Genomic DNA, 144,179 nt, shown 5'->3' with positions numbered 1-144,179 from the left:
TGCATCAATACCAACCCTTTCTTATTAATTTGGCTGCTTAAACTTTGGCTAATCTAAATTAAGTTAATTAACCATTAACGAAGAAAGTTAGTTCCGATTGAAAAACTGATAATTTGGGGCAAATCACTAGGAACAATGAGGTTGATTTCTAGAAGTCATGGAAGGAAAATCGATTGATTGAAGCCAATGAATTCCAAAGAATCAATTGGAGGGAGCCATTTGAAACTGATTAGTTTCAAAACCCCGAAAAACTCATTTCTTTTCTTGGGTGAAATCACAGGGAAAGATTAATAAAGAGTTTTTCTAAGGTTGATTTTTCCATAACTCATTGATGGGCAATAAAGAGTTTTTCTAAGGTTGATTTTTTCCATAACTCATTGATGAAAGAATATCAATTGAAACCAATAATAAGCTCCCACTCCCAGAGCACCAGTTGGTTCTGGATTTCAAAATCGAAAAGTTGACTCCATAATCATTCATGGTTGAAAACGATGGATTTTGAGGAATCTGGAACAGTTGTTTCTAGAAATCCAACATATACAAATATCTAAATGCAATTTACGTACGTATATCGACACGTACTTACGGCAATCGGATGGGCGTTTCCCTTACGCTGTCCATTTTTTTTTTTTTTTTTTAATGAAAACATTCACTTATTGGAATGATATTTGATAGCAGAAAACATTTCTTAGTAAATATGCTAATAATAAAATTAGAGAGAAGTTATTTAGCTGGTGTTACAAATTTTAACAAACAAATAAATCATTATTAGAAATAAAAAAAAATCCTATTTCTTTCCATATTAATTCTTGCCATGTTGTTTCAAGCTTTGTCAATATTATTATATCACTCCCCCCCCCTATTCTTATGTAAAATTGGGGCTCTAAGAGACCATCAATTTAGACATATGAATATACCAAATTTTCCAACAGCTCTCACTTCACAACATTTATTATCTTAATCTGATTTAATAATTTTTTAATTAATATTCCATACTTTATCAGAAAAAAATAATATTCAATATTTCTCAAAATGAATATTTGTAATAGAAGAATAATGTTGTCAATAGTTTTTTCTTTCACCAATAAAAATTATACTATTTTGATTTGGACAAAAACTAATGGCATGATGATATAATTCCAACTTAGATATTGGTCGAAAAAATATCAATTAAATTAAAATTAGGTAAAATTTAAGATAAATTACCCCCAACAATCAAGAATCTAAACTGAGATGTTTGTGGAGGAGATAATTGAATGGCACATGATAAAAATATACATGATAATTGATGTTTACATCATCTCAAAGCTTTTAACAATGAAAAATATAAGAACCAAACAGTAAGGAGTTTCACAGGAGATAAGAATATTGATGCTAGAGACAAAGTGGTATTGCAAACGAGAAGATTGAACTAAGCACGAGGGAGAGATATCCCAATCGAAAGTTTTGGCTCATATTAAAAGGCTTGGCTTGCTGCAGGTGATAGGCAGGAACTGAATATGTGGATATTTGGGTGGTTAGGATTTATGAGTTTGACATATCATGTTTATGTTTATGTTCATGTTGAAAAGGATAAAAGTTTTGAATATGTGAATTTGGATGGTTAGGATTTATGAGTTTGATATCATGTTCATGTTGAGAAGGACAAAAATTTTGAATATGTGAATTTGGATGGTTAGAATTTATGAGTTTGATATCATGTTCATGTTCATGTTCATGTTCATGTTGAAAAGAACAAAAGTTTTGATACCCTTTTACAAAATATAATAACTTTTATATTATTATTATATTATAAAAAACATAATTTTAATCTGATATTAGAAAAGATGAAATAAGACAAGTTAAAAGGGAAAATATTGAAATATATTGTTTGATATTCTATTATTCTATAACGAATATATAAAAGATTTGTACAACATATGAAATATTCTTAAAATATTTTAAAGTCTTGAAATTAAGATATGGTAAGTTGTGAAGAATAATGAAGATGAAATGGGAAAATAACTAACAAGTTACATGTTTGAGTTATACTATAAAATTTTATCATTTCTTACCTCACTTATACTTTTTTCAATTGAAAATGGTAACTTTAAAGGATTTTTGTATATAAATAAGATCAAATTTACTAATCTTCGATTTTTCATATAACATATTATCTAGTAAAAAAATTATATAAAAACTGAAAGAATACACACGAAATTCAAGAGACCGAATTATAATATGATTATGTAGAATATTTCTAAAATAATTTTTATATCATATACATATTTTACATATTCTGTATAATTTATCTATATTTATCTATTATCTATTTAGATTAGTCACTAAAATTATAAATACCCATTCTAAACAATGTCAATCACAAGATAACAACGACACAATACATTTTAATTTTGTTGCTCTCAACTTCATTCTTTATCTTTTATAATACGATATTAAAATTATATTTCTTTCAACAATAATAATAAGGTCACAATTTTTCTACCTATAATGATGGACTTCTGAAATTCCTTATTCCTTATCCAGTACAGTGAAATGCCAGGCATGTCAGGCGTCTTCGGATTTCAGCCAACCAAGTATGCTTCAATAAGGCTGAAAGGTCATGGTGCTTTTCTCTCTTTTTGACAGCCTCATTGCCCATGGTCCACCGGATGAAATCCATAATGCTTCCAGCCAGCCAGAACAACCCCCCCGGGGCATCAAGATAATTTTTGTCTTCACATCATTCTTTCCGCTCCAATAATCAAGAATCTAGGGTAGCCAGCGTCTATCATAAAATCTTGGGAAAATAATAAAGATGGCTTTTCTTGGGATTACATGGGATATAGATAAAGAATATAATATCTATTTTTATTATCCATAAAGTTAAATAGGTAGGGTTATTTTCCTAACTTAATTGGCCTATAGTAAGAGATTCTACCTAAAATTTTGTACATAAAATTTGCCATTTTGTCTTTTTATTATTTATTTGATATATTTATAAACAATTATTACTTTTCAATATGCATTCCATCCTAGTGTCTAATACACACAAACACAGCATATATATTTGTATGTTTAGAATTTACTATAGGAAGATTCGGTGATTTTCTATATTGATTATCTTATATAATTCTATTTCTTTAGGGTTATGCTATTTGTACAAAAAATGATTTATAGAATTTTTTACAGGATAATATATAGTGATATTTTGTTCATCCCATTCTCTCTCTCTCCCATTTCCCTCGCTGTTGCAACCAACCACCCGCTATAGTTCTTTACCTTAGCCGCCTCGCCCACTCTCACCCGCCACCTCGCCTCTTCTCGCCACTGCAACCTCAATCCCTCGCTACTACCGCCTTGCCTCCTCTCATTGCCTCGCCTCTATCATCTTGTTGCCTCGTCTCCTCACCGTTGCATCCTCTAGTAACTGACGACCACTCAAATCAATTGAGAATGCAGCGAGCAGCGACGGATGGCAAGCGGCGAAGGTGAGGGCAAGGGTGGGCAACGGTAGGCCAGGCGAGGATGTAGCAAGCAGCAACGGTCACCAACCAGCTAGGGAAAGGGTGAGGCGGGCAACAAGGGCGAAGGCGAGGTGTGCGACGATCGGCAAATGGCGAGGACGAGAGCAAAAAAGAGAAAGAGTTTTGAGTCTTTTAAGTTGAGTCATTTATCATATAACTAAATTGATTATTTCATCATTTTGTAAAGTATTCTGTACATTGCCTTTATGTACAAATAGCAGTATCCATTTCTTTATCCAAACTTAGACTAAGATATCATAAAAAATTAATATTTTACCACTACGAGTGTTTGAGGCACCCAAAGCTAGTGATTTGAAAAAGTAGAAGATTTTTATTAAAAATTTTCAGGAAGTGCTTAGGCTTCGGCATGGGAGAGAATTTATTCTTTCATCCTCCAACTCTAAAAGGAGATGATGCCCTTAAAGAAATAACCTTTTAGATGTGATGGCATCAAAGACTATTGGATGACAATCACCATATAATTTGTTTGCCGAACGGCATGAAACTGCTGCTACAGAATTCCGAATTGCACTGTATTTCACTATATGATTTCTCTAGGGTTTCGCAAAGGGAAGTAAAGTGAAAGGTCAAAAGAGTTACTCATGTGCAGACAGCTTTAACAAACAAATAACCAGGAAGTGATTACATTATTTTAGATGCCTATTTAATTACTTTCTTCTGATTTTTTCACATGCTTAAAAATAAAAAGAGCATCCAGTGCTCGACGCTCTCCGATCCGCTTTGCAAGGCTGTTTCCCGAACTCTTCGAATCATTAAGGAGAAATAAAGAACTAATGCTTCAAGTATGAATAGGTAACTTCATTAATTGCTTTGTTTTTCATTAATGAAAAAATATAACATCTTGTTATAAAAGAAATAATCTGTATTTACAGATAAAGGGGTGCCTCTTAACATCTAAAGAAGGCCAGATGGGTTCTTTTGTTCAGCTCCAGCAATAAGCCTAAGCAGTGGAAGCAATTTTGAGAACTTTCGGAAACAAAACCCATACCTGTTGTCATCTTTGCAGCCATAAATACCAGAAATTGTCGCATATAATATGGCATGCAACAGGAGGGACAAAATCCGCGTCTCATTTCTTCACTAATCTTAACACATCACCGATAAGATGTAAAGAGCCAGTAACAAGCACCTGACAAATGAAACCAGGGGACAGGAAGATTGTCTTAGCGCAGCGGCCACAAATGTAAGACACTACGCAACTTTATTAAGTACAACATCTAACTCGCTCATTCTAGGCTTTTCATCTAGTTGAAGCAATAGTTACTATAATAGTTGAGTATTGTGTTTTTCAAATCTGATAGAAGTCGATTGTAGCCTTGCAAAGAAACTTAACAGTGCAAACATCCACTGAAATACAATACTGTGCTTAGGCTTAGGCACAGTCAGTTGAAAACTATAGGGTGGATAATTAAAAACCACTTGAGTTAAGGGCATGACTATTGCATTTTCAAGCATTGGTTCAAATATTACAGAACATTCCAAAGCTAAATGCTCTAGAATGGTACGAATAGATCTCAATGGTTCAAGAATGGTAGATTGCATTTACCAGGGCGTGCTTTAGAATCCTTATGTAGTCATCTTAGTCAACCTCTTTTGCAAGTGGACAAGGCACTTAACCATAGATTGAACTTTGAAGTCATAAATAAATACTCATGATCAAAAGTTAGCGACTACCTGAAAGCGACCAGATCCGTTCTGTTGTACAGTGTCCCGCAGCCATTTGATAGCCAGGGGAAGTGAAGGAAAAACCTCACTGTTCTTGAAACTCCCAGCATGCATTTCCTTGTCTTCTTTACCATCTTTACGGATGATTGCTGCATTTTTTGCATTCTTTCCTGTCAAGTCAAAAACCATTGGTCTGCACCAAAACTGAATGAAGCGAAAGTTTTGCAGAAAACAGGAGTTTCTAAACTGCAGAAAACATTTCAAATCATATCTAGTAAAATGAAAATTAAGTGATAATAAATAGTATTTTCCACTTTTCTTAAATGCCAATCCTGTACAAATATCAGGAACCATATTGACAAAAAACTAGTCTCAGTTTTTTACCACTCCAACAGAAAGACGCATGAGTTGGTAGAAGTGATACCTCTCTCTTTATTGATGAGGTTCTCCCATGCTTTTTGAAGACTCCATTGCCATGACAGACCAACTCGTAAATCATTTGGTGCTAAGGCACTGGAAGAAACTTTGTTATGCAATGATAGGTTTGGTGCAAACAGTGCCTTCTCGAAGTGGACTCCTGAAACATCATATCGACATCCCATGAAAACCAAATGGATATTTGTATTATCTGCATGTTTTATTAAATTTAAGTAGATTTGAGGCTTGGATTGTAGCTACCCATTGTCAGCATAATTAACAACACTTTATTTGTAGCAGGGTTGTCATCTAGGAAGGGGGGCGGGGATAACTTGGAAAACGGAAAAGGCTAAGTTGCATTGGTAAAGAGGCCATGATGTTTTCAACCTAGCCTTTTCACTTCAGCTTTTAGGAAAACCATAAACTGGCCTTTAGGGTCTCTGAGCAGCTTTATTGGCAAAATATTGAACCCCTGAATGCCTCATTTTGTTTAGATTGAGAAAAATAGACTTCAGTAATTGTTTTGTAAGTTCTGGAAATGCCTGTAAGCAATTAAAACAGTGGCGAAGTTCCAAACTTATTAAAGCAGGTTGTGTACAGAGGTTACCGAACACCTAAAACAACTTTTAGAACATCTGGTTCTTCAATAACATCACTGAATAATTATTCAAAAAGCTCAAGAAAACAATGCGATATCCATTTACACACACTTGTAATTATGGTATAGATATATGTCCAGGATAGCTTTTGCTTTGTTCTTTGTTGTGTGGATGTGTGATTGTCTCCATGGTCTCCAACTGATTATGTATGGGCCATATATCTACTCAACCCAGTAAGCATGACTGCTACTCAATGATTCTATAAATTTCCTAATAAAACTCCCATATGTGTAATTGAAATCCTAGGCTTTATGTTCTCTTTATGAAAATACACATCTTTTCAGGGAATGAAATAAGAACATTATTTCAAGATTTAGCGTCTGAACATCCTAGAACCTGGAATAATAAATGTATAGATGCATATTCAAATGCAATGCATTATGAGATGTCCATGATCATAGAGTAAAACTTCAAAATAGTTGAATTAGGTTTAAGCATGGCAATGACCACTGTGCAGGAACTAACAAAAGCCTCTGCCAAGTCCACCCTCCATGCATTCTTGATCAGCAAGGTTCAACACTGGGAGTGGTCTTTATGTATTGAGCCTTTACAAATATTAAATATGTATCACTTTTAGATAATTACCATGATTAGCACACGTCTTAACCAGGCGAGGAAGGAGCAACTGCGGGTCCCTTACCGACATACAATTGAACAATAAAATCTGCATATCTTTCAACAACTTTATCTCAGTAACATCCAGTAGAATGGAGCAGTAGGATATAGACAGCAACTATAGATGCACTGAATAAAAAAGAGGAAAAAAACTCTGTTATGGATAGGATCTAACTTGCCAATAACTAAAGTATTTCTCTTGAAAACAGTATGATTGGCAACTCCCATAACAGAAACAAATGATTCAAGTGTTATCTATATGAATAACATCTGCCTCTTTGGTCAAGGTAATGCTAACTCAGAAACTGTAAATTCTAGGAGATGTGCCTTGTCTGTACTTTTCATTTAGATTCCTGAAAAGTAGCCGACCACACCTAGTGGGATTAAGGCTGAAATAATAAAAAAAAATTACTCTAGAAATTGAATTGTGGAGGATGGTTAAAGTGGAGAAGTGTGTCCAACATTTTATGAGATCATAAAATCTGTTTAAAGCAAAAAAAGAAAAAGAAAAAGATATTTTATCTCAAAGGTATAAGACCATCTTATTATATAGCTCAAAATATTAGGCAGTTAAATACTAACGACTGCAAAATATGAGTGTAACTAAGATGAGGATATTACAGACATGTGTAATCACAGAAGAAAAGACAAAAATAAGAAATGAGATTATACATAATAAGGTTTAGAGTGATACCTGTGGAAAATAAGATATAGAAGATGCAATTAAAATGGTTCGGACGAGTGAAAGAAAACTGATAGACAAACCTATGAGATAAGTGGATGTAATGGAGGAAGTTTGTAACAAGAGAGAGAGGAGGCCAAAGAAAACTTGCTAAGAAGCCCTTAAAGAAGATACTGGCCATACGGAAGATATATCAATTAATAGAGATGGTTGGAGGTCTAGAATTCATATAGCCAACCTCATGTAATGGGATTAAGGCTAGTGATTGTTGTTACTATTGTTGCACTCTAGAGTTTGAATTATCAGTTGCTATTATCCTCTCACTGTAACCAGAGAATTCAACAAAAGCTACATGGAATTTTACTAAAAGGGTAACTTAAGAGTTTGTTTTGGAGAATTTGTATTCCCAAAATGGTTGCTCTTTTAAAATAGTTAGCTTAAAATAACTCTGCTCTGACAATCAACATCTTGTCAATGCCCCCTAACCCTTGGAAGATCCATGATGACTAAACCTTTTTTTTCTCTTCTGCATTTTCCCTCTTTTTCGAGCAGACATTGGTGTTCCTTCTTAATGTGCAATGGGATTCATCAAAATACTCCATCTGGATTTAAACTTGATAATATTAAGTTGGTATTTTAATTAGTACTCCCTTCATTTTGTTGGGTATCTGCCTACATGTGTGGTGGATCAAGGCCCAAGCCCAACAAATTGGTTTAATTGAAAAAGGGCCCAAGGGTTATTAATTATATATATGGAGCAAAACTAGGGCATCTGTGAGGGCGTTCATGTGTGTGGGATTGTGTGAGAAAATCTCAATTTTCAGCCGACAAATTTCCGTCAAAAACCGAGAGCAACAGTTGGGAGTTCAAGAAATCTGGGCAGCCTGCGCAGTCATCGGTTAATCCTTGATATCTAAACATCCATGGTCTGATCGTCACGATTTTTGGATAGAACCTTTGCAACTTATTGTTCTTAAAATCCAATGGTTAAGATCAAGATCCAACAGTCTATCTTGGAGGAATCATTATCTGAACAGTGCCATTTTTTGGTGAGATCTTTCCTTACTGTTTTTTTGAGTTGTATTCCAAGAATCTTTATTCTTGAGAGAGTTGTGATTGGGTTAATTATCTTGTTGCTTTTGGGGATTTTAGTGTGCCAACAATTATTGAGTTCTTGAGGATTTGGTCTGCCTCTAGTGTTATCTAGAGAAGAACGTTTGTATCAATAATTTGTTTGATAGTGGAAGTTTTGGGTGGACTCCGGTCCCGTAGTTTTTACTCCTCACATTGAGGGAATTTTTCACGTAAAATTCTGATGTTTTTGTGATTGATTGATTGCTACACTTATTTCATATTACTCTATATCCGCTTGATTTAACTCCTACTAGGTTCACACAAGAAAGAAGAGAACAAAATATTTGGGCATCCTTATATTAAGTTGTTGATTTGACATGTTTTTCTTTTAACAAGTGGTATCAAAGCAAGGTTATTTGTTTAGGATTATTTCTTGTGGTGAACAATGGAGGTTAATACAAGCAAAATGATTACATTGCATGGTTCAAATTATCATATTTGGAAAGGGAAGTGGAGGATCTTCTTTATGTGAAAAATTATTATCAACCGGTATTTACTGAGGAGAAACCTGCTGATAAGATAGATAATGAATGGAACTTGTTTCATCGACAAGTTTGCGGTTATATTAGGTAGTGAGTGGATGATAATGTTTTGAACCATGTCAGTGAAGAATCACATACACACAGTTTGTAGAGCAAGCTCGAGCAATTGTATGCTCAAAAGACTGGAAATAACAAGCTTTTCTTAATAAAACAAATGATGGATTTGTGGTATCGGGATAGAACTCCTTTGACAGATCATCTGAATGCTTTTCAAGATATTATTAATCAGTTGGCTGCGATGGGTATTAAATTTGAAGATGAGAAAAAAGGATCGTGGCTCCTTGGTACTTTGCCAGACTCTTGGGAAACATTCAGGACATTATTGTCGAACTTAGCTCCGAATGGTGTGATCTTCATGGACTTGGCAAAGTAGCGTCTTGAACAAAGATATGAGAAGAAAGACAAACGAGAGTTCTTCGCAGTCAAATGCTTTAGTCGTTGAAAAGAAAGGGAGGAGTCCAAACCGGGGTTCTAAGAACAGAGGTAAAACCTGAGGCAAGTCCAACAAATTTGCCAATGTCGAGTGCTACAATTGTGGTAAAAAGTGGCATATTAAGAAACACTGTCGGCTGAAAAGAAACAACAAAAGTGACAAAGGTAAAGAAAAGAATAAAGATAACGAAGCTTGATGTTTGGCGTTCTATTGCTAGGATGGCGACTCCTTCCACTACATGAGGTGGAGGGGGAGATTTGTTGGGTATCCGCCTACATGTGTGGTGGATCAAGGCCTAAGCCCAACAAATTGGTTTAATTGAAAAAGGGCCCAAGGGTTATTAATTATATATATGGAGAAAAACTAGGGCAGCCCTAAGGGTTTTCATGTGTGTGTGATTGTGTGAGAAAATCTCAATTTTCAGCTGACAACTTTACGTAAAAAACCAAGAGCAACAGTTGGGAGTTCAAGAAATCTGGGCAGCCTGCACAGTCATCGGTTAATCATTCACATCTCTACATCCCATGGTCCAATCGTCACTATTTTTGGACAGCACTTTCACAACTCATTGTTCTTCAAATCCAATAGTTAAGATCGAGATCCAATGGTCCATCTGGGAGAAATCGTTGTCTAAACAGTGGCATTTCTTGGTGAGATCTTTCCTTATTATTTTTTTGAGTGGTATTCTAATAATCTTTATTCTTAAGAGAGTTGTGATTGGATTAATTGTCTTGATGCTTTTGGGGATTTTAGTGTGCCAAGAATTATTGAGTTCTTGAGGATTTGGTGTACCTCTAGTGTTATATAGAGAATAATGTTTGTACCCATTATTTGTTTGATAGTGGAAGTTTTAGATGGACTCCGATCCCGAGATTTTTACTCCTTACACTAATTTTGGTGTTCTTGTAATTGATTGATTGCTACACTTATTTCATATCACTCTATATTTGCATGTTCACACAAAAAGAGAGAGAACAAAATATTTGGACATCCTTATATTAAGTTGTTGATTTGACATGTTTTTCTTCCAACACATTTGATAGCAGGTAATCTAACATGCACATGACAAATAGTAATCTTCCCAACTTCAATCCATTTTTTTTTTTCTTTTAAGAGAAGAATCCATTAAGTTATTTTGAGGAACGCCAATCCAATGAGATTGAACTTATGCACTCTTACCTGCGTGGAACTCTTCCTGGGAGTTTCACAACCATAACCGTGTACGAGGTCAAGGGAGGCACTGGAATTATCAGTCTGTTGATTGCTTGAGTCCTGTTGTTTCTTATCTTCATTGATAGCATGGCAAAACCATTTTGCACATACTTCCATGCTTTCAGGACTATGGGCTCCATCCAAATAAAACACCAGGTCTCCTGGGCTTTCAATATCAATAAACTGATCAGAAATAATCTGAGCACGCCCTTGTAAAGTAGCTGTTGTAAGCCCCCTCAGGAATTCTTCAGGCAGGGGACTCTATTTCCAGAAAAATATTTTTTTATGAATAACACATTTATAAATTCTAACACCATGAGGAAAGGAAATCTTCCCTCTGACTGAACTTACAGTTTGATCTAGGTAGTTGACTTCCATATGACCGGTCCTTTGGAGCCAAGTAGAGCACAATTCGATGGCAAGACCAGCATTTAAATATTGGTGCTCACCTTCAAGCCCAAGATGTTGACCATTCAACAAATTAACATCCAACGGGGATACTACTTGAAGATGCACCTGTATTCAGCATTCTTTTGTTTAACAATCCAATAAGCCCAGCTGTAATGTCAAAAATAATACAATTTATCCTTATAACCACAGATGCACCTACACCCAGATGCTAGCTTCCCTGCTTGTTTTACGGTTGGGACAAATTGAAAAGGCATCTGTAGCATACAGCTAGATAGCATGAAATTAACTAGATGCCTATTTTGTTAAACAAGCCCAAATTAAGTTATTTTAAGCTTTAGTTTGAAGATCTACAACCAATAACAAGTGACCAATCCATGATATGGTATTCTTCAGCTTCACTGATAGCTCATGCCACTAAGCCAACTCATATAGGTCCATTAAGTTAATAGATTAGCCATGTTTCAGACAATTGATAGCCATGGCTAATGCAACTGAGAATCATAAATTACCAGTGTATTTTCCATACCCCTAAAAAAGCAGTTTGCTGAAGTAAAATCTTTACACTTTGGGTTTAAGCTGCAGTTTATATTATTCCAACTTATGTTGTACAACAAACTAGTTAACATTTAAATAAGCAACTTACGTCCAACTGGGAAGCCTTCTCTTCAAGTACACGCATTGCATCATCGGGTTGGGGCACAGTAAAGGCTGGAACTCCTTGCTAAATGAAAGAGGAGCAAAACAATTTAAGTGTTCGGAAAAATAAATGAAGACATCTAAAAGAAGAATATTTAAGTGTTTGGAAAAATAAATGAAGACATCTAAAAGAAAAATATAGAAGAAGAAGAAGAAGAAGAAGAAAGGAAAGTGAATTTCCTTATCTTTTTTTTTTTTTTTTGAGAACGAAAGATGTACTCTTGGAAATCATTAGATGTTCCAAGAAAATCCAGTATTGGAAACACACCTTGAAGATACCAGCCTTCTCCCCAGCAATTTCTCCAAGAGTATTTCCTGTTTGTAGCAAATTGCAAAGATTGAAAAAAACTCAACTTAAAACCTGACTCCTATTAAAGCTTCATTATACTCCATTCAAAAGCCTAGTGCTCAAGGAACACTCTGATAATCAGATTTACTTCCAAACAACCAGAAACCTGATGTAGAAAAATAGGAAGATCAAAGGTGGCGACTGGTTAGTATTTCTATTACCAAATGGAATCATCAATAAACCTTTTTGGGCTTATTTCTTATTTTCTTTTGAAGGGCTTATGTTTCACGTGCTCAACCATACAATGCAATAAGATTTATTTTTAAGTAAAAGAAAAGTGGAGCAAGAATTAAGATACTAAAATAAATACCCTGACCTAAAAAGTTGGCACATAATGTGAACATGATAGAATTGTGATGGCCCATTGCCTTGCCATAGTATCCTTCAAGCAAAATTCAGCATAAAGAAAGATGGATGGATGCATGTAAATTTACGAAGCTGTAATCTCAACTTCCAGGACAAGAGCATAATAAATCCCAAGAAGCAGTTTCGATCTACCAAATCAAACTGAAAAACATGAAGGAATAATATCATATGGTCAAGTTGAAGACTCTGGATACATTTTACCAGAAAAATTACAGGAATCCTCTTTAGTTAGATAGCACAAGCCATATTGTGTAACTCCATGGTGTTGATACGCATCACATTTTATATCTTTATTTGAGTAGCGAGTAGTGAATGGTGATCTGCCTATGTTGGTTTGTGGAGCAAAAAGAGTGTTGCAACCAAATACAAAATGATCTATTGTTGCATTTAGCAAGACAGATGTATCATCTGATGCATAAAATTACACTAGTAACATGTTGGTTACAAAAGAGTGATAATGATAAACCACTAACCGAGAATTTCCATGTGATCATACCCAAGGGAAGCTATACCACATACAATTGGTCTCTGCACCTAAAATTTAACATAAAAATGTTACATCCACCTCAAATTCCATGACCTTTCAAGAAGATATTATGTATAATGAAGTTCGTGTTTATTTCCAGAGTCATCATAGACATTGTTTCAAGATGGACATTCTTAAAACTCATGCATACCACATTTGTCGCATCAAACTTTCCACCTAAGCCAACCTCCAAGATAGCAACATCTACCTACATCAAGTAGATCATCAAAAAATAGATGATGCTGATTACATCAGTTCATCAATTAGAATCAAACAAGGACAAATAGATGTCATGTTCATCAAACTTGGAAGGAAAAGAAACCAGAAGAAAGAAAGAATAATGTTACATGACCTACCTGTTCTCCAGCAAATATCTTGAAGGCAAGTAAGGCAAGGAATCGGAAGTATGAAGGCATTGGTTTATTTTCACTTGTTTTTTCCTGCATATGAACAGAAGCAGCATAAGAATCACAAACAACAGCATGCCAAATTCTACTCCCACTAGGTGGGGTTGGCTACATGGATTTTAGCTCAATGATCATTTCTATCAATGACCATATTTTATGTCACAATAAAATCAATAGATCAAAACAAATTACTTTTCCAACTAAAATTTCATGGCATATGCTTATCACATAAATATGCAAAAATATTTGTGTGTATATATACATATTTATTGTAGCATATGTACTTGCATTCAATAGGAATAAGTGAATCCAACTTCTGCTTTTCATCTTTTTGATACTAACAAGGTGTAGGAGCATGGAAAAGTGACAGCTACTCATGGAATGGCATGGTATTATGCACTAGCAGATCAGCTAATGACAATAAATTTACCCCTAACAAAAATAAAATGGGGTGGCTTCAAATTAATCAGGTCAGAGAACTTCATTTCATACAAAACCCTAAAACCATATTGAAAAATGCAACTAAATTTTTCCAGCTCTGGATAAATACTTAAGGAGATCTATAATCCTCAACTATAGAAAAGTATACATTCATTAAAAAAATGAATAATACCTCCAACAAAATCAATACATATCCTAATTAAGTTTGCAATATTTGCAATTTAAACCCAAATATGAGTTCCATCCAACCAGATTGACATACAGAAAGCAAAATAGAGTTGTCTCACAAATGGTAATTCAATTTATGTGGCTACTTGTTCCTTAATATGTCTATTCACTAGTGATATAAGATTTTGCATATTCAAAACTGTTGCTTGCAAGCTAGACTTTTAGGGGAAGTCGATAATACTAAATCTTTGATAGGAATACAATTTTTTAACACAAGGACCACATCAAAAATGCCAAAAGGAGTGTTGGAAAATGCATCATAGTCATACATAAGGACCCTCCTTGAAAGTGTCCATCATTAGATATGCAACAAAATAGTTTCTGTCAATTTCTCTAGAAGGATTAAAGTAGACAACTCCAATCAGCTGCAAGGATAAAATTGTATTAGTCTCACATTTCACTACAAAATGTAGAAGAGGGGCAGCCTTTCTCAAGGGATTATTGTAGGCTATCCAGGTCACTGTGAGGTTCACTGTTCAGAAGTCATGCAGGCAGGACAGACTGGAGAAGGGGAGCAGGCAATTAGTAGAGCAGAGAGAGAGAGAGATAGGAGATGCAACATACAAGGGAAGATAGGAGAAAAGTATCCTTCAAGTTCAAGAAGGAATTTTTTCTTCCTCGCATAGGCTTCCAAATCTTTCCTAGAGAAATGGACTGTCAGATGTCACCTCTGACAGCTTGATGTCCCATTTAAGTGATAAAATCAAGTCTCACAGGAGTAGATTATGGTTGGTAATGATGTGGAAGTAACTTCCACGATCTAGTTCATAGACAAATCACTTAGGCAATAAAACATGTAAAGAGCTCCAAAATGTATTTGCAAATTCTAGAGGATAGAAATTGATTACAGAATCATAAGATATCCGTAAGCATTTATAGTTAAGGCCTATAGTGAATAAGTGAATGAGAGAGAGAGAGAGAGAGAGAGAGAGAGATTACTTAGCTCAATAAATATTCTAGAAGTTAATATTTGCTTCAATAATTATGTTTAAAAAGCAAATAAGTCATTGACCAAAATAAAGGTCTAAACCAAATGCAAGAGAACAGCATTTACAAGACTTTATAATTAAGGAAAATGTCCAGAAAAATCAATAAAAAGGTAGGGACAAATGTTCGTGCCTTCAGTCTATTCCAACACCACCAGAAGTACTCCAAGAATTTATCTTCGCATACGTCCAGACTGAAACAAAAACCAGAATGGTATATTTACCAGCAAATACAAAACTACAGTGAAAGACTTTTTATCAAGAAAAATCATAATTATGATTTAAGGATTTCTGCAAATTAATTTATGAACTTCTTTTTTAACACAATCATAGCAATACAGTAAAGCAAGAGAGAACAGAAAGAGGCACACAATTTTCATGGTTAGGCGATACTTCTAGGCTAACCAGAAGTTGTTTCACACCCCATATTTTTACTGAACATTTAACTGCATTGGTTATTATTAAATTTACAATTTAGTCATATACCCCATAGTGGATTGCAGGACATACCCCCCACCTCCCCCCCCACCCCCCCCAAAAAAGAAGAAGAAAAAAAAAACTACAAATTAATCCTGTCAAACAGCAACAGATTGTGCCTCAGTGGCCTATGGATGCAGCTCTGCTCTCTTGCACTCTTGTCAGCTACATTGTTCCATCCACAAGCATGTTGGACTTGATAATAGTTATAGCCACTTCTCTAGCATGAACTTAAGCTCAAAGGAAATAAGAAATTTGTTAAGCAAGAATTAGTCAGTTTGACATAATATTGAAAAAGGCTTAAGTATTTCTGGTGTAAGGTAGACACGCCATTAGACCCAAAAAGGTAAGCAAAATAGACAGCCAATATACAGGGTTCTATGAGATTGTAAGAAATGTTGGTTTGAGCCACAGGGAGAACAGATCATAAATCCAATTTGGATACTGAAATTGACAATCATGCTACTCACCTCTCTAAATCTGTAGTTAGACAAATGAATGAATGGTCCATGGAGAATACTATTTTACAGAAAGGAGTCGCAAAGAATTTGTTTCAGCCAAACAAGTTAATGCCTTGACCTAAAACAAATTAAGAAACCTACCCATCCAATTGAAATCTTTCACGAACATCAATGAGATGAGGAGATGTGAAAAGCCCAGTATGGAAGCCACAATTCCGTAATATAGATTCAGCAAACTTGCATGTTGATCCCTTTTGTAAATCTCAAAAGCGAAAAATATATCAGTGTTGCATCCATCACATGGAAATCATAAAATATATCTACACAAAGATATTTTTGTTTGAAATCCGCTGAGTAGAAATTTTACTTCATGCAGCTGCAGCAGGTAAGTACAAAGATAGATTTATTTAGATTCACGATATTGAAATGTCTTCAGCAAAATAAAACTAAGAAAAACAACTAGCCAGATATCAATCCGCAAATGCACATCTTGCATATCTAGCTAAAAAATGGAACAGAATTCCATAATCAATCCTGAAAACAGTATTGATTTCCAAAGAAGGCTACAGAATCACATTAATTTTTAATACAATGGAAAAACCCATTTAAAATCCAAAGATAAGTTGACAAAATATTTATCATTAAAACTATGGTTTGAAATGAAAATTATGCATTAGCAAAATATTCTCACAGTGACTTTTGAAGTTATGTTCTGTCTGCCATATAACCACCATTAGCAAAATTTAGGCATTTCTCTCTTTCTATTTCTTTAATTATAAGTCTCTAGTTATCCTCCAGCATAGTCATGAAATGGCTCTCAGATCCTGGGCTTACAGACATCCTTGCTCTAATCCCTATGGATCAATCTATTTAGTCAGGAAACCAGATTAGCGCCAATTGCAGACAAGAAAAGAGTCAGTCCCCAATATAAGACCAACAATGCACCATTAAGAAAGATTTAATTATCAATGCCAGTAAAAATAAGTGATGGCATAGACCATTCATTTTAAAGGAAAATCCAATTAAATTGGTTGATTTGAAGGCAAATAGTCAATTTAAGCCTTGTTAAGTTTACTCTTTTGAAAAAAAAATTAATATTTCAATGGTTGCACGTATTTGGATGAGTTTTGCTGTGAAGCCTAGTCACGCATGAGTGAGCTTGTTACTAGTAAAAATAATAATATAAAAATGAAATGATAGTTAACAATTCAATAATTTTCTTTTCCCACCATTTCTCTTTCCTTCTCGTCCTCCACAAATTCCAAGTTCTCACCACAGGATAACTAATTTTCTAAGAATTGGAACCGACAGAAAGATAACATTTGGAGTTTACCTTTCCTTTGGTGCCAGCTACATGAATAACATTCATCTTCGAAACGGATTCCTCCAAGTCCAGCATCTGCATAGTTCATCGCAACGAACATCATGACCTCAAGTACTGAACAATGCACTCGACCAGATTAACCAAAAGGCAATCAAAGAATCACCTCGAGATAATCAAACATAAAGTCGAAGCGATCGCCTTCGTTGCTCGCATCCGCACGGCTGCGCCTGGTGATCAGCGAGGACAGAGCATCCATTGCCTCGTCATACGAAGACGCCGTACGATTCGCGGATCCATCGAGACCTTCAACCAACAAAAAACCACGCATATATTGTAAAGAACTCATACCGTAGAATGCATATGGAACGTCTCGGAACAAGGAGGATTGTAGAATTCGTGACTGAAATGGAGCGGAAGAGATTCGAGAAGCAACCTTCCGGCATGCCGAGCTTGCGGTTGGGAATGTGATTTTGGAGGCGAAAGACGAACTGGAGGACTGGGAAACGGTTGGTTGTGTGAAGGAGAAGAGGATAGATGGATTGGGTTTGAAGCAACTACGAAACGAAGAAATGGATTGTGTCCAGCGGCCGAAGAACGGTCGAGACTCGAGAGTTGAGTTGGTCCGTTCCAAAAAATTTCGGTTCCAACTATAAGATTTAATATTTTATTCTATTGTATTTGTAGTCCGACTGGGTAAAATATTTAATTTTACGGGGGAAAAGGGCAGCAGAAATGATATTTTTGTCTTTATTTTGGTAATGATCAAACATCATCGCTAACATAAAGACATAATTGTCATTTTATCGGGTTGAATACTTATTTTAAATTCATTCTCTTTCTAACAAAATCATTTATTAGTAAATCTTAAAATATGAACAATATTAATTTCTTTTTTGCTGAGAACAACCATATTCTAAATTTAAAAACTAACAAATACAATTCACATCACCAATTATTAACATTATTCATTAGTATTGGTAAATTACTTTTATAAATATAATCAATCTGTTTATTCATATTTTATATAATTAATTGGAATTTTTTCCAATTTTCAATACAAGAAAATAGTTCTCTATATTTAAAAGAATTTTCCCGGAGTAATAAAGAAGCACAAAACAAAACACTTTTTAGTTTTTATTTCTTTTACTTGAAGTATAAACAAAGAAAATAAATCTGGTAAAATATCTCTTTCAACTAAAATAATTGATGTATAAGATTTATTTCTTTCTGAATAAATTTATTTTGAATAAGGTAAAAATATTTATCTCTTTATATACCTTTCAAAAGTTGACTTTTGTGATATTTACACTATAGGCATTGGTGATTGTTTTAATAACAATCATTTATCATTAACAATCAAAAGTCATTGAGTAAAAATCTCTAAAACTTATAATTAACAAGCGAAGAACTAAAATAATTTTGTAATATTTTATTTTACTTTGAATATTCTAAATTATTTAGATTGCTATTGGAGTTGTAGGCTAACTCTAATAATTTTTTTCCATTCCACTACCTATTACATTATAAATAATTCATCCCTATTCTAATTTTACTTCGAAAATCATGTTGCTTTAACAATATTTCCTATTCTCTTATTCATTTTACTCTCTATTTCATTTATTTATCAATAAACTTCAATTTTATTTATTTTATCTTACATATATTTTTAATTACTATAAAATTTTATTATTTATTTTACAATTTATTAATAAATATTATGGTATTAAATATTAATAATATTTAATATATTTTTAAATCAATTTACTATTTTTTTAAAAATAAGCATTTAACAAAATTGTTTGAAATAATTCCATAATAATAAAATTAAGATTTTAATATGATAAAATTAAAATTCCAATAATGATCGTATTCTAACAATTTATAAATAAATGATCCATTTGCTCAAAAAATTTATAACCCACAAATCTAAAACACCAATTCACATTAATCACCATATCCAACATCACCCATATGTTTTTTCGAATGATCCATGAAGAAGTAGATGAAGAGGAAAAGGTTATTGTTAGAGTTTTAGTTGAACACCATGTTCAACCTATGGATCAGGGCTCTATATCACATCATCGTGGATTCGTAATAAACCATCGTGTCATTAATCGCAATAGAATTGAAGGTCATGAGAGGTTTTATCATGATTATTTTGTCGATTCCCGTACATATCCACCACATTTATTTTGTAGAAGGTTTCGTATACGTCGATCATTATTTCTACAAATTAAAGTAGCAATTGAATCACATGATCAACACTTTGTTTAAAGATATAATGTTGCAATAGTTATTAGATTATCATCACTCCAAAAAATCACAACTGTATTAAGAATACTTACATATGGATCACATGCAGATGGTATGTCAAAATTGGCAAAAAGTATAGTAGTAGAGAGTTTGAAAATGTTCATGAAAACAGTGGTCGAGGTATTTGGAGAGTAATATTTGAAGCAACCAAATAATATTGATATTGTAAGGTTGATGATCGTGGTTGAGTAACCCAAGTTTCAAAGAATATTGGGCAACATCGATTGTATGCATTGGAAGTGGGCTAACTACCCAATTGCATGGCAAGAAATGTATATAGGTCGTGCTCATGAACCAACCATTATTTTGGAAGCAATAACTTCATATGATCTATAGATATAGCATGCCTTCTTTGGATTATCGGGATCATAAAATAACATTAATATGTTAGATAAATCCTATGTATTCTCCAAATTGGCATAAGGTTATGGTCCTAAAGTAAAATACACCATCAATTGATATGAATATACCATGGGATATTATCTTGTCGATGGTATATATCCCTCATGGTCTGTTTTTGTTAAAATCATTCTATCTCTTTAGGAAAATAAGGTGAAATTTTTTGTTGCACAACAAATGCCTGATAGAAAAGATGTCAAATGAGCATTTGGAGTCCTACAATCACAATTTGCAATTGTACATAGACTGAGGCATTTTTGGGATGTTGAAACACTCAAAGATATAATGACGACATGTGTAATATTGCATAATATGATAATTGAAGATAAACGTGGTACAATTCATGAAGGTGTGGATTCTGAGTATGATACAATTGCTGGCACTCCAACAATTGAATTGTCTCGCTATAACGTCCCGAATTTTTGTAAATCCCAAAATTTTGAAGATAAATAATAATTATTTGATGTTATTATTGAATATTTAAAATTTTCAGAGAAAATATTTATTTATGGTGTTTTGAGGAAAAGAAAAATTAAAGTAAATAATTATTTATTTGGGAATATTTATGGAAATGATATGATGAATTGATTTGGTGGATTTTTGAAAATTTTGGGGTGTAAGTAAAGATTTCAGAAAGTTTGGGGTGCTGGTGTAATTTCAAAAAAAGGTCGCGAGTCTCTTTAAATTTATTGGGTGCATATTATAGTTGAAGGCAAGTGGCAGCACGGTGAACTTGTTAGGTTTGCATCAATTTGTCACCACATCTAAAAGGGGGTGAATTTGGTGTTTTAAAATTTTACTTGAAATATGAAAATATTTACTTGAAATGAGAAATAAATGCTATGAAACAACGAGTGTATAGTGGAATTTGCAAAATGTGAAATAAATAAATAAAGTAGAATACAAATGACACGAGATTTATAATAGTTTGTCTTAATTAACGTAGTCCACTATTTTAACTGTTCATTAAGGACTTTCAAATTCACTAACACCTTCTACTTAAATTTAAGTAAGTCCTCTAATAACAAGTTAGATAAATACAAATCCCCCTATCAAGACCCTGATAAACTCTTTAATTCACAAATTAGGCAATACAACAATAGATTTTACAATCAATAGTGATCTAAGAAATAGATTTCTTAGTTATAATGAAACATATATAATAAAATAAAAGCCTGAAACAAATGTTATAGGAAATACACTTTGCATTTGAATGAAAAATTTGAAAGCTTAAAGAGATAATAAGATAAATAATCACTTTGAGCACTTGCACTTCTTCATTAGCTCTCCCACAGACTCTTTCACGCTTTATTTATAGTTTTTTGGTCAACCAAGCACAAAAATTAAATTTAATAACCGTTATCCCACATTAAATACCTGAAAAACTAGTTATTTTAATGTTGTCATAATATAAACTATCGACAAACTCATAGAATCAATTGATTGTCTCTTTCGAAATATTTGGATTTCAAAACAAGTTTACAAAAACTTTTGACTATCTAAAAAATAAGTCAACTTACAAAAGCAAACTATTGATAGGCAGAATCAAAGGTCAAAAGAATGTCAACATGTTACAACCATTGTTAACTGATTTTGAACTAAAAATATTTGGACTGATAGCATGAATTTTCCCTATTGATAGATTTCAAGAAATGTTGACTTATTCATGTCAAATAACAAAAGAAGTCGACTGAAATATATAGAAAATCAATTAATTTTAATGATTCAAAATTTTAAAAAACAAATTAATGAAAAAGTCAATTTTTTTAAGAAATATGTCGACATTTTTTACTACCTTATTTTAAGAAGTATATGATTTTGAAGATTAGATTTTAACAAAACTTAACACACTTTGACAAAATTTTCAGGACACCAAGAGATATTATTCAAGAATATTTCTCAATGAGAATTTTATATGGCTTATTCAGATTTTAAAATAAAAATTGCATCTTATGAGTATTTTAATTTGAAAGGTGTAAACATATACTACTATTCAATTTTCAAATTTTAACCCAATTTAATTTTTTATCATTAAAATTACTTTAAAAGATAATAACAAAATTCACATTCTAACACACTTTTTTAGGTCTAAACAAAATTTATAAAAATGTTAAAATTGTAAAAGAAAATCCAAATCTATATACCATGAACAACTTCAAAGATGAAAGTCTCTCTCTTATATTGAAAGGGCACCTCTAAGAGGATGCAAATAATATTTGGTATTGTATTTTATTATTTAAATAAAAAATAGTATCAATTATAATAATAGTTAAAATGTGTTAAAAAGTATATTTTTAGATAAATGTATTTATTGTTGGTCCATTTACACACAATGACGACTCAAGAAGGGAGGTGAATTGAGTGATAAAAACTTATTAAACCGAATTCTTTCATTTTCAAACCCTTTAGGCTGCGTTCTCTTTATTTTTCAATTTTTAGTTTTGAGTTTTGAATTCATTTTTAGTTTTCTATTTTGGTAGTCTATTTTTAGAAATTTGAAAACGCATTCTTTTTATCATTTTGAAAAACTATTCCTCAAAACAGAAAATTAGAAAACGTGTTCTCTTTGAAATTTTGAAAATAAGTTTTTAATTATATTTTATTCAATAAATTAAAAATATTTCATGTTAATATATTATTAAAAAATATATACATTTTAAAGTTAATGAATTTTATAATATTTTTTTCATTACAATAATAAAATATGAATAAATAAATGTGTTTTGAGTTTTAAGTTTGTTTTTGTTGAAAACACTCAAAACAACTTTTTGTTGTTTTGAGTTTTTTTTATAATTTTTTTTTGTTTTCAAAAATACATTTTTAAAAACAGTAAAGAGAACGCGTTTTCATTATTTTAGAAAATTGAAAACTAAAAATGACTTAAAAACAGTAAAGAGAACGCAATCTTAGTTTTTCTTATACAAATAAAATACTTGTTATAAAAATATATATTGTTTATGAGTGATAGCAATATAAATACACAAATAACCACAATATTAACATAAGATATACAGTGTTTCGGTATCTCTAACACCTTTGTCTACTCTCTCAAGGTCAACTCGACACTTGAAATTCTACTAAAACCACTACTAGGTTTCCACACAAGATCATCTAGCAAACTTGTACACTCGAGATTTTCCCTTTAGCTCTTCTCGAAAACTATTACAACAATGCACCTAGATTACTTGGGCTCCGCTCACAATCCACAATTAAAGTGGTTATAATGCAATCCAAATCCAACAATCTTGAACAAATATGAATATAAATACAATGAAAAATATACAAGGCAAATGAACAAATATAATAATATACTTTTTATCACACTTTGAGAGAATATCTCATTTGCCTTGGGCTTCAAATATTTTACTTTAAACTTAAGTCTTTGATTGCTTTGAATGAAATCTTGAGAGCTTGAGTGTGTTTTAGAACGATTGATCTTGATAGTGTATTGGCATTTTCCAAAAAACTCTTCATGATATATATACTTGAGCTTCTAACGAATCTATAACGACTAGAAAAATTTGACCGTTAGGGTTTGGGAGTTGACTTTTCTGAAACAGCAATCGACTTCCATTTTAAATGAGAGTCAACTCTAGTTATACAAGAATCGACTTCTCCACTATTAGAATCAACAATTCAAAATACACCAATATTGTTAATTCGACTTTACATAACTTGCTATTGGTTGGGTTGACTCTGTATAACGCACAATCGACTGTCCCTCATTGGGAGTTGACTCTCAATCTAGAATTTCAAAAAAAATAGATTTGTTTAATGATACAATCCATAGCATGAATACATTATAACATTTTACATTTACTTTAATTTATATTTTATCTTCTATTTACTTTAATATATAAATGTAAATAAGAAAATAACCCTCATTTGGATTTAATTAAAATATCTAAAAAATTAAAATCCATAACAATAAGAAAATAGAATTTTGGTTTTAGAACAAATTTAGAATTTAGCGATTTTACCGCCCCAAAATACATACATTCTATTTATTAAAAAATTTATTAAAAATTATTTCAATAATAATAAATATTAGCTATCAAAATACCGGGAGATAATTTTTCAAATGAAAACATTTTATTACATGTCCCCTTATAATACATTAATCTTCCAGACTTAAAAAAATAGCATTTATTGATTCATTTTGATACATAAAATACTATAATACCTAAAATATGTTTTTCATTATAAAACATAACAAAATTTCATTAAGAGATTTAAATATATTAAAAATAATTTTACTAAAATTATATTTTATTAAACATCAAAATATATAATAAGTTGATTGAAGTAATTTAACTCAACATTTATCATATATTTTAAGTTAAAAAATATTCTTATTCATTGATCATAAATATATTGTATTTTATAATACTTTCTCAAACAATAAAATTATTTTAAAACTAAAACTAAGATATAACAATACATATTATTTGTTCTTGCGATGACCGCCTTGTTATTTGGAAACATGTTCTTACCTCTTAACCATAGTTGTTAGTTGATGATTAACAAGCTTGATTTGACCAATAATTATGAATTTATCGTATAAAATCAATAATACAAAAAGAAGATTTTAATAATATAATTTTTATCACACTTGGAGAGAATATATCATTTGCTTTTAAGTTTAAGTATTGAATTGCTTTGAATGAGATTTTGAGAGTTTGAATGTGCTTTAGAATGATAGATTTTGATAGTGTATTAGTGCATCACCCGTGCGATGCACGAATATCGCAAGAAAAAATATAATCGTTAAAGCAGAAATTACATAATTCGATAGTTATAACAAATGAAAATCATAATAAAGAATTAGAAAATAAACAAAATAATCATGTTACAATCGTGAGAAATGAACAAACATACAACAAAATTAGTTATTCAATTATTCCGGAATATGCATGCCCTTTTTTGTCTGACCTTTTTTTATTTGTTGACTTTTTTTATACTTTTATTATGGTCTTTCTACTAACACATATGTGTGTATTTAATAAAAGATTGTATCCAACGCCTATAGTATTTGTGACTTGTTAGAGTGAGGTTAACGTCTACCATTTCTAACACAATATTTTCACTTTGATGCATGAAACACTAAAAATGTGGTGTGTCTTATTCTGAATTCTTAATAATGAGGTAGTTGATTACTCAGTATAAATGATGATTTCTCTATCCGTTTTATTAATTATTTGATTGAAGATGTTTTTCGTTCATTATTATTTCAATAGTATGCATGTTATTAAACTATAGCTAAATTATGATAAATTTTTGAGCAATACATTGAAAAGAATAATTTGTGCAGTGAAAAAAAAAAGAAAAAAAGAATGCAAGTAAGAATGTACTTAAAAATGTTAGACACCCACTATAAATTAGTGGACTAAAAAAAATATACAAATAAATAGAAGTGAAAGAATATAAAAAATGAGCAAATACATAAGTGTGAATCGGTAAAAAAAGAAAAAAACTAAATAATAAAAGAAAACAAAAAACATGTAGATCAAACAAATTGCCTAGATATAAATCTAGCAACAATCAAAATATTTAGAAATAAAAAATCAGCAAACCACGTTTACCTTGCATAAGAAATTATAACAAAAGTTAATAAATAAAATTCAGTAGCAATTAACAAAACAACCTCAAAAGTTTTATAGGAATAGGTTATAATACAAAAAAAAATTGTAATCCGAAACCAATCAAATAAACTTTTTTCAGTTATTCTCCTTCTTGATCATCAATTGAATCTTCTTAGTTGCATTAGTTAACAAATTGCCAATGAGAGTCTTTTTGGTAAAACAACTTTTATAGTTTTTCAATGTATCTATAACTCACGACTCGACTTCAACGACGTAGTAACCTCATCATTAGATGAAGAAATATAGAATATAATGTCATTAATTAGTACTTACATCATACATATTAGGAACCTCCAAACTTATTTTACAAATATAAACATTAAATTATGAAAATTGATGAAGCGCATTTTTTTCTCAATTTTGGTATTTTTAATATTTCAATAAAGACCAGACTCTTGCTATTGAGAAAGATGGGCATAACACGTTAGAACATGTTTTAGCACATAGTTATTCTTAACACATTGCAAACCTTAAACACTATACTAATCTAACTTGCTTTTAGGATACACGTGCACTTAGAGATCAAATTAAGATTAATTACCAACTTCATCACACTAAAAACTTCACTACGTTTGCAAATAAAGTTAAAAAATAAAATTATAACATTTAAGTTATATATAAAATTATAACATTTAAAATTATAAAAAATAAATTTAAATTAATTAAGCTATATATAAAATAAAGATAATTTAAATAATCAATTAATTATATAAATGATAATAATCAAATTTTCAAAGTTGATTATCCATATATGACTTCACATATTTCTCATGTCAATCAATTACCACATTCAAGATAAGTCAAAATTTTAAGAAAGCAACAAAAAAAATAATGTTAAAAAATAAAATTATAACATTTAGTTATATATAAAATTATAACATTTAAAATTATAAAAAAATAAATTTAAATTAATTAAACTATATATAAAATAAAGATAATTTAAATAATTAATTAATTATATAAATGATAATAATCAAATTTTCAAAATTGATTATCCATACATGACTTCACATATTTCTCCCGACAATCAATTACCACATTCAAAACATGTCAAATTTTAAAAAATCAACAAAAATAAAGTTAAAAAATAAAATTATAACATTTAAGTTATATATAAAATTATAAAAAAAATAAAATAAATTATATATATAATAAAGATAATTTAAATAATCAATTAATTATATAATTTATAATAATCAAATTTTCAAAATTGATTATCTATACATGGTTTTACATTTTCTTCCTAATAATTAATTACCACATTCAAGATAAGTCCAAAATTTTATAAAGCAATAAAAAAAAAGTTAAAAAATAACTATTAATTGAAAAACTTAATGTTAGGACGACTTCTAAAAAATTAAGCTGTTAGACAAAATCTGTTCACATTGATATGACTTTACATATTGATTATCTATGCATACTGGCAATCAATTATCACATTCAAGACATATTAAATTTTTAAGAAAGTAATCAAAAAAAAGTTAAAAAGTAAAATTATAATATTTAAGCTATATATAAAATTATAACATTTAAAATTATAGAAAAAATAAATTTAAATTAATTAAACTATATAAATAAAAAATAAAGATAATTTAAATGATCATTTAATTATATAAATGATAATAATTAAATTTTTAAAATTAATTATCCATATATGACTTCACATATTTCTTCTGCCGATAATAAAAATATAAAACATAATAAATTTTTTAAAAGAAATATGAGAACACATGATAAATATAAATAGCTTATACAAAATATTAATTTTGTCAAAATAACTTAAACGACTTATTTAAATAAATAAATTTAAATTAATTAAATGATATATATAAAGTAAAAATAATTTAAATAATTAATTAATTATATAAATTATAATAATCAAATTTTTAAAATTGATTATCTATACATGATTTCACATCTTCTCCCTCACAATTAATTACCACATTTAAGGTAGGTCAAAATTTTTTGAAAGTAACAAAAAAAATAAAGTTAAAAAATAACTATTAATTGAAAAACTTAATGCTAGGACGATTTTCAAAAAATTAAGTTGTTATACAAAACCTGTTCACAATAAATTAGAAATACGATTAAAATTAATTGATTGAAAACCAAAAGCACGATTAAACTAATTAAATAAATGATAATAATCAATTAAGTTATATATAAAATTATAACATTTAAAATTTAAAAAAATTAAATTAAATTAATTAAACTATAAAATTATATAAAACTATAACATTTAAAATTATAATAAAATAAATTCAAATTAATTAAACTATATATAAAATAAAGATAATTTAAATAATTAATTAATTATATAAATTATAATAATCAAATTTTTGAAATTGATTATCCATACATGACTTCACAAATTTCTCATGTCAATCAATTACCACATTTAAGACAGTCAAATTTTTAAGAAAGTAATAAAAAAATAAAGTTAAAAAAATAAAATTATAACATTTAAAATTTTAAAATATAAATTTAAATTAATTAAACTATATATAAAATAAAAATAATTTAAATAAATAATTAATTGTATAAATGACAATAATAAATTTTTGAAATTGATTATCCATACATACTTTACATATTTCTCTTGACAATCAATTACTACATTCAAGACATGTCAAATTTTTAAGAAAGCAATAAAATAATAAAGTTAAAAAATAAAATTATAATATTTAAGTTATATATAAAATTATAAAATTTAAAATTATAGAAAAAATTAAATTAATTAAACTATATATAACAAATAAAAATAATTTAAATAATCAATTAATTATATAAATGATAATAATCAAAATTTCAAAATTAATTATCCATATATGACTTCACATATTTCTACTTTGAATAATAAAAATATAAAACATAATAAAATTTTTAAAAGAAATATGACAAATATAAATAGCCTATAAAAAATATTAATTTTGTCAAAATAACTTAAATGACTTATTTAAAATAATTAAATTTTACCTAAATAACTAATTTAACATAACCTACCAACTAATTATTTTTTAAAATTAAGTAATAACATAAACATATATAAGATTTGTACTTTTTTTACATGATTTTGAAACTAATTAAGGGTTTTAGAGTAAGTAGTGGTGGCTTTATTGAGAGAGAATGAGAGATAAATTATGAAAAATAAAATAAAAAATTAAATTTATTTAAAAAAAAAATTTACTTGGCAGTCAGTATTCGATGGTAATACTTGATATCTTAAAATTTCTCTCGATTTAAAAAAGTTTTATTTTTCTGTAATTTATTTTAATTAAAATTTTATATTAATATTTAAGAATTAATAATATAGATTATATCTTATCTCTTCGTATACCATGCTTACACATTCTCCAAGCATTTTTTAGCTAAAAAACATTATCTACATATTCCAATAATTACATATTTTTCACAAATTTAGGCTTAATTAATTATTTACAAAAATTCTATTTCGGGTAAAAAAAAAATAAACAAAACATAATACAAGCTTGCGATGACCGCCTTGTTATTTGGAAACATATTCTTACCTCTTAACCATAGTTGTTAGTTGATGATTAACAAGCTTGATTTGACCAATAATTATGATTTTATCGTATAAAATCAATAATACAAAAAAGATTTTAATAATATAATTTTTATCACACTTTGAGAGAATATATCATTTGCTTTTAAGTTTAAGTATTAAATTGCTTTGAATGAGATTTTGAGAGTTTGAATGTGCTTTAGAATGATAGATTTTGATAGTGTATTAGCATTGTTTTAAAAATTATTATTGATATATATACTTGAACTTCCAACCAATCTATAACGGTTAGAAAAATTCGACTATTGAAATATAAGAGTCAACTTCTCCATTATTAGAATCGACTCTTCAAAATACACCAATACTGTCAAGTCAATTCTGCATAACTTGCTATTGGTTGGGTCGACTCTGTATAACGCACAATCGACTGTCCCTCATCTAGAGTCGACTCTCAATCTAAATTTTCAAAAAAAATATATTTATTTGATAATACAATCTATAGCATAAATACATTACAACATGTTTATATTTATTTTAATTTATATTTTATTTTTAAATTTACTTTAATACATAAATATAAATAAGAAACTATCCCATTTAGATTTAATAAAAATATTTAAAAAATTAAAGTTCATAAAAATAAGAAAATAAAATTTTAATTTTAGAACAAATTTAGAATTTAACAATTTTATCACCCTTAAAATACATATATTCTATTTATTGAAAATTTTATTAAAAATTATTTTAATAACAATAAATATTAGCTATCAAAATATTGAAAAATAGTTTTTTAAAATAAAAATATTTTCTTATATATCCCCTTATAATGTGCTAATATTCTATATTTAAAAAAATAATATTTTTTTATTCATTTTAATACACAAAATATTATAATACTTAAAATATATTTTTCATCATAAAACATAAAAAAATTCTATTAAGAGATTTAAATATATCAAAAATAATTTTACTGAAATTATATTTTATTAAATATCAAATATACGATAGATTGATTGAAGTAATTTAACTCAATATTTATCATATATTTTAAGTTAAAAAATATTCTTATTCATTGATCATAAATATATTATATTTTATTGTACTTTCTCAAACAATAAAATTATTTTAAAACTAAGGATAAGATATAACAAATTAATATTATTTGTTATTGGGATGAACTTGTTATTTGGAAACATTTTCTTACCTCTTAGCCATAGTTGTTAGTTGATGATTTACAAGTTTGATTTGACCAATAATTGTCATTTGATTGCAATGATGGAAATAAAATAAATTTTAAAAAAATTGAATTGCTGAAAATTAGAAATTTAAGCTATTCTATTAATATAATTTTTTATATGAAAATGATGTTATTTTTTATTTTTTAGTATTTAATTGATAATATTTTTCATAAAATTTGGTTATTTTCTTATATTTCATGTTTGATAGATGAAAAATGACATATTTTTTTATAAAATTTAATAGTAAAAATATATTAAAAAATACTTAATTTTATATAAAAAATTAAAATAATAACATATTTTAAGTTAATTCAATTATTTTATCAAAGAAATGAAACCGCGAAATTAAAATTTTTTTATTTTTCAAATTTATTAAATTAGTAGTCAAAAGTACAAGGATGGAAAATTAGGTGGAAAAAAAAGTCTTTTGAAAGGAAAAAACATAGCTATCACACAGAGCCTAATACAAAAAGAAGAAAACCAACATAAAATGTATCGTACAACCTTTCAAATCCACGCCCTCTGGACGTATCTGATCGAATGCCGTTTCAACCACAGCTGATAAATCACCATGTGGAACGCATCGTACGGCTGCGGCTCCGCGTTCCACACAAAATGCAGACCCGCCGCCACACCCAATCCCCTCATCCTCTCGTACCGCTCGCCGCCGATTCGGCTCAACGCCGCCTTCACCCCCCCAGGGCCGCCGCCCGCCCCCACAAACACCGCCATCTCCGACCACCTCAGCACGTCCATCAACGGCAGGTCTTGAATCGGACGGTCCGTGATCACAGCCGGCACGCACCCGACCCGCAACGCTTCACCCAGCCACGACGCGTCACGGCCGTAGATGAACAAACAGAACTTACTCCTGCTCAGATCGGATGGTTCGGAATCAACCAGAAACTCGGGATCACTGGCCAATTCCTCCACCAAACCATACAAATCGCGCCCGCCCCTTTTCATAAACCCGAGAAACAGCACCGTCCCGTTGACCGGCGCGTGAGGGAAAAGAGTTGGCGGTTTCGCCGGCGGCAGAGTCATGTCCTTGTGAGGAATAAAGCTGCTGGAGATCGTTGGGAAGGAAGAGATCTGAACGGAGTTTTTCTTCAGCTCGAGAAGATTCCTGTCGGAGGCGTAGGCGATGCCGGCGGGTGAGAGGTAGAAGTGATCGGCGCCCAGAGTGCGGTTCCAGAACGGGAAGTTGACTCGGATTCCTCGGACGAATCGGGAGAGCGAGCGCATGGAGAGGTCGGCCGGGAAGGGGAGGAAGAAGAGGTGAGCTTCGTTAGGGTTTTTGGTGACGAATTGGCTGTTAAGGAGAGCGGCGTAGAACGTGGACTCCGCTTGTGTGGTGAAGTTGAAGGGTTTCGGTGGTTCGTAGACGTAGATTCTGAAAGCGGCGAGCATTTTCCGGTAATCCGAGAAAAGGGAATTTTCCGGTGAGAGGTACGGCGAAGATGGGGGAGTTGTGGATTGGGCGGCGCATGCAGAGAAGAGGGAGAGGAAGAGTAGAGAGAGGGAGAGGTTGATGGAAGCCATGATTTACCGCAGCAAGATCGATTGAGTTTGAGATATGGAAGAATGAAAGATGGCGGGGCTGATTCAGAGAAGTGGGTTCGTCAAGGTCAAGCCATGGTTACCTTTCAGCGCAGACAAAGCAGGAAAGTCTACTGTTCTACTGTGGCAGGCGTTGAGGGAATAAAAAACAATACTACTTTAATAAAAAAATTAGAAAATTAACACCTTGTTATCAAGCCATCTAGCAATAAATGAGACAGTATATTAGCTTTAGGTCTACAACTATTGGTTTAATCAGCAATTCTAAACTCCATGTCTCGCAATTACTAAAGGCATAGTTCAAGCGCAGACACTTAATTGATATGTTAAGAATTAATATTAATAGATTATGAGTTTAATATTTAATTTAAATAAAAATTAAAATTTTATTTATGATTTATTTATTTTATCGAAATCAAGAACATAAGTAATAAAAGACTGCAAAGTGGTAGTTTCAAATAATTTTAAATTTGTTTAGAGAGTTATTTTAATATTTTTTACTAAAATATTATTATTATAAGTATTTTTTGGACTACTTTTTATGGGTTAGACTCAATTCAGTATATCGACCTAATAAGCCCAAGACTGAGCTCACCGAAATAAGGTCACACGTTGTTGAGATCTGAGCTCAAACTGTGGAACTAAGTGAGCTCCCAGCAATACTTCCAGTTGGCTAGTCTAATCAAGCAAGCTCCTATCATACTTTCAGCTCACATAACAAAAAGACTGCTAAATAAATGGAGGCGGGACCCACCGACCCTATTTGAGGCAAACCAAATCCCTAGTAGTGCAGAACTCGCTCCTAGTTTTATGGAATTGATAATGACAATTTGTCCCCCACGATATTATTCTTCCATTTATGGATTTTGTAAATATTGTAAACACCTCACATTATAAATAGGGGTAAAAAATACTATTGTAGGGGATGGACAACAATGATATATTGTTACTCTGTTAGAATAACTAAATAACAGTCGTAGACTATACATCATTCTGACCGAACCACGTAAAAATTTACATTTATTTTCGTTTGTTCTTCCTTTTTGCAGTTATGCTCATTTTTTTTATTGTGAACCTACGAATCATGGTCAACCAACTTCGAACGTCGACAACTATTATGAAAATTTGTTTCACACTCCAAATTAGATTCAAACCTATTCTGAGTGGGTCTGGAATTAGACTGAAAGTTAATTTAATTTAATATATAATTAAACCAACTCAATACCCGTAAACTCATGAGTTTTCATTTCAAAATTTTAGACTCTTCTTATTTTAATTTTTAATTTTAAGTTCTGAAATTATTTTTATATTTTTAGTGTCTATTTTGAATTTGTTGAAAATGTTTTCTTTTTGTTTATAATGTTTTCTATATTTTATAAATTTTGACGTGTTTGTAATAAAACATAGTCAAAATGACTTTTTATTATTTTGAGTTTTTTTATAAAATTTTTTCTTATTTTCAAAATTATGTTTTTTTAAAATATAAAAATAAACACATTTTCAATATTTTTGAAAATTAAAAATGACATGAAAATAGTAAAGATGACATAGTTTAAATTTTCTAAAAATGAATGTTATTGTTTTTGAAACATAACATGTTATGATATATTTAGCTATAAAATTAGAATTAAAAATTAAAAAAATATTTTTTCACAACAATTACATGTATCAAAGTTTTTCATTTTGTTATAATTAAGATTGTTAAAATCGAGATTTTAAATGAAATCGTAAGATAGTCCATAAAATCAGATCGTAAAATTGTAATATTTTACGAAAAATTTAAAATACTATTTAATTTATATAAATATATTGTTGATTTGCTGCTCGAGTATATCTAGAAGATCGGTGAAGACATGCAGTGATATAATCGGCTATTGGAGGCTTAGATAGATAGTTATATCCCATGTGTAATTAGTAATAGTTGTGGGGCAAAATTGTAATTATCCAATACTTGTCATAGACATGTTCGCCCTATCATTCTATAAATAGGGCAAGGGGTAGCCAGTTAAATTAGATTATTATTCTTCCGTTTCTATGTAACGAGTGCACTATTCTGAAAGAAAAGTTGAGTGTTTCCTATTGTTAAAGCTTTGTAATATTGGGAAGTTGCTAGGGTGTACTCGGGATAGATAGACAAAGGGATTCTACTGTTGTACTGATTGTTCTTTTCCCTAATAAGACTTTTCTTAGAGGGCTCTTTGAATGCTGGATGTAGGTTTTCTCAAATGAAACTAAATCAGGATAAATCTTGGCGTTTGTGTGATTTGCTTTCTATTTCTTGTTCTTATTTTATTTCTGTTTGATTGCTTAAGTTTTCTATTTCAATTCCTATTAATGTTGAGTGGATTTGAGAGTGTTGAAAGAGGCATATATCATCTAAGGGTATTTTCGCATAATCATAGGATAACATATATGTTTATTATGACATATTTTTTATTATAAATGAAATACATGTACCTATTTCATATTTCGTTTATTAATTTTAAAAATATTAAATAATATGGAACTTTTAAATATTAAATCAATCATTTATTATCAATTCATCATTCATCAATCCATAATCAAAATTTCAAACAACAAATATTACTATCATCATTAACAAACATTGTTAAAAATAAATAAAAATACTAAATCATAAAAACAATAAATATTGTTAAACTTCTATATTATGTCATTACACTAATTAAGTTACCAATATCAAATAAGTATATTTGTTTATTGTTAATCATCAATTTTAATATAAAATTATATCTATCCATGATCTAATTATGACATATTTGAAATTAATTATGTAAATCTGTACCTACTTGTACGGGTATATAATAACATTACAAATAAGAATGTACACACACAGGTATAGCCGAACAACACACTCACTCAACGCATCAATTGGTCGCACACAGAGTTCAGCATAATGTACACACAACAATTAATTATCGAACTTAGCAAAACATAGTCATTTTTACTCACGACTCACTCACATATCTCAATTGGGTTTGATTCTTCAAACTTTCAAAGTGAACGAACGAAAAAGAAATGTCAAAACAAGATCGACAATGATTAAGGTTTGTAGAAGGACACAGCAAGCACACAAACACAACGTTCTTTAGGGCTTATAGAATAACCAAAATGGGAGTTTGAGAATGATTGTGTGTGTGTGTGTGTATATATATTGGTTAGAGACGAAAATATTTTTGTCTCTAACCTTGAAATTGTGGGTAAGATTAAACTCGGTAAACTCAAATCAACAAATTCATAAACTTAGACTTGATAAACTTGTAAACTCATACAAGTAAACTCGTGAATCAGGTTTGATTCTATCAAAATTTGATCTTACAAACGAGTTGACTTGTTTTATGTTTCATGACTTGTAAACTCGTAAAATCGTACGAGTTAACTCATGATTTTAACAATAATTGTTATAATTATGAAATATGTTTTTTATATTTTTAATAATCTTAAAAATCAAATTATGAGCATTTATATAAAAGGAAAAAAAAGGAAAATTAATTTTGGTGAAAATTTCTATAAGAGTTTCTCATAGCATTAAATCTTTATTTACTATGAACTTTTTAATTAGCTTGTATTACTAGTAATCACACAAAAGCCCTAAATGTTTGGATCAATTTTTAAAATTGTTTTTGATTGAGAAGTTCAGCTTATTTTTCAGGCTTTTGGTAGTATTTTTATTAATTTTTAAACTTTTAATTTTCTAGAAAATAAATGTTTACATTAATAGCTGAACTTTTTATAGGTTTGCATTTAAAAACATTCTTTATGGTTAAACTTCGCAATGATTGTGGGATAGAGCATTAAAAGAGAAAACTATAAAGAAGCTAAAATAGGGTAGCATCCATCACAAGGTTGTCTGGGTGGTGTAGTTGGTTATCACGCTAGTCTCACACACTAGAGGTCCCCGGTTCGAACCCGGGCTCAGACACCTTTGTTTGAAATAAAGGTTCCTCCCTTTTTGTTGTTTTATTATTTATTGTGTGTGCCTATGATAGGCCACACAATATGGCTTTTTATTATATTATTATTGTTTATTTATTTATTTATTGTTCACTCCTTTTTTTTTTTTGTTATTTTATGTGTTTCCATTCTAATATATATAGCGTTAGACTGCTAGCAAATTGTATCATCATTAACACTATCAATGCATTTTAATCCCATTTAGGGTAGCATTGGTTGTACTTTCATTTTTAGTATTTTAAAAATTTTAAAAGTCAAACTAAAATATTATGTGTTAACTTTTAGTTTTGATTCATTTTTTGGTCCTTCTAATTTTCCATATTCATTTTTTTATCACAAATATTGTTCGTCACACTCTTATTACTAATCATACATTTTGATGTTTCCTTAATCGATTATTGACAATTTTCGTGAAAATCTCTTGTAAGTAAAGAAAACACCGTCAAATGAAAAATTTACAATAAAATAAGATTAGATGAATTTACATTCCTAAAGTTTCAATTGTTGTGACCCGTTAGTTGAATTTAATTTTTTTTCTCTAGTATATAAAAAATAAATTGAATATAATATACATGAATGTGTATTGATGATTACCTAAGTTATCTTTAAATACTAGTTAATTAGCTAAGCAATTATTGAGAACTAATTAATTTAATTTAGGTCAATTTTGAAAAATAAAAATATAATTTTCAAATTTATTAAAATATAAAATACTAACTAAAAAAGTGGCGAATGTCATGCAATTGTAAATAAAAAAAATTCAACTGACAACTCGTCTTCAAAGGGTTATATTTGGTGGTTATAATTTAATTTGTGTAGACAAATTTTGAATGAAAAAAGTAGTAGCACAATGATAAAATTATTCTTATTTTATAAATCATATTGGTTCAAAACAAGAAATTAACAATATATTATAGTCTTATAGACAAGTTAAAAAAATTAGACTTAATATAACAAATTTAGAATCGAATATTAATGTCTATTACGATAATTATACTTAGTAAAATATATTGAATTTTTATAACTTTATTCACATTCATTGTCTTGACTAAATCTAAAAAAATTCCAGTTAAATTGGTTTTATTACGTTCTATTGTTGATATTAATTGTTTTATGATTGGATGACATTTCACTGACATTTGTAGTTTCACTACTTCACTGACCAAAGAACCAAACGCAAAAAATCAGGGTTTCTTAGGAACAAAGATAAAGAAGAGACAGAACAAAAGCAAAAAGAAAGATAGCAAAATTAGGGATCCTTCCCGGTACCAGCTCCTAACTTCAAGACACAAATTCTCAATCGATTCAATCGCAAACCGAAATGGCTCACTGATCTCCCTGATCTCTCTCCCTCCCCCATCTCTCTCTCTCTCTCCCTCTCTCTCTGTGGATTCATCCATGGACGAATCTTACGCTAACATTCCCACCAGTCACTTGCCCGGTTCGGTCCCGGTACGCTTCTCAACACACACATAAACATGTACCCGTCTAGGACTGCTTTGATTTTAACGTAATTCGTGCCCTAATATTTGATTGTTCTTGTATTTTCTTATACGACCGGATGGCAAGTTATGGATCGCGTGAAAGCGGAAGCCGTCTTCTCTCTCCTTTGTTGATTTATAATTGTGATTCTTGATCAAGATTTTACGTCTTAGAAGTTTGGAAAGCACATTTGGTTGAAATGCTGAACAGCGGATATTGTATTTTCCCCTTATTTGTGAAGAAACTAAGGCCTCCGCTAAAAATTCCCAATTGGTGTCTGTATTGTTGATTTATTCTAATAGCATTTTCGGCATTTTTTTTCCTCAGGAAGAGCACTAGAAATTAGTAATGAATTGGCGAACTTGGATTTCTGAGAAATTGGAAAAGAATTGCTAAAGCGTAACGGGGGTCAAGTGTGGACGTCCAATTTGGTCATAAGATTAAATGTTTCTATCTATTAACAACAACTTTTTCTTTTCCTTTTTTGGTCATATGGCTCTTTATGCATATCAATTGATTTATTGGGTATTAGAAAGCTGTTGATTGTTACTTGCAATGCACTGTGCAAACTTTAGAATAACTGCATAGTTAATAGCTTTTGGTACGATTTGTCCATTGGCTCATAACTTGATATTAACATACAGGCAGTCATAAGTGAAGAAAAGAAAACCCCTAGTGATGAGGGTATGCATCTCAAACTGGAACACCTCTATATCTCTTTTTTTTATTTATTTATTTGAAGGCCTGTCTTCCATTTAATTGAACCTGAGTTGTGATCGTATTTACTTTATGCTGAAATTATGTGCAGACTCTGAAGCAAATATGCAAATCTTTCCTCCTAATAATGGAGGAGGCGGGGGGCAGGGATATCAACCTCTTGGAAATGCAAATGGTATGTAAATCTAACAATTGTGTTCCATCTTTGAAGTTTGATGCTTGTTTGTAGTCACGGTTGGGCTCAGCTGTCATACACTGATTTTTTGTGTATATATTTTCATTTAGGTGGCTTGCTGCCGTTGAGTGATCATGAAACAATAGTCCACATGTTTATATTCTAATAGATATTTTCTTGTTGCAATCTTGAAGTGTTTATCTAGCATGTGAAATGATTTAGCTATCTGCATCTGTAATCCTGAATTATCTGGAAACACGATTGTTGATTCTATAGTTTTGCCTGGTAATGATACAAGCTCTGAAGACCTTTGTTTCAATCACTGTTGTCTTCCTCATTACTCCCTGCAAAGACACTGACAATTACAGTATGGATAGGTGTGTAAACAAATCTGCTCATCTGCTACCAAGTCTATTTTATTAAATTTTATAATCCTGGATGGAAGGTTGGATAGCTTGGTTTACTCACAACTGAAGTGGTATGTTGGTTACATAAAAGTTGAGTCCACAAATCATGAGTGCTATTGCCAGAACATACTTTAACCTGCTACCATTTGTTTATTTTGTCGTAAATAAATGAGTTGATAAGTGGGTGAAGTGGGTTTACCAACATCATGTGTTAATTCTTTAGTATATGAGTTCATAGATTGAGTCCTATAACATACATTTGCTTGCTACCATTCTTTGGTTTTGTAGTAACCATGAGTTGAAATGTCGGTGATGCTTACCAACATCACGTGTTAAGGAGTGTTTCAACTGCATGATGCTCTTCCCTTTGTAGGAGTTAGGGGACGGTTATATTTGTGTGCAATCTTCTCCTTGCTTTTTTGTTAAGATGCTATTTTCACAAATGTAACTTGTAACCTTTTGATCACAAAGGAGTAACCTTACTATTGCTACCAAAGCTCGCTACATCATTGTCACATTCCAAGGGTAGTCACTGTAATTTGTCTTTTCCTTTTTGTTATGAATATTTGTCGATTAGGTAGAGTCAGTTATACCACTGTTTGTACTGCACATGGGTGCACGTGGGAGGTTGTGAGGGTATATAGTAAGCCACGGCTAGAGGATGGGGATTCATGAATGACATTATCTGAATCTTTTTCCTCTAAATTCTTCTCTCTCAGGCCTTTTCTTCTCCTTTATTCTCTTTCTATTCTTCTCTCCCTATCTCTTTCATCTCAATTTTCGTAAAATACCCCTGTTAGATCTGGAGATCTGACAATTGGTATCAAAGTTAAGTGATCCTCAGCTTGGGTTGGAGTTCTGTCGGTGAGCTGTAGATTCTGAGCTATTGGAATTGGGTGCCACCACGATTAGAATTATTCACCGATCAAATCCGTTTTTGGCTAGTTGAGCGAAGGCGAGTAGAGATTAAGTAACCACGATTGGGTATCTCGATTGATCGATTTTGGTGAACTAGGTAGCTAAGTGTGACAGGTGAATTAAGTGATGGCAGAAGGCATGAGGATGAAACAATTGGAGACCTTTGGATGCTTTGGAGATAGGCTTGTGACAGAACCAGGAGCAAATAGAGGAGAGATTGGAGGCAATGGAGCTTGGCCTTCTTCAAACTCAAGAGGAAGTGAGTCGAGGCTAAACTGAGATGATGGTAGTGGAGAGGAATCTGAGAGGAGATTTCTTTAATCTTCAGGAGGATTTTTTCGGGTTTGGACAACAATTGAGCACTGTTCAAGTCTATTCTCCAGAATTCCAAATGTGAGCTTGCTAGCGAATTTTTTTGCTGAGGACCAATCTAACTCCGATACTTGCTAGGGCACGAGTCAGGCAACGCACTTCGGATCATATAGAGATAGGAGAGGGGCCAGAATTGTCAACGAGAGGCGTTTATACCAATCCTAATCATACTCTAATGCCAAGATTAGACATCCTGATATTCAAGGGAGATAGATCAAGATGGTGGGTACAAAGATGCAAACGATTTTTCTACCAGTATAGAGTGCTAGAAGGACAAAAGGTGAATCTAGAAATGGCCTATCTCAATGGTAGAACGGATGTATGGTTTCAAGGATGGAGTACGAGGAGGATAGAACTAAGTTGGCTGGAGTTTGTAGAAGACTTTTGTATGCAGTTTGGGGAAAGAAATATAGTGGACATTATTGAGGAATTTAACAAAATGAAGCAGGAGGGAATGGTGGATGAGTATTTACTCAGATTTGAGGAGCTCGAGTCGTTGATAGATGTTGCCCATCCCACCTTGGATGAAGCCTGTTTTGTGTCTAGCTTCATTAGTGTTAAACGATAAGCTAAGACCAACAGTTAAGATGATGCAACCCACCACCGTTAAACAAGTGGCGGAGAAGGCCAAATTGCAGGAATTAACCCTAGAGGCGATTTTCAGGAAGCATCGGGTAGTGTCTAGGGGCCTAATTACAAGCTCCCCACTAGTGGGGAGTGGAGGAGCGTCCAAGGCTGTCAATTGGGGTCCACAAAGAGGAAATATGCTACCAAAGACTTCACCAAATCTAGCTTTGGTGAAGTCCCTGTCCATGGAGCATAAGAGGCAACTCGGGTTATTTTTTCGTTATGGCAAGAAGTATAGCCCGAGGCACCAATACTAGAGACAATTGCTACAAATGGAAGGGCTAGAAGAAGAAGAAGAAGAAGGGAAGTAGTAGATGTTGCTGCAGAGATGGAGGCTACTGGAGAGGAAGATGGTGAGATTTCTGTGAACTTAGTAACAGAGAGAGAAAACCCTAGTGTCATGACTCTAGGAGCAATAAAAGGGTATTATTGTAATAGGGTATAGTAGTTTGTTAGGGATATTTGGCAATTTGTTAGGATCACATGGGTGTTGTTAGAAATTAGTTAAGCCTATAAAAAGGGCAATTGTAAGAGGAGAGAAATATGCTTGAATTGATTAAATAAAAATCTGATTCTCTCCATTCTCCCTCTTGTTTCTCTCTACTGCTCTCCCTCATTTCTCTCTACATCCTCCCCCCATTTCTGTCTATTTTTCCTCTCCAATGTTCTGTTCTTGAGTCTATTCCATCAGATTCTTTTGATTGTCGATCTAATCCTAGGCTAAACTTTAGGTACATGACAAATGGTATCAAAGCCAATGTTCCTTGGCTGTAATTCCTGCAATTGGTAGCAGTTGATTCTGACGACTCTTGGCGGAATCGATAGAGCAAAGACTTAAGGTGATTCCAACGAATACAAGGACTTCGACGAGTTCCCTTGGTTACGATGTGATAGGCGAGTGCAAGCATCCAAAAGGAATCAAGATCTATTCAAGAATTCAGGTGAATTCCAACCAATGGTCGGTGATTGGGTGGGGACTCCATTGGTAATATTGAAGTCGCTTTGATCAAGAGTAGATAGCGAGAAGGAAGGCGTGATCGAAGCTGAGCCTCAAGTGATTTTTGGCGAGCCAGATTAGCATCGATCAAATGAGGAGATCATTTCAGTCATTCTGATTCGACTTGTCTATATGCTGAAGCAAAGCTAGGCAAATTCAGCTTCCCGTGACTCCGACAGAGAAGTAGTTCTCATCTTGAGAATTCCGAAAGTGTGTTTGAGTCTTGAAGATGAAGCTGACCATTGACGTTCGACCACAAATTTTAGTGAGTCTTGCTTAAAGTGGAAGGGGACGCAGCTTTAGCGGATTTGGAAGTCAAGTTGTAAGCTACTGCAACCATCGAATTCTCAATTCTGAAGAATTTTGTTGGTTGCATCATAGTTGCTCAAGGAAGGCGAGCAACCCAGACGATTCCAGAGGCGACTCCTAGAGATTTGGCGCAATTCCAACTATTCTGGTGCATTTGGCGTTCGAGACATAGAAGCAACAAGGAGATTTTTGGTTGAATCTTAGAATTGATTCCGATAACTCTCTGTGGGATCAATCAAGCAGAGATTCAAGGTGATTTTTGAGAATTCAAAGAACTCGTCGGAAGCTGCAACGGATCCAATAGATTCTCGGGGCCACTAAAGTGTGAAGGAGGTGTTGGACGGTGATTGGGAGTAGCTGTTCTTTGTCTGTAGTTTGCATTTGAGTTGAAGGCATGGAAATCAATTTCCATAGTTAAGGTCCAGGTTGAGAAGGCTTGAAGGCAACTTGGCCTGGCAAGTTAGACGGTGTTTTTGACAACTCTGGTGAATTGATTGATTAGCGAATTCCAAAGTCCGGTGAACTCAACGAAACTGGAAGTTCCGACAAGTGACCCACAACGATTGACTAGAAACTATGGATTGACGAATAACAGCAGGTGACAATGCTGAACGATGATTGCGTGAAAAGGTAGTGTTGGTTGGGGCGATCATGAGTCACTTTGGTTATGATTTCGACTCTGGCGGATATATACTTCTATTGATAGTGGAAGCAGAACAATGGCTGGAATTTGCCACTTATTGGATCCATTTTAGAGGTGACTGGGTGAGGTAGTTACAGAAGGGAAGTGTGGGGATTTAAGATGGAAAGAGTTGCGGTTTCTTAGCCTATTGCTTTTCTAGCCAATGAGATTTCGTTCAGGAGGAGTAGTGCATAAATGAGACCAATGGAGTCTCAATTGCGATAGAGGGATGCTGCATTTTCAGTAGGGTGTCCTGCTCATGAAACCAGGGGGGCAGTGCACCCATGAGGGCAATTAGAGCCTCAACGATAGCAAGGGAAGGCTGCATATTCAGTTGGTAGCAACAAGAATCATGAACCTTTTAGCCAAAAGAATCAAGCAAGGGAAAGGCTAAATAATGAGTCTAGCCGAATTGACGAGAAACCCAACAGCGGGATACATGGAGAGTGTAAGGAATTCAGACGTATGTTACATGAACAGTTGCAGGAGTTCGCAATGATACTTACTAAGAAGTATCGTTATAGTTTTCTTGCTGAATTCTTCGAGGATTATCGTGGAAGTCTTAATAAAGAGGACTTCCTTAAAATGGAGCAGCCGAAAGAGAAAGCAAGAAGTCGAGAAGCGGATTCACTGCCTATTTCCAATGTGGAGTGGAAGTAGTATACCGGTTTCAACAGAATTATCAAGGAGGAATGCGACATTGGTGATGATATTGGTGGTGAATGGCATTATCCGAAGGGAATTTGTGATGAATAGATTGATAGGGCTAGAAAGGTTAAGGAACCATATGAAATTGTTGAAAGAGAAGTTCATATAGAGGGAAATTCCAGCAAACACAAGGAAGGAGGAATTGTTGAATTGCTTGCATGTAATCCGGAGATTCCGACTGAAACTTCAGCCAATATTAAGGAAGTTGGCGTTGAAAATGAAGCGAACAAGTCAATGGAAACTCATGATTCCAAAGAGGAAAGAAGATTGGATGAGGAGATTGGGGTAGACCACATTTTACAAGGACAAGAAGCTAATGATCCTAAGGCTGATGAACTTGGACCGGCAGTAAGGAAGAAACTGGAGGTTGAGAAAAGGCATTCTTTCGATGAAATTTTAAAATTGGCAACGAGAAGGTGAAGACAACACTAGTTGGAGGAAAGCTAAGGGGGATAGCTAAAGAAGTCGAAGGTCTTGGCGAAGAAAACAAAACTATTGCTGCTGTGTTGGTTTTTGCTTCTATTGGAAAATTCAAGTTACTGTCTATTGTAGGGTGGGATGAACCAATGGCTGATTGTGTTCTTAAAGTGGAGACCAATCTTGATTGGACAGCTATTGTAGAAGGTGAGTATATTGAACTTGAACTCTATCAGGTTGCTCCTATTGAAGTTCTAGGCCAAATTACAATTGGGATTGATCTTGGACACTTAAGAACGAGGAAGACGAAGCGGCCTAGAAAGAGAAAGAAAGAAAGAAAGGTAAATCATATAGAGAAGGCAGGAATTGGATGAAGCAATGGCTACTTGTTGTAAGTTCTTGGGGACAAGAACTCTCTCAAGGAGGGAAGAATTGTCATGCCCTTAGGAGCAATAAAGGGGCATTATTGTAATAGGGTATAGTAGTTTGTTAGGGATATTTGACAATTTGTTAGGGACACATGGGTGCTGTTAGAAATTAGTTAAGCAGCTAGCTATGTTTATAAAAAGGCTAAGTGTAAGAGGAGAGAAATATGCTTGAATTGATTAAATGAAAATCTGATTCTCTCTCTACAATTCTCTTCATTCTCCCTCTTATTTCTCTCTACTGCTCTCCCTCATTTCTCTCTACATCCTCCCCCCATTTCTGTCCATTTTTCCTCTCCAATGTTTTGTTCTTGAGTCTATTCCATCAGATCCTTTTGATTGTTGATCCAATCCTAGGCTAAACCCTAGGTACATGACATCTAGTTGGAGGAAATTTCTATATATTAAACTAATAGATAGTACACCTATATATACAAATATTAAACGGGCCATGGGCCTCGGGTCTTGACATAAAACTAACCCTACGTATAATATACAAACATAACAATCATTTCTATATACAACAATAATCTCTATATATAACTTAACACTTCTCCTCAAACTGGAGCATATATATCATATGCATCAAGTTTGTTACAAATATACCCAATTCGAGGACCCCTGAGAGATTTAGTAAAGACATATGCTAATTGATCATTTGAATTGACACAATCTGTGGTAATACAACCAAATAAAATTTTCTCTCGAATGAAGTGACATTTGTGAACTTAGTAATAGAGAGAGAGAAAACCCTAGTTGGAGGAAATTTCTATGTATTAAACTAATAGACAGTACACTTATACATACAAAAACTAAATAGGCTATGGGTTTTGGCCTTGACATAAAGCTAACCCTAGGTATAATATACAAATATAGCAATCATCTCTATATACAACTCAACAATTTCCTTGCATGCACTACAAGGGAGTCCATTGGGAAAAATAATCAAGGTGAAGGGATCAGTAGGGAAGAAGAGGTTGATGATTCTCATTGATAGCGGGAGTATGCACAACTTCCTAGATGAAGCCACAGTTGAGGACTTATAATGCCCAACACAAGAAACACTTCCTTTGTCAGTTATAGTAGCCAATGGCAGCAAGATGATGAGCACATTGAGGTGTCAAGGGTTTAAGTGGACAATGCAAGGTGAGGAGGTCATTGCAGAACTGCGAATTTTGAAGTTGGGAGGTTGCAACATCGTCCTTGGGGTGGACTGGAGGAGAACTGTAAGCCCTCTAATCTTTGATTTTAATAAGTTAGTGTCACGATCCTAGGGGTATATGGGGTATATTTGTAATTGAATTGCTATTGAATAAGTTGTTGTACTAAGCGGTTGAGGCTTAGGTTGCTTGTACTTTTTTGGTTAAGAGGCTACAATCTGAAGGAGGAGCCTATAGAAGGGTTATGTGTAAGAGGATGGGAATTATGTGTGAAAATATACAAATTCTATCCCTCTAAAACCTCTTTCCCTCTCTTTTTCTCTCTCTTTGATTTCTCCCTCCTTTCAAGTTCTCCCTCTAAATTCTACCTCTTTTCTTGGTCCTTATAATTTCGGAATTGGCCTAAGTCTCAGATTGGAGACTTGATATTCTGGTTTTAGACCGGGTGATCCTTGGTGGCGGAGTGGTGGTGCTGGTTGGATCACTGTGAATTACGATCAGTGGTCGGGATTGCGAGTCCCTATTAGTTTGTAGGATGAGTGATTAGGGGACGGAGGTGAAGCCAACGCAGATAACAGAGTGATGGCGGAAGGGACTCGATTGAAGCAGTTGGAGATGAGGATGGAGGCATTGGAGTTTGGGATGACTCAGACGCATGGGGCAGTGACCCAGGGTAGGGAGGACCTGGTGGCATCTCAGGAAAGCATGCAACGAGAATTGGAGAAGCATTGAGAGACGATGGAGTAGTATGGCTAAAGGATTACTAGGGTAGGTTACCCCTCGAATTCCCTCCTAGAGCAGTTTCTGATTTGATCATACCTAGCCTAGGTATTCTCTTGAGGCCTGTAGGAGTTCCGGAGGTAGATGAATTACTAGACGGGGAACAAGGGGCTCAGGTAAGAGAATTATCTCCTCACACTCCTAATCACACACCAATGCCTCGGTTGGAGATACCCTCGTTCAACAGATCCAATTGTAAGTGGTGAATCTGCCAATGTGAGTGGTTTTTTCAATTCTATAACTTAGTTAAAGGATAGAGAATCAACTTGGCAACAACCTATCTCAATGATACGGTTGACTCATGGCATCAAGGATGGGTTAAACGAAGGAAATGGAGGCTGGATGGGATGAAATTGCAGAGGAGTTATGTGAACGCTTTGGAGAGAGGAACATGTCTTATGTGATTGAGGAATTTAACAAGCTAAGGCAAGAAGGGTCAGTAACTGATTACCATGATAGATTTGAGGAGCTTAGGGCCTTGATGTGGAATTCACAACCAGCCCTAACTGAGTACTATTTTGTGTCTAGCTTTATTAGCGGCCGTAGGACAAACTAAGATCAATGGTTAAGATGATGATGCTTGCTATCGTGAGACAAGTAGTTGAGAAGGCTAGATTACATGAGCTCACCCTATAGGCCATATTCAGGAAGAACAAGGTCTTGCCTAAACCAGGTCCCACTCCAAACCTAACAATAGGGGGAAACCCAAGGGTGACAATTATAGGGATTGCCTCTGGCCTTTCCATGACAAGTACTAATTCTAACACAAACAAGGGCCCCACAGTGGGACTGAGGAGGCAATTGGGGCTATGTTACAAGTGCGGGGACCAATACAATCGAGGCCATTAGTGTAAGAGGCAATTGCTGAAGATGGAGAGCATGGATGAAGGAAAGGAAAAGGAAGAAGAAGAAGTCATGGGGGAAGACATTGATGATACAATGGAAGAAGAGCAGGCAGATGAGGGAGGAGAGATCTCCTTCCATGCATTGAAGGGCCGTACTGGGAAAATTATCAAGGTGAAGGGACAAGCAGGCAGGAAGAGACTCATGGTATTGATAGACAGTGGTAGCACCCATAGCTTCTTGAATGAGGCTACTGCCACCGAGTTGAACTGTAAGCTGATGGCCACTAAAATCTCTTTCCCTCTCTCTTTTCATCTAAGACCTCTTTCCCTCTCTCTGAATTCTCCCTCCTTTCAAATTCTCCCTCCAAATTCTACCCCTATTCTTGGTCCTTATAATTTCGGAATTGGCTTGAGTCTCAAATTGGAGACTTGACAGTTAGAGGTTACTTTTGAAATGGAACGGAAGAGGCTGACATTAACAAGAAGCTGGGAGGCTGGAGAATGCAAAATAATGACAAGTCAAAAGATGCAGAAATTAATCCATGCCTCTATAGCCCAATTGCACTCCATTTATACAGTTGAGGTGGAGGTTGAGAAATGAGAGGAAAGCAGTGAGGCAACAACAAAATTAAAGGACCCTTCATGGCCTGCATTAACTCCCACTCTGCATTCACTCACTGAGGTACACCCTTGTGATCCCCTACACTTATTGTTGACTAAATTTGAGGATATATTTGCTGAGCCCTCAAACCTTCCCCCAGCTTGCTTCCTTGACCACACCATGCACTTGAAAACCAATGTGGAACCTGTTAACATTTGATCCTATAGATACCCACCCAAACAAAAGTTGAGATAGAGAAATTGGTCAAGGAAATGCTGTCTAAATCTATCATTCAACGAAGCCAAAACCCATTTGCCTCCCCCGTCCTATTAGTAAAAAAAAAGGATGGTACTTGGCGATTTTGTGTCGATTACCGCCAACTGAATTCCATCATTGTAAAAAATAAATTTCCTATCCCAATCATAGAAGACTTACTTGATGAACTAGTCAGAGTTACCATTTTTTCAAAACTTGACCTGAGATCTAGATGAGCCCTGCAGACGTTCCCAAAATAGCCTTTAAGACTCATCAAGTGCTCTATGAATTTCTAGTTATGCCCTTCGGCTTAACCAATGCCCCTGCTACATTTCTAGCTTTGATGAACCACATCTTTAGTCCCTACTTCAGGAAATTCATTCTTGTGTTTTTCGATGATATTCTCATGTACAACTCATCTTTGGACCAACACTTAACCACTTGAGGGTAGCTTTCGAGATTCTCAGATCCAATCAACTGTTTGTGAAGGGTTCCAAATGCCTTTGTTGAGGAAAAAGTGGAATATCTAGGCCACATAATTATTGGAGAAAGGGTAAGTACAAACCCTAAAAAGATTATAGCCATGTTGGAGTGGCCAAGACCGCAAACTGTAAAAGAATTGAGGGGTTTCTTAGGCTTGACCAGATATTACAGGAGATTTATCCATAACTATGGAATTATCAGTAGGCCATTGGTTGATTTACTTAAGAATAATAATTTTTGCTGGAACAGTAATGCGGAGGAAGCATTTTAGACTTTAAAAAAGGCTATGATGCAGGCTTCAATATTGGCCTTACCCAACCTTTCAAAGTCCTTCATCTTGGAGACAAATGCTTGTGACTCGGGAGTAGGTGTTGTTTTGGTGCAAGAAGGTAAGCCTCTAGCCTTCTTAAGTCCAGCTTTAGCTCCAAAACACTTGGGCCTAAGCATACATGATAAGGTATCGCTAGCATTCTTATTAGTAGTGGAAAAATGGAGATATTATCTAGAAGGCAATCAATTTATAATTAGAACCGATCATGAATGCCTCAAGTTTTTGTTACAACAGAGGCTACACACATAGCTGCAAAAGAAGGGGGTGACTAAGGTGTTGGGTTAGATTATACAATACAATACAAGAAGGGTAAGGAACATATAGTGACCGATGCATTGTCTAGGAGGGAAGGAGGAGTAGTTTGCCAAGCAATAACAACAGTAATTCTTGATTGGGTTAAGGAGATTACAACAAGTTACGAGCAGTCCACATGGGCAAAATACATCATCACTCGATTAGTCGTTCACCCTTCAGATCAGTCTAGATATATCTCATCAATAGGGTTACTAAGATATAAAAGGAGGTTGGTGATAGGGGATGACAACCAACTTAAGGATAGGATCCTTCAATCCCTACATAATTCACCTATAGGGGGACATTTGGGCTTGAATGTTACATACAATAAGGTGAGACAATTATTCTATTGGCCGAGACTCAAACGAGATGTAACCACCTATGTTCTAGGTTGCCCTATTTGCTAGCGTTGTAGGCACGACTAGGTTCCTTACTCGGGTGTGCTACAACCACTGGACATGCCGGAACAGGCATGGGAGCAAATTTCCATGGAATTCGTGAAAGGATTACCTAAGTCGGAAGGGAAGGATGTAATTCTTGTGGTGGTAGATAGGTTCACAAAGTTTGGCCACTTCTTGAGCTTGTCACACCCATTCACAGCCTTGAAAGTGTCTAGACGGCTGTTGGCTTCAGTTGTTAAACTGCATGGGCTGCCACTGTCCATTGTCTCAGACAAGGACAATATATTCACTAGTAATTTATGGCAAGAACTATTCAAGAGTTTGGGGGTGAAATTGCATATGTCGACTAATTACCACTCGGAGACGGATGGGTAAACAAAGAGATTAAATTAGTGTTTGGAATCCTACCTCCGGTGTGTTTTTTTTGCTAAACCCAAGAGTTGGAACAAATGGCTACCCTTAGCCCAATGGTGGTACAACACCAACTGCCATAGTTCATTGAGGAGGACCCCATTTGAAGCTCTATTTGGTTATAAACCCCCTGTAATACCAGCTGTTATGCAGTACTCAAATGTAGAGATGGTAGTGGATCATTACATACAACAAAGTCAAGAGGCTCTATAGGTGAGAAAAAGGGAATTAACTATAGTATAGAAAAAGATGAAACATATGGCAGACAAAAGGAGGAGTGAGAGGCCATTTGAGTTGGGTGATATGGTGTACTTAAGGGTTAAAGGGTTCCAGCAACATCTTTTCTCTAACAACCCTACTTCAAAGCTAAACCACAAGTACCATGGTCCCTTTCCCATAATAGCAAAGGTAGGGAAGGTGGCTTGCCCCCAGGGTATAGGTCGAGCGATCGGATGAGTAATATGCCGGTGTCAATTCGGTGGGTTGCAAGTTTGATGCTCACCCTGCGCAAGGGTCAAAGGCCCAACCTGCAATTTACCTCCCCTGGCGTAATCGAGGGTACGAGCACCGAAGGCCGCGCAAGGGTGATCATCCCAAAGGTAGTGAAAGTGGCCTATAGATTACAATTGCCTGAAGGAGTATTAATCCACCTATTTTTTCATGTCTCCTTGCTAAAGAAATCCATTGGACCGGCTAACAACACTAGTTTGGTTATTCCTTCCTTGTTAGAGGACATAATATTTGATACGGATCCCTTAGTGGCATTGGAAAAAAGGGTGATCTACCAAAACTCCCTGCCTTTGACTCAAGTCCTGGTGCAATTGACTCACCTACATCTCAATCGTACAACATGGGAGTATTTGCCAGACCTCCTCAAGTAGTTTCCTCGAGTGGCACAACTGTTATGATTTCTTAGGGACAAAAAATGTTTCGGGGGCGGGGGGGTATTTGTCACATTCCAAGGGAAATCATTGTAATTTGTCTTTTCCTTTATGTTATGAATATTTGTCCATTAGCTAGAGTCGATTATACCACTGTTTGTATTGCACATGGGTGCATGTGGGAGGTTATATAGTAAGTCACAACTAGAGGATGGGGATTCATGAATGAAGTTATCAGAATCTTTTCCCTTTGATTTCTTCTCTCTCTAACCTTCTCTTCTCCCTCCTCTTTCTATTCTTCTATCCCTTAATCTCTTTGATCTCAATTTTCGTAAAATACCTCTGTTAGATCTGGAGACCGAAGATCTGATAATCATGTGTTACTTCTTTAATATGTGTTTTTCTACTACAAGGGCTTCTTACATGGTGAGATGAGAAATATAATTACATATAAAAAAAAGAGATGAGAAATATAACTAGTCAAAGGATAAAATCATTAGTAGATGCATAAGGGTTGTCTAATTAAATGTTTTATTTGCTTCTCGCTATTTTATTTATGAAACATCTTGGCTTAAATCCTTTCTAAAGTCGCATATAGATGAAGAGTTTACTATGTTTGGAGAAAATTTGTGGGTCAACACACATTTATTATATGGCTAATGAGCATGAATATGATCATAGACCATGGAACAATATTTTTCTAGTAGGGCTTCTTACATGGTAAGATGAGAAATATAATTACATATAAAAAAAAGAGATGAGAAATATAACTAGTCAAAGGATAAAATCATTAGTAGATGCATAAGGGTTGTCTAATTAAATGTTTTATTCGCTTCTCTCTATTTTATGTATGAAACATCTTGGCTTAAATCCTTTCTAAAGTCGCATATAGATGAAGAGTTTACTATGTTTGGAGAAAATTTGTGGGTCAACACACATTTATTATATGGCTAATGAGCATGAATATGATCATAGACCATGGAACAATATTTTCTAGAAAAATTAGGACATGACGTGGTGGTGACATCAAATAATAAATTTTATATTTTTCTCATGTACATGAAGATAGCTTAAGATATGGCCATGAATAGAGCTAATTAATAAACTAGAATTCATGTAACTAACTCCACATAATGGGATTAAGGCTTGATATGTTGTTTGTTTATGTACGCAAATATAGCTTAAGATAGCTTACATTCTACATGATTGGATATGAGTATGAATCTGGATATGAGAACAGGTAGGGGTAATGATTATTTGGGGAAAAAAAAAATGACATAGAAATGACAACAAAATTTATAGTTTTATTAATGGAGTTTATGAACGTAGACATGGGTAGAGCTGGAATTCAATAGCTGACCCCAGCTAGTGCAATTAAAACTTGCTGTTGTAATGTTTATGAACGTAACAACTAAAACATATTGACAATACTGAAAAAGTGTCACCAAGACAATATGAAGATACCATTCATTTTATAATAATATAGAAAACTATTGAAAATATATCACTATTCTAACATAAAATACCATTAAACCATTAATAATCATAAGATACCCATCATTCAACACAAGGAAAAATAACAATTTTTGTCAGAATCTAGTTACTACTCTGAATTATGTTTTTTGTATTGCATCCAAAACTAATTATAGTTGTATTTGTAATTTTGCACCAAAAAAAAAGATCCAAAAAAATTCTATTAAAAATCCCATTTTGTCCTTAATTGTGTCTACTGTATGTTCTATTAATTGATATGTATATGTGTCTATCATGTATCCTAGATGTTTAAAAAATTGTTAGTAATGACAAGGACGTGTCATTAGATGGGCTTGGCACATATCCTGGAGTCCAATACAAGGATACATTCCCATGCATGTTAGACACAGCTAAGACTTCCAAATGAAGTCTGTGTTTCCTAGAATAAATTATAAGGTGTTTTTAATTTATTTAACAAATAGACATGATACATCCTGTGATGGACATTGGTGTCACCCCAGTGTTTGTTGAGTATCTGGTTGTAAAAAAAAATTGAGTACACATTTGGATAAGTTTTTGACATGCATTTAAAAGTGTATGACGAGTATCATGTCTACAATGATATGTTCACTTTCTTATGAGTGTCCAGGCTTCCTAGGTGGATGGAAAATATGGGTTGTTACAATTCCAAAACTTTTGACAACTGACAAGACTGGTGTCACATTCCTAGGGTTACCTAGGGTTGTGATTGGAATTAGGGAGAGAAATTGAATGATAGAATTAAAGGAGGGAGAGAGAAATCAAAAGAGAGAGAGAGAGAGAGAGATTAGAGAGGAAACGAGAGGGAGAGAGAATTTGGGAGATAAGAATCTACTCCTTCATCAACATGCCTTTTTCTACATTTTAGGGCCTATTTATAAGCTATTTAATAGTAAATGAAATCTGAAAAATAGCACCCATGTGCTCCTAACAACTCACAAAATATCTCCTACTAACTACTACAACCTTATTACAATAATGACCTTCTAACTACCCATGAGTTGTGACATTCCCCCCTCCCCCTGAAAGGTTTCTTGTCCCGAAGAAACTTATTACAACCAAGCCATTGTTTCTTCATCTAGTGCTCGTCTTCACCCATTGGTTTCTTCTTCGTTTTTCCTTCTTTTATCTTGTTTTTCCCTTCTCTTTTGCTTTCCTTTTTCTTTCTCCTCAGCAGCAACAATAGTATGTTTTGCTGCCACACCAATGGAAACATGTGTAAGCAAAACAACAAGGGTCTCGGTCCCTTCAACAAAGAATCCCTTCCTTTTCTTCCTTTCATCTTGTTTCACTTTATCCTTCTGCATCCTCCATTGCTCTAAATCAGAAACATATTGCTGGAAGGTTTTAGTGTAATCAATTTCATGCAAGCATCCTCCCTTAACCTCTAACCATTCTTGAACTGCCTTCCATTGGTTATACACTTCGATTAAGGCACAAGTTTCCTCCCAATTGACTGATTTATCAGTTGCAGTTACCTGATCCATAATAGGTAATTTAGCAACTCCATCCATTCCTATTCCTTCAAGAGAAATAGATTTAAGATCTCCAGAATCTAAGGCTGTTGTGGTCGTTTCCACTCCAAGATCTTTGGCTCCTGGATTGCTAGCAAACATCTCAGCTTCATCCTTAACAGTTACCTCCTCCAACGGTGTCTTATTGAGGGTTTTAGCTTCTGAATTCTCAGTACCAGTGGGGGTGCTTGAGATGCTGCCAACCGTTGGACTGCCATCCCCCAATTCTTCAATCCCTTCTTCCACTTCTTTTTCTTCCTCATCAGCTTCTTGCATCTCTAGCTTAACAGCCTTAGAAGCTCCATTGATAATATAGGTTTTGGTCCTTTCTCCAAACCGATTACACAAGCCAATTACAAATTGCGGCCAGCTCAATTCCACCTTTCCCCAGCTCCAATTCTGGAACCACGCGTATGGAATTCCACTCAGATTAGCTGCAGCCATTTTTACCTTCTCCTTTTCAGTTACTCGGTGTTGGTAGAACACCCATTCACATTGCCGGATCCAGCATTTTGGCCTATCCTCGTCAAACACCGGAATAGCCAATGGAGCAATAGTGGGCAAATCAACACTTGGAATTGAGGTCTATAAAGTCTGATTAGCAGTCTGAAATTTATGTGAACACATGATCAACAAATGGTCCAGCAATTAGTCCTTAATTTCCTTTGTTGTAGCAATTAGTCCTTCGACCATCTCTTCAGTTCAATTTCTTGAAATTGCACTCGGTAACAGCTTCTTGATCAGTCTCTAAGGATCCCTTCGGAAACTCCTCCTTGTATTAAAATTCAGCAATCCTTAATCCCCGAAATCTAATTCAGCCCTGCAATGGTTGCTTTCATTTCAACAACCTCAATTCTTGCTGCTGAACATGCTCCAAATCAAATTCTCCAAAATCCGATAGTGATTTCAATGGCTCTAATTGCGCAGTTTCACTTCTTACCACTTCCCAATCTGAGTTGAGAATCACAACTGAAATCAAGTCAATTGAGAATCGCTGCTTGCTGAATTCTCCTCTAGACCGTTTTCAATCGCACTTGCCGTCGCAACTCAATCGCATATAGTGGCGGCACTTCTCGCCCCACTCAAGATCCACTTAAGCCTGTATCGCCTAAACCACCACGCCTCCGCTGCGTCTCAATTCCGAGTATATAACTAATCAAAGGAACTTTCCTCTTGGGTTAGCTAGTTTAGACATGCTTCGATTCTGGATTGCAGCTACTGTGTTGCAATTAAGATGAATTGCCTTCTTGAATTGCAACTGCAGTAGTCGAAATCTGTTGCTCCTGTCGCTGCTAGCAATCTGATCTAGAATTCCTTCAAGCTTAGATCGGAAACACTGTTAGTAATCGCCCATCGTAGACTTGGTCACATGCACGCCTTCCTTGACCGATCAATACCTCCTAGATTTTCAAGCCGAGAGGCAATTCTCCGTCGGAATCGTTGGAACTGAATTGACCTGAGTTCAATTTGTTCCAAGTTCTACAACAATTGCCGATTGTTTGAGTTGCTTGCAACTGCCCGCGATTGCTATAGATGCACGATTGTCCCGGCCTTGCTTGCTCACTTTTGTCTCCAATCAATGGCTCTGAATTCACCTTCCAAATTCAGGCCGTTCGCTCCAATCCGTTTCTCGATCTGAATTCCACTTCACCTCCTACTTCACCTCACTGAATCTACTCAGATTTGGATCTACTTCAATTCGTTCTTCTTGCCCAATCATCGACAGTCTTCACAACTCGCCAAGAATCGTCGGTCCTGTTCCTTCTCGCCTCAGTCATCTCTGCTTCAGTTATCCACTGAATTTTACTCGCCTGAAGTACCGACACTCACCAGGCCCGTTGGAATTAAGGAGGTTTAATTTGCCTGCAAGTTCCGATCAACCAGAGCTACTCCAGGCATCTCCGAAAGCACCGTCGAACACCACCATCTCTGCTGCTGTTGGCTGGAATCGGCTCTGCTCGCAATTGCTGCAGATTCAACAATCTCTTCCCCTGACTCCTCCTTCTCACCCAATCACCGACCTCGGTTCATGACCATTGGCTTGGTTTCGTAATTTACTGGAATTGCTTCACCTAATCACCAACATCAGTCACCGTTGGAGATCAATAACCAAGTCGGATCCTCGCTCCGTCAACTCTCTGCTATTTCTGGAATCGTCTCTTAAAAGTTCAATTAATTCCGTTGCCGCTTAGAATTGTCTAACAATTGATTGATTTCTACCGCCTAAGGTTCAGAAATCAACGAGCAAAGGAATCGGAGGGATCTGCTTCTCACAATGGACTCCACCTACAAGTTCAAGCCAAGATCCGCTTGCGCCTTCTCGATTTCGAACCAAGCTGATACAAATTTATCAAAAATCACAGTTGAGGAAGAACCAGCTCTGATACCATTTGTCACATTCCTAGGGTTACCTAGGGTTGTGATTGGAATTAGGGAGAGAAATTGAATGATAAAATTAAAGGAGGGAGAGAGAAATCAAAAGAGAGAGAGAGAGAGAGAGAGAGAGAATTAGGGAGATAAGAATCTACTTCTTCATCAACATGCCTTTCTCTACATTTTAGGGCCTATTTATAAGCTATTTAATAGTAAATGAAATATGGAAAATAGCACCCATGTGCTCCTAACAACTCACAAAATACCTCCTACTAACTACTACAACCTTATTACAATAATGACCTTCTAAACCCATGAGTTGTGACAACTGGTCATGGCTAGTATTTGGTAGCAGATGCTTTATGTTGAAATATTTTCTCTTTTGAATATATAAAAGGATAATCCGTGCCTGCTGAAAATGCTAATATTAAGCTTTCTGTCTACCAGCTTTGGGAGTAGACGAAGAGTACCTTTTTTCTGTTATCCTCTATAGAGCTCCGGGAGATTTATCATTTCTTTATGATCTTACTTAGTTTATACTTTTATTCCCATACGCCTTTTGTGTAAACTCCTGAAGCAATTTTCTTAATGTACTTCTTTGTATATATATATATAAAAAAAAAAACTGAAACAGCTAAGTGCTCAAATGCCATAATGCTTTGATCTCTGTAAGAGTTATCTACAATCCAAGCTCACCTGAGTTGCAAATATACATTGATTGGTATGTAGATGACAATAAGCTAACATTTTCTACCTGGTAATTATGAAGGCCTTGAACAGCAATCAGCAAACAACTGGAAGGGAGTGTTTAGCATCTCTTCATATACTCAATATTTCAATGTAGACACAGACATCGTGTTGAACAGATTGATGAGTTCATTGGATCCCATTAATGCAGACTTTTTCAGCAAGATTGACGCTAATCCTGATCTGTGAGTTCAGCAATTTTTCACTTCTATTTATTCTCTTTTATAACTATCCTAAACAGACAACTTTTTTCTTTATCTCTGCATATTTTCTTTACAAATATCTGAAACAGAGACCACCTTTTTACTTATACTATACGTTCTTGGCTGTTGCAAGACATTTTTCCCTATTTTTGAAATATTACTCCATATTCTGTAATGCTAAGTTGGAATGGTGTATACGGGGAGATTAATGTCTTAGGCGGTGGGATGTGGAGATGAGGCCTTATAAATGCATGGATGATTGATATTGATATTATCAGATCAGAATGTTAATTCACAAAGGAGGTAAGTAACTAGATGGTTATCCATTAATGTGGACGTGTAAACTTGGTACTCAAACCTTCATAATTAAGTCCCAAATATATCTATGATGACTTTTAAAGTACTAAAGGGAATTACATTTTAAACATAAATTATGAAAACAATTTTTCTTTGGAAGATAGTTTGGTGGGTGCTTGAAGTGTGGAAACCACATTTTTTATAACTATATAGAAAGAGAAAATAATAAAGTAAGTAAAAATTATACTGTGCACCCTACGGTTTTATGAAAATACAGGAAGTACCCCCCACATTTCATAAATTATGGACGGACATTAGTGAATGCCCTTTAAATAGTAATTTTTATTTATTTGCAGATATTTTTACCTAGATTAAACGACCAAGTTGCCCACAAGATAAACCTTCAGAAATCCTAAAGAAAACCTGCACGTGAAATGGACAAGTGTAATTAAACCTTCATGAAAAACTTTTAACAAAAACCAAATTTCAAATTTCAATGGACAAAACTCCAACCAACTAAACGTAAAAATTCTTCAAAGCACATATAAACAAACAGAGAATCAGAGACAACTTTCAACATTAAAAATACAAACCTAGATTCATTTTCCAAGCAAACAGAAAAAAAAACACATAATATATTTATGCAACCTAGAAGCAGAAGGAGCTATATTTATGCAACCAGAGCTGCAAAACAAAGCAGGAAGATAAGTCCAATCATTGCCTGTGTATAATAAGGAACAATTAAAATAGACCATCAACAATGCAGCTCGCCATAATATATTTAGAGTTTGCCTTTGCTTGTATTTTCTGTAAACAAATAACAGATCAATCTAGAAGGTCCAAAGATCTTATTGAGAATCAAAGTGATGAAAAATCCAGAAAGAGAAAAAAAAACTAAAGGCCTGTTTACTTGAGAATGTTTTCTGTTTTCCATCTCTAGTTTTCATCTGTGTTTCTAAGTTTCCATTTTTACAGAAAATTAGAAAAAAGGGTAAATGCTTTCATTTATGTTAAATATGAAACTAATTTTAGACTCTAGAAAACGAGAGAATATGTTTAAGATCATGTTATTTTCTACTTGAACTAAAACTGAGAATAAACTAACATTGATTTATCCTTATATTTTATTATTTTTTGTCCATTTTTCAAAACTATTTATTGTATTTAAGTAAATGATAACTCTAAAATTAAAGAAATATTATAAAATTTGGTGTTAACCTAAGGTTCTTTAGAATTGAATCTTTAGATGAATTATTGCCTCTCTCAACCATATATACCCTCACGGATTGTTAATGAAGAAATAACAGAAACTGAACAACAGAATGATAAATTGAATTAGAAATAGGAACAAGAAATCAAACCACCCAACTGAGCACTGGTTTATCCTGATTCAGATTGCCCCTGAGGACAACCCTACATCTAGCCTTAGAATCCTCCCGAGAGCAGCCTTACTTTATTGAAAACAGATAAGTACAACAATATCCGAGTACACCCTCAATCGCTTACCATGATTACAAAGGATTGTCTCTTCTTTCTGGCCTTTCCTCTCATAACAAAACAGAAGCAATACTCTCATAGAAAATGAATTTTGTCTCTCGGCTAACCCGCTGCCTCCTTATTTATAGACTAAGAGGGCGGACATCCCAATATAATTACCGGAATTAGATATTACCAGTTTAACCCCCAAACTTAACTAAATTACAGTTGGAACCAAATTAAAACTGCCTATCTAAACATTAGCTGATTATTACAATTGCCTTCACTGATCTTTTAGGAACTGACTTGAGGTAAACTTATCACATTTGGTAATTAAAATATAATGTAATTATAGATATCATCATATAGAGCATGTCATTCAAAAAATAGTATTTCTTAACCAAATAATATTAAGACTACCTAGTTGCCACACTAACGATTGTTGTAGTCATTCCATAATTGGCCTGCAATGGTTCTCTCTAACAATGCTTATTTGTTGTTGTTGAGACATATCTGTCAAAAAACCTTCTTGGCCCATTTGATGAGGTATCTCCAAACCTTCTCTTCCATAAAGTGTAAATAAATTGTCAGCTCTATCTTCTTGCCAAATAAAATTATGAAGTGCACTGTAGAAGATAAATAATTTCTGTTTATTTTACAGTTGTTGTAAATTCTTGTTAGAATACTACTTGTGTGCTATGGTTAGGATACTGGTAGATTGTTTTAATTCTGTTGTTGCAATTAGTTTGTTGTAACTTGCTGCAACTTGCAAGTTGTTTGTTAACAAGGATTAGCTGAATATAAATACTCGGCTAATTCTTATTTCTGTCATTTTTGAGAAAGACATTATCATTCAGAAAAAATTTCTCTCATTTTCTTGTGTTTCCTCTCAGTTTTCTTCTGTTTTTTGTCTTCATTATTACCTTGAACCTCTTGCTTCATGGTATCAGAGCCATAGACCAATGTCAATGGTAGAAAATCAAGACTAATGTAGTTCTTAATCTCTGCATCGATCTTGTTCTCTATCATCAGCATTGCAGTCAAACTTTTCTGCAGTTGCAAAAGCTTTCAATTTCATTCCTATCAAACTAGATAGCAACAATTACCTCTATTGGAAGGCACAGATCTTGGCGACTATTAGAGCCTTCGATCTGATGCCGTTCATCAACAAATCCACACCTCTGGTGAAATACATTTTAGATCTAGTTCTACTGATTCGAATGCAAAGGTTATAAATCCTGATTATCTTACTTGGATTAGATCAGATCAACTTCTTCTTGGCTAGCTATTTTCTACAATTGATAAGGAAGTTCTTGCACAAGTGATTATCTGTGAATCATCTGCTGAGGTATGGTCTATCCTTGAGAATTTGTACTCTCAGCAAATTGTCGCTAAGTCTTTTCAATTAAAGCAATAGTTAAGAACGGTGAAAAAGGATTCTCTCTTGGTTAATGAATATATCCCGAAGATCGAAACCATAGAACATGCTCTAGGTTTTGTTTATGTTTCTTCAATCAAGCCTTGAGTGTTTTCTATCTTCAATTAAAGTACAAGATTCTTTCTTTCTATATTTTATAAATCTATTTTAATCTTTCTTGAGGTTTTGTTCCGATTTGATTTGTGGGTGCCATATTGGTATATGGGGTTCAATTTACTAATTGACGTGTTCTTGGACCTAGGAGAGTCTCCTTCGGGAGAGTCACCTTGAGGCACCAAAGAGAGGTCACTGGGAATACTTGAGAGAGGCTCTCGAGAGGGTTTCCCAAGGACGGTTAGTGTATTTAACTTCTCTCTTTCAACTTTCTCTCCTTAAGTTATCTTTGGGGAGGGCTTACTGTTTTGGATACAATAATGATAGTATTAAACATGCATATCATTTAATCAAACACAAAAATACCAAACATCTAGGATGGTGGTAAATGAATTTTTTCTAAGAAAGCATAAAAACCCTAAATTGTGAAAGTAAAAATTGGGTAAAAAGTGAAAAGATAAGATGAGAAGGCAAAAGCCAATTGGAAGATTTGAGCCTAAAAGTGGTGGGTTTAGGGGGGCCATCTCCTTGAGATGTGTGCCTTAATTTAATTTCCTACTTTGGCCTTAATTACGTTCCTTTCTGGGTCATGAAAAATGGACCCCAAGCTTTTGAAAACCCACAACTTAGAACACTCTACAACCGTTACTACGTTGGCTTCAAAGGTTTATTGATTACTTCCCCATTGTTCTTTCCTTCCCTTGTCTTTTAGTAGTGGCCTTGCAACCTTCCAAATTTTGGGCCTGTACTTGTGTCATCTTCTTCAATCAAGCTTGGAGTCTTTTCTACAAATGTTCCTTTTTTGAATCCATTATCAAATTAAGTGTAAAAGGCAGTCTTCATCTTGTCATGCACTACCTTCAAATGAAAACATAGCTTGAAATAAAATTGTATGTTAATAGTGGCATGCACAATTAGGACATCCTTCCTTTCTTGTATTACAACTAGTGTTGAATAAAATTCATATTCCTTGCTCTAGTTCTTTTCTTTCTTTCTGTGATTCATGTAAGGTTGGAAAATTGCATCAACTTCCTTTCTCTACTTTTAAAATCACAACAAAGAAACCATTGGAATTAGTTTATTTTGATCTATGGGGTCCATCTCCTATTGTCTCTACAGAAGATTATCAATATTATATCATTTTTGTTGATGCTTATACTAGATATACATGGCTATATATATTGAAATGTAAATCTGATGCCTTATCCACTTTTGTAACCTTCCACAAATTTGTTGAATTACAATATCAATCCAAGCTTAAGGCCTTGTAATCTGATAATGGTGGAGACTTTCAAGCTTTTTTACCATAATTTCGTGATTATGGTATTCAACCTCGTCCAACATGCCCACATACTCATCAACATAATGGAGTTACTGAAAGGAAACATAGGCACATTACTGAGATGGGTCTTACTTTATTAGCCCATATTCATATGTGCTTATAATTTTGGGTAGAAGTATTTCAAATTGTTGTCTACATTATAAATATGTTATCAGCCTCCCCTTAATTTTACCTCCTCTTTTGAATTGCTCTATCACAAACAACCTAATTATTTGTTTCTTCATCCCTTTGGATGTGCTTGTTTTCCTTATATTTGACCCTATAATAAGCACAAGTTTGATTTTCACTCAACAAAATGTGTGTTTCTTGGGTATAGTCATGTTCAAGCTAGTTATAAGTGCTTACATCCGTCTGGTCGTGTTTATGTTTCTCGACATGTTCAATTTAGTCTTAATGATTTTCCTTTCCTACGTTGTTTTCCTCTTCTTCTTCTTGCTCCTCTTGATCTGTTTCTGCTTCTAACAATTTTTCCACTCTATTTCTTCATTCCTTTTCTTCTTCCTCCCTTCAGGTAGTATAGTCCTCTATTCCTTCCTTATCTTCTTCTACTAATCCTGCTCCTTCTATTCATCCTATGATTACATCATCTAAATCCAAATAGCTTTTGTCCTCTTCTCCTCGTGCTTTAGCGAGCACTTCAGAGCCTACTGTCATATACCTAGGGATTGGACTGGAAATTGGAAGAACTCGAAGGAATTGGAATCAAGAACATAAAGAATTGGAGGGGAAATTGGTCAAAATTGGGGGAGATAATAGACAGAACAGAGAAAGGGAGAGATTAGTAGAAAGGAAGGGAGGAAATTAGAGAGAATTAGAGAGAGAAATGACGAGAGGAAATTTGGGAGAATTTAATATCATTTCAACATAACATTCTCATCCTTAACTATGGCTTATATATAGCCTAATAGCCTCCCACATCCACCCATGTGTAGAACAACCATAAACCTAACTGCCTAAAGTTAAGGCTAAAAGAAAATTACAATTATTGTGTAATGCATGTAAGCTACTACTATTATATTTACTAACCTATCCTTGGGGTCATGACAATTCCCTCCTCCTTGAGAGAGTTCTTGTCCCCAAGAACTTGCAACGATTGCACTGTTATTTCTTCATCCAATATGAGCTCTCTCTATCTGGTTTATTTCTCTCTCTTTTTCTCCGTCTAGGCCTATTCCTCTTTGCCCTTATGTCCTCATCAACTGGAACAAAACCACAGGTTATTACCACAGCTCTTACAATTGAAATCAAGGTTGCATCTACCTCAAAGGTGTAATGGACCATTCCTCTTGGGTTTGCAATAGCTACCCAATCAAGATTGCTGGTACTCCTAGTTTGAGGGTCCATTATGGTGCCAAAACATGTCAATATGTCCACATCAAGTGCCTTTAATGAATTTAGCTGCTTTCTGTCGTAGGTAGCTGCTGAAACTTGCAACCTTAAAGCCTTCAAATGATGATCATTTTGAAATTCACCCATTCGACTGGTTACCACATATGTTCCCCTCTTCTCATCATCTTAAAAAATGACAGCAACACGGTGACACTGTTTATGATCAGGAAGACTTCCTCCTGTTGGTGTTTTCTTCACTTTATTGTTAGCTAAGGAATGCTCAGCATTATCTGAAACCAAAGGCAATGGAACAATATCCTTAGGAACTCTACTATCAATTCCATTTCTTACAAAATTATGATCTAGGACACCACCCAATCCTTTAGTCCATGCACTAGTCACTAGGGGTAACAAATTGGCCTTGGCTTCGTCAATCACTTTATCAAATACTTTCCCATTTTCCTCTTGCAGCCTTTCGGTAGTTGCCTGTTGGGGTGTTATTTCTTCTTCTAACTTCTCAATCACAACGGCATAATTCCTCTCAAATTCTAGAAATTCCTTGTTACTTACTGTTATTCTTGTCATCCGACTGACTACTTCATTCAGCTTTAGTTTTGGACTTCCACAATTATCATTTGGAGCATCCTCGTCAAGAACTTCTTTTTCAAAGGAATCGGGGTGTTTCTTTAATTCTCCTTTTGCCCAAACACCTTGGATCAAACCTCTGGAATTGTTGTTGTTGCTTTCAGCACTATCATTACAGTCATCCTCCTCATCAATTCCGCTTAAATTAGAATACTTCTTCTACTCAAAATCGGAGGTTAGCAGTGAATCAGTTTGCCGCCTTCTTGACTTCTTCTTCGGTTGCTCCATTTTAAGGAACTCCTCTTGGGTAAAACTTCCGTGATAATCATCTGAAACATTTCTTCTCAATTTATTGAAGAATTCAGTGAGAAGGCTGACTTGATACATTTTAGCTAGCGTCATCCAAAAATTTTTGTATCTCGTCGCGTATGTCGCGTATAACACTGCCGATCTCCTTGCGCAGTTTGCTGACTTGATTATCTAATTTCTTTTCCCATGTCTGATGCTTCAGGCCAAACTCCTCAAGATTTTTGTTGCATCCCACTGACAATACAACATTCTTCTGTTGCTGCAATTTAGACTTCACTTGTTTCATGTGTGCACTGCTCCCCATGGCCTCATGAGCAAGACATCCCACTGAAAATGCAACACTCTTCTATTGCAATTGAGACTCCAATTGTCTCATGCATGTACTACTCCCCATGGTCTGACTTCTCACGAACAAGGCATTGCGAAGACCACGGAGTAGGAGTTTTGTACATACTGAATCCCACACTTCCATTCGGTATCTACTTCATAGCAATCACCTAGGATAAACGATTGCGTCACAGCACTCAGCGACCCTCAATTCCCTCGCAGAATGAGTTGCCTGCTGGCAATAGATTCGATCCTCGCCTCAAAGAACACCTGCTCTTCTTCACCTTTCCAATTCGAACAAGGTTAACTCGATTTAAAAGCCAGAATCAATCTCTAGTTTCCTTTACTCACAATCTAGAATTTGATTGAAATTACTGTCTGTGGAATTCTTTTCACTGATTCACTGCTCAACCACTTCACCGGGGCCATCGGAAACACTATCAGAACTGCCTGAGTTATCTCCCAAGATTATTGCCTACTTGCTATTGAGTACTAATCTGACTCTACAGAAATCATAGCCAAGGATTAACTGCTCTGTTAGCCTTTAGTTCCTAATCGAATTGCTTTGCTCTTCTCTCGGTTGAATCGTTCTTCATTATGTTAAGACTCAGATTAGAACACTGCTCGCGCTTGTCTATCAACACTGAGACCAATGAAATCATTGGAGTTCTTGAATTCGTCGGAAATTCGTGGGGATTTGCTTTGCATTCCACTTTCGGCCTCTGATAGCAGCTAATGCTCAACCTTTGTGCTTCGGAATCGATTTTTGAGGATCACCCGTAGTGATTGTGGATCAGATGCTAAGAATTTCCAAACTCCAGCCGAGGATAACCTCGCTTTGTGACACCCTCCAATTTAGACCTTACAATGATAAGAAATTAGCTGCCTATGGTGTCGGAACTCAACGAATGAAAGAAGTCGAAGGAATTCACCTATCCAAACCCATACAACTTTGAGCCGAGTTCCGCTTGTCCCTTCTCGATTTCGATCAATCATTGATTCCTTTCAAATTAGATCTAAAACATGGGAAATCTACTGCTCGATCACTTCGGCAGGGTTCACCACGCTTCCGCTGCTTTGTCACTTCGATAGAGTTGTCAGAATTGGCTTGTAGATTGTCTCCGAGCAAATGGCTTCCAAATCTGCTCGAGCTGCTTCGCCTTTCCACTTCGAGCAAAACTTTCTGCAATTCATGGCCGAGCGTCAACTTCTTCCTCGCCTCTAAGAAAAATCAAACAACTCTTCTAGATCACAAGTCACGATTGCCTGTCGCTCAGCTTACCCAATCGCTTCCTGCGATTGAACCGGCCACTCACTCCTTGTCACTCGCAAGTTGAAACGAGATGTGATTGTCAAACCTCGCGCCTTCTTCGATTGGTTCCATGACCATCCTTCCAAGTCGCCTCAGTCAATTTCGAGGAACACCTCACTTGGTGACGATCCGTCCTTGGTTCCTTAGGAGTCGGATCCATAGTTATTAAAGGCGCGCCTAGGCGCAAGGCGCCTTAAGGCGCTAGTTTGGCGCCTTGCCTGGGCTGAGGCGAGGCGGTTTCAGCAAGGCCCTCGCCTTGCAAGGTGAGGCGTTGAGGCGAGAGGCACGCCTCATGAAACTTGTGCCTGCATCCTCTCTTCCTCTTCTCTCCAGCCTCCCCTCTTCTCAGTTTCAGCATGCATACATCACAACTTATTTACAAGCAAAGGTCCACATTTTTTTTTATTTATATTTTACCTTCCATTTACTTTAATACATAAATGTAAATAAAAAAGTACCCCTCATTTGGATTCAATAAAAATATCTAAAAAATCAAAATCCATAACAATAAGAAAATAGAATTTTGGTTTTAGTAAAAACTCAGGATTTAGCGATTTTACCACCCCCAAAATACGTACCTACTATTTCTTGAAAAATTCATTAAAAATTATTTTAACAACAATGAATATTAGCTATCAAAATGCTGGGAAATAGTTTTTCAAAATGAAAACATTCTCTTATATGTCTTCTTATAATGCGCTAATCTTCAAGACTTAGAAAAAATGCGCTAATCTTCCAGACCTAGAAAAATAGCATTTTTCAAAATGAAAACATTTTCTTGATTGTGGACTTGTAGTGTTTATTGATTGTGGAGAATACTAAAGCTATTCCAAAATGTCTTCCATCAATAAAACAAAATATTGGAGAGTACATGCAAAAGAAGAAAAATAACAGGGATGCGCAAAATATGGCACCGTAAGATGATGATTTTCAATTTGGTAAACGATATGATGATGATGATGATTAAAATTTTTTTATTGATTGTGGAGTTGTAGTGTTTATATGTTTGTTTAGAACTTTGCACGATGATTAGTACTTGTTTGAGTTTGAGACTTTAAGTTTGAATTTTGATGATGTTTCTAGTTTAGAAATTGCATGATAAATGAATCAACTTTGATGTTGTTAGTTTAGAATTTGAAGATAATAAACATTAATGATATGCATGTGTTATTATTGATAATTTGATAGTTTTTTTTATGATTTTACAAGATTTTGAGTTTATTTTCTAAAAGGTGCGCCTTGCTTCGCAAAGGCGTGCCTCGCCTCGTGCGCCTCGCGCCTCAGGCTCCAGGACCCTTTGCGCCTTGTGCCTTTCAGAACTATGGTCGGATCGGAATTGTTGGTCAATCGGTTCTTTTGAAGCTCCTTGATAGTTTGCCCGTATTGTTGAAATTTCACCACTGAGGACTGATTGTCTCTATTCTCTAAATCATTGTATCTGCCTCAATTCTCGTCTAGAATCGATTGAAATCACAGTTGAGGAACAATGCTATGATACCAATTAACATATACCTAGGGTTTAGCCTAGGGATTAGACTAGAAATTGGAAGGACCCAAAGGAATTGGGATCAAGAACAGAAGGGATTGGAGGGGAAATTGGACAGAATTGGGAGAGATAGTAGACGAAACATAGAAAGTGAGATATTAGCAAGGAGGGAGGGAGGAAATTAGAGAGAATTAGAGAGAGAAATGACTAGAGGGAATTTTGGAGAATTCAATATCATTTCAACATAACATTCTCATCCTCAGTTGTGGCTTATATATATAGCCTAACAGCCTCCCACATGCACCCATGTACAGAACAACCATAAGCCTAATTGCCTAAAGCTAAGGACAAAGATTATAACAAAAGGAAAAAGAAAATTACTATTGTGTAATGCATGCAAGCTCCTACTATTATATTTACTAATCTATCCTTTGAGATCCTTGGGTCATGACACTACTTTAGTCTGTGATGCTCTCTTGAATCCTCGGTGGGTTAAACATCGTTGTATGGAGAATGTAGAGATAGGTTATTTAGGTTGGAAGTGATATGGTTTGTTGCTCTAGAATCAACAAACCATGAGGGTTCTCCATGATAGGCAGGCAAAGAGGGCTGGGATAGAGTTTCTGAAGGTTGAGGTAAATTACCGTAGTGAGCCCCTTGAACATAACCTACATCACTCAAAAAGACCTCATTAGAATCACTAGGGATGGTTATATATGCTCTCGGATCTTATTATGTCACAACACTAGGCCTTTCAAAATTTTGGCTAGGAGTCCTTTGAAAATTTCTATCAAACCTATGGTAGCACTTATTAACAAAGTTACCAGGTTTTCCATACAATTGACAATAAACTCTCCTAGCATTAGACCTTCCACGCCCTTTTCCTCCTATGTTCATATAACCACATCCTCTTGAAACAAAACCACCTCTATTATGTGCAGATCTATTTCCATTTTTAGGCCAATAAGAAGCGACATTAACATGCATGGACAATGATGCAGCACTATCGAAATTAAGAATAAAAGAAATCGAAGCATTCTTAGCAGCTAGCCTTTGTTCATGCATCAATAAAAGAAAATGAACCTCCTCTAAATTTATGTCGTCCATTTGATAAGTGTTGAAATCTCAAGTGGTCGACCACATGGGTTTCGAGTGTTGGGTATGCCAAGGTTGTGTGTTCAAATTCTGGACAATGTGGTAAGTATTGCTTAACTACATGAGGGGCCACGGACACGAGTTTTTGACCCAGACTTACCTTGGCCTGGCCTGATGGTCCGGTTTGGGTCAGCTCGTAGGTTATAGGGAGGCAATGCTCGCGCTGAAGGCGAAGCTCTTCGATTCCTACATTAAAAAAAAAAAAAAGAAAGAAATCTCGAGATCAAACAGGGTTGGTAAGACAGCTGTTACAGCTATAAACATTGATTGTAAATGGCAGATTCTATGGAGGTAATCAAGGAAGACAACAAAGCAATCAAAGAGGGCTGACAAGACAGTTGTTATAGCTGTAAACATTGACTATAAATAGCAGATTTTATGGAGGCAGTCAAGGATGACTTTTTTTTAAATTATGATGACTTTTGTATTCTTTCCTTTTGTATAAGATTCCTAAGCTGGAAATTATGAGGATATAAATAGAGTACAATCCAAAGGGGGCAAGGTTAGCAAGCAAAGACTACTTGTCCCTTTGATTTATTCTCTATTTATAAACTCAAAAATTATAGTTTAGAAATCTTAAACAAAAGAAAGAATACAAAAGTCATCTTAATTACAACTCTTATACAAAAGTCATCTTTGATTGCCTCTATAGAATCTTCCATTTACAGCTATAACAGTTGCCTATTGACTTATTCCTTGATTGCCTCCATAGAATCTGCCATTATAGCTGTAATAGTTGTCTGCTGACTTATCCCTTGATTTTAGAGTAAATTGTGATATTTCCAACACTCCTCTTCAAGCTGGTGAGTGAATATTCTCTATTCCAGCTTGTATGTAATTTATTCAAATGTAGTTGTAGGAAGACCTTTTGTAAAGACATCTGCCCATTGATTATTTGAAGAGACAATGGTATGGTGATGAGCCCATTGTCTAGTATCTCAGTCTAGTATCTCTTTGATGAAATGTTGATCAATCTCTATGTTTAGTTCGATCATGCTGCACTAGGTTATGTGCTATGTTTATTGCTGACTTGTTGTCACAATATAGCCTCATAGGTTCTGCTCTTTTTAATCCCAAATCATTGAGAATAATTCTCAGCCTTAACAACTCACAAATTCCGTGAGCCATTGCTCTTTGTTCTGCCTCAGCACTAGATCTGGATACCACTGGTTGTTTTTTACTTCTCCACAAAACAATATTTCCTCTAAGAAATATACAATAGCCTGTAGTAGATCTTCTATCTGTCAAGGATCCAGCATAATTACCATTCGTATAAGTTTCTGTAGTTAATTTTCCTCTTCTTTTAAACAAAATTCCTCTCCCTGGTGTGGCTTTCAAATATTGTAAGATTTTGTGGACAACTTGCTTATGTTTTTCTCTAGGATCATGCATAAATCTGCTAACAACCCATACCGAGTAGGCAATATCAGGTCGTGTATGAGATAGGTAAATTAATCTTCCTACTAGTCTTTGATATTGACTGACCTCTATCAACATCACCTCTGTCTTCTTATCCTCCCAGTTTATGGTTTTGCTCAATTAGAGTACTGGAAGCTCGACATCCTAGCTTCCTTGTTTCTTTGAACAAATCAAGAATATATTTCCTATGGGAAATAAATATGCCTTGTTTAGAGTAGGCAACCTCAATCCCTAGGAAATATCTCAACCTTCCCAAATCTTTAATTTCAAACTCTTTAGCCAACTGAATCTTCTCTTTTTCTTTTTCAATATCATCATCCCCAATTACAATTATATCATTAACATATACTAAGAGGATAGTGAGTTTACCTTCCTTTGAGTGTTTGATGAAAAGGGTATGATCTCCTTGGTTTTGTCAATATCCCATCCTTAGCATAGCTTCAGTAAATCTGCCAAACCATGCTCTAAGGGACTGCTTTAGTCCATAGAGAGCTTTCCTCATCTTGCAGACTTTGTTTGGCCCAAATTTGACATCAAAACCTGGTGGTAATTCCATGAAAACTTCTTATAAATCTTCATGTAGGAAGGCGTTTTTAACATCAAACTGTTGCAAATTCTAGTCAAAGCAAGCTACAAGAGATAATAGAATTCTAACAATATTTATTTTAGCCATAGGTGCAAAAGTTTCTTGGTAGTCGATCCCATAGGTTTGAGTATAGCTTTTAGCAACTAAGCGAGCTTTATGCATTTCCAATGATCCATCAGCTTTGTATTTGAGCATATAAACCCATTTACAACCTATTACCCTTTTTCCTTTTGATTGATCAATCACCTTCCAAGTCTTGTTTTTTTTTAGGGCATTCATTTCATCCCTCATAGCAAGAGTCTAGTTCTTATCTTTTATCGCTTCATGAACGGTTCTTGGGATAGTTATGGAGTCAAGATTTGAAAGAAAGGTTGAATGATGTAAAGATAACCAGTAAGAGGAAACAAATTGAGAAATAGGGTGTTGAGTACACTTATGAGGTACCCTTCCTCAATGCAATAGGCCACTCAAGATCAGTAGGATTTTGAAAGTCAGAACAACCAAATTCCAAAGAATCATTACCTGATGTCGAGTTGCAATTGGTAGCTCTTGGTCCAAATTAGGTTGTGGTCTTCTTGAGTATACAAGTATAGGCTTCTTATGCTTCCTTGTCCCTTGCTGATTTAGAGATTTCAACAGTGAGGCTGGCATAGGGGAGGATTGATTGCTGGTTATAGAAAGGTCATTGTCATGATCAGCGGCTATAGGCAAAGGCAAAGGATAGTCTTGGTCAGTGGATGTAAGCAAGGGCTGGTCTTGGTCAGTTGGTGAAGTCTGCAAGAGCTGATCATGGTCAGTTGCTGCAGACAAAGGAAGGAGAAAAGCTTCATCTTCTGAATTGGAATAGTGCTCCCCCTAAAGATGAAGGTTGAGAGAAGGGAAAAATGGTTGATCTTCATGAAATGAGACATCAAGAGATATAAAGAACTTTCGAGAAAAGGGGTGATAACACTTGTATCCACTTTGAGTGTTAGAATAACTAAGAAATAGGTATTTAAATGCTCTAGGGTCAAGTTTAGTGCGGTTGATTTTCTGGATATGGACAAAAGCGGTCCAACCAAAGACCTTGAGAGGTAAATCAATCAAATATGGTAGATGAGGGTAGGAAATAGAGAGTTTTTGAAGGGGACTTTATTGGTCAAGGATCCAAGATAGGGTTTGGTTGATAAATTGTGTAACAGTTATGACTGCTTCCCCCAAAAAATAAGATGGAACATGGGTGTCAAAGAGAAGGGCTCGAGTCATATTTAGAATGTGACAGTTCTTCCGCTCAACAACTCCATTTTGCTGAGAAGTGTCAACACAAGAGGACTCATGAATGACCCCATGGGATTGAAAAAAATGATATAGGGCATGATTAAAATATTCTCTCATTGTCTGTTCGGATATGCTTTATGTGAACCCCAAATTGAGTATGGATGAGTTGAAAGAAATGTTAAAGGATCTTTGGAACTTCACATTTTTCTTTCAGCAAAAATAGCCAAGTGACCTGAGTATAATCATGAATAAAAGTAATGAACCACTTAGCCCCATTTAGATTAGAGACTTTGGAAGGATCCCATACATCAGAATGAATTAAATCAAAATGAGCTGAAGTTTTTATTGATGAAGGTGGAAAATATACATGATGGTGTTTAGCAAGTTCACACACTTCACAATGAAAATCATTAAGAGAACCAAAGCTGAGATGACCTAAATGTCTATGGTGAAGCCAAATATCAGAATGTTTAGGTGATTTGAGTTGTGTTCCAGTAGGTTGTTTCTTAGAAGCAACAAGAGCCTATACATTATCAAGAAGATATAACCCATTCTAGACTTTAGCAGCTCCAATCTTCCTCCCCGATATTCGATTCTAAAATACACAATGGTTGTTAGAAAAGTTAATAATGCAGTCTAGATCTTTGGTTAGTTTGGAAATAGAAATGAGATTAGTAGTGAGTTTTGGTACATGAAGGACGTTAGTTAAATGAAGAGAAGGTGTTAAGGTAATTTGGCCTTCACCAGCAATAACAAGAGAGGATCCATTGGCAATAGTTATTTTGTGATACCCTCAACTTGGTGTATAGGAAACAAATGAAGTAGAATCATGGGTCATATGGTCAGTAGCACCAGAATCAAGTAACCAACAGTTAAGTGGAGATGTTCCAGAAGCTTTAAAAGAAGAAGAAATAAGACACTTACAATTCCGGGCAAATGAACAAGAACTAGAGTACTTGGAGAGTGAATCAAGGAGACTTTTTGGTTGCTCAATCTCTTCTTTGATATCAATACCCGATGAGAAAGTTTGCCTTGGCTGAGAGTTGTCTTGATTAGTGAGATTGACCTGGCCATTGGGAATTCCTTTAAAATCTCCCAATTTGCTAAGTATTTGTTCTTTTCCATGAAGTTTGTGTCACAAGATGTGGCTGAGATGCGCAATTTAATTTCTTTTTTATCTTGCTGTCATTTTATTTCATTTACTACTAAAATTTCTTGCTATTGTAATTTTGTTATTTCATTTCCTATCTGTAATTTTGTTATCAGATTGTTGCCTAGGGGAGCCCACGAGTGAGGGCCAGAATAGGATAAAAGCGATTGTTATAACTGCCTGAAGGGTATGATTTGTTGCGGCAGCACCCTTGCTAAGAGTGTGTATACTCTCCAAGGCACTCTTGGAGGGGATTATCGATTATCTGAAAGAACAATTTGAATTCTCTCTCAATTTCTCTCAGTTCTTTTCTCTTCCTCTATTCTCTTTCTCCCTATTCTTCTCTATATTTCTTGTGATCTTTCTTTGTTGCTATTATCTGGTTCTCACCGAATTAGAAAAGTCATTATTGTCACTGCCTAACAATGACAATTTGGTATCAAAGCTCGTTCCTGGCCAGAGTTCAGTAGGTGGGTAGAAGATGGCGGAAGGAACCCGCATGAAGAACTTTGAGTCGCAGTTGCAACAAGTTAGCTCAACCATGTCCGAGTTCCAGAGTCAAGTGGACCAATTGGAGCTGGGGAATGAACGAAACCATGAGGCAATCATGGTAATCGATCATAAGGTGGAAGGCTTTATCGAGGGGTTGGAAAGGAGATTGGACAGGGCTCTCTCTCAAAAGTGCAAGGATATCATGTAGATGAGGGAAGAAATGGGAGCACAACTTCAATAGTTCATGGTGATATTTACACGCCATAACTCGGTAAGAATTGCCCCTGATTTTCTCCCTAGAGATAGAGCATAGCCTGTTTTACGAGATAATGGAATGAACCAAAGGCTTGAGACTTCTGAAATTGAGATTGAACAGGATGAGGAGGTAGAAACCATGATGGATCCGGGTTAGGGAGATGCAGGGACATCATCAACATCCAGGGTTTCCTATGCCTCAGATGGAGATCCCTGTTTTTGAAGGAAATGACCCCAGGTGATAGGTGAGAAAATGTGAGCGCTTGTTTGACTAGTATAGCATACCAGCGGGGAGAAGAGTGGCCTTAGCAGCAACTTATTTTGATGATATGGTAGATGCTTGGGACCAAGGTTGGACTAGAGTAAGGGATAATCCCACCTGGGAAGAGTTTACTGATAAATTATGCGAGAGGTTTGGGGAGAGGAGTATGTCTGATATTATCGAAGAATTTAATAAGTTAAGGCAGGTGGGTGAAGTAAAGACTTAAGAAGGTTTGAGGAGCTCAGATCATTGATGATCAATCATAACCCTCACCTATCTGAGGCTTATTTTGTGTCTAGTTTTTTAAGTGGCATCAGTAAGGATTTAAGACCCATGGTAAAGATGATTAGGCTATGGATAGTTGAACAAGCTGCTTACAGGAGATGGTGGTGGAGGCCTTGATGAAGAAGCAAAGGCAACAACAGAAGGCCATAACAATGGGGAATTTTAATCAAGGAAGAAGAGGACTCTAGCGTGACTGGGTTAAAGGCGACCCAAGGGTGAAGAATTTGGGGGGATCCAGCTCAGGTGGAAAGAACAATGATCAGAAGAGACAACATGGCTTATGTTTTAGGTGCGGGGATAAGTATTATCCCGGGCACCAATGTAGGCGCCAACTGTTACTGTTGGAGGGATATCCAGTGGAAAGTCATGAAGAAGAAGAGGAAGAAATAGAGGATTGTGGGGAGTTAGGCGAAGAGGATAATGGAGAAATTTCAGTACGTGCATTGAAGGGGTTGACCAACAACAAAATAATTAAGGTGGAGGGAAAGGTGACAGACAGTAGGTTGCTGATTTTGATTAACAGTGGAAGCACTCATAGCTTCCTAGATGAGGGCACTGCTAAGAGGTTGAAGTGTCCACTCATGGGAACACAACCCTTGAGTGTGATAGTGGCAAGTGGCAGTAGGGTGTTGAGTAAGTCAACTTGGCATGGATTTAATTGGGAGATGCAAGGAGAGCAGTTTGAGGCAGATCTTAGGCTGCTGCAATTGGGTGGTTGCGATGTGGTATTGGGGGTCGATTGGATGAAGGGGGTGAGTCTCATAAGTTTTGACTTCAATAGGATGGAAGTGACCTTTGATAAGGGGGGAAAGAAAATGACACTCACAGAGAGAAAAGAAACTGGGACTTGCAAGATGTTAATTGGGAAGAGGTTGCATAGGGTAATCAAGAACAAATGGTGCCAACTAGCCCAATTGTTCTCGATTATGGCAGTAAAGGGAGAACTCGAAGAGATGAAGCGTGGGGAATTGCACCTGACACTTAGCAATCAGCAAGGGAAGCTTGGTCAAGTACACCCTCAACACCTTATTGATGAATTGCTGGTAGAGTTTAAGGACCTATTCGTTGAACTTATCACCTCACCCCCTACCCTTGGATCATTCCATTAACCTTAAGCCAAATTCAGAACTCATAAATATTAGGACTTACCGTTACTCCCCAATCTAAAAAACAGAGATTGAGAAAATGGTGAAAGAAATGCTAAACCAATCATTTATCAGACTTAGTCAAAGCCCATTTGCTTCACCAGTCCTCCTAATAAAAAAGAAAGATGGATCTTGGTTTATTGCCAACTAAATGTCCTGACCATCAAAGACAAATTTCCCATACCTTTTGTAAAAGACCTAATGGATGAGCTACATAATGCCAAGTTATTTTCAAAACTTGACCTTTGTTCGGGCTATCATCAAATCAAAATGAAATCCGAAGATGTCCATAAAATTGCTTTCAGAACTCACCATGGACACTTTTAATTCTTGGTGATGCCCTTTGAGCTCACCAATGCCCCACCAATGCCCCTGTCACTTTTCAATCACTAATGAACCAAAATCTTTGAGCCCTACCTAAGAAAATTCGTACTTGTATTTTTTTATGACATCCTTGTTTATAGCCTAACATTGGACTAGCACTTGAATCACATAAGAACCACCCTAGAGGTCCTTAGATTTAACCAGCTCTTTATCAAAAGGTCTACGTGTTCCTTTGGTCAAGGTTAGGTGGAGTATTTGAGTCATTTGATATCAGGAGATGGGGTTAGTACCGACCCAGAGAAGGTGGAAGCCATGTTGGCTTGGCCCAAACCCACAACAGTAAGAGCATTGAGAGGGCTCCTCGGCCTAACTGGGTATTATTGCCGGTTTGTGAAGGGGTATGGAATTATTAGTAAACCCCTAACTGACCTCCTTAAGAAGGGAAATTTTAGCTGGGGGCAAGAAGCTGAGAAAGCCTTTGATAGATTGTAAGAAGTAGTGAGCGGGGTGCCTATCTTGGGATTGCCAAACTTTAGCAAACCTTTTGTGCTAGAGACAAGACGCTTGTGGGGTGGGCGTTGGGGCTGTACTGATGCAGGGAGGAAGGCCTTTGGCATTCCTAAGCCAAGCCTTAAGCCCTGGACATCTTGGACTGAGCATTTATGAGAAGGAGTTCTTGGTAGTCCTGATGGCCGTGGAGAAGTGACAGCACTACTTAGAAGGAGGGAGGTTCATAATTAAGATAGATCATAAGAGTTTGAAGCATTTATTACAACAAATGTTACAAACTCAATTGCAAAAGAAAGGAATGGCCAAGTTGATAGAACTGAACTATTTGATACAATACAGGAAGGGCAATGAAAATGTGGCTATGGATGCACTTTCGAGATGCCACGAGGACGGGCATGTTGCAGTTATCACCACTGTGATTCCTGAGTGCTGCCAGGAAGTTATATACAACAATGGGGGGGATGAGCAGGTGAAGAAGATCTTGGAAAGGATTGTTGTGGAATCTAAAGAAGTTGAGGGCTACACACTGGTGGAAGGTATGTTGAGATTTAAGGGTAGAGTTGTCATTGGTGGCAGTGAAAGTCTCAAGAAATTTTTTTACAATCCCTACATGAGTCACCTTTAGGGGGACACTCAGGCATTCAAAATACTTACCTTATGGTGAGACAATTATTCCATTAGCCCAAGCTAAAGGCAGATGTGAGACAATTATTCCATTAGCCCAAGCTAAAGGCAGATGTGAAGGGATTTGCTGTGATACCTACAAGATGTGTAAGCATGAAAATGTGGCCTACCTTGGTCTTCTTCAGCCCCTACTGATACCAGACCAAGCTTGGTTTAGTGTGTCAATGGACTTCATTGAGGGATTACCTAAGTCTGAGGGGAAGGATAGTATACTGGTTGTGGTTGATAGGTTCTCCAAATTCGCCCATTTCATAGGATTGGCCCATCCATACACAGCCCAAGAGGTGGCGAGGGCATACCTAGATCAGGTAGAGGCATTACATGGGGTACCAAGGATAGTGACAGATCGTTATAAGATCTTCACAAGTGTCTTTTAGCAAGAACTCATGAGGTCTATGGGAACGAAGCTCAATATGTCTACGGCCTGTCACCCCTAATCGGATGGACAAATTGAGAGGGTGAATCAGAGTTTGAAAACCTACCTAAGGTGTGTTTGTATCTTGCAGCCCAAAGGCTGGCATTGGTGGTTGGCATTGGCCCAATGGTAGTATAATTCCACCCTCCACACCTCCCTAAAAATGTCCCCATTTGAGGCCAATTATGGTTACAAACCTCCTATTTTGCTAGCCAAGGGTCATACCACTGCTGCTTCAATTGAGGAGTACCTGTAGTAGAGAAGGTTGGTTCCGCAACAGTTGAAGCAAAAATTGGCATCAACCCAAAATAGGATAAAACAATATGCGGATAGGAAGAAAAGTGACAAAGAGTTGGAAGTCAGGGAGAAGGTGTATTTGCGGTTGAGATATGCCCATTTGAAGTTAAATCACCCAAGGCCCGATGTCCAAACTCAGCCCCAGGTACTTTGGGCTATTCCTTACTACAACTAAGGTAGGGAAGGTGGCCTATCAACTACAACTTCCTAAGGGATCCCAGATTCATTCGGTATTCCATGTGTCCCTTTTAAAGAGATAAGTAGGCACCGAACACGTTAACCCCACATTACCATCATTCCTTAAGGAGAAGGATAGGGTGGAAGAACTGGAGGCCATCATGGACAGAAGGGTGGCCTACAACCTAGGGGTTCCTCTTATCTAAGTTTTAGTAAAATGGCAGCATGGGGACACCGGTAGCAACACTTGAGAATACCTACCAAGTCTGCTTCAACAGTTTCCAAGAGCTGTCAGTCTTCTTACCATTTCTTGAGGACACGAAATCTTTTAAGGGGGGAGGAATTGTCACAAGCTACGGTCGAGATGCCAAATTTAATTTCTTTTTTTATCTTGCTGTCACTTTATTTCATTTACTACTGATATTTCTTGCTATTGTAATTTTGTTATTTCATTTCCTAGCTGTAATTTTGTTATCAGATTGTTGCCTAGGGGGCCCACGGGTGAGGGCCAGAATAGGACAAAAGCAGTTGTTATAACCACCTGAAGGGTATGATTTGTTGCGGCAGCACCCTTGCTAAGAGTGTATATACTCTCCAAGGCACTCTTGGAGGGGATTATCGATTATCTGAAAGAACAATCTGAATTCTCTCTTAATTTCTCTCAGTTCTTTTCCCTTCCTCTATTCTCTTTCTCCTTATTCTTCTCTATATTTCTCGTGATTTTTCATTGTTGTTATTGTCTAGTTCTCACTGAATTAGAAAAGTCATTATTATCACTGCCCAACAGTGATAGTTTGAAACAATTTTCTTTTATGTGTCTTGGTTTCTTGCAGTAGCTACACCATAAATCATCCTTGTTGAACTTAGATCTTGCTTTTGTTGTAGCTGGTGTGGAATTGTTTACTGCCATAGCAAATCCAGTAGATGCTGGTGGATCAAGCATGGCAGAGCGCCGTGTCTCTTCTCTTCAAACAATAGAGAATATTTTTGAAATAGAAGGCACATGATCCTTTCCTAAAATTTGCACTCTTACTTGGTCATACTTTAGGTTAAGACCAGTAAGAAAATAAAAGATTCTATCTCTCTCCACAAATGCAAAGTGAGTTTGAGTATCTTCTGAGGAAATCATTGTCTTATTTTGGTAATGATCGATCTCAAACCAAATACTAGTAAAAGTGTTATAATAATCAGTCATTGTCATCTCTTCTTGCTTCATAACAGCAGCCTTGGTCCCCAACTCATAGATAATTGTTGCATCTTGCTTCAATGAATAACTTTTGCGGAGAGTCTCCCAAATATTGTGAGCAGAAGATAGAAACATGCAGTTTCTACTTATTTCTGGTAGCATGGAGTTCCAATGCCATGATATAATCATAACACCTTCTTCATCCCATGCCTTAAATCTTGGATCGGTAGAGCTAGGGCCCTTGCCGGTTAGGTGAGACAGTTTTCTGTGCCCCTTTAGATAGGTAGAGACAACTTGAGACCTTTGTAGATAATTCTTTTCATGGAGTCGATAAGTTGAATTGATAGGATGAAGATCACTATGAGAGCTAGAGCTAGGTGCATGCTGAGAATTACTTGAGAAATCAGTGGGTTGATCCTCTACTGGAAGATTAGAAGGATTTGGAGTGATTGTAGACATGGTAGTGGCAATATATGCTAAATAGCTGCAGTGATGAAGACTGGTAAACCGAAAAAAAGTGGATTGAAGGATCGAAGGTAGCGGTTTGAACACCAATGAAGGTTGCAACAACACCAAAAAGCCTTAAGGATGGCGGTGGAAATATTAGGGTTTCAAGAAAGAAGGCTTTGATACCATGTAAGAATAATAGCAAGCAAAGACTACTTACCCCTTTAGTTTATTCTCTATTTATAACCTCATAAATTACAGGCTATAAATCTTAAACAAAAGGAAAGAATACAAAAGTCATCATTGATTGCTTCCATAGAATCTTCCATTTACAGTTGTGACAATTGTCTCCTGACTTATCCCTTGATTACCCTCCATAGAATCTGTCATTTACAGTTGTAATAACTGTCTGCTGACTTATCCCTTAATTTTTGAGTAAATTGTGATATTTCCAACTGAGCTATTTTTTCAAATTCAACTTCACCGTGAATAGTATCATATAGATGAACAGTATCATATAGGTGAATAGTGTGTGAACAATTGTACGAAAAATTGTACTGAGAAAAATCTCAAGAAAGACTGGAGGGGTCACAAATGGTCCCACTTAAAACCCAGACTCCTAAGACAGATTTTTTTCTAGACATGCACTTTATAGCACGATATATCACTAACACCACTACAAATATAACAGACAAAACTATTTAATATAACAACAAATAGAACACCAGATTTTAACGAGGTTCAGCCAATTTTGCCTACTTCCTCAGACACTGCCAAAAATACTTCACTACAAATACTTCACTATTTTTCAAAGAGAGAGATGCAAATGAGAGAGGAGAATACAAAGCCTTATAAGTGAGAATGCTAATTTTGGGATGATTTATATAAGAGGCGAAGGGTTTATTTTATAGTAAAAGGAAAACCCTCCCAACCCACATTTTAACGATGTGGGATTTGGTAGAGGAGCCACCAAGTCAACAAATCTCCACCTTAGCGAATTTTTCAAATTCCAACCAAAATCTTCAATTTTCAAAATTCTCATTAAAGAAGCTATTATCTGTAGCGTCTTCAAATGCGTTTTGAAGCGTCAACTTCAAATACTAAGGATATTATTTAAGCCCTCAAGGCACAGGTCAAGTGGTTGGGCCACGATAAACTGAGATTCGCACTAGTAGGTCATGGGTTTGATTACTTGCCCTGTGCAGTGAGGTAAAGCCTCCACCTGTGATTTACCTCTTATGCCGAATTCGAGGGCACGAGCGGCGGGGAACCGCGCAAGGGCGATAATCTCAAGGATATTAATCAAGTCCAAATAATGTTGGTTCTTGACTGTTGTCACTAGCTTAGTCGTCATGTCAGTAAGATTTTCAGTGGTTCGGATCTTCTGAATTTGTATCTCACATTCTTTTAGAATTTCTCTTATAAAGTGGTATCTTACGTCGATATGTTTCATTTTTACATGATAAACTTGATTATTTGCTAAGTGAATAGCACTCTAACTGTTACAATGTACCTTGTACTTCTGACAAACTCACAATTCATCAAGCAACTCATAAAGCCAAATTGCTTCCTTCACAGCCTCTGTAACTGCCATGTACTCTGTTTCTGTCGTAGACAAAGCAACTGTAGACTATATGGTAGACTTCCAACTGACCGGTCGTAGTTCGACGTTTATCCAGATCACTACCATAGTCTTCTATCATTTCCTTTAATTTCTATATTTATGTTTATTTATTTTATTATGGATTTTATCATTTGTAATATGAACTAAACTCTATAACTAGGGTATTTTGATTTAATTTAAATATGATAATTCCCACAAAGCATAGTAATTTCAAGAAATTCAAACTCGTAAGAAGACTTCTTTCCTTTTGCAATTCTCCTTCAAATCATGCCTCCAATTTAATATTATATATATGCCGTGGCCTCCAATTCCATACTCTAATAATATATATATATATATATATTGTGGCCCCTTCTCCACTTACCTTCCTTTTCAATTCCATTCAATTGCCGTGGGCTGCTCCTCCTCCTTTTAATTCTTTATTATTAATATGACACCAATTCCTCCACTAATTGCTTCAATTTTTCCTCAATTGCCATGGGCTGCCTCCTCGTACTCCTTTTAAATTATTTATTATTAATTTATAATATCAAAATTAATATTATAAATTAATCAAAAATATCTCATTTCCTTAATTTCTTTTGTCACTCCTAATCGAGATGAGAAGGTGGGTAAACACATAGTTGGTTATTGTGATTCCGACTATGGTGATGATCTGGATAAACATCGATCAAAGAATGGTTATGTTTTCACTTTAGCAAAGATATCGATTAGTTGAAAGTTTACCTTACAATCTACAGTTGCTCTGTCTATGACAAAAACAGAGTACATAGCAATTACAGAGGGCACGAAAGAAGCAATTTGGCTTTATGGGTTGCTTGATGAATTGGGAGTTGGTCGGAAGTACATCAAAACACACTGTGACAGTCATAGTGCTATTCACTTAACAAATAATCAAGTTTATCATGCAAGAACGAAACATATCGACGTAAGATATCACTTTGTACGAGAAATTCTGGAAGAATGTGAGATATAAATTCAGAAGATCTGAACCACTAAAAATCTTGCTGACATGATGACTAAGGTAGTGACAGCAGTCATGTATCAACATTATTTGGACTTGATTAATGTCTTTAGTGTTTGAAATTGGCGCTTCAAAACTCATTTGAAGACATTACTGATGATGGCTTTTTTGGTGAGAATTTTGTAAATTGAAGATTTTGGTTGGGATTTGAAAAATTCACTAAGGTGGAGATTTGTTGACTTCGTGGCTCCTCTCCCAAATCCCACATCATTAAGATGTGGGTTGGGAGGGTTTTCCTTTTACTATAAAATGAGCCTTTCGCCTCTTATGTAAATTATCCCAAAATTAGCATTCTCACTTATAAGGCTTTGTATTCTCCTCTCGTTTGCATCTCTCTTTGAAAACTAGTGAAGTATTTTTGGCGATGTCTGTGGACGTAGGTAAAATTGGTCGAAACTCATTAAAATCTGGTGTTCTATTTGTTACTATATTAAATAGTTTTGTTTGGTATATTTGTAGTGGTGTTAGTGATATATCATGCTATAAAGTGCATGTCTAGAAAAAAAAAATATGTTTTAGGAGTGTGGCTTTTAAGTTGGACCGTTTGTGATCCCTCCAATCTTTCCTGAGATTTTTTTCGGTGCAATTTTTTGTACAATTGTTCACACACTATTCACCTATACGGTTATTGTTCATCTATATGGTACTATTCACGGTGAAGTTGAATTTGGGAAAAATAACTCAGTTGGAAATATCACAATTTACTAAAAAATTAAGGGATAGGTCAGCATATAGCTATTACAACTGTAAATGGCAAATTCTATGGAGGGTAATCAAGGGATAAGTCAGAAGACAGTTGTTACAACTGTAAATGGCAGATTCTATAGAGGCAATCAAGGATGACTTTTGTATTCTTTCCTTTTGTTTAAGATTCCTAACCTGTAATTTATGAGGTTATACCCGAGAATTTCTTTTGCTTGATATTATTCTTACATGGTATTTGAGTCTTCTTTCTCGAAACCTTAATATTTCCACCGCCATCCTTAAGGCTTTTTGGTGTTGTTACAGCCTTCATTGGTGTTCAAAAGGTAATACCCGAGAATTTCTTGAGAACTTAAGTGTAATTTTTATAAGCTTAAGTGTAATTGTTTATTGGGGCGTAAGTGGAATTTTTCAAAACTTTGGGGCTAAAGTGTAATTTAGAGAACTTGAGGGCTTGAGGAAGAGGGCCAAAGTGAAAGGGATGGAAAGATGAGGGACCAAACAACAAAATCGCCATGTGAAGCCTGTTATGGCCGTTGGCATCGACATCAAATGGCCGATCAAACAAAGGGATAAGGACATCATGGCCTAAGGGATAAGCCTAGGGCGGTGGGGCGATCTGATTTGCCGAAGAAACTGCTGGAAATGGCTATAAATAGCTGAGGTTGAGGCCGAAGGTTTCTTCAAAATTAATTCGTGCAATATGAGTGTTTGGGAAGAAATTGAGGGTTCTTGATAAGGGGATTTTGTTCTCCAAGTTGTGGAGATCATTTCTGCAATTTTTGGAAAGTTTTTGTGTTGATTTGAAGGTGTTTTGAAGCTTGTCGAAAAATCGGGAAACGTCAGAGTAGAGGTTTAAACGGCTAAAAAGAGGGTGTTCAGCCGGAATTTTTCACAAAATAGGTGTGTCCATTGTGTTCAGGTGGTTGAATAGGTCAAGAGAGGAGGAGAAATCAAGAAGAAACAAGACGAACTAGGTGGCCAGTGGCGAAGAAGTTGGAGAAGATGACTAGCTTCGGGCGCATGAGTGAGGCGTGTGGGCAGCGCGTGAAAGGTAAGAAAAATGGAAAAAAGAGAAAAAAAAAAAAAAAGAGGAAAAAAAAGTGAAAATTTTTTGGAAAAATTAGGAAGTTATGTTTTATTAATTTTCCTAAAAATTTGGGTAGGAAATTATTTGGTCACGCGTTTCAAGGTCATAACACGCATATCGAGGAATCCTGAGAGGTTAAATCAAGGTGAGTGATTTTTCTCGAAAATTTATACATAATATGTTTTGCCTAAATTGAGCATAATTTTCACAAGGGTTGCCAAGTTATATGCAATTTATGTACATCTTGTCATATCTGTACTTGTTTTATTGCATTGATAGTTGTGATATTTTATTTGGCATGATTTTGTTGGCATATCGATACTTGTGTTGGGGTGGGATTTTGCCCTAGTAGTGTAGCCATATTTCTCCAAGAGTGTTTGCCTAATACCACAAGAGTCTCTTGTGCCGGGGATGGATCTTCCCCAAGGGTGATTGCCGGGATGATTGCCTAGGGTTCCATGCCGGGGCTAAATTGTTGGTGAAGGCTACGTTAGGGTCTTGGTTTATTCATGTCCATGCATCATTCATTCATGAAATTTATTTTAACCCTCACTTAGAAGATTCATCTTCTAATTTGAATTTCTATCATTGGAATATTTCACGTTTCAGGTGAATCGAGCAATAAGAAGGGAAAATGAATGACCGAAGCATAGTTTAGTTTCAATTCATGATGTTTCCTGTGTCTGAAGCAGTTTTACATGTTATTTCATCTATCGGATATTGTAATTTATTGGTTGTTGAGAGCAGTAGTGCTCAATCGTGTTTGTATGAAATTACGATATCTTTCAGGTTTCGATTCTAGCTTCCGCAAGTGTTTTAAGTTACCTTTCCTTAGCTTCCATATGGAATGCTGAATGTATTTATATATGGAGATTTTATATTGAGAAATTTGTGATGAAAAAAAAAAAAAAAAACGAGAATAACGACACATTTTGAAGGGCGGGTCGTTACACAAACCACTACCTTCGATCCTTCAATCCACTTTTTTCGGTTTACCAATCTTCATCACTGTAGCTATTTAGCAGATATCGCCACTACCATGTCTACAATCACTTTAAATCCTTATGATTTTCTAGTAGAAGATCAACCCACTGATTTTTCGGATAATTCTCAGCATGCACCTAGCTCTCATAGTGATCTTTATCTTATCACTATGAGATTTAGTTTATTGACTCCATGAAAAGAATTATCTACAAAGATCTCAAGTCGTCTCCACCTATCTAAAGGGGCGTGGAAAACTCTCACCTAACTGGCAGGAGCCCTAGCTCTACCGATCCAAGATTTGGGGCCTGGGATAAAGAAGATGCTATGATTATGTCATGGCTTTGGAACTCCATGCTACCAGAAATAAGTAGAAACTGCATGTTTCTATCTTTTGCTCACGATATTTGGGAGACTCTCCGCAAAAGTTATTCAATGAAGCAAGATGCAATAGTTACCTATGAGCTGCGGACTCTCATTTTCCTTCAAGAATTCTCTCAATTCCTCTATAATCTCTATTGATTCGGATCGGAGGAGATTCAGATTGATCATTGCCAGATCCCTTAGGATCTGACAATATATATTATATATAAACTGGTATCACCACTTCTCTTTTCTTCCCCAGTGTTTTTTTCTCTCTTTCTTCCCCTGAACTTCAGCCACAACTTGACAGCGAACTAGGTCTCAAAGACATGAAGGCAAGACTCTAGGTCTTGTCTCCTTGTTGGAACTTCACTGATGTTTGGAAGGCAATACTGGGCTACTGCATCTTGTTGGACTAAGTTTTGATTGTCTAATTGCTAGAAGAAGACAACTGGGGAAACAACAACAACAACATATCCAGCCGTTATCTCACTATGTACGGTTGGCTACATGAATTCTAGATTTTTATGTGGGTTACATCCCAACAGATAGTTTATCTAGAATTCATATTTAGATCCGACTAGGTTTTACGCTGGCTGTCGGCTACCTAACGCAACCCTTCTCCTTTATCCGGGCTTGGGACTGACAATAGATAAAGAGTATATTTAATCCAGATTGAAAACCCTTAACCTGGTATTTTGTTTTCTTAACCCTACAACCCGACTCCAACCTGTCCACTCATCCCAGGACCCATCCTTTTAAAGTTGTGAAGCCTAAACTTGCCTCTTTTAATTAACCCATAAATCCCAACACAGATTGAAAAATAATTAGAACTCTAAATTCATCATCTTTATTGTATTCATAACATATTCCCTTGTCCAGTCTATATCCTCCTGGATTTATGTTATTTCCGTAATGTTACTTTGCTGATAGTATATTGACCTCTTATGTCCATATATATAAATGTCTAGCTCTTTCTACATCCTCCTGTGTCCATTGTTTATCCTTCCCAAATTCGTGTTATTCAGGATGTTACATTGAAAATGTCATTTTCAAGGAATTCATGTTTCAGTATATCTGAATAACTGTCTTAGTAGTCCAGTATTCTTGGTGAAACTAACAATGCTGATATTTCAGCTATGGACTTGTCTGGATCACCACCACATTGGTCTTTGTGATTGCATCCCTCGGAAACTGTGCCACTTATCTGATGCACAAGCACAGTGACAGTAGTACTTCATGGAGTTTTGATGTCAGCTACATAAATTTGGCAGCAGGCTCGATATATGGTTATGCACTAGTTGTGCCAATGGGATTTTACTTCTTGCTTCAGTATGTGGGTTCAAATTCCAGTCTCATACGGTTTTGGTGCATGTGGGGATACTCACTCTTCATTTTTATCCTCAGCTCTGTAAGTATTTTTTTAGGCTTTTGATTATTCATGATAATTGAGTTCATCCTGGGGAAAGATTTTTTCCTTCTTTCCTATTGTGGGGGTGGGGTAGTATAATAGGAAAGGGGAAGCTTCACTCTTTTTGTCATTTACATGGTTGATATGTCTTCTGCACAATACGTGCAGTTCTGATATTTCAAAAGTTATTATATGGTTGATATGTCTTCTGCACAATACGCGCAGTTCTGATATTTCAAAAGTTATTATATGGTTGATATGTCTTCTGCACAATACTTGCAGTTCTGATATTTCAAAAGTTAATATAAACCCTGAAGAGGAGTTTACTAGGTGAGCATCACTTCTGGCTAATTAAAAATTTTAGCTCTATGGTATAAGAGCAAATTTTGGCTTGGGAAAAATCTTCTGCATCATCTATAGAGCAGAATATTAGGGCCTGTTTAGTTGTAGAGAAATTTTTCTATTTTTCCAACTTCAGTTTTCTATTGAACCTCCAATTTTCTATTGAATCTCCAATTAGAAAACAAAAACTCAATTTTCTAATTTTTCAACTTTACACTAGGAATTGGAAAACATCAAAAAGTGTTTTCTAAATTTCCTGGAAATGAATGCTATTGATTTTTAAAATATAAAATGTTAGGGCCTGTTTATTATAAAATTGGAGTTGAAAAATTAGAAAATATTTTCTATAACTAAACAGGCTCTTAAGTTCTGGTTTGGTGCTTACAAGTCTGAATGTCTAACCCTAATTTTCATTATTTTGAAGATAACTAGAGCCCCCCATTCTGACCAAGATGAATGGTGCAAAATTGATGTTGTCAACTGAATGTTAGGCTAATTGGTTGCCTTATTATTTTTGTGACCATAGGAGGGAGAGAGAAGGGGGGGGGGGGGGTTATATGGTAATACATTTACTTGATTAAATTGTTAGGAGTTAAGAAACTACGGATCCATGCAATACCCACCATGCTACCAGACTTTTCCAGTGTCTTATACTGACAACTGATGTATAGTCTCCTTTGGGTTGATGAATATACAATGTGCCCTTGCATCGTCTGGGATTCTTCTTTGTAGGATTGTTATTGTTATTTTATTGTCCCTATTTCTTCCAATTTTGTTACTTCTTGGTTGCAAAGAATGTCATTCTGTGACCTGCTTATGCCTTCTTGCTGGAGTGTAGGTTCTGTTGGTTATCCCTGTTGAATTTATCCGGTGGCTCATCATTCTAGTCAGTGGTGTTGCCTCAGCTACTTTTGTTGCCTCGAATCTGAGGTCGTACATAGAGGGGAGGGATCTCACAGTTGTGTTAGTTGCCGCATTTGTTTTGCAAATGGGCTTGGCATTGTTCATCAAGATGTGGTTCTTTGCGTAAACCATCGGCGCCCTTTTGTTAGTGCAGGACGCAATATGTTTGCTCTATAACAGAAATTTTGTTTGCCTTGAATTTGTACTGTCTTGTGTTGTAAGATGAAGGGACACAGCAGGATCAAACTGTTTTTAGAATGTTTGAAGGTTTGAGAGAGAGTAGTGTTTTCCAGTCCTGTTGCCTGCGAAGTGATGTACATTCCACAGACCTGTTTCTGGCCTTCCTATTTCTAGGAGACCCATATCCAGTAGACTATTAACGACTGCTTATGTTTTTTTTTTTTCATGGAAGTTGTCTTAATTCAAAATTAAGTAAATTAGGTTTGTGTTTGTACAAAATTAGAGTTGACACATTGTATCTCCTCATCATATTATTCAGTGCTGGGGATTTAGCTTTTCTCTGTAATGGGCCAATAATTGTGCATCTTCTCAATCATATTATTCAGTGCTGGGTATTTAGCTTTTCTCTGTAATAGGCCAATAATTGGGCAATTGCTCTGCCACGAGGCCAATAATTGTTCAATTGCTCTGACATGAGGCCAATAATTGTGCAATTGTCTTGCCGTTTTAAGTTTCAGAAATAAAAATAAAAAAAATGACAAGCTGTTTGTGGATTAGAAGAGAGGAAGGAAGGAATACGTGTCTAAGACAAATGGATGTATCATTGAAGGGAACCAAACAGAAGATTGCCATGTACATCTCTGAGCCATAAGAACCACATGCAAATAGCTACAAGAAAATGCGCCGTTAAAGACAGCATGTATCATACTACCGCTGCTTGTAACCAAGATAATAATAAACGTAAAAGCAATAATTAGGTTGTTGTCCACTTTGATAAGTGCCCCTTTTGCTACGGAAAAGAAAAGAAATGCCAATTGTCATAGTTAGGCTGAGCCTCGAGATAAAAGCATCGTTATTTATTGTACGGGCATAGAAAAATTTTACACTGGTTTTCATCCTTCCATGTGGCTTTGTTTTGTTTATTCATCTACGAAAGGGAAACCATTCGTTGATTCAAGGTTTATGCCCAACATTGATCCATGTCCATGGTTTACAATTATAATATTGTGCATATGTATTGGGGGTGGTTGTTGAGCCAATTTATTTGTATTAATTAAGTTTTGATAATTAATAAAAAAAAAAATTTAATATACAAAATATAGTGTTTTTAGTGATTAATAAAAAGAGTATTTTTGTTAAATATATTAATTATAGTATTGAATTAGGTTTAATTAATTTATAAAATATTTTTCATAATGTGTATTATTAAAAATATTATTTTCTATTAAAATATATTTTATATAATTTTTCGATTAACTTATAAAATATTTTTCATAGTATATGTATTATTAAAAATATTATTTTTTATTAAAAATATATTTTTTAATTTAATTTATTAAACATTTTTTTTCATAAGTGTGTATTTTTCAAAAATATTATTTTTCTTTAAAATTATTTTTAAAATGTATAAAAAATAATTTTACAAAATTTGAATTAAAAAAATTAATTTTTCACTATTTCTACAGTATCGCTACAGTGCTCCTCCAATGGTTAGAATTTTGACTATTACTACAATATACATTATCGTTGCTACAGTATTTTTTAGAATGCTTATAAATAGCTCAAAATTTATTTTGGAGAGTATTCTTTACTCATATTGTCTATCCAAAATACTTAGAAGCTCTCAAACTAATTTTCAAGTATTTCAAAGCTCTTAAAGATTCATTACACATTCACCGAAGAGTTACAAGACAAGTAGAGAATAGAGAAAAAGATATCGCAAAATCGAATCAAATTTTCTCCGTTTGAGGTCACCATTTATTTATTTTTTTAAATATTATTGCCTTGTATATTTTGTGTTTAATTGCTTATTTGTGTTCAAGTGTGAACAATTATTTGTGAACAATTAAATTATCATCGTAGATTGTATAAATTTCCTAGAATCGTTAAAATTTAAGTGAATCTAATTTCCAAAATAAGTTAGGGAGAAAACTTTGGTCTTAGTGGCTTTTCTACAATTCGTTGTAATCTATGACTGTATCTAGTTTCCAAGCTAAGATAGTGTGGAAACCTTGGTGAGATCAGTGAAACCCCAATGATGGTTGAGACTTTAGAAAAGTGGAGTAAATGTGTGTGGAGATACTGAATTACTATAAATTATTTTGTGTCTCATTTATTTATTCTTGCTCTATCTTGTGGGTTGTAATTTATTAATCTCAAACTCCTATATATATAGTTATAAAATTTTAATTTATTTAAAATTAAATAATAATAATTTAATTAAAAATAATTTATATATTTTTTAAAAAAATAATTAATCAATAATATTTATTTAAAAAAATAAAATTAAACACTCAAATCCGGTTTATGACCCCTTCTACACTGTAACAAGTTTAAGGGGATAATATATTAATCTCTTTTCATATGTTTTGTCTGGCCTTCGCCTACAATCCTTGTAGATATGGGCTACCATCTATTCTCCCATAGCAGCCTTCTTTTTTAAATCTTTGCTTGTTTCACATTCATACTGTCTTGTCATTCTGAAAGTAAACTCGAATGCGAAAGAGTGAATTTTGACTTGAAGCTAATATCTCTCTCATCCTTTACTTTATCTGACAAATGAGAAAAAGACCAATTTGTCTGGTTGCATTCAGTTTACATCAAGTGGCAAATGCGAATCCACCATTATTCGTTACTTTCTCTTTCCCACTTCTTCATCCGCTCACAATTTTCCTCGTCTTTAGATCGCTATCTCGTCTCTCGCGATGCATCCCCCTTAGTCTGTTTCGGCCATAAAAAAGGTGGAAATGTTATTTATACTGTGATGCTCTCTTTTTCAATAGGAATTATTCCGAGAGGATTATTATTTATTATAATATAAAAAAATAAGGATAATGACATAATCTCATATATCAGATTTATCATAAATCTATTTGGACAATTTTTAACCTAATAAAGATTTATCTAAGATTCAGGTTTTATAAAAACAAAATTATATAAAAATAGTTAAAACATTTCCCGAAAGTAAATAAAAATGTTGATAAACTTGAAATTCAAAAATATATATTTGAGAGCTTTTATGAATTTAAACCTATTTTTTTTTATATTTAAAACCCTTCATATAGTTTTTTGGGTTTTTCTATCTTCTGGAATTTCGTTCATTATTTTTTGCAAACTTTTTGTTATGAAAGATTTAAATCTTAATTAGATTCTGTTAAATTAAAATAAATCTTCATAAAATAATAAAAGATTTAATAACAAAATAAATCCTAGGAAAATTTTAAATAACATTCTATAAATATCTCTTAAAAACTATGTAAATATATAAGATCTGTCATGTTACAGCCGCACATGAAATTGTGCCCATCGCGAGTGGCAGGCGCCTTGTCCCCCTTGGCCTCTTGTCAACTGTCTGTCCCTTGCCGGCTCTTTAAAAAAAGCGGAAGCACGTCACGAGAAATCTAATAAAATTATCAAAATACCCTCAGATGTGGCACTCTATTTCCCGAGTACCCTATGTTGCAAGGTCCAAAACGTTTTCGATTCTTTTTTGAACTTTATTTATGTTTATTTATTTAGAATAATATTTATTTTTATATTTTTATTTTTTATTAAAAATATTTCTCATTTTTTATTTCTGTACAACATAGTCAGTACCATTAGAATTCAAACTCTTCCACTCTCTCTCTTTCATTGTCACCTTTTAAATTTATTAAACATATCAATAATTATATATTTACCTTATCATATTACAATTGTTAAATATATATTTTAATTTCTTTATTTGTTATTTTTATTTAATTTTTTTTATTTGAAAGACACCTATATTATGTAATTGTATTTTAAATTTGTTTTTCTTTTAATTTGTAGACGTTTGATTATTTTTCCAGAATAGCAGTATCTGATTATTTTTCTAGTGTGGAAGTATCTGATTATTCTTCTTGTCGTTTCCTTGATGATATTTCTTATCCCTATTTATAATGAGGAGCATTTACAATTTGTATAAAATATAAAAATAAAAAGATGATATAATGGGGGACGAATAATTCTTATTTTTTGCATAAAATCAGGAGTGGAGTCTTCATTACGAGAAATATAATTTGCTTTTGGATAAAATGAGTGGGTCCCCGCCTCGGGCTGTTCAGCAATTTTGTTGTCTATGCGAGTTGAAGAATTTAGGCCAGCGAGCTGAACGGTTGGGCCAACGGACTAGGAGGTTTATTAGAAGTTCGTTGAATATATCTTAGAGAGCTCGTTAGAGGTCTTGTTTGGAGATCGTTAGGAGTTTACACAGATCTGTGATATGACCTCGAATTTTAGCAGTGTATGAGTTTTTTTTAACAAAGTCGCTTGAATCTTCTAAGCTTCATGCAATTGGGCAGGACTTTTAGACTGAATCTAGTCCATAAAAAATGGTGCAGAAAATACATATAATATAATTATACTCTTAAATTATTTTTTAATTTATTGCTCTTAATAAATTTATTGAGATATGTAATTAATTTGAAATTATAAATTAAAGATGTTTTTAAAATAATAAAAAATTAATTATTTAAAAAAAATATACACAGATTAAAATATCTATTTTACAAATATTTTTTCCATCGCCGAGCCACCGAGGTATTGGATTCAGATCACTATCTGTATATATATATATATCTACCTATATAAATCTCTGTATCTATTACGTGCGCTCAAAATCAGCAAAATAAACCCTACGGCAGAGTGGCCTTCCAAGTCGCCTCATCCTCTCCGCATCTCTCTCTTTCCGGCATGGACGCGGCGGATTCGACGCGGACGTTCGTCAACAGCGTCAAGCGTCTCGTCATCAAGGTTGCTCCGCATTTCCTTTCCCTTTGTTCTTCTGCATGTTCACTTATTTTGACTTACGTTTGAATGCAGTAGGTTCCTGGTCGATTCAATTACTTTGCTTTTTGTTTGATTTGGAAATCCGTTTGTTTCGTTGGAGAACAATGATTTTGACTATTTGCTTATTGAGATTCATGACTTATGATGCTTGATGTAACCGGCGGAAGCATCAGTTTTTTAAGATGTGAAGGTTGAACTTTAGCACATTTTTTTTTTTTTTTTTTCCAAAAGAGAAGCCGTTAGACTCTAATTTGGTGAATAGCTAGGATTTTTTGTGGCAGTTGATTAAATCTGCGTGTGGTCTGTAAGTGACAAATGCTTAGATGAAAGTGTATTTTTTTTTTTTTTTTTTTTATAGAATTGAAATGGAAGATAGGAAGTGGATGATAGGGGGAACTGTTGCAATTGTAACTGGTCAAGTAAAAGCTGTGAAGATCTGACATTATTTGGGATGTGATTTAGCGGTTGAGAGCTTGGTTGGCAGTTACGAAATTTTATCATTGCCTTGTAACGCATGGCATTAGTTGTTAAATTTGAATATGTTTCGCTAGTTTTGCCCCCTTGCACTGGACTGGTACGGCGATGTGGAGCAGTTTGAATTGTTCCTATCCCTGATTACTGACACTTATTCTACTGTGAGCATGCTATTTGACTGCAACATTTGGAAATTCCGCACTCACTAGATGATTCAAATTTGAATATTACTATACTGACTTTTCTGCAAGGTTCTATGATATTTCTCTAATGCTTATTCCTGATTATTAAAGGTTGGAACTGCTGTTGTTTCTAGAGGTGATGGAAGACTGGCACTTGGAAGGTTAGGATCACTTTGTGAGCAGGTAAAGTGGGAATTTTCATTTATTATGTTGCATTAATGTATATATCCTACCATTTTGCTCCTCTTTAATTTGGCACATCTTGGACCTTACAATTTCCAAGTTAATTTCAGATTCAGGAATTGAACTCTGAAGGATATGAAGTTATTTTGGTGTCATCAGGAGCTGTCGGAATTGGTCGCCAACGACTTAGATACCGTAAATTGATCAATAGCAGGTTTGTATGTATGGATCTTTCTGCCTTCCCATTTACTTAACTGGTATGAAGAAATATTAATTTGATTTTTTCCTCATCTTGTATACTTCTTGCAATACGTTTTAATAAGTCTGATTCGTGGATAGGCTTCAAATTCTCTGTTATTAGAAGATATTATCCGTTAGGCATACTATCCAACTATGCTTTCTGACTGGGCTCTGCCTTTCTTAAAATCAACTTCTTTTAGCTCTGGCTTTCATCCTGCCCAAGAAACTGATCTATTTTCTTAATAGTTTTGTTGGTGTATTCTTATCTTTGCAACTATTGTTAACATTACGCTTAAAAAATTACACAAAATTGTGATTGGAGAGATCTCGTAACTCATGAACTACTATTGTAGGACCAAGAGAGGGGTATGAAGAACGAATAATAGGTGAAGAGGAGGGGAAAGCAAAGAAGAATATGAGATGAAGGATGCAAACAGACTTCTTTTGTATAGGGTTCACCCATTATGGTGGTTCTTTCTTCTTTGTACATGCTTGCTTATCCAAGAAAAAGGAAATGAAAATGTAAAAACAGAGGGTAGGCAGGGCAAGGAATAAAAAGAGATGGTAGAGTATAGGAGGAGAGGGAGAAGAAGGGAAGAGAGGAGATTGGAAACCAAAGGAGTGAAATCCAAGTAACTGAGATTCTATTTCTATTTAAAATCCAAGTCAAAGACATTCATTTCAACTCTTTACATGTAGATACTAGAAGCATCTATCCAGATATGAGATACTGAACAAGAAGAATCAACAGAAATGAAATCCCTAAAATTTAAGCAAGTCTCCTGAACCTTATTTGCTAGTTATTTGATCTACTCCTCTTATCTCCATCAAGTGTAGTGTGAAAATATTTATAATAAAAGTTGCAGGCTTATTGGTTGTAGCTGTTCATTGTTTGCAGCTTTGCTGACCTCCAAAAACCACAAGTTGATCTTGATGGGAAAGCATGCGCAGCTGTTGGACAAAATGGTCTCATGGCTCTCTATGACACATTGTTTAGTCAGGTTATATATCAAATTTAAATTTCTACTCATGCATGTAACCTATATTGTTCCTAGCTTTTAGAATTCACAGTTTTGACTCATCTGCAGCTAAGATAGGTGGTTGCTTTGTATTGAATGTTTTCTTCTGGAATTTAATGCTTGCTCTTTTTTAACAGCTGGATGTGACATCAGCTCAGCTGCTCGTAACTGATAATGATTTTAGGGATCCAGAATTCAGGAAGCAGCTTACCGAAACTGTGAAATCATTGTTGGCTTCAAAGGTGGTCCCAGTATTTAATGAAAATGATGCTGTCAGCACCAGGAGAGCTCCATATGAGGTATGCAATTCTTCTTCGTTTGCACCCTTTGCATAACAGGAAAGTGAAATTTTGTTTTTAAGTTGTGTTCATTAAATTGAGCAGCTGCTGCTGAATAAAGTTGTGAACATTTTGCATGTGTCCACCTGTACCATGCCTGTCCATTTCTTGCAGTATGTTTTTGAGTATCCATTGCTCCTCTCGTTTCCCACCCCCTGTTCTCCCCCCCCCCCTCTTTCTCTGAGCTTGTTCATTGTTTTAGTTATTCTTCATCCTTTATGAAGTTCCATTACTCATGTTTTTTGAGTAACTGTCTGCTTGATACAACCGTGAAATAAATAATTGCTCATTGTGGTACATTTCAGCTTCCTCTTGTCAGTCAAATAATTATAACAGTATCCTATTTTCACAATCTTTTGTAGGACTCTTCTGGTATATTCTGGGACAATGACAGTTTAGCAGCTCTATTGGCTTTGGAGCTAAAGGCTGACCTTCTTATCCTTTTGAGTGATGTGGAGGGTCTTTATAGTGGCCCTCCAAGTGATCCACATTCAAGGCTAATCAATACCTATGTTAAGGAAAGGTATGAAGGCCTGATTACTTTTGGGGACAAATCCAGGGTGGGAAGAGGGGGTATGACTGCCAAAGTAAAAGCTGCTGTTTATGCATCTCATGCTGGTATACCCGTTGTTATCACCAGGTATTATTATTTGCATACATTCTGATTTTGGACATTCAAAAATTCCTTTTCGACATTAACTTTTTGTTGTTACATTTTTTGTGAATAAGTTCCCCCCCCCCCCAGGTCTTTTAGTTAATTTGGCTTTTTTTTTTTTTTTCAATCTATACTTGACTAATTGTACGAAGACCAGGGCCGGTGATAGCTGCCTTATTTATTTCGAGTTGAGCCAAGCTCCACCTCACGGAGGAGTGTCCTTGTTTTATAATATACCCTTACAGAAATTACTGTTAGATGCATAATTTTTTGATGAGTAAAGAAAAAAAATAGTTATAATCAAAGTATTATATTTGTGCATATGTCAAAATTATTTGATCAAAGGATATATATATATATATCTATATATATATAATGCACAGATGTATTGTTTACAGTATTTATGGTTTGATTCAGAAAATTTAGATCAATTATTTAATGGGCTGGTTTCCATCTTGCAATTAGTTAGAACTGGAAGATGGTAGGATGGGCCGAGAGGGTTCACTTTAAATTGTGCCCAATTATTTGCAGTGAAAAGACAAATAGAGCAACAATAGGAACCTCTGCCTTCTGGACCCACCTCATCTATGACTCTTTTAAAAGAAAGATATCAATGAGAATCCTTTCTCATGCCTCTCTAGATGACTAGTTGCCCAACTTTCCTTTTTAATAGTTCAATACCATGTCAAATTTGCTACTCTCATCAAATAAACAAATAAATTAAGTTTATAATAATTTCATGCTACAACAACACTTAACATCAATATATCAAGCCGCATTTCCATTAGGTGGGGTTGGTTGCTTGGATTTTAAGCTTGTCAATCATCTGTATGTATCACCATATCTTTTGTAACGAACACATTATGCCCAAGAGTTTCCTACCAAGTTCTTATTGGTCTTCCTGTACCACTTTTGCTAAAAATTCCTTCTATTCCACCCACTCTTTTCACAGGAGCATTCATCGATTTTCTTCTCACATGATCAAAACATTATAATGGCGTCCAATCATATTATCTTTAATGGAGCCACTGTGACATTATGATGTATAACCTCATTTTTAATCCTATCTTTCTTTGTGTGGTTGCACATCTAACAAAATATCATCTTCATTGTGTTCATACTCTATACATGTTAGTGTTTTACTACCCAATATTTCATGTCATACTACAAAATTGATTTTACAACTATCTAATAAGATTTTCCTTTTAGCTTAGATGAGATTTTATTATTGCATAAACATTAGATGCACTTTTTTTTTTTTTTTGTGTGGCTTGGCTAAAGAGGAAGGTGGGGCAACTAACGTAGCAACCCTCTCTAGGCATGAACATGAGGGTGTCAGGATCCTAGGTTTGATAGTGTGAGTTCTTAGCCAATGGCCAAAATTAGGGCAGAAAGTGGTGAGAATTGAGAGGAAAATTGGGAGAGAGAATAACAAAAAGATGAGAGAGAGAGAAATAGAGAATAATGAGAGAGAAAGATCGAGAGAGAGAATTTAGAAACTGAAATTCAGTAATTCATTCAATGCCTCCAAACAAATTGGTTAGCTTTATATATAACTAACCAATCAACTGTTACAATTCAGTTACAAGTTGTAATTGCTCTCTACAGAATTAATATGCTACAACTGACATGCAAATTAAATGGCTACACTCTACTGAAACCTATGATCATGACATTTCCCCACCCTTCAAAATTTTCTTGTCTTCAAGAAAAGCAAAGAAGTTGAGCAGCACGAGAAATTGATTGAGCAAACCTAGCAAATATTTCCAGTTGTATTTAGTGGAGGTAAAGTAGAACTGGAAGTAGCAGAGGGCCAATGGCTTGTCTATCAAACAATAGAGTGTGGAATTCCATGCAATTTTCCATAATTTCACGCCAAAGTTGTATACATCTGACTTCTCATTAGACGGTTCATCACTGGAAACTTTTGGAGCCATCCATTCAGGAGTTCCTACTGTTGATTTTGTAGAAAGAAATTTGCTTGCTTTTAAGTGAGATAGGCTAAAATCACAAACCTTTACTGTATACTTCATGTCAACCAAAGGATTTGGAGATTTCAAGTCTTGATGAACAATAGGAGGATTGATTTTATGAGGATAATTCATACCCTTTGCCACCTCGTAGGCCATACTCAACCTACACCTTTCATCCAATGCTTCTCTTGCACCTATGAGAACAATATTTGGATGCCTTAGGTGTTTCATAATTGTGACCTCCTTCAAAAATTCCTTCAATTGCTCTGGATGGAAATCTTGATCCATAAGAATCTTTACAACAACATCCGAGCCTTGCCAATCAGCCCGATGGACAACACCAAACGTACCTGCTTTGATTCTCTCTTTCAGAACCAGGTCACTCCATGGGATATCCAAATCTTCCACATCAAATGAAAGTTTTTGAGCTAGTTATTTGGAACAATTTAACCTTTCTTAGCAATCCTAAAACCACCTTGGGCTGTAATTTCCTTTGGATAAAAAATGCCTGCAAGTAGAGGGATATGCTTTAAAGGGAGAGGATCTTTGATTGTGTTCATTGAGCTAGTGACGAAGGTAGAGTCATATGATTTGAATAGATTCAAATCCCAGCATGAATATCTTTGTTGCTGCTTGAACTAGGCACCTTGTTGTGTCCATCCACAGATTGCTTAGGACATGTCATGTCAGCAGCATCACCATCAATAGCTTCCAAAATTGGATCACATTCTCCCTCGATAGAAAGTTCTTCAGCAAGTTGATTTGCTAAATTCTATGTTGTTAGAACTCAATTCTAACAAAAGAAATTCTCTTGCAGTTTAGTGGGAATTGCGCGGGAATGGAGGACTCGAATGAGAGAATGGAAGAATAGAGGGAGAGAGAGAGATTGAGAGAAGTTTGGAGGGAAAACAGAATCAATGTTTTTCCATTCATACCCATTTTAGTCGCGGGACTTGGTTTATATACCAAGCCTTGGCGCCACATTTGAATTACAATCACAATTTGAATTATTCTCTAACTACCTTTTGATCTTATTACAATAATACCATTCTCTAACTGCCTCCTGGTCTTATTACAATAATACCCTCCTCTACTCCCACCTTACTGTTCCTAACTACAGAACCATGACATATGAATCACTCCATGTAATTCATCCAACAAATCTTCAATAATCGGTATAGGGAATTTGTTCTTGATTGTAAGGGAATTGAGTTGGTGGTAATTAACACAAAACCATCAACTACCATCTTTCTTTTTAACTAGGAGCAAGGTGAGGCATAGGGGCTAGTACTTGGCCGAATGGTAGAGGAGTGTAACATTTCTTTAACCATTCGTTCAATTTTCGCTTTCCGTTTTTGGGGTTGGGGGAGGGGGAGGGGGGGGGGTATTTGTAAGAACAGTGGTTGACTGGCTCAACATTGGGTTTCAAATTGATGGTGTGATCTATAGGTCTTGGGGGTGGTAGAGCCTTAGGTTCCTCAAACAAGTCCCCAAACTCATCTAAGAGTAAATTAAGAGAGTTTATTTGAGTTACCTCCCAAAAAGTGTGCTACATACATAGAATTAAGCAAGAACGATGTCACGAACTTAGGGTTCGTGATAGGATAGAAAAGGAATTGGGGAAGAAAATCAGATTGTAGGAGGGAGAAATCAGTAGTTAGAGGGAGAGATATTAAGGGAAAGAGAGGGAGAAATAGAGAACAGAAAAGAGAGGAAGAAGAACGAGAGAGGAAGAATGGTAGAGGAAAGAAAATGGAATTTCAATTCAATAATTTTCAGCATACCCTCTCCTCTTACAATGGGCCTTTTTATAGGCCTTAGCTAGCTCCTTAACTAATTTCTAACAGCACCCATGTGCTCCTAACAAACACCCATATATCTCCTAACAAACTAATATAACTAATTACATTATTGCCCTTCTAATTACCCTTAGGACATGACAAACGACTCTCCTATTTCTGTGTCTCCTTCCAATTCCAAGGCATGTATGGAGAAAAGTTGTGCCACCTGCGTCCATTTGTTCTTAAGCAGCTTATGCAACGTTTTGCCTATAATCATCTTATAGGTCCCTGTCTTACAGAGCTAGAATTATAGGCACACAATCAAGATTCACTCAAAGTAGTTGAGACAGAAATCACAATCAAGAAATGGCTCTATCGGCATCATCCTCAAGGTATGATATTGAGAAGTTCAATGACTATAACGATTTTGCAACAACATATCCAGCCTTTATCCCACTATGTGGGGTCAGCTACATGAATTCTAGACTTTCATGTATTTTTGTCTTTTGTCATATCTTCATTGAGATCCATACACTTCATATCAAACTTTATTTTTTCTCCCAAAATCTTCTTAGGTCTGCCTCTATCTCTTTTTTTGACTAATTGTTCCATTTTATCAACTCTTTTCACAGGAGCGTCTCTTGGTCTCCTTTTCACATGACCAAACCATCTTAGTCTAGTCTCTCTCATCTTCTCCTCTATTGGCACTACTCCTACCTTATTTCGAATAATTTCATTTCTAATTTTATCTTTTCTTGTATGGCCGCACATCTATCTTAACATCCTCATCTTTGCTACGTTCGTCTTTTGCTCATGCTGGTATTTGACTGCCCAACATTTTGAACCGTACAACAAAACTAGTCTTATAGCTGTCCTATAGAATTTTCCTTTCGGTTTTAATGGGATTTTACATCACATAACACCTCCGATGCATTTCTCCATTTTAGCTAACCTGCCTTAATTCTATGTGTGACATTCTCGTGAATTTCTCCATCTTTTTGAATCACTAATCCCAAATATCGAAAATGTTATTTTTTTTTGTAAGATTTGGTCTTCCAATTTTATTATAACATCATCCACTCTTGCATTCTTACTAAATTTACATTCCATATATTCTGTTTTCTTTCTGCTTAATTTAAATCCCTTTGATTCTAAATTGTTTTTCCATAACTCAAGCTTAGTGTTCACTCCTTCTTTTGTTTCATCCACCAACACTATGTCGTCTGCAAATAACATACACCATGGCACCTCTGTCTAAATATCTTTAGTGAGTTCATCTATTACTAAAGCAAATAAGTATGGACTTAGTGCAGAATCTTGATGCAATCCTATTGTAATTTTAAACGGTTCAGTATCCCCTCCGTATGTTTTAACCCTTGTCTCTGCACCATGATACATGTCCTTAAGGGCTTGTATATAGGGCTATTCGGACTCCTTTCTTCTCTAAAACCCTCCATAATACTTCTCTAGGGACCCTATCCTAGGCCTTTTCTAGATCTATAAACACCATACTTCTCTAGTATTCCATTTGCCCAACATTTCAAGCTGTCAGCAGCCCAATCTCCTACTGACAAGGAAGATCAGGAAGAAATGAGAGAAATTCCCTATTTAAGTGCGGTAGGAAGCCTGATGTACAGTATGGCATGTACACGACTAGACCTAGCACATGCAATGAATGTAATCAGCGGGTTTATGGCAAACCTTTGAAAACCTCATTGGAGTGTAGTTAAATGGGTATTTAAATACTTGAAAGGATCATTGGATACGATGTTAGTTTATGGTGGAGCCAAGGTGGAAAGTGAGACAAGTATCCTAGGATATTCAGATGTTAACTACGTTAGCAGATCTGGATAGAAGAAGGTCCACAACTGGTTATGTCTTTAAGGTTTGGGATGCTATGGTAAGTTGGAAAGCAAGTCTACAACATGTAGTAATCTTGTCAACCACAGAGGCTGAATACATTGCCATTTCAGAGGCAATTAAGGAACCATTGTGGATTAAAAGACTGTTAGGAGAACTACTTGGAGGGAGATAAACACTACTATTATGTGTGACGGCCAAAGTGCCATTCACCTATCTAAGAACTAGGCCCATCATGAACGCACAAAGCACATTGACGTGTGTCACGACCCAAGGGTTAATTAGAATGGCTATGTTGTATTTCTTTTACTTTAATTGTTGCATCTATATTCTAGCTATCAATTCTGTTAGAATTAGAAAGGCCACATGTGAGGCCTTAGGAAAAGGACAAAATAGTTTGTTGTAACTGTTGGAAGGGGGGGGGGGGGGGGATGATCTGCTGCATCCACACCCACACCAAGCAGCACCTATATGTAAGGTATGAAAAAATTGAATACAACATTATCCTAGTCTCACTCTCTCGTCTCACTCAATTCTCTTCTCCCTCTGTTCATTTTATTCTTCCCTAATCTTCTTCTAATCTCTCCCTCATTCTTTCAAATTCCTCCCTAATTTCCTTCTGTTCTTGGTCGTAGCTGAATCGGATTCTTCCGATTCCCAAATTGATCCTAGGTTAAGCCCTAGGATCACGATAAATTGGTATTAGAGCCACCGTTCCTTGGCGGTTCTCTCTGTTAAGTAAATTCTAGTGAATACAAGGACTCCAACGAGTTTCCTTGGTTACGGTGTGATAAGCGTGATCGAAGCAAAGCCTCGAGTGATTTTCGGCGAGCCGAATTAGCATCGATCAAACGAGGAGATCATTTCAATCATTCTGATCTGACTTGTCCATACGCTGAAGCAAAGCTAGGCGAATTCAGCTTCCTGTGAGTCCGACAGAGGAGTGGCTCTCGGCTTGAGAATTCTGAGAGTGTGTTTGAGTTTTGAAGACGAAGCTGACCATTGACGCTCGGCCACGAATTTCAGTGAGTATTGCTCGAAGTGGAAGGGAACGTAGCTTCAACAGATTTGGAAGCCAAGTCGTAAGCTACTGCAACCATCAAATTCTCAATTTCGCAGAATTTCGTTGGTTGCATCACAATCGCTCAAGGAAGGCGAGCAACCCAGATGATTCCAGATGCGATTCCTAGAGATCTGGCAGAATTCCAATATTCTGGTGCATTTGGCGTTCGAGACAGAGAAACAACCAAGAGATTTTCGGTTGAATCTCGGAATCGATTTTGATGACTCTCTGTTGGATTGATCAAGCATAGATTCAAGGTGATTTCTGAGAATTCAAAGAACTCATTGGTAGCCGCGACGGTCACCAATCCACGGTAGGTGTCGACGTTGACCTTGATGCAATGGGTTGCACTCTGGAGTGTCTCGATACAACGGGTGTTGCGATTTGGACTCGGGAGTGGGTGTAGCAATTGATTTGGTAGTGAATTCTAGTGATTTGGGAATCAGAAGCGATTGCAAATTTGTGCTGGGAGCCTTGGACGGTGATTGGGCAGTAGCTGTTCTTTGGTTGCGATTTTGATTTGAGTTGAAGGTAGGAAATTAGTTTCCATAGTTAAGGTCCAAGTTGAGAAGGTTTGAAGGCGACTTGGCTTGGTGGGTCCGATGGTGTTTTCGACAACTCCGGTGAATTGATTAAGCAGCGAATTCTAGAGTCCAGTGAGTCAGTGAGTCAATGGAACTGGAAGTTCCGACTACTCATTGATCACTTTCCTAAGGTTACGGAGATTGAGTTTGGGCTGATAGCTAAGGCCGAACGCTGAAGGAAAAGCAGATTTGAGCCCAGCCGATTCCAGTGGTGAAGTCGGCAGTCAGTGTTCGAATTTCTGCAGGCATAATAGGAGGTGATTTCAATCGAATTCTAGGCTGCTAGTAAGGTAAACAAAGGGTAATTTTGACTTTGAATTTTGGTTAACTTTGTTTGAATTGGAGAGGCAAAGAAGAGCAGTATGTATATAGCTCCTTGGTCTTCAAAGTATGTTGATTGTGAAAAATCGGCTAAGGGAAGCAGGGCACACATGAAACAAAAGGGGTCTCAATTGCGAATGATGCTGTATTTTCAGTGGTTAATTTTCAAGCAAGAGAACAACCTTAATTGTAGCAGAACAGTGCTGCATTTTTAGTGGGATGTCCTACTCGAGAGGTTTTGGGAAGCAGTGCCCACATCAGACAATCAGATCTTCATTGGCAGCAGATAAATGTTGCATTTTCAGTTGACCAGAAGCATCAAACATGGGGAAAGGATTTTGAGAAGGAGATTAGCCAAGGAGACAAGGAAAAAAGAAGTGGGATTGATGAAGAGTGTGAGGAATTTGGCCGTATGTTCTGCAAGAAGCTACAGGAGTTTGCAATGATACTTATTAAGAAGTATCATTACAACTTTCCGGTGGAATACTTCGATGATTATCGCGGAAGTTTTAACAAAGAGGAATTTATCAAAATGGACCAGCTGAAGGAGAAGTCAAGATGGCAGGAAGGAGATTCATTGCTCACCTCCAATGTTGAGCAGAAGAAGTATACTGGTTTAAGCAAAATTGACAAGGAAGATACCAACTCATTACCCCCATTGGCTAGTGCATGGGCTGAAGGATTTGGTGGTGTTCTAGATCAGAAGTTCGTAGGAAATGGAATAGCATTGGATTAGGGAAATCTGACTAAAGGATCCTCAATCTACACAGATATTGGGGTTGGAATCCTTCCTCCTATTTTGGACCTACCAAAAGCTAAGGATTCTTTGGCTTGGGTTAAAATGGGCAGCGAGAGGGTGGAGATAGCACTAGCTGAAGGATATCTTACTACCAACATAAAAGGCTCTAGCACCGAACAATATGATGGTGTTGCTGCCATCTCAAAAAGGGCAAGCCAAATTGCAGATGTGAACCCATTGTCAGTATTGGGGGTAACAGAGGTAACTAAAGCAGGGATTTCGAGAGAGTGAAACACAAAAGTTGAAAAGAGAGATGCTGATTTCTCTTTCAGTCAAGGGAAATCCTTTACGAGTTATAACCTTGCAAGTAGTTCTCTCCATCAGCAGCAGATTCAAAGTGGTGAGGAATTTTGGAAGTTGGTTGTAGATGGTGAAAAGCTAAGGGAGATAGTTGAAGAAGTTATAGGTTTTTGCCGAAGGGAACAAAATTTTTGTTGTTATATTGGTTCCTCCTCTAGTGGAAAAATTCGAATGCTGGTCTATTGCATTGATTGATGAACAGATGGTTGAAGACGATGTGGCAGCAAGTCGTGATGTTGTTACGGTTGAGAGAAAAGAAAAGAGGAAAAAGCCTAGAAGGATAAATAAGGAAAGAAGCATTAAATTGATAGAGAAAGCTGGAATTGGATGAATAAGAACGGCTCAACGTAATAAGTTTCTTAGAGACAAGAAATCTTTTAAGGAGAGGGAATTGTCATGACCCAAGGGTTAATTAGAATGGCTATGTTGTATTTCTTTTACTTTAATTATTGCATCTATATTCCAGCTATCAATTCTGTTAGAATTAGAAAGGCCACATGTGAGGCCTTAGGAAAATGACAAAATAGTTTGTTGTAACTGCTGGAAAGGGGGGGTGGGGGGGAGGCATGCAAAAATTGAATACAACATTATCCTAGTCTCACTCTCTTGTCTCACTCAATTCTCTTCTCCCTCTGTTCATTCTATTCTTCCCTAATCTTCTTCTAATCTCTCCCTCATTCTTTCAAATTCCTCCCTAATTTCCTTCTATTCTTGGCCGTAGCTGAATCGGATTCTTCCGATTCCCAAACTGATCCTAGGTTAAGCCCTAGGATCATGACAATGTGCGACATCATTTCATTTGGGAGGTGCTAGACAGGAAGGATCTTAAGTTGGTAAAAGGTAGCTAGTGAAGACAATGCAACAAATATGTTTACCAAGGCCATTCCAGCAGACAAGTTGAAGCACTGTTTGAAGTTACTCCAAATAGCTTCAGGAAGCCTAAGTAGTCAAGCTTAGGATATGGAAGAAGGAAGGTAAAGAAGAAGGTAGATGCAGAATCCACAGAAGAATCTGAAGATTGAAGACTCAACTTATGCAAATGGTGGAGAAATTGTTTAAGTTTGCACCAATTAAGTCTAAATTCAAAACAAAGGCATGAAAGAAACCTGAAGTTATGTTTTTATTCTAAGTCATCGTAATGGTAACTAACCATGTAACGGTTAGTACCGACTTTTATTTCTTTTAAGTGTCTTGTAATTGTTGCCTCCTCTATCCTCTATAAATAGAGGGTCGGCTATGTTTTTTATGCGCGTCTTCTTCATTTTTCATGTACACGAGAGAGAAAAAAGCCTAGGTTCTTGGACTTTGTAATCTCTAGGAGGGAAGCATGTGTAAGAAGGCTTTGTGTGTGTGTACCTATTTGTTTTATAGTGGATTTTTGTGGCGTTGCCTTTAGTCTGGACGTAGGACTTTGATTCATTCAAAGTCTAAACCAGGATAAACCTTTTGCCCCTTGTTTCTTTTTTGTTCTTTTGCATGAGAATGTGAGAATTGTGTGCTAAATGTTCAGTTAATTACTCAACATAGAGGGAGAGAGAGAGCAACAAAGAATTTTGTGAGAGAGAGAGAGATAATTTAGAAATTGAAATTCAGTAATTCATTCAATGCCTCCAAACATATTGGTTAGCTTTATATATAGCTAACCAATCAACTGTTGCAATTCAGTTACAAGTTGTAATTGCTCTTTATAGAATTAATATGCTACAGCTGACATGCAAATTAAATGGCTACACCCTACTGAAACCTATGATCATGATAGAGTGTCTTTCCTTGCTAGGAAATGTCTAGTTTGAGCCATAGCTACTGCAGGGAAGGCAAGCCCATCACCGTAGCCCCATTGCAATGTACAACATCGTGCCTTGTATCCATTGCTTTTTTTTTTTGCGTCATGGTGTTAAGTTGGCTCAAGTATGGCACCACACCCGAGAGAGAGAGAGAGAGAGAGAGAGAGGGGGGGGGGGGTTGAATTGGGTGTTTTAAAAATTTACTTGAAATGTGAAAATCTTTGTTTGAAATGAGGTTTTAGTAAGTTAAAACAGAAAATGTCAAATGCAATGCTAGAAAGATATAAAGCAAGAATGAAAAATGACACGAGATTTATAGTGGTTTGGTTAAACCCAGCTTATTCCACTACCTTAGCTCCCCACTAAGGGTTTCCAAATCCATTAAAACCTCATATGTAACCAAGTAGATCCTCTAGCATAAACCTCTAAGAATACAAACCTCCTACCAAACCCAGTAGGCTCTTTAGCACGCAAGTTAAGAATTACAAGAAGGAATACAATAAAAAAGATGTGAGAGTTAACACTCTTAGTTACAATATCTCTCAAACAAAATATACAAAGGCTAAAACAAGATATCACAATTGATATATGTAGCCTTTTGAGAGAGAAAATGAAAGCTTAAGCACTAAAGAGAAGAATGAATGCTTTGGTAAGCTCTTGACACTATATTTTCATTCATTAGCCTTCTCTGGTGCTTCCTTGGGCTGTAATTATAGACTTATTCAAAGCTTGAAGAAAAACTAGTCGTTATTAGCCATTGGAGCCTGCAAAAACTAGTTGTTAAAGAAATTTGCAATAAAAACGGTTGACAGGGATAGAAACGGTCGACCGGTTTTTATGCAGTAGCTGTCGATTGTGGCTGGCCAAGAGCTTACATAAGACCGATCAACAGGCTTGGAAAACCAGTTGACACCTCAAGGGAAAACGGTTGACCAGTTTTAGAAAAAGGGTTAACAATTTGGCCTTCAAATTTAAAAACATGAATTTGAGTTTCAAATGTTATACGGCAGTTTTGATTGATCAAATACAAAAATTTCTTTTGACAATAAAAACTTAGTTTTCCAAATGCCATTAAGGATATTGACAACTTATTTTATGCATTGGATAATTTTTCAATATGGTGCTTAATTATAGAGGTTAAAATAATTTAGTCTCACTTATAGAAAATCATTTTATAAAAGATGGATGCATAATATTTGATTAATCAAATGAAGTTTTTCATCATCAAAACAGAATCAAAGAGCAAAACAACACACGGGTCTAGGTCATCTTATAAGCAGGATGAGTTTAAGGTTCGAACCCTAGACCCAGGGGAAATAAGAGAACTCCTAAACCAGTGGGCTACCACCACGGTGCTATTGAATGCACTTATTCATTTTAACCATTTTGCCATAATTTCATAACATCATTGACAATCTCCTTGTTGTCTTAGATTATTGATCCATTCTCATATTTAGTGAACTTTATATTATATTTTCAGTTACTAATTTACTTAACTTAAATACAGATTCTAAGCAGGGGCGGAGCCATGATTTTAGTTTAGTGGGGCGAATTTAAATATAAAAAATATAATTTTAAAAATAAAATAATAATATTATTAAAATATTTTTTTTTACAATTATTCCTTGCAACTTTTCATACTAGAGTTTGCAATTGTTCAAGAAAATTATATTGATTATTTGAATTTTTAGACTCTTCATGACCATGAAAGGCTAGTTCTTGTCGTAGAAAAAGTCGAACGCAATCAATTGATTGCATTTAGAAGAATTCGATAATCATATAGTGTTTGTTTTAATTGTCTGAAGAAAACTATTTTAATATTTTACTCTTGATTCATTAAGATTTCACAGTTGTTTCGAGTTTAATTGCGTGCACTATTAGCATCTCTAACATGAACTTAAAGTCTTATCTTTTATTTTTTTAAATTAATGAATCCTTCTTTCAAAAAAGAATCACCATCTCATTGTTCCCCATTATTTGTTTTAAAAAGATAACAGTATAAGCAAAATGCGACATCTTTGCTTATACTATATTCCAATTAATCACCAAATTCATTGAACCAAGCTGGAATGAATCGTCTTGATTTTGAAGCTGACACAGACCGCTTTGCAAGTAGATTCTTTTAATTTGATCCTGAAAATTAATATTGTAATCCATTATTGTAGTTCTTAGCCCGAGATCTATAAGAATTTGTGCAACATCAATTTGCTCAATACTTGCTTTGTTAATTTGTTTATTTTCTTTAATATAAATTTCCTCCATGCATATTTTCTTTGCTTCACAATTTTCTTCAATACTTAGTTTTATTTACATCATCATTGTAAAAAAATAAAATTATGAGCAAATTGTAAAAAATACTGTAATAGTTACTATTAGGCCATTATATACTTGCTTTCTTCAATACTTATTTTTTTAATTTCTAGTAGTAAAATATAATATATATTTTTTAATTTTAGTAGTAAATTATTATAATAAAAATAAAAATAAAAAATCTAACCCAGTGGGGGCAACTGCCCCCACTGGGCCTCAGGTGGCTCCGCCCCTGATTCTAAGGTACCCCTCCCTATCTCGAATATAGGGGTTTGCTTAACTTTATATTACTGAATATAGGGATCTTGTTGTGAGGTTTTTCTAAATCATACAAATCATATGAGAATTCTTTTATTTGTTTCTTTAACTTTCCCTTAGGCACCTCAACAAGTGTGTAGGTTAACAATCATGAAACTAAATTGATTTTTAGATACTCTGGTTTCACTTAATCATTGCTCAATCACCATCTCCTAAAGTTTCACAGTGTGGCTCATTAACTTATCCCTTTGTAATTTGCACAACTTTGAATATCTCTTTTTGGTTGAATAATCTCCTCAATATTTCCAGTGTTAAATGTATTACTTATAACAGCCAGTCCTAAGGTTGATAAAGGAGCAAGGTCACATTAGATGGCTGACAACCACTATAAAAATTATCAGATCTTTTTATCATGGATTCCAATGGCTTCATTATAAACAACAACATATCCATCCTTTATCCCACTATGTGGGGTCGGCTACATGAATTCTAGACTTTTATGTATTTCTATTTTTTGTCATATCTTCATTGAGATTCATACACTTCATATCAAACTTTAATGTCTCCCTCAAAGTCTTCTTAGGTCTGCCTCTACCTCTTTTTTTGATTAATTGTTCCATTTCATCAACTCTCCTCACAAGCGTCTCTTGGTCTCCTTCTCACATGACCAAACCATCTTAGTCTAGTCTCTCTCATCTTCTCCTCTATTGGCACTATTCCTATCTTATTACGAATAACTTCATTTCTAATTTTATCTTTTCTTGTATGGCCGTACATTCATCTTAACATCCTCATCTCCGTTACACTCGTCTTTTGCTCATGTTGGTATTTGACTGCCCAACATTCTGAGCCGTACAACAAAACTGGTCTTATAGCTGTCCTATAGAATTTTCCTTTCAATTTTAATGAGATTTTATCATCACATAATACCCCCGATGCATTTCTCCATTTTAGCCAACCTGCCTTAATTCTATGTGTGACATCCTCGTGAATTTCTCCATCTTTTTGAATCACTGATCCCAAATATCGAAAATGGTCTTTTCTTTGTAAGATTTTGTCTTTCAATTTTATTATAACATCTTCTACTCTTGCATTCTTACTAAATTTACATTCCATATATTATGTTTTCTTTTTGCTTAATTTAAATCCCTTAGATTCTAAATTGTTTCTCCATAACTCAATCTTAGTGTTCACTCCTTCTTTTGTTTCATTCACTAACACTACGTCGTCTGCAAATAGCATACATCATGGCACATCTGTCTGAATATCTTTAGTGAGTTCATCCATTACTAAAGCAAATAAGTATGGACTTAGTGCAGAACCTTGATGCAATCCTATTGTAATTTTAAACGGTTCAGTATCCCCTCCGCATGTTCTGACCCTTGTCTCTGCACCATGATACATGTCCTTAAGGGCTTGTATATAGGCTATTCGGATTCCTTTCTTCTCTAAAACCCTCCATAATACTTCTCTAGGGACCCTATCATAAGCCTTTTCTAGATCTATAAACACCATATGTAGGTCCTTCTGATGATCCCGATACCTTTCCATTAGGCGCCTCAGTAAGTATATAGCTTCCATTGTTGACCTACCAGGCATGAAACCAAACTGATTTTCTGAGACCTCTGTTTCTTTTCTGAGCCTCTGCTCTATTACTCTCTTCCAGAGTTTCATGGTATGGCTCATTAACTTAATTCCTCTGTAATTTTCACAGTTTTGAACATCTCCTTTGCTCTTATATATAGGGACCAAAGTACTCTTCCTTCACTCATCTGGCATCTTTTTTGATTTAAGAATCGCGTTAAATAATTTCGTTAGCCAGGAGATACCTTCTTCTCCCATGCATTTCCATGCTTCTATTGGTATATTATCTGGTCTCACCGCCTTATGATTTTTTCATCTTTTTTAATGCTTGCCTTATTTCATTTGGACTTATGCGTCGATAAAATGTATAGCTCACGTTCCCTTCGGAGTTACTAAGATGTCCCAACCTAACTTTTGTGTCGCCATCATCATTGAATAATTTTGTGAAATACTCCTTCCATCTCTCCTTAATCGCTCCCTCATTCACTAATACATTTTGATTTTTATCTTTTATGCATTTCACTTGATTTAAATCCCTTGTTTTTCTTTGTCTTGCTTTAGCTAATTTATATATATCCCTTTCTCCATCTTTTGTATCAAGTCGTTTATATAGATTCTCGTATGCTTTTGATCTTGCTTCACTAACAGCTTTTTTTGCTGTCTTTTTTGATTCTTTATAATTTTTTTGATTTTCTTCATTGTTGCACTGATATACAGCCTTATAGCAATTTTTCTTATTTTTAATTTTCAATTGCACTTCTTCATTCCACCACCAAGACTCCTTAAGGTTAGGGGCTCTACCATTTGTCTCTCCAAGCACTACCTTTGCTGTGTTTCTCAAGGTATTAGCCATTTCTCTCCACATTTGGTTTGTCTGTCCTTCTCCATTCCATTCTCTTCTATCCCTTAATTTTTCTTTGAAGATTAGTTGTTTCTCCCCTTTTAAGTCCCACCACCTGATTCTTGGATTTTGTTTTATGTGATTTTTTCTCTTCCAATTTCTTACTTGGACGTCAAGTACTAGAAGTCTATGTTGAGTAGTCAAACACTCTCCTAGTATCACCTTACAATCCCTACAACATACCCGGTCCTCTTGTCTCATGAGGAAGTAATCTATTTGAGTGCTTGATGTGACATTTTTATATGTGATTAAGTGTTCATCTCGTTTTTTGAACCTAGTATTGGTTATGATGAGCCCATATGCCATTGCAAAATCTAGAATAGACTTACCCTCATTATTAATTTTCCCGAATCCATACCCTCCATGTACATCTCTATAGCCGTTTCCGTCTCTACTCACGTGACCATTTAAGTCACCTCCTATAATCACTTTCTCTCCTCTTGGTATCATTTGTATGAGTCCCTCTAGGTCCTCCCAGAATTTTGCTTTTATCTCCTCACCTAACCCCGCCTGTGGTGCATATGTACTAAAGATATTCATAGCCATTCTTTCTAGAATAACCTTCACCATAATAATCATATCCTCTATTCTCTTTACATCCACTACCTCATCTACTAAGCTTTTATCCATAATGATCCCTACTCCATTTTTTGTTTGATCATTTTCTGTGTACCATATTTTATATTCATTTTTTGACAAAGTTTTTGCTTTTTTCCCTACCCATCTCGTCTCTTGAAGGCACATAATATTAATATTTCTCCTAATCATCACATCTACCACTTCCATAGCTTTGCCTGTTAATGTTCCTATGTTCCATGACCCAATCCTTAATCTATGATTTTGTTTTTGGCTTTGACTTTGAATTTGATTTTGTTTTTGATTTCGATTTTGGTTTTGGTTTTGGTTTTGATTTTGATTTTGATGTTGGACTAACTTCTTTACCCACCATCCGTCCAAGCAAATGCGGGAACCCTTGCTCATTTGTCATTACATTCGGGCGCCGATGCAGCGGCCCTAGCTCACTTGACACTACACGCAGGCAGTGTAGCGCGTTGCTATGAAGGGTTACGCCCACGTTCAAACGTTTTTTCATAAAATGTCTAGAGTTCATGTTTTGAATCCGACTAAGTTTTACGTTGGCTGTTGGCTACCTAACACAACCCTCCTCCTTGCATTATGCTTCCTTTTTATGCTTAGGTCATATAAACTATAACACCAAATATATCTTTCTTGATGCAATACGTAAAAGAGACATCTTCCATTATCTCTGCCAAAACATACCTTTCTAGATGTTCACTAGCCCATACAAAACATAATCCTAACTTCTATTAAAGGCTTATATGCTCATGTTAGCATCTGGTGAAGACATATCTGGAACAGATCCTTTAGCTTTTTGTTTGACTAGAAGCATTGATACAAAAATAGGTGCAAAAGCAAATATAGAAACATGCAAGGAATATAGTAACAGTAAGGTTGCTTATTTTTTACTAGAAAGTTCTGGATTTTACTTGTGGAAACACCCTTTTTCAAAGTAAGGTAAACCACACCCTCCCAACTCTCACAAAGCAGGGAGCCTCGTGCACTGAAGGCGTCTCCTTTCTTAAAGATATTCAAAAACAGAATGTTGTGTACCAAAGCACCAACATATGTCAAATATGAGCATAATAGAGATATACCAAGAAAATATAAAATTAAGAATGAGGTTTGTTTGTATTAAGGTGAGTGGTTTTTTTGGAGAGAAGATGTGTGAAACACAATTAAGATGGTTTAATCATACAGAAGAAAACCAATAGAAGGTAATGTGAATAGAGTGTATGGTATGGGACAAATCTTTAACAAAAGAGAAGAGAGAAAAACTAAGAAAAAATTGGTGGGAGACTTAGGTATGATATGAATTGTAAGAGCCTTACAGGTGATAAGGCTGTAGATAGAGATGATAAACAAGTTAGAATTCATTGTAGCAGACCTCACATGGTAAGATTAAGGCTTTGTATGTTTTTTTTGCTTATTCATGAACATAATAACAAAGTATTGAAAATATTAAAGTATTGTCATGAACCTAGGGTTCATAACTGGTTTAAGAAGTAATTGGGGAGGGATTGAATTGGGGAAGAAGTCATAATTCAAATAGAACTGATAACAGAATGATTGGAGAAGGAAATGGAGCAGAAATGGGGGGAAGAAATCAGTAGAAAGGGAGAGAGTAATAGAGAGAAACGGAAGGGAGATTTAGAGAGAAATGTAGAGAGGAAAATCAGAGATTCAATTATCAATTTTCAGCATGCCTTCTCTCGTGGAATGGGATGAATACATATAGGTGCTGTTTGGCGTGGGTGTGGATCCGGTAGATCATCCCCCTCCAGCAGTTACAACAAACTATTTTGTTCTTTTCCTAAGGCCTTACATGTGGTCGTTCTAATTCTAACAGAATTGATAGCTGGAATATAGGTGCAACAATTAAAGTAAAAGAAATACAACATAGCTATTCTAATTAACTCTAGGGTTGTGGCAATTCCCTCTCCTTGAAAAGTTTCTTGTCCCCAAGAAACTTATTACGTTGAGCTGTTCATATTCATCCAATTCTAGCTTTCTCTACCAGTTTAATGCTTTTTTCCTTCTTTATCCTTCTAGACTTTTTCCTCTTTTCTTTTTTCTCAACCGTAGCAACATCATGACTTGCTGCCACATCGTCTTCAACCATCTGTTCATCAGTCAATGCAATAGACCAGCATTCGAATTTTCCAACTGGAGGAGGAACCAATACAACAGCTGGAATTTTGTTCCCTTTGGCAAAACCTACAACTTTTTCAGCTACCTCCCTTAGTTCTTTTCCAGTTACAACCCGCACTGGGGGCTGTCTGATACCTATTTTAACCCCAGCCAAGGATGATTCAACCTTCTTTGGATCCAAAGACAAAGGATCAATATACTTAGGGCCTTCTTTAATTGCATGTGGTCCATCACAATCTTGACCCGGCCTAGGATAAATGTTGCAGGTATTCCCACTCTTAGCTTCCGGTAGGTCCAAAATCGGAGGGAGAATTCTAGCTCCAATATCTGTATAAATTGTTGGTCCTTCAATCAGATTTTCTTAACCCAATGCTATTCCATTTTCCACAAACTTCTGATCTGGAACACTACCAAATCCTTCCGCCCATGCACTAGCCACCCGGGGTAACGAGTTGGCTTTGGCTTCCTCTATCACTTCATCAATTGCTTCCCTATTATTTCCTTGCAGCCTTTCAGTAAATGCATCTTGGGGTATTATTTTTTCTTCTAACTTCTCAATCACTGCAACTGAATCCCCTTTCTGCCATCTTGACTTCTCCTTCGGTTGGTCCATTTTGAGAAATTCCTCTTTGTTAAAACTTCCATGATAATCATCGAAGTATTCAATAAGAAAGTTGCAATGATACTTCTTGATTAGTATCATTGCAAATTCTTGCAGTTTCTCGTGGAACATTCGACTAAATTCCTTACACTCTTCATGAATCCCATTGCTTGTTCCTTTGTCCTTGTTACTACCAACTGAAAATGCAGCTTCCTTTGGCTGCCATTGAGGCTCCATTCTAGTTGAAAGGGAAGCTTTCTCCTGCTACAATTGAGACTCTAATGGTCTCATATATGCACTATTCCCCTTGGCTGTCTTTTCACCAACAACATACTTTGAAGACTAAGGAGCTATATACATACTGCTCTTCTTCAAACAAGTTAGCCAAAATTTTATAGCCAAAATCTACCTCTTGTTTCCTTTGCTCACAGCCTCAAGCACCAACAACCAACGAGCTGGTTAAGCTGGAAGAGTCCACTTCTCACTTTCACTGCTTGCCGGAATTAAAACGGTTCAGGGATTTTCCCCAAACCACGACTGCAGCAGCTTGGACACAGCAATGAATCAAACTGATGCTTCGCCTTCGCAGTCGAACCTTCCGCTTCTCTTCCACAAGTCGAACCGGAAGCCCAAGGTCCTTCCTGTGAGTTCGATCAGTTTTGTTGCAACCTCCAGAAAATCAATTGACTCCAAAATAGTTGTTATGCCTTCGCCTAACTAAATTAATCAACTCTGTTGCTCTGAATCACTAAAAATCTCAGCCGAATTCAACCTACTGCTCCTGATTTCTGTATAATAATTACCGAAATTATTGGCTGAGGGTCACTCACCAGCTGCGCCTTCCATGTTCGAACTGAGGGGGCTCGCTTGCTTAGAGATTAATACCTTCCAATGCCTAACCACCTTCCAGATCTCCAGAGTCCCTGGAACACCGCCCAGCCAAGTCACCTCCAAATCACCACGAAAATCACTTGCTCGTTGCTTCAGTCGCTGGTTATAGGCTCGGTTCTCTCTGGATTGATTCTTCTATAATGGTTGGAATCCCCTTCCGAACAAGGTGGGCAGCTCGCCTCACCAGAATGGTCAAAATTGCTTCTCGACCCAAAAATTGCAGCACCACCGTGCCTTTCTATCTAGCGGCCACACCCACAGAATATCGAACGAAATCCCTAACAAAACTGCCATAGCCACACCTATAGAAAGCTTACCGGTTTGGGTCACAATGGTCTGGGCCATCCGCTTCACCTCCGACAGGCTTACGCTCACCTTGGACAATCGCAACACTCCCAAGTCCAAATCACGACCTCCTGGCCGTTCGCGTCAACCTCTGGTCACCTCCTCTATCACGGTCGGATATGAGAATCACTAACCCGATACCGTCCTTCGACTCAACCACCAGAGTCTTAGCCGAAGTCACTCCTCCTTCAGATTCGAGCCGACACTCACCTCCTCGTGCGTCGGAATCAATTCCGAGATTCAAGGGACGTCTTCGTCTTCAAAAATCGGACAGTAGTGTCTCTGATCTGCAACCATGTCCAGAAGCAGTAGCCCCGACCCAATCGGAATTCGTCTGATTAGCTCGCCACTGAAATTCGCCTTCAACTAGAATCAAATCCACAGCCAAGGATTGACTGCTCTGATACCGTTTGTCATGAACCTAGGGTTCATAACAGGTTTAAGAAGTAATTGGGGAGGGATTGAATTGGGGAAGAAGTCATAATTCAAATAGAACTGATAACAAAATGTTTGGAGAAGGAAATGGAGCAGAAATGGGGGGAAGAAATCAGTAGAAAGGGAGAGAGTAATAGAGAGAAACGGAAGGGAGATTTAGAGAGAAATGTAGAGAGGAAAATCAGAGATTCAATTATCAATTTTCAGCATGTCTTCTCCCATGAAATGGGATGAATACATATAGGTGCTGTTTGGCGTGGGTGTGGATGCGGTAGATCATCCCCCCCTCCAACAGTTATAACAAACTATTTTGTCCTTTTCCTAAGGCCTCACATGTGGCCTTTCTAATTCTAACAGAATTGATAGCGGAATATAGGTGCAACAATTAAAGTAAAAGAAATACAGCATAGCTATTCTAATTAACTCTTGGGTTGTGACAAGTATTAGCAATAATCTAATATGAAATTGCATTCAGTTTATAATAATAACAACAATAAACAAAAACATTGAAAAGATGGCGCTAAACAAATATAAAGAATACCACTAAATCCATGATGATGATAATTAAACCTGCTAATGGGAGAGTAATTAGTTTCAATTTTTTTTTCATCCAAAAAGTTCTTATATTTGATGATTTTATGTTAAAAAAGTTTAAAATCTATTATAAATCTCGCAATGGCAAAATGTTTTGAGTCCATGGACAAATGAATACATTGTGTGTCCTACACTGTCCAAAAATGTAAATAATAATAAAAAAGAAGGATTTTGGGAAGTCCATCATATATCTCAGAGTGCGTGTTAGACATTGGCTGTTTTACCAATGTGAAGTGGCTTTGCTTCTTGGGTGCTGAAGCTCTATGTTTGCTTTTATTAAAGAGCTTGATCGAGTTGATGAAAAGGCTCACAGCTCCTTAAGACATCTAAGTTTCTTTTTCTACAGAGATAAGCTTTCATCCTTTATCCCCACAAAATTATTTTTCAAAGCTTCTCAAGCCTACTAGGTTGGTACCAGAGTGGTAGAAACTAAATATGATACTCCAGAAACTGATTGTTGCAGCCTATACTTTGTGATATGATAGTGTCTGCTGTCTCTTTTCTCTGAAGCATACTGTGTTCTTTGTTGGGTTTTTCGAAGTGGCAATGGTTCTGACAATATCCTAAAAGTACTTAAAGGACAGTGTATTGGTACTCTCTTCCATCGAGATGCACATAAATGGGTACCACAGGGAGAAGTTGGTGCTCGTGAAATGGCGGTCGCAGCAAGAGAAAGTTCTAGACGACTACAGGTAGCATCAAACCGTGCTATGGTCACGAGGATTTCATGCCTCAAATATATTTTCCAGAAGCAGTGCAAGAAATTTTTTTATATACATGCTATAAGATGGAATATTTGCATAAAAATTGTTACTTTCTGGATGTATATTATTGTCTGCAGCATGACTTTTCTGAATACTATGGTATGTTCTGTCTATAGGCTATGTCTCCACAAGAAAGGAGTAAAATTTTGCTGGACGTAGCTAATGTTCTGGAAGCAAATGAGAAACTTATCACAGTAGAAAATGAAGCTGATGTTGCTGCTGCACAGCAGGCTGGCTATGAAAAATCACTGGTATCTCGGCTGGCCCTGAAGCCTGGGAAGGCAAGAATTGCTTCATTTTTACTCTCTCTCTCTCTCTCTCTCTCTCTCTCTCTTTGTGTGTGTTGTTTAGAGAGAGGGGGTGTGATATCATTGTCCCTGAAATAGTCACTCTCTCTCTCTCTGTGTGTGTGTGTGTGTTGTTTAGAGAGAGGGGGTGTGATATCAGTGTCCCTGAAATAGTCACTATGCATTCTGATGAGAATTAGTCCTGTTCTTTCTGAATGGCTTAGCAATCTGATACTGTAAAGTAATTGAAAGTAATTGTCTGTCTGAAGCTGAAGAGAATGGAAACACAGACCTCCACAGTTATCTATTGAAAGTGAATAGAGGGAAAAAGGTCCAAAAATAAAGTAAAATGGATCTTTGGTAAAGAGTGGTCGCTTCTAGCCCTTTTAGCCTTTGCTGCAGGTTTAGTTCTGGCTAGCCTGTTTCTCCACTGGGATTTAAATTCTCTACATACCGAATGGGCAGCAGGTCATACTATTTGAGCTAGGAGTTTGCCATTACTGAAGTTTGGTTAGGTTGAGAAATTGTGTCTTATCAGTTTATCTTTTTGTTTTCTGAGTAGTGACACCTTTATTTAATTCAAGAATTGGTATCTTCTCTTAAATTATTCTCATTTAAACAGCATCTTTTCTTCTGGAATTCTTGTGTTCTTGTTTCTGAACTCCTATATGTTGTAGATATCAAGTCTTGCAAAGTCAATTCGTGTGCTTGCAAACATGGAAGAGCCAATTGGTCAAGTTTTGAGGAGAACTGAGGTAGGTCAATTGAATATTGAGTACAAAATTCATTCAGGTTCTTGTTTTTGTGTTTTGTTTATAAATACCTTTAACTTAACACGTGGATTACCTACTAAAGAGAGATTCTCTGCAATGATAAATTATAGCCTTTGGCACTGTGCTCTAGAAGTACAAGCAAATTAAGTTTCTTCTGGACAACATAAATGAATGTTTACAATCTTTATTAGCAGTAGGCATTTTACCTGTTTGTTGTGGAAGCCCATTACATTCTGATCTATACATTTATGATATAATTATAATTCAGCTCATGATCTTTTATCGTTTCTGATGAGTGACTTGTTACTTTTTCATTCAGATTGCAGATGGATTCATCTTAGAGAAGACGTCATCTCCCTTGGGTGTTCTCCTGATTATTTTTGAGTCTCGGCCTGAGGCCCTAGTTCAGGTAATAGGGGTCACATCTATTTGAGCTACTTTCTGTTGTGAGAAAGTTGAAGTCAGCTTATTATATTTTGTAATAGGACATTGTTTTCCTGTCATTTGAACTAGAATGCCATTCGTAAATTGGCTGTATGCATTGCTATTGAGTTTGTCATTGTTTTATGTTGTTACAATTTTTGTAAAAATGGCCTGCTGATATTTCTGAGTTGTGGGTTATAGTTGGTTTTCTCAGCTATATATATATATGTGTGTGTGTGTGTGAATATATTTCTTTAATTGCGTGCATGGATGTTAGTTCTGGTGCATGTTGCTTAGCTGATCTTTCGTGTGACAGTGTGACAATTTGTTTGGGCCACCTTTTCCTTCCTCTTCTTTCATTGGGACTTTAGTACTTATAATTTGTCATACTTTGGCCTAGGTTGGGGATAGATAATTAGATATCACTGTTGCTTGATGCTTCAGAGTTCAGATCTTCTCCCAAGCATCTCCCAGAGCAAATTGGTTTACCTGTTCATATTACAATTATATACCCAAGCATCACGTAGAATTTTATGCAGTGCATATTTTTAACTGTTCATGCTGTGATTATATGCCCATGCCCAGCGTTCAGTTACATATTGCAGTACCTAGGATTAAGTCTTCAAAAGGTATTTTAACACATGGACATACACCTGTACTTGATACTCAAACTTGAGTGTTGGTAAAATAGGATTGAGACTTGCTATGCGCACGAAGGAGATTGTCTGAGTAGATTGCTTAAATTAGTATCCCTCTCTCTCTCACATCAAGAATGTGGTCTTCACAACTATTCTCCATTCTTGTTTTCCTGTCACTTCCCTTGCACCGTAATTGGCATATATCCAATCCTGATTGTGCTGCTTGGACTAATTGCTTAAGTTTTACAATGAAGTATGTTTGTTTTAAATACGTGTGTCATTTGTTTGTCATCAGGTTCCTTCCTAAGTAATGTCATGATTAAGAAAAAATATATTGACTAAGATAATGTTTGTTAATCAAGATATAGATCGGAAAATGTAAGATATGAAAAGCATTTCAGACTTTTGTCATTTTCAATGTGTTTGTTAAACTTATTTGGTGACCTTTGAAAAAGAAGTCACATGACTTCTTATCTGTCATTTTTCATATATATATATTTATCTCTCCGCCTCCAAAATAAGCATATCTTAGACCTTGCAGATAAAAAAAAATGACAAATATGTCCTCCAGTGCATTCTAAAAAAATTAACAAATAGTTTGATAAAAAGTTTGGAATGCTTTCCAGCCTTATCTTGATTATTTCATATCTTAGTCTGGAAAGCATTTTAACCTTATCTTAATACAATCTTATCTTACTCATTTTAACAAACGCTACCTATGAAAAAATATATTGTTTTTGTTTGTCTTATTCAGTAACATGTCTGAAGAACTATCTTTTGAAGTACACTGTTCCAGTGATCATGCAAGCCTTATATTCTCCTTTCTATTTGAATAGATAGCTTCATTAGCAATCCGGTCTGGGAATGGGTTACTCTTGAAAGGGGGAAAGGAGGCTAAAAGATCTAATGCCATCTTGCACAAGGTTAGGTTTCTTGAATAAACTTTATTGGATTATTGACCTTAATCATCCAGTTTTGGATGGGTTATTTTTAAATGTTTACATCTTTTCTCCATATTTTAGGTTATTACTTCCGCCATCCCTGATACCGTAGGTGAAAGGCTTATTGGGCTTGTGACTTCTAGAGAGGAGATTCCTGATTTGCTCAAGGTTGGTTGACCCTGGAATGATGACCTGTAACTTGAACTCGTTGTTGCTATAACTGATGATTGATGCATTAAATATAAGATGGAACTAAAGATTTACTCTCTTCTCAGCTTGATGATGTAATAGATCTTGTGATTCCAAGAGGTAGCAATAAACTGGTTTCTCAAATCAAGGAATCAACAAAAATTCCTGTTCTGGGACATGCGGGTAATTTATTGCTCTTTGAAACCAATTTATGGCATCTGCACTATCTGCTGGTTCATTCTTTGTGTTAGAAATAGAACATTTATGGTGTGATAAAGCTGCTGTATTTTACTTTTCAGATGGAATTTGCCATGTATATGTTGATAAGTATGCTGATATGGACATGGCAAAGAACATTGTATTGGATGCAAAAACAGATTATCCAGCAGCTTGTAATGCAATGGTAATCTATATCTTTGCTATTTATTTTAATTTGATAATGTCATGGGTGATCATACTTTTAAGTAAGGTCACGATTGTTTTGTCAACTACGCTTTTACATTTGCATTTGCTTGCCAAGTACTACAGCCACTTATCCTCTTAAATTTCTCAGGAGACGCTTCTTGTTCACAAGGATTTGATGCAGAATGGCAGCCTTAATGAGCTCATGGTAGAACTTCAAATCAAAGGTTGGGGTTCTTAGCAAAAAAATCTTCTTGAAACTGATTATCCATTCCTATGAGAATCTATAAAATTCTTTTAATATGCGAAATGGATATTATGGTGAGCTTCCAATGCCAATCAAAATTAGGATGCTTTGCCAAATGAAGACTCTTTCCTTATTGCCCATCAATTATATTCATCCTTGGAGAAATTTCATGTGAAGCATCACACTTTGTACTAGAATATGTGATAGAGATCAAGAGTAATAATTATTTTAGAATTCATAATTCTAGTTATATAGGGTTTAGTTATTTAGAAATTTTAGGATTAAGAATTTTATATTATTGATTTGCACTTCAGTTTAGATTCCTAGTCCGGTGAGGATTAGAAATCCTACATTTATGTTTCCCTGTTTATTTAGGGTTCTTAATTTGGCAGGAATTTTAAATTTATAAGTACCTCAAATTATTTAGATTTGATTTATGATTGTTGAACACAAGAATTAGATTACCCCCTCTCTCCCAGTTTCTTCTTGACTGCTTTCTCTTTCTTCTCTATATTTTCTCCTCTTTTTTCTACTTTTTTTCTTCTTTTAAATTTTGTTCTCCATTAGTGTATTTTCTCCTTTGCTGACATCTTTTCATTCCGACACTAAAAAGAAAGCCAATGATGCAATTCAAGTGATCATATCAGTTCCCAATCAATTAATGCTATTAGACAACATTGCCCACTTTCACCTAATTCTTTACTTGCACTTCTTGTCCTTGCAGCTATTGTTGGTAAAATAGCAAAATTGAACCTTCTATATTTCATTTCAACATAGAAACATGTTATATCTTTCAATATAAGAGCCATCTTCCCAAGTTGCCTACAGAAACATGTATATTTATATTCCTGTTGGAGATAGTGCATCTGATTACGGCAATGGTTTTTCTTCCCCTTCAACTTTGACTAAACAGAGATTGCATGTGGTCTCTACTTAGAAATTACATTCCTTGTCAGGTGCAAGACAGGTGGGATCAGTGAGGCTAGGAATCTGACCAGGACTCGGCCTGCTGTACAATGTAGTTTGTTAAAACCTGACATAATCTCAACTTCAAGCCTGATATATTGCAACCCCATGCCAATAACAATTACAAATTGGTGAATTTGGGATTGATCTGGCTGGTTTGTTTATGGCTCCTATTTGATCCTGTCCATGGAAAAAGAGAAAAAAATCCTGATAAACAGTTAGGTATTAACCTTGCAAAATCTAATTCAGGTTGGTTGCGTTAGTCATGACTAGCTTTTCCAAGCCTTGCTCTGAGTCTGCCCTGATTGAGATTTTAACCCAAGCTTGGTCACAAAATCCATCCAGAAGAAAGGTTTATTCCATTTTGGAGGATCAACCAACTTAAATTACTGCCTTGCTCTAGCTTTTTTTACCTCAGCTCATCCATTATGTGCAGTCAATTCAATTTCAAGGTTTGCTCTGTAGGACTGACTCTATTAAACTAACAAATACAACCTTAATTCTGTTTAAAGAAAAGGCATCATTTGGGCCAAATGAAAAAGGATATAGAGACTTTTAAGTTTATTCACAGAGCAGTTGATTAGGAAAGTGACAGCCCATGCTTGGAATTTTGATGTTGATGACCTGTAGGCAATATTATCTTTATCCTACAGATCTGGAAGTGGAGAATTTTTATTATTATATTCTTCTTCTTGTTTTGTTTTTTATTTTTTTAAAGTTGTATACTTTGAAGTAATTTTAATTTCAGAGTTGCAGTGACACTTTGCTTGGTTCTAAGTAGTTTTTTACGTGATTTTTGGGATGTGGGCTGAAAACAGTTTCTTCTTAGCATCTTCAGACTGGTCAATTATAATGAGACAGTAGTACAAGTTAATGTTAAATGAAGTCTGTCTTGTTGACCAAATGTCTTTGTGCAAGTGGCTAGTACATCTGGCATATTTTGAATGATAAGAGACAAGGGGCCTTAGTGTTCTGTGAAGTATGGGAACGTGCTTCTCTTTTTCCATGTGAAAGCAGACTTCAACTTCAACATGATCAACCTTAGCAAGTTCTCCATGAAAACTTTCGGGCTCAGTGTAATTATACCTCCCCCTCCCTGCCAAACCCCTTGTTTTGTTTGATGAGGGTTAAGATGTTAACAGATTTCATCTATGCATCACCGTTTCATCGGGTGGTCTGTGCTACAGCTTAATCTATGCATATATTATTCTAGAATCAAGCAGTCTGTGATCTGCGGAAACAACCAAGTAAAACAAATTGATGATCAGGGCTTATAATATGCCATCAATGCAGGTGTATCTATTTATGGTGGACCAAGGGCAAGCTCCATACTGAAAATTCCAGAGGCACACACATTTCATCATGAATATAATTCACTTGCTTGCACTGTTGAAATTGTGGATGATGTATATGCCGCTATTGATCATATACATCATTATGGAAGGTATATTCACTTGCTTGTTCAGAAGGTAGCTGTGAATTGTAGAAAATTATGCAGAAGTTTGATAGTTTACTCTTATCGGCAGTGCACACACTGATAGCATTGTTACAGAAGATCGCAAAGTTGCAGAGATCTTCCTAAGTCAAGTTGACAGGTTCAATTGCTTTCTTCTGTGTTACCATGTTACCATTATCTAAATACTTGGTTACTTTACGTTTTTTCAATTAATGGTGAAGACTGCAGATGTGACAAACTATATTAGAACTTGGTCATTTAGTCTGAGTTTAACTAAAAAGTCCATAGCAGTGTGCTTACAAACTTTCCCTATTGGTTATTTGCATCTGCAGTGCCGCTGTATTTCACAATGCAAGCACGAGGTTTAGTGACGGAGCTCGTTTTGGATTGGGTGCAGAAGTATAACACTAACTAGCTCCATTGACCTTCATTTTACATAGCTCAAGTAACTCTGCCATGATACTCACACTTCTTTGCCTAACAGGTTGGCATAAGTACAAGTAGGATACATGCTCGTGGTCCTGTAGGAGTGGAAGGATTGCTAACAACACGATGGTATGCTGACACTGTCCATCCTACTTCATAATTTTAATTGTTGGGTAGATTGTTTGGAAGCACAATTCTTGCGGTAATTTCTGGTCAAAGTTCCATTTGCTGTTATGAGAGAAGATAAATCTAGACGAAGCCAAAGCCAACTAAAACCACCCCAGATGCTTTTATTTTTGCTTGCTTTAGATCACTTAATATGACAGGAAAGATGCACAGTCCTTTTCCTTAACGATCAATTTCTAGTCTGGTACGGGGACCATAGCTACAACTGTCGTGTTTTTAATTGCAGGATTGCTAGAGGTAGCGGGCAGGTGGTGGATGGTGATAAAGGGGTTGTCTATACTCACAAAACCCTTAGCCTACATGCTTGAGTTCATTTAGATGCTTTCACACATTATAACAACCATTGGAGCTTTCTCCATTACAATCCGCTCCTCTCAGGCCAGATGAAGTGAACGGATGTGGCTATAGCAGTGGCGGAATACCCTTTCCTGATGCGAGGAAGACGCAGTTGCAGCAGTCCGCTGGAATATCCTCCTTTCCTGTTGCACCTCTACATATGTTGTACCATTATGTGCAATGGACTCTTTTTATTTATTAGGTTCTCTCTCTCTCTCTCTCTTCAACTTATTGGCAGATGATCTACATGAATCCATAAGATTATCAGGAATTGGGTTTTGGAGTTACATTCTTATGCTTGCTAATTGAAATAAAACATGTTTAGCGATTTTAATTTTTACCGCTTGTGGAGTGGTGTGCCAATATGATCCTCCTGATTGCTTTTTGCGCATTGACTTGTCGACAGCCATACGGTTGAATCATTTTCCTCTTCCAGGAACACTTTGTGGCTGAACCAGCCAACTTGATAAGAATCAATCACCGATGATTAATTGTGAAGGAACCACCTCAAAGCAGATGTTATGGACGGCTTACAGTAAATTGAATTAGTGCACAAGTTGAAGGAAGTGAGAAGAAGGTAGGAGAAATAGAGAAAAAGGAGAAAATTAGAGAAGGGAGGGGGACGTTTGTTCCACAGCATAATTCTCTTATCCTGCATGCATGACTCCCTTGTCCAAGCCACAAAACAGCGCACTTGACCAATCCGGCTATCTGTTACCATTAACAAGGTAACAATCATTAGTAACAAACCCAATAAGAAAAATTCTATGGTTGGCGATGGAATTTGTACATTATAAGATGTTTGTATAATATAAAAAATATATAAAGTACGTTATTTAACATGAAACATATTATACAATCCTTGCAAGAAGGATTGCATAACACATTCCCTTCTTTCTTAAAGCTTCTTTTTCATGAGTTGTATCGATCGAATAAAGCCTTATTATTAGGGTTGTGATAGGCATATAAACGTACAAACTTTCAATAATTATCCTTAATGGATTCTTTGAGGGGACAAATCCTTTTATTATAAGAAAACTAATCTTTGTATATTACATTTCGTGAAAAAATTCCTGTAGATTTAATAAGTAAAGATGTCAAATAAATTTAGCCGACTTGATCACAATGAATTTATCATTATATAAATTATGTTAATCTTGGCCATTTAATAAACAGTTTGAGCCCATTTGCTGAAAGAATGGACTGACTTAACCTTCAACAACCTAGGTGGAGCTAGCTAATTGAGCTTTCCATTTTTTTAATTATTATATAATTTTTATTTTTAAAATTCCCTTCACCTTTAAATTTCAAATTAAATTTTAATTCTTATATTTAAACATTATAACTATTTCAAAATTTCAAATATTACATATTGTAATTTAAGGCAATGCATATGTAAGTATAAAATATGATGTAATTTTGATTGTGAAACTTATTAAGAGGCTTGCTCACTTAAAATTTAAATATCTATATTTATTTAGTATTTTACTTATATATATTTATTTAAAATGGGATTTGAAATTACATACGTCTTTATTAAGTGAATTAAACATTTAAATTTGTTACTTGTTTACTAGTATAATGTCTAATCTATATAAATTTTTGCCTATTTTTTAATTTAAAATTTAAAATTATTTTAAATTTGAAATGAGATTAAAAAAAATTGTCAAGTGAATTAAATTTTTCATTATCTAATTTTTAAAATTTACAAAAATTAAATAGTCCAAAATCTCTAAACTCAACATAATCTCTCATGTCAAGTTTAACTTAACCTATTTCATCTCTCATAATAATAAGTAACTCGGTTTTTATAATAACAATTTAAGCCAAAACTCAAATTACTTTACATCTCTATTTTTATAACTATGACTAGATAGAGAATTAAGTGAATTAACAGGGCAATTGGCTAAGGAACCTTTCAAAGGCTTCAACAAAGAAAAATGGAACTGCCAACAATCTTCAAGAATTGTTAGGGGGCATCGTTTTTAGCACCGAATTTGTAATTGCATCAACAATCTGGTACGCAACGCAAGGAGGAAGTCTGCCATGTAAAGCGTGAAAAAGGGACACTCCAATGGGGGACTGATGAGATGTGCTGTTCCAAGTTCAACCCAAGGCAAGAATTGAGACCATTTCTTTGGTGTCACGAACCAATTTCAAATTGTTAATATTTTGTGGAGATTTTTGAGTGTATTACCCTTATGAATTTATAAATCATCTTCAGTTAATAATTTTTTGTGAACATTTATTATGTTAAGTGGCATTAACCTAACCTAGAACCATAATGCTTAGATGCAAATCAAGAAAGTATTTTGAATTTAATTTGAATTACTTTGATCATATAAAACTTTTGACCTAATGCAAAAATAAGATATCAAAAAAAAGGAGTTTGTTACAGTATAATTACGTATTGATTATCTACTAAAAAGATCTTGGATATAAAATTTTGTTTTGTAAATTCATAAATACTTTTAAATAAAGATTGTGATACTATATTAAGATATTTGAGGAACAAAAGCTTAAGATATATTTTTAATATTTTATTCAGTATCTATATTTACCTATCTATCTTTAAGATGATGAGAGGAACTATATTTAAAGAGCGGCTAAATTTCATAAACCACACATGAGATATCACAAAAAGTTAAAAATTACTTGTGTTTTTTAAAATTATCAAAATATCTCTCCACAAATCTGTAATTATACAAAAATACAGAGATTAAAAAAACTACCATCGTCTAATGAGTTTTTTAAAGGACCAATGATAATGAGTATTAGGTTTCTTTTACTAGAAACATGATTAATCACAATAAAATTTTTAATAAAACCACATCAATTATGAAATCTCTAAAGAGAACTTATTATCGGAATCAACAATCCATCACCATCTCTATCAACCAACAACCTATTGCCATCTCCATCACCACCAACTAGAATGGCAATTGAATTGAATTGAGTTAAATTTTATTTAATTCAGACTTGATTTATTAATTAATTTTTTAATTCGAACTTGACTTGAACCTTAAACTTGAGCTTATCTTGTCAAAAAATTAACAATTCAAACTCAAGTTTGAGCGCTTGCTAGCGAACTCAAACTCAAGCTTAGGATCAACAAAATTTGTTATTTTACGGAAACTTAAGTTTTTATTTTATTTTATTATATATACATATATTATATTATGTTAAATAAATTAATTAATATACATAATAATTTTAAACATATTTAATTTAATTATATTATTATAATATTTTAAAATTTGATAACTTTATATTAATAAGATATTTATAAAATTATAAATAAATATATTAATATATTTATAAACATATTTATTCACAAGCTTATTAATATTCACGAATTTTTAATTATAAACATATCACAAATTTCTAATTGAACATGTTTACAAGTCTCTAATCGATTTTATTAACAGTGAACTAAAACTCGGCCTAGGCGGCGTCGAGGCGCTAGGTGGACATTAACCGCTGCGATTGTGGCTTAATCGGCCCCCTTAGGCGTCGGTTCGGTTAATCGGTACTGGGCGACGCCTAGGCGACCGCCTAGCCGCGTGAATTGACTGGCCGATTATGGCCTGATCGACCGCCTAGGCTACATGAATCGTCTAGACCGCCTAATCCATTTTATATAAATTGATTATTAGAGTTTTTGTTTCTCCTTATCTTTCTCGTCGATTTCCCCTTCTCTCTCGTGCTCACCGTCGCCAACTGTCAAGCTCCATCTCAACCCAAGGCCATCGCTGCCTCCAGCTCCATCGCGACCTCCTCACTGCCTCTACATCGTCAAGCTCCATCCTCACTGCGTCAACGCCACCGCCGCTGTCAAGCTCCATCTCTGCTTCTGCTTTCGCTTTCGACCCCCTTCTCTCCCCTTTTCTCTTTCTCGTTGTTGGGTGTTAGGTTAGGTTTATTATGCTATTTAATTTTATTTTCTATTTATATGTTAGATATATATATATTTTTTCTATTTATATGTTAGATATATATATTTTTATGTCTATTTTAACTTTAATTTAATTAAAAATAACATCAAGTCACATCACAAAGTTAAAAAAAATTAACAATTTTGCTAAGCTACCCTAAGCACTATGCCCCAACTTGGCGTCCAACTAACACCTAGTGCGTTTTAAAACACTGCTTATTAATAAATTCATGAATTTTTAATCAATCATGTTCATAAATTTTAACAAGATAAATTTTACTAAATTTAAATTCAATTCGTTTACAAATTAAATTTTAAAATTAAACTTAAACTTAAATTCAACTTATTTATTTTAACAAACAAATTCAAACGAACTTTTATCAAACTAAATATCAAGCTGCTTGCTCAACTCATTTTTAACCCCACCACCAACCCGCTAAATTGCCACCTCCACCATTGACAACCCACAAATATATATATAAATATATATATATATAAATGAGAAATCAAACATTGCAAAATTAAACCATGAAGAGCCCATTAACTGTAAAGTGTTCTAATTGTGAGTATTAAGTACTTGAAACTTGCGGGAGAGGGTGGTTATTGTCTAATGTCTAATAATAGTTGGCAATAAATCAAGGTTCAAACAGAACATCAACAAAACTGAGTTCACGCACTACATTCTCCAAAATCTCTCATCCTACCTAAAATTTAGGCCTCGACGAACTTCTTAAGATTCTTCAACCACATAAGGTATTCTCGGTTGTCTTTGTTGATCATGTACTCGTGCAAGAAATTGGTTGTGCTGGGCTTGATCCCCCTAATCTCTAAATACTTGTGGAATGCCTTCTGCAGATTCTCATCCAAATCTCTGAGGGAAAATAACCAGAGGGGGTTTATTTAGTCAAAAACAACACGGAAACTCAAAATGGAAATAGAAAATGTCATTTAATGTAAAACTTACGTGAAGTCAGGCCCCTCATAGGCAATTTGATCCTCAGAATGTTCAGGATCCTTAACTGACAAGCTATCTATCGCAATCTCATCAGGGAAAGCAGTACAACCGAACTCCAAAGATGGTCCACCTCTTTTAGAAACTCTAACAACAAGCGGAATGCTAGATTGATTGCTCTTCTCAGTATCGTCATCGTCGTCATCCTCACCAGTAACAAGGTCAGGCATGTGAACTTCAACATCAATGGTTTCACCCTGATATTCTCTGGTCAGTGATATTGTCTGTTGGCCGGGATTATCGTTAAGTTTAAAGGGAAAGCCATCTGGAAACTCTTCAACCTACAAACAAGGGTGCAGGGCTTAAATTGAGATAAACAATCATCTTGCAAGGCACTGGGTGTTGCTCAAGCCCAGGTTCAGGTCATCTTGAAGGCATTGGGCCTTAAAGCAACTTCTATCTAAAATAACTGATTCCTAGTCAACAAGAGGGGAATATTCAAGAAATTGATGACGTGCTGGCAAGTTATTTGCATATATTGACACACATGAATGATATAATCTTGAATAGTGAAAAAAAAATTGTTTGCAACTTATACTTGCTATTTTGCAATGCAAGCAGTGGGAAACATCATCTGATCATCATATTCTGATTAAAAATTGCTTTCAGTTGGTCACTCAGCAGGGTCTATTTCTTCTCACTGATTTATTGCGAACAAATTGGAACTCTGCTGGACTCAGAATACATTTTTGCTACATTTTGAATTATTTTGAGTCTATGATTCTTAATTCATATTTACAACCATAATCAATGCATACAACCTTCCAAGAATTTTCAACATCTTTCTCCAACTTGATGAGTTTAAATTACCTCTGTCCATTCAGAATTAAATTTAGGTTAGTTAAAACTTGCGAGGCCAAACACTAATGACAGCAGCTGCAGGCGGTACGAAGGGCACAAATGAGTGTTTATCTTTCTACTTCATCTAGGCTGCCATGATATATGGTCTAACAGGTTGACCGCTTTGTTTATGTAGAACCGAAATTATCAAAAAATTACAGGTCCAATTGCCACATACTTGAAGAAGTTTGTTCCAGTTTTCAATAACTAATTTGCGCTAATAAATATCAGGAATAAAAAAGAGCAAAACAAGATTAGAGACCAAAAAAGAAAAGGGAAAACTAACATAACATACAAATTATAATAGACTGCCAATAAATTCTAAGATTTGGTCACCTTGGTGAGGAACTAGGTTGTAAAGATAAAAAGCAAAGGAGAAAAAAAAAGCTATAAACCAAATCGAAGCAATGGGAGCTAAAAGCATAGCCGTTTGTTTTTTTCGTTGGATTACAAATTGAAAATAAAATAATTGTATACTTCCAAGTAATTTGATTTCCTTTCCCGTTGAAAGTCACATTAAATTTAGCTTGTATTCATTAATTTTCAGTTTCTATGTTTCCATTTGGTTATTTTCCCTATCAAAATCCTATTACCAAACATTTCAATTAGGCTTTTAGAGACTTCTCAGGAACTAAAGCGACGGGATAGAAAACAAACTCGAAGAATCACCTGCTCATGATCGTTGGACTCCTCGGTGCATTCGATCTCCGACTTGATGACTCGGAGGAGAGCCTCATCGGAGCCTGGCCGCTTGGAGGTGGCGGAGTAGAATCGGAGCAATGACGGAAACGAACTCCGAGAAACATTGCTGCTATTGACGGCCGACAACACAGCGGCAGAGCGGTAGTACCTTTGACTTCCGATGGCCCGAAGGGCCCGAGGGACGAAGGCGGAAGCTGACCTGCGAAGCATGCTAGCGAAAGCCATTTACGGTGTGAGAGGCAGAGGAAGGGGTGTTAGGCTTTCGGTTTGGACAAGAGAGGGTTTGATTTAGGGTTTTAGAGGCCGCTCTCTGGAGCGGTTTATATAAAGAGGCTTCGAGGGTTTTTGGGGTCAGGCACTACTACTACCTACACTTGGCACTGTTGCGCTCGTAAAATCATATGTTTATTTAAAAGAGTAAAATTGCAACCAACGCCCTTCAAAATTTGACTTAATTACGTTTTTTTAAATAGTGATTACTTCTCCCGCTGGTAATAAAATATCTAGAATATCTATTTTACTCTTCTTCTTCTTTTTTGTTTTTATTTCTCTTTTTTTATTTTAAAAAAATATAACATCAATAATAATAAATCACTTATTGTTTGCCATCTTTGATCCCTTTTGTTGGGGTACCACGCTGAAAGAGAACAAAAGAAAGGATAGAGATACAAAAATGACAATAAAGGACTCATGTTTTTTAATTAATCAATTATGACCAGTGCTGTATTTGAGATTTGGGGGCACTGAGGCGAAATGCAAAAATGAGCCCTCAAATCATAGAGTACATTTAAATTTTATTTTTTTATAATAAAATATAAAATAAATAAATAAATATTTACACCATATCAAAGAATAAAATTGAAAATTTTCTAAATTATCAATTAAAAACTACTCTCCTTGCAGTTTTGGAGGCAAAAATATTAATCAAATTTACATAATCAAGTTGTTCAACTTGGAGAAACTTCTTTTTACAGATGCAACTGTAACTGATATAGTTAACAAAATTCTGTATGCTACACAAGCATTTGGGAAACACCCATCCATTCTCTTCAAATAGTTCACCACATCAATTGTTTTTTTTTTGTTTCTTTAGGTAAAAAGTATTTCAAGATTGTCAACTCCAAAAACAAATCATCTCCATCAATATCAGAATGACCATTATGCGTTGAGGATTTTTCAAGATTCTTACAAGACCCCAATAAAGTATCATCATCAACACAGTTCAACCTCTCCAAATTAAACAGGAATCCAAACGTTTCCTCATATTTTTTAAATTGTTCAAATCTAGTTTTAAATGAAGAACGAGGTCGATCAATTATGAAGAGGAAATAATTTACTCTAAAATAATCTTCTGCTGATTGTGTTATCTTATCACTGCCATTCTCATCAAACTGTTTCTTTATTCGAATCATGCATTTTTCTTGAAATACAGCTTCAACTCCCATTTCATTTACTATTTGTTTCGCTTTAACCATAGCCTTATCAAACCCAGATTCTCTATAGTCATCAAGAAACAAAAGAAGTCCTTCTAAAAAACTGATAGCAACATCAATATCCATATTTTCAGCTTGAAGAAATTTACTTACAGTGTTGATTGCATGCAATAACTTGTACCAAATTACCATGCCAAGCAAGAACTCAAAATTCTGAAGTTCATATGTTGCTAAGGACTCAACTTCGCTCTTTGTTTTAGGATCTTCACTAGTATCTACCAAGTCAAATAAAGCATCTATTATTTGTACAGTTTGCTCTTTTATAGGCCTAACACTTTCAACATGACTTTTCCAACGTGTTTGTGACAATGGCTTAAGTGTAAGACCTTTCACATGATCTTTGAAAATTTTTCATCGCTTGGTAGATGAAGAAAACAATGTATAGATGCGTTGTATCACTCCAAAAAATGACATAGCTTTAGGACAACAATTTGCCATATCACATAAAGTCAAATTAAGACTATGACAATCACATGGAGTATAAAAAGCCCTCAGATTTATTTCAAGTAATCTTGTTTGTACACCTTTATGCTTCCCTTTCATATTAGACCCATTGTCATACCCTTGGCCTCTTATATCATCAATGTCCAGCTCAAGATTGGTCAACATGTTTTTAACTCCAAGGTCAATATTCTTCTACCATTACAGAGTTTGCTGAATAATCCACACATCGTATTACAAGAGACATTTGCTCCTTATGACTAGCATCTGACGTACAATCTAATATGACCGAAAAGTATTTTGCTTGTTTAACTTTTCTAAGAATTGAACTTTTTACCTCATTTGCCAACATTTGTATCAATTCATTTTGAATTTTAGGGCCCAAATATGTATAATGAGTCTCATGTGCTTGAATACGTCGAATGTGCTCTTTCATAATCGGATCAAACTCAGCAATCATTTCAATCATTTGCAAAAAAAGACCATTGTTTTCCACATAAATCTTCTCACAATCTCCTCGAAATGCCAAGTTATTTTTTGCCAATTTTTGCATAACAGTTATTATCCTCTTCAACACTTGTCTCCAGTGTTCTCTTTCTTTATTGATTTCAATCTGCACACTTTGATCAATTGTTTTATTTTTACTCAGTCTTGTTTCTAATTCAATCCAACTAGTCATGCAATCTATATGCTCCTTACTTGCTTCATGATTTTTAAAACCCCGACCCATATTATGCCAATCTCTGTATCCTTCATTTCCCAACGGACCAATTTTACTCATTGTTTTTTGAGTCTTGAACAACTTGCAGCAAAAGCAAAAAACCTTGTCCAAATAAACTGAATATACTAGCCATCTCCTATCATTTGTTTCTCCATTGAGCAATATTCGCTTATATTGTGATAATTCAGAATGCCTACCACTACTATCTTTAGGAAACAAAACTCCATCAACTCTTTTTGGACCCTTCTCTACTAACAAATCTCTCATATTTTGATCAATTTTATCCCAACACCCTGGATCATAAAAATTAATCAATGAATCTTTATGTTCAATATTGTTTTATTTTTTCTCGTTTAATTCATTGACATCAACGTGATCATCTTTGTCTTCATTCAATTCATCAACATCAACGTGATCATCTTTGTCTTCATTCAATTCATCAACTAAGTCTCCTTGTTCATTGACATTATCATTCCGAGTTTCTTCTTCCTCTACTGAAGTTTTACCCAAGTTTTCAACTATTTCTTCTCCATGTGTTATTTTGCTGCTATTAAAGTATTTAAACATATCACCGGCTTGATGTTGAACTAATGCTTCTTCCCTCTATTTCCTTTTTCTTTTTTGAGCTCCAGACATATGTTTAGGAGGCATGATTTGTGACTATTGCCTAAACCTAACAAAAGTCAAAAGGAAAAAAATATTATGACATTACACGACACACTTAAGTAATAATAATGTTAAACTTAATTTTTATCTAGACTTGTAATAATAATAAGAAGAATAAAATGAATCAAGCATCTCTATACTCTAATTACAATTGCTAAAAATAAAACAATTATCACGTATATAAATAAAATAAGATATCAATAAAATTAAATTTTCTTTTGCTAGATTCAGCCAATATCAATAAAGCCAACATTAATAAAATAGAATAGGCAACCTATCAAATAATCCAAATCTCCCAATGTATCACAAATTAAACAAAATGAAAATGATTTGTGAAGGAGAAACTAACCAATTGAAGCTAAGCACTAAGTAGATCTGGATTCTGGAGAACCAGATCTGCTTCAAGGACCGAATCTGAGCCAGCAAGATCTCAGATCTGGAGGCTGGAGCCACTGAGAGGCTGAGAGGGAGGCAAAGAGGCACCAGTGACCGGCCACGAGGGCGAGCGTCGCGACCGCCGACCGAGCACAGCAAGAGGCGAGAAAACGAGGGTGAAGGGTGACCGGCGACGATCCGATGCCACTGAGCAGCGAAAGGACAGAGAGGTAGGGCAGCAAGAGGCGAGTGGCCAGAGCGAAGGCGAGCCACCTGGAGTGACTGAGAGAGAGACCGGTGACCGGCCACGAGCGCGAGCAACGGCCGACCAAGCAGCAAGAGGCGAGAAAGTGAGGGCGAAGTGCGACGATCCGACAGAGCAGTGAAAGGAGAGAGAGGTGAGAGCGAATGCGAGCCACTGACCGACGGCGAGGGCAAGCCGGCGAAGGCGAGGTACGAGAGCGAAAGACGGCAGCGAAAGCAAAAGCGAGAAGGGAAGAAGGGCAAGGGCGAACACAGAGCGAGAAGGAGAGGGGGTAAACCGTGGCGGCTGGGCTGGGCGGTTGGGCCCTTAGCAAAAAAGGGGGTTCCAATTGCCTTATGAAGGGTCCGGCCCTGATTATGACCTTCTTACTTGTTGGAGAAAAAACTCTTCTTAATATCAATGAAGTTAGATTGAATTCGTAGATAATTGGATATTTCTCTATAAATTTAATTTTGATGGAATTAAATTATCACAATAATAAAAGAGAAGAGAGATTAAGATGGAGAAAATGGAGATATATATAATTATTTTTGTATTTAAATGTATAATAATTTATTTAATTATTTTTAAAGTATAATAATTAAATTGACTATTGAATAAGAGTGCAATAACTTATTTAATATTTAAATTTTTATTAAAATATACCTCAAATCTAATAAATTAACGAAATAGAATATGAACATATTAATACTTAATTAAAATTTTATTTTTTTAATAGAAAGAAAAAAAAACTCGTAAGAGTTGAAAATATGGGCTTGGTTTTGGAGTCCAGATTAAAGGCTTTCACTTTGCTTTGGAGTTTTATGGTTATTATTATTATTATTGTAATTTAAAAAATATAAAAAAGAGAATAAAAAGTAAAATGGTCACTTGACTTGCTTCACTTATTTTTTTTAACAGTAAGGGAGGTAATTGTAATTTTTAAAACATGAAATACTCCCTATAATAATAATTATGTTAAAGCTCAACTGCCCTTATTACAATTTACTCATAAAGGAAAAAATTGATTACCAACGCAAAGATTGAACTTTAAATGAGTTTTTTTATTTATTTTTTATTTTGAACTAAATTTTTAAGTTTTTAATGATAATATCGTATTTTTATTTTAATAAAAATATTAAAATGAAAATATAATGTTATTATTAAAAAAATTAACCTAAAATTAAGAAGTCAACTAAAGTTGAATGGCTTTTTTATAATTAACCCTAAATAGAATGGATAGAGAGAGTGCAATTAGTTATTGAGGGCACAACCCGGAGTTTGGGGAAAATCATACGAGGGATAACTACTGATAAATAGACGCGATGATAAAAACAACACAGCGTTTGGGCACGCCAAGAAAGCGAGAGCGGTGGGCCCAACCCCCAACCCCACGTGCCAAAAATCCAATCGAAGCACCTAAAAATTGTTAAAAATGTTCAGACAAAGGCCGCAACCGCGAGGGAAAACAAAATAACAGAAAACCCATACCCAAAAGCAAGCAAGAAAGAAATAAATTTTGATAAATTATTTATTTATCTGTAGAAAAGAAAGAAAGAATGACTTGGCAAGGCAAAGGCAGAAGAACGAGATTCTGCAGACAAGTGTGCACTATGCGGCAGATGAATCCCAATCTTTTGTTCTTTTGTGACAAGACCCAGAAAACGAAGAAAAGTGTCCTCTAGAGAGCGAGATAGATTAGACACCGAAAGAGGGAAATTTGTGTATTTTCAGTTCAGAGAAGAGAGAGAGAGACAGAGATGAAAGATTTGCTTGGGAGTCCAGGGAAGGTGAGTGGGCTGATTTTGAGGATTGGGCAATGTTTGTTTGCTGCTGCTTCTATTGGAGTTATGGCCTCTGCTTCTGGCTTCTCCAGCTCCACTGCCTTCTGGTCAGTATTAAACATTAACTCCCTCTCTCTCTCTCTCTCTCTCTCTCTCTCTCTCTCCTTTTTCTGGGTTTTTACTTCTTCTGCTTGTGGGGGTTTGTGACTTTGTTTAGCCGATGGTTCTTGTGGTTGTGGGGATCTGGGTTTCATTAACAATGTATGATCGATTCACTTCAAGGCACGCTATATATGGGGAGTGATTGTTTAAGAGGGTATTTGGGTTTGGGTTTGACTCTTATCTTGGATTTGGGCAAAGAAAAATGAAAGGGAGTGGAATTACTTTTGTATGCATATTCATTTCATTATGGGTAACCCAGCCACAAAAATAGATTTTTTTATGATACTTGTTTTCTTTTCTCGCATTTTCCCAACCAATCAGAATAAGGAAAAGAAATGTTTTACCTTCTTTCAATTCATTTTCTTTCCCTAGATCCAAGAATAGTGTTGGTGTCTGTACTCTGCATCAAAGAAAAGCTTTGACATTGATGTTGTCCATGAAGAGTTGAGGCTGTTATGGTGTCTCAACTAGCTCCACAATTCAAAATTCCAAATCGGAAAGTAAATTGGCTACACTGGTAGAGATGTTTTCTCAAACAGTCTTCGACCAAATGTAATGTTTTGGCTGTTAAGGATCCTGATATCATACCTATTTAGTAGTCATGCAAGGTTAGTGCAGCCATGGAGTTTGCCCCCTTTTTCTCTTCATTTTCTTTGGAATCATGAATAAGTTAGGATTATGTGAGAAAGTATTAAGTGATAATTAGACCACAACCTTTGCCTTAAATTCAAATCTTTTTGCAGCTTCAAGTTTTGAATTTGGGTGAGCATATGCATTGCATATTGAGGGGAACGGGTGATACAGTAAGTTTAACATCAATCAGTTTCTCACAATGATGTCTTTTGTAGAGATTCAATTGAAGTTGTTGCTATTGAAATTTAGGGTATTAGTGACCTAAAGATGCTATCATTTGTTTCTTGGGTCAAAGCCTTACTTGGCCAGTCGTAGCTGAAGATTCTAATAATGGTATTATCTGCATGTCAATAACAAAGTATGGTCAAGGATGATAGGTGGATAGGATATAGATCTTTATTTTTTGTCTGTAGATAGAAAAAGGTTTTTGTATTGAAATGAAAGATCATTTGCAGTATGTTAATGATGTAGGATGAGTGTCCCCAAGGGAGGGTAGCTCAGATGATGACCAACACCTCATGACAACCATGAGGTTGTGGGGTCGAACCTTCCCACGTCCCTTGGTGTATCACAATGTGATTTGTCTGTATCACAGTGTTTGTTATCTTATTTTAGTTTAACATCATTACATTTCTAAACTTGGTGTGAGCAAACGTTAGGATTTTTTTTTCTCATGATATATTGAACAAACAAATCAAAATATGGTTGATTGTTGTGAAATATTATTACAATTCAATATAGTCATGTGAAAGGTTGGAGCAGAGAGAGGTCCTATAGTTGGCATATCATTCCAATGCTGGACTAAGCAACAGGTATTAGCAAACCCTTACATATTTGGTTGCATTAAGATTCCACTTCCTTTCCAAGATGCAAGTCTGAGTTTCATTTGGGCTGAGGTGATTCAAATTAATGGATTTGGATTTGATAACTCAATGAGTGTCATATTTCTTTTAGAATGAATAGCTTATATGGTATGCTTTGAAGGACTTATCTGGATATGAAACTACAAGGTGAGAGAAGTTATTTGAAATCTATTAAGATTGATGATCCTGGTAAGGAATATATCCCCTTCCCACTTTGTTCACCTATGCGAGTCTCTTTACTTGACACTATAGTCATCGTCTTATGTATTTATAAATTCAACCCCTAAATCCCTTTGTTTATTATCCATGTGGAAGCTGTCAATGGCAAGAAGTTCCATGTACTCTTACTTCAATCCTCTTTTACCTTCGTGGAGTAAACATGCTTAGGCTGGGTCGAATATTAAAAGTAATGAATTATTTTTAAAATCATTGGCTATAATACACATTGCATCCACTTGATTTACTTAGAAAGAAAAAAAAATTAAGTTCAGTATCTCAACATTAAAGATAAATGGGAGCAAACCATTTATTAATCAAGAGAGAAGTTTCACTATCTGGTCCCAGAAAGATTAGAAGCTCTTAAAGATCTCAGAAAAATATCCAAAAACTAAAGAAAAGGATTGAGGAGAACCGAGGTATTTATAGACTTAATAAGAAGAGTCCCAATCAACCTCTTCATTCCTATCTCTTCAAATCTAGCTTTATAATTAATCCTAGTAGATGTAATCTCTTAAAGTTTGACACTTTATCATCAATCCTAATTGTTGTAAATTTTAGAAATTTGGCTTTATCATCAATAAGAAGTAGGAAATGAAAAGCTATAATACAATTAGAAATCTTACCCTCCGATTCTAACTTTGATCTACTTGCTTACTTAATGTCTTTTTAGAGAGAAGAGGTCAAGGGGTTAAGTGACTTTTCCTTTTGAATTATATCAAGAGAAATCATTTCAAATTTAGCTTTTTTTTGTCTTTTAATCCCACTTGTTCCAACATTTTTATCATCAAATAAATTCAATCTATGAGTTAAATAGGTTAAACAAGGGCCTTCACAAAGGAATTTGTCAATGAACTGTACAAATACACACACACACTTTGTAGTGATTTTGCTTAGGGCCAAGTGTTGGTAGCAAAGTTAAGGTTGTTCCTTGTGATTGCAAGGGCTTAGGTTTGAGATGTATAAAAAGCCTTTTTGCAAAAAAGGTAAGGGTAAGGTTGTGTGCAAAAACAAGCCTTCCTTGCCCCTCGTAAATGAGGTGCCTTGTCCTTTGGGGATGCCTTTTATTGTGACTTTGCTTATAGAGTTATTGCTACTCTATTTATTCACCTACAAATCTTTTGAGTTTCCCTTCTCATGAAAAGACATTTTGTACAAGTAATGTTATGCATCTTTGTTAGGTTCTACTTTATGTAGTCTCTTCCCACTAACTCTCGTTAACTTTGCCATTGAAAGCAATTGACCAAATTTGGACTATTTTAAGTTCCCATACTATGGCCTAAAAAGGATGTTCCCGTTGCATTAGGCTCCCCTTTGCAATGGTTCAAGGAGGGTAAAGGGGTACCATCCCCATAGTTACCCTGTTGTTGATTCTTACACTGTTCTTTTATTCCCTAATATATGTGGTTATATTCATTTAAATTTTTGCTTCTTCACTAAAAGTTCGTAGAAAACTTTGTAAGACATCATATTGGCTTTGCCACCTAATTTTCACATAATTGTTTGGCTCATAAAATTTAGGAGAAAAATTATTTTATTTTTCTATTGAAGGGAGAAATTTTTGGTTTCTGGAATTGCATGTTTGAATGCACATGCAACTTAAGGATACAAATAATTTATGTATCTCAAATAGCTCAAAGTTTTTCGATGAATTGGGCTTAGAAATTAGCTATAGTACTTGCACTTGATTAGTATACACATGGGAGTTAGACCACATGAGGGCGTGTATTGTGGATATGAGTAAGTTACAGCCCTATAATAGGTTGAACTTTTCAATTAGTTAGGAGCCATTTGAAAAAGCTCCCATCTTCAGTTTATCAGTTATGGTTTTCACCTTTTTGTGTTTAATTTTTGTTTTCATTTGAAAAAAATAAAAACTTGTTAGTTGATAACTTTGTTTTTAATTTTTTGTTCTTTTTCCTTCTTTCCCTTGTCCTTCTTATTGCTAGTTGAGTTGCCTGACTTCGGTGACTCCACTCCACTGATTATCATCATGGGGGCTTCTACAGTCATTTGGAAGCTGTCAGCAACTCCTAGACACCCAGTGAGTCGCTAGGGATGGGGAGGTTAAGTGGGGAGGAAACTGAAAATGAAATGAGAACACTTTTTGTTGTTTTTATTTTTCCCAAAAGTTTCCATTGCAAAATCTTTAAAATCAAAAAAAGCAATCAAACAGCATATCTTGTTTTTGTTTCCGAAAGAATGAAAATGGAAGCACTACTAAACTGGGCCTTAGTTGCTATTTTTAATTTATATTGATTATGCCTGTTTGCTTACATACTGTGTCAAGTGTTCAAGTGCCTGATGAGCTATACTTCTCTTGCGATACTTTAATTAATAATCACCGTGTTCTTGCTAATCTGTAATAGCAAAGCTTTCCTTTCTCGATGATGTTCTATTTAGCAAGTTAAAGTGGTCCATCAGTTCCATTTTGTGATGCATATTCTCACGATTGTATATTTCTGGGTTTCAGTTATTTGATTGCTTCTATGGGGCTTCAAGTCTTGTGGAGTTTTGGACTTGCATGCCTTGATATACATGCTCTAAGGCTAAAAAGAGACCTTCGTAGTCATGTTTTGGTGAGCCTTTTTGTTGTTGGCGATTGGGTAAGTGATTTTCTTTTGAACTTCCATGTAATCCTAATCTTAGCTACATGCATGGGTGGTGTCACAGTACACCGAGGATGAAAGTTATGTATGCCCATAAAGACTATTAAAGTATTATTTGCATAAATCCATGTCACTCAAAAAAGAAATTGCCAATTGTAGTTTTTTATGGTTTGCTTCTCTCTCATGTTCATAAAGTTCTATAAATGAATGCAACCTCAACAGTGGGGCAATCCAAGATTCTGCTCTAATGCCCCTTTTTCTTTCTCAGTATCTCATGTATCTTCAATATACCATTTTCCTTTCCAGAGTTGGAGGCAGTAGAGAGGTAGCTTCCACATTTAGTAATTTTGTGTTGGCTGACTCTCAAATCAGTCTAAAACCAGGTATTTCATGCCTTTTAAGTGGCAAGGCTGCCAAATTCTGATTTGAAGGTTCTTGATGGAGGGGGTGGGTTCATCGCTGATCCCACTTCCTACTTCAAGATTGAAATATTCTTTAGAAAAACCCTAATTTGTTCATGGGGAGGATAGAAAGGACCTTATTGAGGTGTTGAGGATCTCAAGGTTTGGGCTTCTAGGAGCTGGAAACTTCCCACACCCTGGGGGTGAGAGGTCTTTGTGGGGCTTTCTATTTATTCTCCTTCATGTCAGAGGAGTTTGTTATGGTCAAAGCTTGGAACTGGAACTTTGAAAATCACTGCTTAGTTTTAGAGTGGTGGTCACTGATTGGAGGTTGTAGCTATGAAGGATAAGAAGAAGGAGTGTGGGTCAAAATCCCAAGTCTGCTAACACACCTGTGGGAAGGAGGTGTTGAAAACTATTAGTGACTTCTACAGGGGCTTTGAAGGCCTGGATGAGGAGATGGCAAAGGAAGCACTTCCGGTGGGCTCATCTTCTTGTTAGAGGGCCAGGAAAACTCCATTAAAACTCCATTCTGATGTTGGTTATAATAAAGATAGGTGAGGTGTTATTTGCTTTGCCACTTTGGGTCAAGATTGTAGTTATTGGGTTCACTCCTCCCCCTGGAACCACAATCTGGATTGTGTTATGGATTGTAGTTCTTTTGCATCCCTATTTCCCAGGAACACAATCCTAATCCCAGAGAATTGGGATCCTAAGCAGTGCATAAATTCAAATAGAACAATTTAAAACTAGGGAAGAGACTTAAAGCTAAAAAGTTTTTTTCAAAGAAAATTAGATAAAAGAAAGGGTCCCTACCTCACTTTTTTGTATGTTCTATTAGATTTTGAATTATATTCAAACTGGCTTCATTTGCATAGGGTTTTTCATTGCATGAGGGAAAGAACGAGAGTGATTAGACGTGATTAGGGAGAAATTGGAGGGAGATTGAGAGAATTCAAGAGAGGGAAATGAGAGATTTCAATTATCAATTCAAATATTATTCTTATTTTACAGCAGTGGCTTATTTATAGCCTCACAACCATTGCACCCATGTGTAATACAACTATAATCCTAACAAGTATTTTTTCTTTATTACAATATTCCCTAGGAACATGACAATTCCCCCGCCTTGAAACATTTCTTGTCCCCAAGAAATGCTAAACCTCCACAGCTTCTAGTATGTTTTTTCCTTCTCTTCCACAGCTTGGATGGAGAAGGTTTGAAAAACCTCTGTATGCATAGCAAATTTGCAGTGGTTCTCATGTCCTTGAATATTTCATCACCCTTCGCAGCAATATCCGCAAACACCTTTACATGCAGCAATGTAGAAGTGTCAGATCTAGGAGTTGCTGCAGCACAAACTCCAGTTCCCAATCCTCCCTTCAATAGAGGTGACAGAAATTCTAAGCAGCTGGTTGTAGCAAGAATGAATAGAGCAGCAGGAGCTTTGTTCTCCACCGCAAAACTCTTGGCTTCCTTAGCCCTTTTCCTTGGCTGAAATCTTGTTAGGAATTTATTTGCTGAAGCCATACTCTCTTGCATTTCCGAAACAGTATTTTGCTTTATCGGTACAAAACACTGTAACCCTCCTTGAGAATTGGCATGGTCCAACTTATGCAAAGCCTCATTTCCGACCATACAGCTTGAATCAATTCTTTTCTGTAGCTGTCCTTCAATTACAAGTCCCCATACTTCCTTTTCAAATCCACACACCTTCACAACATTAGAAGATATCTCAGCTAAGGACATACCTCCAAACATACCATTTCCAGCAATAGTAAGGGACTCAAATTTCCTTGCCCTTGCTGTCCGGACATACTGGTTGCATAGAAAGTGACGAGAAAGTCCCACAGGTTCCTCAATGGCTGAAACCAGGCCTTCATCACTACCTTCATCCCAAACATGATTTATAATCCGATTATCCAATGGAACAATATCCCTGACTGGCATATCAGCTGCATGGAAGCCATCTTCACAGCAGTTCCCATCCCCAATCCGATTTATAGACTGATTCTCAACCAAATCTTCAGCCTCCTGCTCTTGTAAAATGTGGTCTACCCGGATCTCCTTATCCCATCTCCTTTCTTCTTCAAGATCCAGAGTTACCCTTGATAAGTTTATTTCAGTTCCAGCACCAACTTCC

General features: G+C 35.4%; 7 protein-coding genes, 1 long non-coding RNA gene and 1 other non-coding gene across 14 annotated transcripts in view; 5 read left to right on the top strand and 4 right to left on the bottom strand.

Moving 5' to 3' along the window:
* Positions 1-4,324: 4,324 nt before the first annotated feature.
* On the bottom strand, positions 4,325-18,192 carry LOC127813707 (folylpolyglutamate synthase). Of its 6 annotated transcripts, none has more exons than XM_052354826.1 (16): positions 17,992-18,192; positions 17,722-17,861; positions 17,568-17,633; positions 16,376-16,485; positions 15,430-15,490; positions 13,591-13,674; positions 13,386-13,442; positions 13,182-13,242; positions 12,262-12,308; positions 11,941-12,018; positions 11,238-11,402; positions 10,854-11,147; positions 6,854-6,932; positions 5,617-5,769; positions 5,202-5,362; positions 4,325-4,656 (listed from the first exon to the last, which is right to left on the bottom strand). In XM_052354826.1, the coding sequence occupies exons 1-16, from the start codon at positions 17,999-18,001 to the stop codon at positions 4,597-4,599; spliced, it is 1,626 nt and encodes a 541-aa protein (XP_052210786.1). In that variant the 5' UTR covers positions 18,002-18,192; the 3' UTR covers positions 4,325-4,596. The 6 variants fall into 6 exon arrangements, with proteins under 6 accessions (XP_052210786.1, XP_052210795.1, XP_052210820.1 ...); XM_052354835.1 differs by having other exon boundaries at positions 5,202-5,341; XM_052354860.1 differs by lacking the exon at positions 17,992-18,192 and having other exon boundaries at positions 16,376-16,496; positions 17,722-17,800.
* Positions 18,193-31,018: 12,826 nt separating this feature from the next.
* Positions 31,019-32,365, bottom strand: LOC127808166 (probable glycosyltransferase At5g25310). The gene has a single exon (XM_052346614.1). The coding sequence runs from the start codon at positions 32,213-32,215 to the stop codon at positions 31,181-31,183; it is 1,035 nt and encodes a 344-aa protein (XP_052202574.1). The 5' UTR covers positions 32,216-32,365; the 3' UTR covers positions 31,019-31,180.
* A 3,734-nt stretch (positions 32,366-36,099) lies between these two features.
* On the top strand, positions 36,100-36,173 carry TRNAV-CAC (transfer RNA valine (anticodon CAC)). Its single transcript has one exon. It is a non-coding gene; the product is annotated as a tRNA-Val (tRNA).
* Positions 36,174-37,375: 1,202 nt separating this feature from the next.
* On the top strand, positions 37,376-88,231 carry LOC127803561 (uncharacterized). Its single transcript, XM_052339872.1, has 6 exons — positions 37,376-37,657; positions 38,332-38,371; positions 38,496-38,579; positions 57,052-57,214; positions 86,194-86,467; positions 87,648-88,231. Exons 1-6 carry the CDS (start codon positions 37,604-37,606, stop codon positions 87,837-87,839), a joined length of 807 nt encoding a protein of 268 aa, XP_052195832.1. The 5' UTR covers positions 37,376-37,603; the 3' UTR covers positions 87,840-88,231.
* LOC127803568 (uncharacterized) lies at positions 57,221-84,505 on the top strand. Its single transcript, XR_008023532.1, has 2 exons — positions 57,221-60,353; positions 84,322-84,505. It is a non-coding gene; the product is annotated as an uncharacterized LOC127803568 (long non-coding RNA).
* Positions 88,232-92,499: 4,268 nt separating the features above from the next.
* LOC127813184 (delta-1-pyrroline-5-carboxylate synthase) lies at positions 92,500-125,274 on the top strand. The gene is made up of 20 exons (XM_052354003.1): positions 92,500-92,665; positions 93,469-93,540; positions 93,651-93,754; positions 94,679-94,781; positions 94,937-95,098; positions 95,500-95,777; positions 117,448-117,598; positions 117,787-117,951; positions 118,635-118,712; positions 119,050-119,139; positions 120,628-120,714; positions 120,814-120,900; positions 121,008-121,104; positions 121,221-121,324; positions 121,475-121,550; positions 123,830-123,980; positions 124,063-124,131; positions 124,325-124,391; positions 124,477-124,547; positions 124,831-125,274. The coding sequence occupies exons 1-20, from the start codon at positions 92,606-92,608 to the stop codon at positions 124,910-124,912; spliced, it is 2,154 nt and encodes a 717-aa protein (XP_052209963.1). The 5' UTR covers positions 92,500-92,605; the 3' UTR covers positions 124,913-125,274.
* Positions 125,275-129,373: 4,099 nt separating this feature from the next.
* On the bottom strand, positions 129,374-131,777 carry LOC127796446 (uncharacterized protein At2g39795, mitochondrial-like). Its single transcript, XM_052328599.1, has 3 exons — positions 131,396-131,777; positions 129,839-130,167; positions 129,374-129,745 (listed from the first exon to the last, which is right to left on the bottom strand). Exons 1-3 carry the CDS (start codon positions 131,651-131,653, stop codon positions 129,586-129,588), a joined length of 747 nt encoding a protein of 248 aa, XP_052184559.1. The 5' UTR covers positions 131,654-131,777; the 3' UTR covers positions 129,374-129,585.
* Positions 131,778-136,918: 5,141 nt separating this feature from the next.
* Positions 136,919-144,179, top strand: part of LOC127808608 (CASP-like protein 5B2) — a 14,931-nt gene continuing 7,670 nt past the window's right edge. The window contains exons 1-2 of the mRNA XM_052347181.1: positions 136,919-137,259; positions 141,500-141,632. Coding sequence (XP_052203141.1) covers positions 137,129-137,259; positions 141,500-141,632 — 264 coding nt within the window. The 5' untranslated portion in view covers positions 136,919-137,128. The remainder of the gene's footprint in view (positions 137,260-141,499; positions 141,633-144,179) is intronic.
* LOC127808599 (uncharacterized) overlaps positions 142,991-144,179 on the bottom strand; it is a 3,395-nt gene continuing 2,206 nt past the window's right edge. The window contains exon 2 of the mRNA XM_052347174.1: positions 142,991-144,179. This exon is cut by the window's right edge and continues 517 nt beyond it. Coding sequence (XP_052203134.1) covers positions 143,141-144,179 — 1,039 coding nt within the window. The 3' untranslated portion in view covers positions 142,991-143,140.

The sequence above is a fragment of the Diospyros lotus genome, chromosome 1 (assembly GCF_014633365.1).
Source record: "Diospyros lotus cultivar Yz01 chromosome 1, ASM1463336v1, whole genome shotgun sequence".
NCBI lineage: Eukaryota > Viridiplantae > Streptophyta > Magnoliopsida > Ericales > Ebenaceae > Diospyros > Diospyros lotus.
Note: the sequence above shows the minus strand (reverse complement) of the source record. Positions and strands in the feature narration are given on the sequence as shown.

Bases quoted from the DNA above. Each gene is read 5' to 3' on its own strand.
- LOC127813707 (XM_052354826.1), bottom strand. The intron at 11,403-11,940 runs GTAAGTTGCTTA...TGCTGAATACAG, and splicing joins AGAAGGCTTCCCAGTTGGAC to GTGCATCTTCAAGTAGTATC. The intron at 11,148-11,237 runs GTAAGTTCAGTC...TTCTGGAAATAG, and splicing joins TCAACTACCTAGATCAAACT to AGTCCCCTGCCTGAAGAATT.
- LOC127808166 (XM_052346614.1), bottom strand. From the start codon at position 32,215: ATGGCTTCCATCAACCTCTCCCTCTCTCTACTCTTCCTCTCCCTCTTC.
- LOC127803561 (XM_052339872.1), top strand. From the start codon at position 37,604: ATGGACGAATCTTACGCTAACATTCCCACCAGTCACTTGCCCGGTTCG. The intron at 57,215-86,193 runs GTGAGTTCAGCA...CTGATATTTCAG, and splicing joins ATTGACGCTAATCCTGATCT to CTATGGACTTGTCTGGATCA. The intron at 86,468-87,647 runs GTAAGTATTTTT...GCTGGAGTGTAG, and splicing joins TCATTTTTATCCTCAGCTCT to GTTCTGTTGGTTATCCCTGT.
- LOC127813184 (XM_052354003.1), top strand. From the start codon at position 92,606: ATGGACGCGGCGGATTCGACGCGGACGTTCGTCAACAGCGTCAAGCGT. The intron at 92,666-93,468 runs GTTGCTCCGCAT...TGATTATTAAAG, and splicing joins TCAAGCGTCTCGTCATCAAG to GTTGGAACTGCTGTTGTTTC. The intron at 121,325-121,474 runs GTAATCTATATC...TAAATTTCTCAG, and splicing joins CAGCAGCTTGTAATGCAATG to GAGACGCTTCTTGTTCACAA.
- LOC127796446 (XM_052328599.1), bottom strand. From the start codon at position 131,653: ATGGCTTTCGCTAGCATGCTTCGCAGGTCAGCTTCCGCCTTCGTCCCT. The intron at 130,168-131,395 runs GTGATTCTTCGA...CCTTGTTTGTAG, and splicing joins AGTCCAACGATCATGAGCAG to GTTGAAGAGTTTCCAGATGG. The intron at 129,746-129,838 runs GTAAGTTTTACA...ATTTTCCCTCAG, and splicing joins TATGAGGGGCCTGACTTCAC to AGATTTGGATGAGAATCTGC.